At 36.9% G+C, this 144,179-nt stretch overlaps 7 protein-coding genes across 8 annotated transcripts; 4 read left to right on the top strand and 3 right to left on the bottom strand.

Moving 5' to 3' along the window:
* The first annotated feature begins 22,102 nt into the window (after nt 1–22,102).
* Nucleotides 22,103–29,520, top strand: LOC149827804 (serine/arginine-rich splicing factor RSZ21-like). Its single transcript, XM_090019645.1, has 6 exons — nt 22,103–22,217; nt 23,025–23,123; nt 24,776–24,864; nt 26,998–27,220; nt 28,133–28,261; nt 28,389–29,520. Exons 2-6 carry the CDS (start codon nt 23,035–23,037, stop codon nt 28,411–28,413), a joined length of 555 nt encoding a protein of 184 aa, XP_089875771.1. The 5' UTR covers nt 22,103–22,217; nt 23,025–23,034; the 3' UTR covers nt 28,414–29,520.
* Nucleotides 29,521–34,654: 5,134 nt separating this feature from the next.
* Nucleotides 34,655–64,310, top strand: LOC149827803 (CRM-domain containing factor CFM3, chloroplastic/mitochondrial-like). Its single transcript, XM_090019644.1, has 11 exons — nt 34,655–35,739; nt 52,390–52,885; nt 52,978–53,108; nt 60,034–60,384; nt 61,706–61,862; nt 61,954–62,246; nt 62,384–62,443; nt 62,558–62,647; nt 62,736–62,904; nt 63,719–63,851; nt 63,974–64,310. The coding sequence occupies exons 1-9, from the start codon at nt 34,846–34,848 to the stop codon at nt 62,889–62,891; spliced, it is 2,628 nt and encodes an 875-aa protein (XP_089875770.1). The 5' UTR covers nt 34,655–34,845; the 3' UTR covers nt 62,892–62,904; nt 63,719–63,851; nt 63,974–64,310.
* A 14,416-nt stretch (nt 64,311–78,726) lies between these two features.
* LOC149827802 (transcription factor BHLH148-like) lies at nt 78,727–80,437 on the top strand. The gene is made up of 3 exons (XM_090018262.1): nt 78,727–78,947; nt 79,841–80,122; nt 80,259–80,437. The coding sequence occupies exons 1-3, from the start codon at nt 78,747–78,749 to the stop codon at nt 80,307–80,309; spliced, it is 534 nt and encodes a 177-aa protein (XP_089874388.1). The 5' UTR covers nt 78,727–78,746; the 3' UTR covers nt 80,310–80,437.
* A 3,802-nt stretch (nt 80,438–84,239) lies between these two features.
* Nucleotides 84,240–96,405, top strand: LOC149827801 (signal recognition particle 9 kDa protein-like). The gene is made up of 4 exons (XM_090019643.1): nt 84,240–84,407; nt 84,504–84,572; nt 95,790–95,883; nt 96,017–96,405. Exons 1-4 carry the CDS (start codon nt 84,336–84,338, stop codon nt 96,088–96,090), a joined length of 309 nt encoding a protein of 102 aa, XP_089875769.1. The 5' UTR covers nt 84,240–84,335; the 3' UTR covers nt 96,091–96,405.
* Nucleotides 96,406–114,503: 18,098 nt separating this feature from the next.
* LOC149827800 (putative WRKY transcription factor 21) lies at nt 114,504–117,562 on the bottom strand. 2 transcript variants are annotated; one of them, XR_016434953.1, is made up of 4 exons: nt 116,939–117,562; nt 116,698–116,823; nt 115,550–115,891; nt 114,504–114,866 (listed from the first exon to the last, which is right to left on the bottom strand). XR_016434953.1 is itself a non-coding variant. In XM_090019642.1 (3 exons), the coding sequence occupies exons 1-3, from the start codon at nt 117,466–117,468 to the stop codon at nt 115,747–115,749; spliced, it is 801 nt and encodes a 266-aa protein (XP_089875768.1). In that variant the 5' UTR covers nt 117,469–117,562; the 3' UTR covers nt 115,438–115,746. The 2 variants fall into 2 exon arrangements, 1 of the variants encoding a protein (XP_089875768.1); XM_090019642.1 differs by lacking the exon at nt 114,504–114,866 and having other exon boundaries at nt 115,438–115,891.
* A 23,066-nt stretch (nt 117,563–140,628) lies between these two features.
* Nucleotides 140,629–141,319, bottom strand: LOC149827799 (uncharacterized). The gene has a single exon (XM_090018578.1). The coding sequence runs from the start codon at nt 141,317–141,319 to the stop codon at nt 140,705–140,707; it is 615 nt and encodes a 204-aa protein (XP_089874704.1). The 3' UTR covers nt 140,629–140,704.
* A 1,857-nt stretch (nt 141,320–143,176) lies between these two features.
* LOC149827798 (uncharacterized) lies at nt 143,177–143,602 on the bottom strand. The gene has a single exon (XM_090018576.1). The coding sequence runs from the start codon at nt 143,600–143,602 to the stop codon at nt 143,177–143,179; it is 426 nt and encodes a 141-aa protein (XP_089874702.1).
* Between the last annotated feature and the right edge of the window lie 577 nt (nt 143,603–144,179).

Genomic DNA, 144,179 nt, shown 5'->3' with positions numbered 1-144,179 from the left:
TCTTCTACTCTAATCGGCTATTCTGGACATAGCCTCCTCAGGCGTAGCAACCCATGTAGACAACTCAAAGTCTACAATGTTGGCCAGACTTATGAACCACTCACAAACAACGTAGACCAAACCGGCCCAGACTACGGACACAGGTGTTGCAGCAGCTCGCCGGTTGCAAGCCGGGAGCAAAGGGACTCAAACGGTAGCTAGCCGAAGAGCCAGAGTGGCTATACCTGCCCCCAAGGTGTCTCAAGGAGCTATACCTGCCCCCAAAGTTTTGTGGTTTATGCTACGTCCTACATGTGTCTAGTGGGCAATGTTTTAACCCCTAAAGTCACCTAGAAACGTCTGAGATATTCCCAGGTTACTCATGAGGTACACACATCAACATTACCCTAGACCATGCTTCCTAGTAGAGTTCCCATCATACACTGGGTGGTCATCCTAGTGACAATTTTTACTCAACATTCACATCTTGAATTTAGTACGATATACAATCCTCAATGTATATCCACTAATTACTTTTAACACATGTTTACATGTCTGAACTGCTAAGGATGACGACCCACCACAGATTAATTCACGACCCTTACAATGCCCCTCCCAAGGCATAAGCGTGACATTTCTCAAGGTAATATCTACCTTGAGACTCTGGAACTCTACCCTCAAATTTTTTTTCACATAACACATCAATCTCATACATGCAATCATGTCATGCCACTTTTATTTCATAACTCAAAAAATATGCATGATCAGGTTTAAGCATCACACTTGAACTTTATAGATTCCTAGGCATGCAAAACAGCGTCTCTTTACAATAAACAAAACTAGCATATTTGAAGCACATGGAATCATATATAAAGATGCCTAAACTAATTAGCATATGTTTTAATCAACTAAGGAGGAATTTGCAAATGTTCACTTACCTGGAACACTTAGATTCCAATTGCAACCCTTGATCTGAAAACAACGAATACCTCATATCATCAAAATTACCAAAACACCCTTAAACTTAATTGTCAGACTCTGACTCCATTTTGTTCACAAATCCCTTACTAATAGATTCTACCCAAGCACTAGAATCCATGGATTCAAGAATTGCATAGATCTGACTTCGGGCACTTAGCTATGCCTTGTATATTTTGTAGGCATATCAAGGGCAAAATGGTCTTTTTGCTCTTTCAATGACCTCTATGTCATCTTTACTTCATGTTACTTTAAGATCCACACTCATAATAGAATTTGACCACTTAGGTCATCAACTCAACTATGATTTGGATCATTGATTCGGTATTCTTGATCCAAACCTGCTTGAAAAGGGTTTGTCTGGATCTAAATCAGGCCGTCTAATTGAATCCAACTTGAGTTTTGGGTCCAAACTAAGATCCAAACCTGAATCCAATTTGTAATGGAAAAATCGAGTCTTCACTACTTTGATTTTTCCATCGCACACGCATCCAGTTTGTCTCGATCTAGACTTAGTCGGTCTAACCCATATTGGGTCCACCTTCGGTCTGGGTCGAAACGGTCCACCATTACAAACCCGACTCGGTCCGTTATAGACTAATACGGTCTGCTGTCACAACGCACCTATCCACTTCATCATTTTTTTTTCTCTGCAATAGTTCCGACAACATCATTGTTGTCGAACTGTTGCAACCTCTGTCGATGGTTCGATGCCTGCGATGATGAGAGCAGCGGCCAGACCTCCTGCCTCCTTGCAACAGGCGGTCCTCCCTTCCCCATTTTCGTCCTCAGTGGTGACAGCAGCAGAGGGAAAATCCTTCGATTACTCTCTTTCTTCTATTGAAATGTAGGGGCAGGGTTCTCTCTGTCCCTGTTTTGCTGCAACTCGCCGACAACTATGAGGTTGTCGGCGACCCCCGTGTTTAGACAACGAACAAGAGCAACAACAAAGGGGAATCCCCTCTGTCGTTCTCTTCTATCGCAAGGCAGGGACAGGGTTCTCCCTGTCCCTATTTTGCTGCAACTCACCGGCAACTGTGAGGTTGCCGGTGACCCCCCCTGCATTCAGACAAACCACGAGAGAGGGAGACTCACCTGACGGCGACCGACGATGGCTGCAACACCTCCTCCTGATTCTCCCTACACGCTCCCTCTCTGCTCCTCTGGTGATCGAATGGGGAAATGAGAGGAGGCCCTCCATGGCTTTTATAGCCATGGGGGTTGCTCGGTTACCCCCTCCCACCTTCTGAATTAAATGGGGGCAGCCCGCTTCCTCTCCCACGATCTGATTCGTGGAAGAGGAAGGGGTGTCGCCCCCTTCTCCTTCCGTAACCCCCCCACGATGGGGGGAGCGTTACTCTCTCTCTCTCTCTCTCTCTCTCTCTCTCTCTCTCTCTCTCTCTCTCTTAGTGGAACCCCAAATTGTTCTTTGGAACAACTTCTGATTGTGCGTGATTTTGTTTGTTTGATAGGGTGAATCTTAAATCTTGTTTGTGTTGAAGCTACCAGTATCCCGATACTAACTACCATAAGTAATGGGTGTATTTGTATTCTTTTCAGCCTGTTAAGAACTCAACTTCTTCATTTTATCAACTTATTTAATTTTTTTTATATGTTTATCTTCTTACTTTGTTGCTGATGTTGTTGACGAGTGTGCGATGCCGAAAGCCAGACCATGGAGGCCCTCCCCAACCCTTGTTGTACACACTTCAATAATTTTTCGGTTTTTTTTTTTTAACTATTTCTTCATTTCTGTATTTTTCTTTAGTTTTCTTCTTTTTCCATAACCTATATACAAGGATTACCACACCGATGATCATGCGCTAGTTTTTTGAGTCTCCTCTATGTATTCTCTTTCTTTCTTTTGCGTGTTTTATATGCGGTAGAGTTCATTATTTTGTTTAAATGAGGGTTCTGTGTGGTTTGTATTGTTTGATTGTTAGGTTTTTGTGGCATTGTTATGATCATGCACTAGGTTAGGCTTCTTTCTTCTTTTTCTTCATTTTGCTATGGTTAGAGCTCGCTTCTTCTTTTTTGTTTTAAATCTGATTCAGATTGAGGTTCGGTTGTTCGGCTTAGGGCATTTAGTTGGCATTGATGGAATTAGAAATGCATATCAAGAATACTTGTTTACTGTAGAAATGCATCTCAAGAATTCATGTTTACAGATTCAGAACATGATTACCACTCGTAACTACTAAATGTTGGACTCACCAACTCAGGGAATGTTGAGTGCCATAGTTGCTACTTTTGATGGGTTAACACTGTTAATATGAAAGAAGAGTTTCATGCATAATTAATAGTTGCTGAAAATATGGATCCATCTCCGGGATGTTCCTCCAGCTTAAAAATAGTTCCTCAATATTTTTTGAGGAGATTTTCTGGTATTCTTGGTTTGTAAGCAGGTTCTGTCTCTCTAGTGCCAGAGTTTGTGTGAGGAATACTATATGAAATCAGTGTGCATTTTTTTTTTTTGTTTTTTATGCTGGAAGCATTTCATTCATGCCATGTTTGGTGGTCTAATAGACATACTAAATGTTGGTTTCTTTTGTTTATCAAATATCTGCTTTGTGGGATTTCTTTAGCTTTAATGTCAATGGGGTAACTGCAGAACAATGTCGTAGAGCATTGTATGTACTTTGCTTGTTGATGATTTGATGGTTTACTTGTACCAAAAATTAGTATTCTATCAGTTATTGATGTATGTTTTTCTTTTTTCTAAAGATTGGTTGTCTTTTCCATGACAAGATCTTTTGTGGAAGCATGTCTTTTCTGTTGATTGCTTTGTAGATGAGATTATTTCTTTGATGTTTCTACAATTTGTGTTTGTTTGGACTGAAGTTCTATTGATGCTAGAGTTGGCTTATGACCCAGAGTGATTTGCTTGAGGGTAGAACTAACTTCTTTGCAACTTGATGACTCTCATGCTTGGATTGGTTAATGATTATGTGGCAAAATTTATGGGATTGACGGAGTATTGTTGGACAGGAAACCACTATCTCTAACTCAATTATTGTCAAACTATCGTTTAAGAAATACTGTCATCTTATCTTGTTCCTTTTTTTTCTTATTTACTGTGATCTGCCTCAAACCTTTTCACCCTACCATATTGTTTATTGATTCTTGTATAGGCTGACAGTTTTGGTGGAACTAATATTGATCCTACGGCTTGGGAAGACAAAAAATATAAAGGTGAATCAAGATTTCCTGCACAGGTAGAATAAGCAATCAACAACTTTCTATTTTCCTTTTATTATCATACATCATTGATCAGTTACTAATATCTCTTTGATTTGGTGTCTCCATAAATCAACAGGTGAGAATTCGTGTGCGGAAGCTTTACAAACCACTGGAGGAAGACTCATTCAGACCTATTCTGCATCATTATGATGGCCACAAGTTCCGTCTTGAGCTCTCCATATCAGAGGTAATGGACTGAAAACCACTCTTATGCATAACATCTTGAAGTTCAAGTTTGTTCAGAATGGTAGGTGGTTCAACTCTACCTGGTAAATTGTTGACTGAAAATTGCCATTATGCACAACATCTTGAGCTACCAATTGTCTCAGCTGGGAAGTTGTTTGTGGAATTTTGATTCCACATGTTGGTTTTTTATATGGAAGATTGGTTTTGTTTTGTTTTTTCTCTGTTAGTTTGAAGAAAAGAACAGGTGTCAGCTTTCTCTAAAACAAAAGGTGGATGCATGAAATCCAGGGATTTTTGTCATTCTTCTGTTCAGGACAGAAGATTCTTTATTTGGATAAATAGTTTGTTGACATGATTTTTCATGTGTTTTCCTTTCATGATTCTGTGTTTTGGTTGCTTAGATGTTTTTTGAACCTCAGTGCATGTGTTTTATGTGAGATCTGAAAATTGCTTGGGTATCTTTGTTTCCTAAAGTTTCTCAAATTTCTACAGTTTGATTATGTGGATGTACCCTGAAATGATAATTTTTATGGAGAGCTCCATTTCTTTCATTATAAGCTTTTGAAGATGTTCTTCAGATTCCTTTTTATTTTTCTTTTGTTTGGTGGAGGTTTGGAGGGTAATTTTCACTTGTTTATTTTCCTTTATTCTCATGACATAGCTTGTTTGCACACATTGCATGCATGATATGTTCATGGTTATCGAAAGTCAGACATGGAACGTGGAATTGAATGTCTCATGCATTTTCTCTGTATTGGTGATATTTTGTGAAGATATGTTTGAAGTGTGTCTCAGACCATCTGTGAGCGATGGCGTCCTGATATTCCATGAAGCCCAAGCTTTGGGAAATGTTTGGCATGTGGTGGTCGCCAGGTATTTCTAGAAGGTATGTCGAATAATCTTTTGTGGCTAGCCCTTATGTGATGTCCAGATAATGGATGCAACATGATGAAAGAACTAAATTAGAGTCTAAAGAAGGAAGTGTGTGTTTCAATAGTATTTGTATGTGCTTTGTGATGTGCATATGAGTGGTTTGCTTGTGTGCTCATAGTGCTTGCTTGTCTGCCTTTGCTTTGCTTTGCTTTTCTCGTTTCACCAGAGAAGTTGTATGGTATTCTCTCTCTCTTGGTGTGTATGTGCCTTATGCGTGAAATGAGGAACTGCATAAAAAAAACCTTAATTTTTGGTCAAATGAGGACTTTGACCCTCATTTGACTAAAAAAATCAAAGTGTGTACGCCTCGGCTTGAGACGCGCCTCGCCTCGAGGCGTGCGCCTCAAGGCGTATGAGGTGCACGCCTCAACGCTCTTTTGAATTTTTTTTTTTTTAATTTTGTGATGGATTAACGATGGTTAATATCCGCCGCTAATATTCAGTGATGAATTTTTGATGTTTACGATGGATTATATTTCGTCGTTAATGCTGTCGTTAATTTAGCGACGAAATATAATCTGTTGCAAAACTAAATCCGTGCTTATTTAGCGACGGAACATGTCCGTCGCTAATCTGTCAAATATTAGCAATGTCGCATTTTAGCGATTAGGATTCTGCGACGGACGCTATTCATCGCTAATCCGTTACTAAACATATTAGTGATGAATTTTGCGATGGACGGCGTTCATGGCTGATTCACATTTTTCTTGTAGTGTCTCCCTTACCCACAAAAGAGAGCACCAAGATTTATGGAGAAGCAGATCAGGTCATGCTGAACATGATAGTTTTTGCACATGCCGACATCGTGGTCATCCTTTTTATGCTAAAAAGTCAACAAACAGGTAGATGCTACGTGGCATTCATCTAAAATGCAAACAGACGGCCACAGCAAAAACGCTCAGACCTGATCTGCTTCCGATTTATCCTTGTGGTATGGGTTTCAAATTCATGACATCTAGTCAATTTGTCTTCTTACACGATTTCAGAAAGAGTCAGGGTCAATATTAATTAACTTTATCCCACACATCATAACTTCACCAAGATGCCCTCCGATATGATATCTACAATCAGAAGGCATTGAGGCCTCACATACACACAAGAGATCACAGCAAGTGTCCTCTCAACACTTGGCATGGTCACCTGGAGGCTCTGACCACTTGGTTGCAACTCACTTGATCAGTTGCCTCCAAGGACTAGAATCACATTATCTGATCAAGCTTGTTTGACCAACATTTTCCACACCCACACCCACTCAGTCAACCGAATTGGCGATGCTTTAAGTTGGAGGACGTCACAAGTTCGAATATCCGGGGTGCGCATTCCTTAAGGCTGAAGGAGCAGGCTCTTTAGTGGGCAAAGAGGGCGGTTGAGAGGTTTTAATTGCTTAGGGTAATAACATACAATCATCAATCTCTTCTGGGTCCCACTACCTTACAGCGTTTTCGCTCAATAAATATTTTAAAAAAAATGTTGAACAAGTGATCAAGAGATGCTTTTGTGCCAGTTTTTTTTTTTTAAGGCAAGATGGGATTAGGCAGACCTCTACCAGTTATACAACGATACCATTGAGATTTGAACTTGCAATGTCCAAACACAAGGTGATGTGCACTAGCTGCTCTTACCAGACAAGCGGAGCCCCCGTTTGTACCAGTTTTACCAAACCAAGCTTGGGCCCATGGCAAACTAAGCCACCTCAAGGAACTGCAACCCATCAAACCAAGCCCAGTCGTGGTTTAGCTTTTTATTCCAAATCAAGCTCGGGCACTGCTGTAGGCATGTCAATGGTTCAGACTTGGATCATCCAATTGAATTTGAATCTGTTTAGTTAAAATCAGTATGGGAAACGATATTTCTATTAATAATCAGATACAAATCTTAATTTGGCAATCACCATGATTTTCAGTAATTAAAAAAATGTATCATGCTTGAACCCAGCAAAAATAAGCATGACAATGGTCATATATCAAGAATATTCTGAGACAAAAGGGAAGAAAGAGCTCCATTGAAATGGTTATCTTAGCTTCTCATTTTGACCTTGTTTTAGGGTAGGCCGTGTTTGAAAACCTCAGATCCCAAATCTGTGGGAGATCTCCTTGGATTTGAGGACCCCTCCCATCCCTTCTCAAATTGGAGGATCTAGCCTTCTCAAAAGTATGATCTTAGATCTTTAAGCTGAGATCCCTTGTGTGAATAACCTTGGAATTTGGTATGGGGCTCGCGATAACTCAGCAGAACCCATGACACAGATCATCGGATTTTAGATCCAAGACTTTCAAACACCCCCTCGAGGAAATATCGGGTATGCAAATGCGTGCTTTTAGTGTGCTGCTGCATGTGATCACTCTTTTTTTTAGATATTGCCAGTCAGTTATGGGCCCAAGCAATGATGGAGGGTTATCAGGTGCAGCAGCACACTAAGGGTATGCTTGGTTCGGTTACATGAGATTCACTTTCTCATATACTTCAGAAAATGAATCTCATTTGCTTTTTTCTGCAAAAGCAACCAAACGTAAAAAGTACCTTCATGAGAAAGTGAATCTCATTTGTGCGGGGTGCTGAGCACAACTCAATTTTTATGTTTGGTTGATTCAATTAAAAGGTATAAAGCTCGGCTTGTTGCCAAAGGCTTCTCTCAACTAGAAGGTCTAGATTATCATGAGATCTTTGTTCATATTATTAAATTGGTTGTTGTTCGATGTTTGTTTACCATAGTAACGACTCACAACGGGTTCCTAAATCAAATGAATGCCCATAACACTTTTATTTATAGAGATCTTCATGAATAAGTGTACATGTTGATGCCGTCAGGATTTACATTAAAGGGGAGAACTTAGTGTGCAAGGTAAACAAGTCCTTATATGAACTTAAATAAGCCCCTAAATTCTCATATGTATTGATAAACTATGTTTTTTCTAGTTTAGAGAATATTACTTCTTATTTACTCTCACTCGGGGTACATCATGTATGACAATTTTGGTGTATGTTGATGGCCTGATAATTGCAAGAAAAGAAGAATCAATTTTTGAACTCAAAAACTATTTGAATCATCAATTTCACATGGACCTTGGACCACTAATTTTTTCCTTGGGTATAGAGGTGGCTCGATCTAAGTTAGGTATATGCCTTTTTGGAGAAAATATCGTGGATTCTCTTTATTTTTTAAAACAAAAATAAGAGTTTTTTTACTTTAGAAAATCATTTGAAAACATTAGTCCAAAAAATCGGATTCGAATTTAAGAAGATATGGGGTATGTTCTTCAAGGTAAAGAGTTTTTCTTCCTTCAATAATGAGGGATTAGCCTGACCAAGAACTCTCAATCGTGGTTTCTAGAAAGACAACACTGCGGTGATTTGTACCTTTTTGTGAATTTTAAGAAAAAAAATGAGTTTGATGGTGAGAACCATCGAAACTTGAAAATAACATGAGACAAACAAGATGTTATATGTTAGATTATCCAAAACATAAAATACATGCATTAAATAAATAAAATAAACATTAAAAACAAGAATCAAATCTCACTTCAGACTTAGATAGTCCTTTCTACGGTTGATGAACACGAGAGAACGTCAACAACACTTCGGCTAAGCGCGAGCACCAAAAGACAAGTGAGATAGAGATTTAGGTCCTAGGCTAAGCTAGACTAGATTAAGATAAATATATAATATCATACTTGAGTCAACTTTAATACATAAAAACTAATAATTAAACTTACTGAACATGAACATGATTCCAAAGTTGGATTTTTATTTTAGAGCATAGATCTATGTAAACCAAGTGTGTACCACCATAAGCTAGGGTGGTAAAGTACCACCATATAAATGTCCATGTTCAAATTGGCTTTGGGTCCTGGCTGCATTTAGTTATGCTGATTTTTGGTGAATGCTAAAGTAACCTACTGACATTTGAACATTTTTAGGAATAAATATTTTCAGCTAATGGCAAAATAATAAATTGAAGAGGCTGACAAATTTATATAACATAAGGCTATCATTTCATTATAGGTATGGATGAGAAGAATGGGAGACCTATATTGGCTCTAACTATGATTGCATCCACAGTGAGAATAAAACAATAATTTTAATCAAGCATGACTCCTAAGTGTAATTCAATTAAGGGCAAAACAGTAACTTTCAAACATAAGTCTTACATCTGATTTGGGTCGTTTTTTGTCGGATACCCCACCTGGCTTTTTTTGTCAGGTACCTGACCCAACCCCAATATTTTATATGTATTTTTAATTAAAAAAATTTCTGAAATTATGCAGGTCCGAGTTTGGGATTTCATTTTCATGACCCAGCATAACCCGAACCCAAACCTGTCTGGGTCGACCCCGACTCATTGACAGCCATAGAGGCAAGGATGTCACCCATGGGTTTTGAACTTGTGACGTCCCATCAACTTGGTGACACAAGTCGCCCCTACCAAATGAGCTGATTGGTTTTAGTATTGAATTTGAAAAGTTTTTTCCAATAGATATACAAGTTCATCAACACTATGTGGGCATGATGAAACATGGTACCGTTTCTCCGATACAGTATAAGATATCCTTTATTTTCATTGAATAATAAATCCTATTCTCTCTCCACACAATGACAATAAATATTCTTCTTAGCGTTAAATATCACAAGAGATCGTTTCACTAATAAAGGAACAGAGGTTGAACTAATTGTGTTTTTTACACGTCCAATTATTTGGCAAATGGGCCCTTATTTCAAACTATAAAAAGGCTATCAACATTGGACTGCCCTCAAAAAATGATAAATGATCTCAAAAGCAAAATATGTGATTAAACTCTGGAATATGTGGAAGTAGGGGTGGAAAACCGGCCCGGCAGTTAGATGGGCCAAGCCAATCTGGCCAGTCATGGGCCGGGTTTGGGCCATGATTTTAGGTCCGAGTCCATTAGGTATCGGGCCGTGGCGCGGGCTATCCGGCGGGCCTGATGGACCTGAGTTATTTATTATTTTTTAATACTATAAAATTTTAAAATTAACTATTAGATAGTAACTTGGATAATTATTATTATTTATCTAATTAGTTGCATGAGAACTTGCTATTTGTCAATTATTACTATTTATCTAATTAATTGCACTAATTAAGAATTAGTTGCATGAAAACTCGTTATTCTCTTGTTAACCCATAACTGTAGACAAGCATTTATGCATTTTAAGATTGGGCGGCCAGACCTAGCCCGCTTCACATTGGCCCGTTGGACTTATGGGTCGGGCTACATTGGCTTATATTCAAACCCGAAACCATTAAGAATTTGGCCAAAACCTGGCCCGTTAGTAAACGGGCTGGGCTGGCCCGATGCCCACCCCTATGTGGAAGAACTCTAGTCTCACATTCCAAGACACCGATATATTCGTAAAACTGTCATGATATTTTAAAAATAATGTCCATTCTAAAAATAACATGATATTAAACTGATATTTACCCAATAGAAGTTATTTTTTTTAAATCTTTTACTGTTGTATAACTTTATATTATTTATACATAATTCACAGATTAATAATATGCTTGCTGATTTTTTCTAATTAAAAAATAATTATTTTGTGAGATTTTCCTCATAGAGAGAGAGATTAGTCCATCCTAAACAAGATAGGAACGGATCGGACCCAAATGGACTGGTGTATAAGGCAGTAATTGGATGTGATATTGGGGTTAAGCAATGGGCCAGGCCCACCTCGCAGCCTGCTCCTTTTCTGAAGGGAAAACGTTGAGCTGGCCCGGGACGGCCAACTCAGACCAGGCTGCTCTGGGAAAGGTGGCCCTGGCCTACATGTAGTACAATAGGCATTTAAAAAAAATGGAAGGATTTCAGAAAAAGATAAAAATCACTAGCTCTGTAGCTCCTATTCAATTAACATTTTCAGCAAAAAACATTTCTTTTTGTTGAAATAATTTAGGCTCTGTTTGGGAGCCACGCGGGGTCCTGTGCCAAGCTGATGGCCCAGGTTCGAATCCCTCGGTCATATGGAGCTTAAGAGATATCTGGTAGGGGTCTGCCTAACCTAGCTTGCCTTAAAAAAAAAGGACAAAAAACGAAAAAAAATAAAGAAAGCTAGAACTCAGACTTTGTGGGTAGGGGTGGCAAAACCTGACACGACCCGCCAACCCGCCTCTTACGCGGGTTCGGGTTTGGAAAAAATGAACCCGTTTAATAAACGGGTCGACCCGCCTAACCCGTTTATTAAACGGGTCGGGTTCATGTTAGGGGTATGCCAACCCGCCTGACCCGTTTAATAAACAGGTTAGGCGGGTGGGTCGACCCGCCAACTCGTCTGCCAACCCGCCAACACGCCAACCTGACCCATCAACCCGACCCGCCAACCTGCCTAACTGCCAACCCGATCCGTCAACCCGCCAACCTGACCCGCGAACCTGAAAACCCGTTTACCCGACCCAACCCATTTATTAAATGGGTTGGCGGGTCGTGTCGGGTTACCCGTTTATTAAACGGGTCGGGTTCGGTTGAGGTATGCTGACACGCCAACCCCTATTTGTGGGCCTCCATTTTAAGGCAAGCTGGGATTAGGCAGACCCCTACGAGTTATACAACGATACCATTGAGATTTGAACTTGCAATGTCCAAACACAAGGTGATGTGCACTAGCTGCTCTTACCAGACAAGCAGAGCCCCCCGTTGGTACCAGTTCTACTACTGCATACCAAACCAAACTTGGGCCAATGGCAAACTAAGCCATCTCAAGGAACTGCAACCCATCAAACCAAGCCGAGCCGTGGTTTAGCTTTTTATTCCAAGTCAATCTCGGGCACTGCTGTAGGCATGTCAATGGTTCGGACTTGGATCAGATATCCAATTGAATTTGAATCTGTTTAGTTAAAATTAGTAGGGGAAACGATATTTCAATTAATAATCAGATACAAATCTTAATTTGGCAATCACCATGATTTTCAGTAATTAAAAAAATGTATCATGCTTGAACCAAGCAAAAACAAGCATGACAATGGTCATATATCCAGAATATTCTGAGACAAAAGGGTGGAAAGAGCTCCATTGAGACGGTTATCTTGTCTTCTCATTTTGACCTTGTTTTAGGGTAGGCCGTGTTTGAAAACCTCAGATCCCAAATCTGTGGGAGATCTACTTGGATTTGAGGACCCATCCCATCCCTTTCTCAAATTGGAGCCTTTATCCTCTTTATACAAGTATGATCTTAGATCCTTAAGCTTAGATCCCTTGTGTGAATAGCCTTGGAATTTGGTATTGGGCTCGGGACAACTCAGCAGGCACCATGACACAGATTATCGGATTTTAGATCCAAGACTTTCAAACACCCCCCCGAGGGAGGACCGGGTATGCAAATGTGTGCTTTTAGCTTGGTTCGATCACATGAGATTCACTTTTTCATATACTTTAGAAAGTGAATCTCATTTGCTTTTTTTGCAAAAGTAAAAAGTACCCTCACGAGAAAGTGAATCTCATTTGTGTGGGGGTGCTTAGCACAACTCACTTTTTATGTTTGGTTGATTCAATCAAAAGGTACAAGGCCAGACTTATTGTCAAAGGCTTATCTCGACAAGAAGGTCTAGATTATCATGAGACCTTTGCTCTTGTTATTAAATTGGTTGTTGTTCGATGTTTGTTGACCATAGCAACAACTCACAAGTGGTTCGTACATCAAATGAATGTCCATAACACTTTTTTTATAGAGATCTTTACGAATAAGTGTATATGTTGATGCCGACGGGATTTACTAATAAGAGGAAGAACTTAGTGTGCAAGCTAAAAAAAAGTCCCTATATAAACTTAAATAAGCCCCATGGAACTGGTTCGCTAAATTCAACTCTGTTTTTTCTAGTCTCGAGAATAGTACTCCTTATTTACTCTTACACGGGGGTACATCATTTGTGGCAATTTTGGTGTATGTTGATGGCCTGATAATTGCAAGAAATGAAGGACCAATTTTTGAACTCAAAAACTATTTGAATCATCAATTTCACAAGGACCTTGGACCACTAATTTTTTCCTTGGGTATAAAGGTGGCTCGATCCAAGTTGGGTATATGCCTTCTCGGAGAAAATATCATGGATTTCTTTTATTTTTTTAAAACAAAAATAAGAGTTTTTTTACTTCAGAAAAAATCATTTTAAAACGTGGGTCCAAAAACTCAGATCCGAATTTAAGAAGATATGGGGTATGTTCTTCAAGGTTAAGAGTTTTTCTTCCTTCGATAAGGAGAGATTAGCCTGACCAGGAACTCTCAATCGTGGTTTCTAGAGTGGCAGCACTGCGATAATTTGTACTTCTTTGCGAATCCTAAGAAAAAACACATCAAAACATGCACATGATATTCAATCTCATTTATCATCATTCATTCTATAGCATTCATATTTGCGTAATTCGTATGCATGAAACTCAAACTCATATTCTTTTTCAAGCATGGCATTTAACTAGGGGTGGCAATCAGAACGGGTCGGCGGGTTGTGTCGTCGGGTTGGCGGATCATCATAGCTCAACATGAATCAGACCCATTTATTAAACGGGTCACTTGTGGCAAACACGAACCCGACCCATTTATTAAACGGGTAACCTGACCCGACACGGTTAACCCGTTTAATAAACGGGTCGGGTCAAGTAAACAGATTGGCAGGTTGGCGGGTCGGGTTCGTGTTAGTGGGCGGGTTGGCGGGAGGATTAGCGGGCGGGTTGGCGAGTTAGCGGGTCGGGTAAACAGGTTGGCGGGTCGAGTTCGGGTAAATGGGTTGACCCACCTACCTAACTCGTTTATTAAACGGGTCAGCCGGGTTGGCGGGTTGGGGGGTTGGCATACCCTTAACACGAACCCGACCCGTTTAATAAATGGGTTAGGCGGGTCAACCTGTTTACGACACGAACCCATTTAAGCCAAACCCAAACCCACCTAAGAAGCGGGTTGGCGGGTGGTGTCAGATTTTTCCATCCCTATATTTAACATTACAATCATTCATAATCATGGCAAATATTCACATAAATGAATGAAAGTTTCTCATTCTAGCATGCCTCGAAGTAAAATAAAATACAACAATTTAAGATAATGTAAACAATTCACTTTTTTTATCCTTAAAAGAAGCATGCTCATGTTCAACTCATGACTAAGACATGCATTATCTAAATTATAAATTTACATATTATCTCTCAAAACATTTATGCACTTTACAATCATATATATAAATAAAGCAAGCTCGACTTCGACTTTTCTTGTGTGTCACACATAAACAAGCACCTCACGTGCAACAACCAAACCTGTGGCTTGCATCAACAGATCAAATCAGATGACCAACATAAACATATTGTTTTTGCATTCACATGTAATAAATCATATACAATAATCATGTAAACTTTAATAGTCTCTACATGTTCACATATATATGTTTATTCATATGATAACAATGATTCTAGAAATCTAATTAATTGTTTCTCTTGTTTATTTAGACTCGTCAGGTATAAAAGAGGATATAAACATCTAGAAACAATCATCGAAGTATTTATTATTTTATGTATTTTAATTGCCCTCATATGGTTTAACTAGTCATTTTTTGAGCGATTCAACCCTACAATACAACGGTTCGGAGAACAGACCCATGGTCCCAGGTCTTGGTCTATGCCAAACCAAAATCGCTGGCGAAAAATTAAGCATGCATCTCTTACTCTGGAGAGCTGTGGTACTACTACCTAAGACTCATTTGTAGACCTGTCCCCTAACTTTCGTGGTACGAGGATAAGAGGCGCTTTCAGCTTTCGAAAACTCAACATGTCCCACGAGGCTTGTATCGCCCTTCCCTCTCTTGAGAGGACAAGAGATCAGGATAGACCCAATCATCTCACAAAGCTCAGTTTCACCGGCACCTCAAATGGACCCACGGTCTAGGGTTATCTTTATTATTAAGTCATAGGTCAAGGTCAAGTATTATCATCTCACAGGATAATCCTCTCATGCCCTCATGCATGATATCAACAGTTCATACCCTCTCGCATGACTAAAACAGTCTATGCCATATGCATAACTTAATCTTGCATACTCTCATGTATGTGCATGATATAATCATTTTTACTTTCATGCATGATTCTATCATGTCATGATTTATTTTATACATATTTTCATGCATGATTCATTTATAACATGCTTTCATGTATGATTCAAATTCAAAATTCTTTATGTATGATTCTCCCACATGTGTTACTATGCATGAACATGTCATAGATGATTAAATTTTTCATGCATAATACATTTCATATCATAATTAACACACAAATATAACATGCACTAACACACATTTGCATTCACGCGCATGATACATTCATTCTATAATGTGCACTCATAATATATACTTCATACATATGATATATTTCATTTACTTATCATTATCAATTCACACAGGTATTCAAGAATCATCTTAAATCATATCAAGTCATGCATTCATATAATTCACACAATGTATGCTCAAACATGTACCTGCAACAAATACATTTCATATTCTGCTAACTACAATCATGACAAACATGATCTACGAACTATAAAAATAAGATCACTTCTATTCTCATACATTTAAATTATGCTTAGCATGATCTCCGAACTACAACACAATAGTCCTAAATATTCACAACTAAGTGAGTGTGTAAGCAAAAAAGTGTTACATACAATAAAATAGATATAGTGTATGGTGTAACTACACTACATACCCACTACAGGTATTTACCCAATTTGCATTCTTATGCATTGCATTGCAATGTGCATGGCATTTCTAGCCGCAAACGATACTTAACAATTAGTATCACTTATCTTTCCTTTGCATGGTTTTGTACCTGCCAAAAAGAATGAATCACAATGCAACATATGTATATCTCTATGCAGTTTTACTACTATGACTAAATTACTAATTTAATCTAAATGCATTTCACATCTTAATATGAATTTGAATAGGTAATAAATCATACTCGACATATTTCTAGAATACTTTAGATTGCTATCAAACAACCAAAATTTAAGTTATACCAATTTAGTTTAGAAATCATACCTTTGCGATGCGAGATAAGAGGTAGCAGACTCAGAAACCAAAAAGTCCTGCGAAGAACTGTTACTCAAAATAGCTAGTCATCCCCTCACAATGAGAGAGCGCTATAGTTCTGCACAAACAATGATAACTTTAATTTAAATACGCTTGTACAAACGAGCGATAAATATCAAAATGTAATTCGGTAACCCGATTGCGAAAACCTCAGAGCAATACACTAACAAGTCCAAAACATGGTTGGACAACACCCCATGGCTGCACGCGGCCTCGTGTATCGCCCCAGTGATGATGCAAATATCGAGGTACCCGATTCCAACAAAATTTTTATATATACTCATTGGAATTAAAACCAAACTAAGGAAACCAAATCGGAAAGAAATCAACAACACAAAGGATACCCTTGTTGTCATGTAACAACAACCTTACACAATTCTCAATGTTGGAAATTAGGCACGTAAACGAGAAAATGATAAAAGCAGAATTTGGCCTAAAAAATTACATAAACAATGCATAATCTATGGTTAAACTAATACATAAAAAAATTGTACATAGGCGCTCTTATCACCAAAATGATTAAGCCCTAGCCGATATTAAACCTAATACCCCAATCTGATTCATGTCGCAAACAAATATGAATCACCTCCCTTTCAATTTACACAGGAAATCCCAGATTTTTGAAACATTAGACACATATTACTAATAACTTATATATTAAAAAAAATTAAAAATCGCGATTTTGAAATCACAGAGAAACCGGGTTCTCAAAATCAAAGGAAAGCTGGTTTCTCAACTTCAAGGGGAACCAATTTCTAAAAATCAAGGGGAATGGGGGCTTCATTTTCTCAATGTTCAAACCTGCAAACAAAACCCTATCCCAATTGGATAATGAAAAAAAAAACACATACGATATTTCATTTTAGGGGAGGTAAATGGGGTTTTACCAAATTTCTGGGAAACAGTTTAAGCTGGACAGAATCCGGTGGAACTTCGATGAAGAAAGGAAGAGAAGAATGGTGGACGATAGTCTGGTGGTTCCCACTGACGGTGGATCGCGGAGGTGGTGTAGAAACTTTCGAACGATGTCCAAACCGGGGGAAAAGAAAGAGGGGAAAAGAGGAAGAGGAGGAGGCGATGGTGGTCACGGCGGTCGTGCAAGGAGGTTGGTTGCTAGCCAACATTCGGATGGAAGGGAAAGAGGCGGCAAGTGGGGAAAAAAAGAAAATGAGGGGGATGCTGGTTTGCGGGTGAGGAAGGAAGGAAAGAACGAGAAGTGGTGGAGGGGTCAGGCGCTCTAATGGCCCGACCTTTCCCCTTTTTTTTTTGTAACATGTTGAACCTGGTTTGGGTTTGGTTGGGCCTGACCCAAAAAATTTAAGGCCAATACAAGAGAATAAATTATTTTTTTGTATATATAAGGAAGATCACAGTAAAAATCCATATAAACTGAACTTAGTCTATTTAGGGAATATCAGCCTTATTTTTGACAAAAAATTGGCTCTTAAAACAATTATTTATTCAATTAGAATGTTCCATAATTAATTTTATGACCAAAATACCTTTTTAAAAATTTATTTCAAAAATCATTAAAATGTGTCTGGTTAAGTTCAAGACATATAAAAAACACCTAAATGAGTTTGTGACTCTTTAAAATGATCATTTTCATGATAATTGAATATTTTAATAATATTTTATCTACATAAATTATTGAAATAACCATTTTACCCTTCTTTGTCAGAAATATATAATTAAGCGTATAAAACATCCAAAATTGATGTTTAAAAGATAAAAGTACACTTTTAACTCGAAGTTAAAGTTAATTCTTTATTTATTTAAACTCTAAAAGATTTAGAGAGTTTTTACACGGATTCTTATATGCAGGTAGGCTTTTATAATGTTTGAAAATATTGATAGGATTAAAACTCATGTTTTTTATAAAAAAACAAAACAAAATTGAAGTGATGTTTCCTAACGAATCAATCATGTCAAACACATCTACAATGTCAGATTTGCAAAAAACAATATGAAAACACCATCGTGGTAGGCAGCTACCACTTTTGCTATATATATATATATAAATATAAAGGGGATAGTGCAAACAAAAAAAGGTGCACCATCTATTACATCGGATGGCTCCCCTTCTCGTGCATTCAAGCATTTCATTGGTCGGACTTTATATAAATAAACCTAGTCAAATAGCCAACCCTATAACGTTTGTAACAAATATTAAAGATGTTCTGAAATATGGTATGATTTAATCATCGTATTTTCAAGATCATGTAATATCTAAAAAAGATTGTGGTATATCCATTGGGGAGGGGGGGTGATGCAATTGAATTTTCGTTTTAAATGCATAACCAAGCGTGTAAAGAAACCCTTGTTAACTGTGAGCAGGTGTCTTAACGGTTCGGGTTTACCAAACCAAACCCTATAGGGTCCAGGTACGGTGATAAATAAAAAGACCCGATTAAGTCTCGGGTCTAGACCTGAAGGTCCGATTAATACATGGGCCCGGGTATAGTTTGTGAAATTTTATACCAGACTCGGACCCGACCCTGATTAAGATCCAAAAATTTTCAATGTAAAAATTAGGGGTGTGAATGGGTCGGGTTTGGTTCGGACCCAGGTGAAAGCATACTTGGATCAGATTTTTGGGTGTGGTATCGGGTCTAGACCCGGATCTAATCGGGTCCACTATAAGAAAAACCATACCCATAACCGATAAGAACTACATGAACCAAACCTGGACCATATCCGGTAAAATCATATTTTTTTTATCATTTTTACATTTAAAAATTGTGGGTCTTAATCAGAACTGGGTTGGATCCGGGTCTGATATAAAATTTCACAAACTATATGCAGGTTCATGTATTAATCAGACCTTCGGGTCCGGACCCGGGTCTTAATCAGGTCTTCTTATTTATCACCATACCCGAACCCTACAGGGTTTGGTTTGGGACGGGTCTAGGTAAACCAGGCCCATTGACACCGTTAGTAAAAATGATAAAAAGTATGGTTTTATCGGGTCTGGTTCATGTAGTTCTTTTCAAGTCCGAGTAAGGTTTTTCTTATAATGATTAGACCTGGGTCTGAACCCAATACCATACCTGAAAATTGAGTCCAAGTCTGGAAACACCTGGGATCGAACCAAAGCCGACCCATTGACACCCCTAATTGTGAGCCCCAAAGAAAAATGGGGTAAGCATGTTTGTTTCACTTGCATATGAAAATGGGAGATTTCATTGGTAAACCCCCATTTTCATGTGTAAAATGGGCGTTCGTATGTAAAGTAAGCCAAACTTGGTGTTTCCCATCATGGGTCTGGGAACACCATATGAATCTAAACCCATCTTTCCCACCTTTTTTTTTGAAAGGCAAGCTGGGGTTAGGTGGACCCCTACCAGAACAACAACTGCTCCATGTGGCAGAGGGATTCGATCTTGGGCCTTCAGCTTGACACAAGCGCTTACCACATGGGATACCACCTCGGTCCATCTTTCCCACTTTCATACCCGTTTGATGGGAGAACCATGCCGGCATCTCTTTTTAGAAAATTGTGCCCTTCCCACAAAAGGGTTCCCTTTAATAGGAATTAATCAAACGGACCCTTAGTAATAGGTTGTACAGTGTTTGGACCAGCCTGACCCGAAAGCCCCAATCTTTTTTCTTGCAAGAGAGCAAAAAAATTAAGTTATGAAGCTCTCAATGAGGTCCAGGCCCAAGTATACATTGATAACATATTCTGGTCCAATTGGGCCATCCTGATCCATTTGCACACAAATAGGGAATAACCAAGTTCATTATTCACGAGTTTTTCAATGAAGATGTCGGACCAAATGGAAGTTTGTCCAAACCATGACCAATGAATCCCGTACTTGAGCTTGTTCGCGGTTCAAAGTGGACGGGATAGACTGCATTGTTCAAGGAGCCTCGTTGATTTAGGGTGTGGGTACTAACAGATCGGATTTGTTTAGACTTTTGACCCAGACCTGATATATGTTTTTGTATATGGATCTATCCTATTGTGTAATAGGATTGAATTCAGACTTATGTGGTTCGACATCACTCCCACATTGTTCTTAGCTCATTTTTCATTAACGAGCTGCTCGTGACTCGACTCGTCAGCTACATGAACCGAACACGAGCGAGTTCATGACGAGTCAAACCATGAGCAGCTGGGCTTGTTTCCCAACCCTAGTGCTATGTAATTTCCCTCTCATTGGCTTCTCGGTGATGAGTTAAAAGAAAGCTAGTCTTAACTCTTAAGAACCATTGCAAAAAATTGCAAGAGATGAAAGTGAAAGCAGGATGACTTCGTATGTGGCTGACATATACTAAATGCACTCTTTGACACCCGGTTCAATTTTTACTCAGAAGTCACTACTACAAAAAAGCTAGTGGCGTAGCTAAGATTCATGTGGGTGGGTGGGGGGCGGGTTCGGGGGCAGCGCCTCTGATTTTTTTTTGAAATAAAATAAAAAATAGCTACAATTATTAATAAAAATCTATTTCATATGGACAAATCAAACTATTTGCTGCAGTCAGGGCTGGGCTGGGTTACAAAAAATGGATATCCTGCCCCCCGGGCTACGCCTCTGAAAAAAGCTATGGGAAGCCCTCGAAAGCAAGTACAAGATGAATGATGTAAAAAAACAGTAAGTTTTTAGGTAATAAGTATATAAATTTTAAATTCTTTAATGATAAGCCACTTTTTTGTCTTTAATAAAAAATTTCTTTCTTAAAAAACAACTTAATCTAAATTAGGATCATCTCTGACCTGTCTCATGTTTGATCAATTTGCACAGGCAGCTTAATTGAACGACAAGGGCAGTTTAGAATAGGGTCCAACATGTCAACTGAGTCTTGGATATAGATTCCATTGGGAGATTGGCCCAGATTCAGAACTTACCCAGAGAGAGAGAGAATACCCACTTCTAGCTGGATCGGACCTGAGTGCATTGTGTCCCAGTCCAGTTGCCCTTGGAACTTAGAAAAAAATCTTGGGTCCTCTTTTTTTTGTTATGATGAGGAAACCACACCGAGAACCAAGTCACTTATTGAGCCCGCTCCCCTGTGAGGTAAACCTTGTGTAGGGTCTAACATAGGGGTGTCAATGGGTCTGGTTTACCCGGACCTGACTTGGACCAAACCCTATAGGGTCCGACTATGGTGACAAATAAGAAGACCCAATTAAGACCCAGGTTTAGACCCAAAGGTCCAATTAATACATGGATCAGGGTATAGTTTGTGAAATTTTATACCAAGCCCGGGCCCGACCAGAGTTGTGATTAAGACCAGCAAATTTTCAATGTAAAAATGATAAAAAATATTATTTTACTGGGTATGGTTGGAGTCTGGTTCATGTAGTTTTTATCAGGTACGGATATGATTTCTCTTATAGTAGACCCAATTAAACCCGGGTTCAGACCCGATACCATACCCAAAAAATCTGATCCAAGTCTGATTCTACCTGAGTCCGAACCAAACCCGACCCGTTGACACCCTAACACCGACACCCAAGCCCTTGTTCCTTCCAACAAAAAAGAGAGACAACATACAGTAATATTTTATGATATGAAAACGCACTGAATATCTATATCTACATATCTACAGTAGTCTGTTAACGTCAAATTGCATTAAATATTTTTAAGCAAGAACCCATTCGTAGTGCTCAACGTGGCTGAATATCATCCGAGGCTTCTTTTCCAAGTACTTTACGGGTCATGATAAGTATTCGGAAAGTTTTTCCTCCTTAGTCGGAAGGTTTAAATCGGTGTGCGATGCGTTTCTATCGCTAGGGTTTCCGAGCGCGTCCTCCTCCTTCTCACAGGAAGGGGAGAGCTGTTAGGGTTTTCTGAAGTCTTCTTTCTCCGTTTTTCTCACGGTAAGCATCTCGTTTCTTCGATTTAATTTTTTTTCTTTTTAATATTTTTTTATCGTTACTTCTTGTAGATTTTCTCTATCATCGACTTCCTACGGTGGGTTTTAGCCAGATTCTTGATTTCTTTTTTTTTTTCGCTCGTTATGCTCCATGATTTGGAGTTTCCCGCGATGGTTTTGTGTGGATTCTTCGCTAGGATTTTGGTTTGGGGTTTAACGATCGAGAATCGAGGACATTCTTAGTGTAGTATTCCGAAAAAAATGGTACTTCGATCTCGATGGGGTTTCTGTGTCACGGGGGTTGCGTTTTCTTATCAAATTTCTTTACTGAGAAAGGGATTGATGGGGTTTCATGTTACGGGGGTTGCGTTTTCATCTAATTCTCTTTTTGCACTAGGGGTTATTGAGGAAACTCTAGTTGGTAGATCATTAAATTAGTCGGGCCTGCGTGTATCGTTACCTCAAATATTGATGCAAGAAAGCAAAGGAAAGGAGATGTGGGGCAGCCTCGTGCCCATTCAGTGGAGGTCAGAGTCACGGAAATGGAGACATGGGTCATGGAGTTTAATGGATATTTTATTGATGGTTTTTCTCATAAGGTTTTAATGAATCATGAAACTGGAAAAAAAGATGTGGCACTGTTTTTCTGGACAAATTTTCTCATGAATTTAAGGACTTTAATGTTTGTATGCAATCATGGTGACCAATGTCGATCTCAGAAATATCTCGGGAGGCAGTTTCTCATTATATTGTTTGAAGTTTTGTAAAGCCTCTGGTATGCTAAGCTGAATATTGGAGCTGTTTTAATCAGGTTTGTCACAATGTCACGTGTTTATGTGGGAAACTTGGATCCACGAGTTACAGAACGTGAATTGGAAGATGAATTTCGAGTATACGGTGTGTTACGAAGGTAAGGAACATTTTGTTATTGCTCTGATGTGTAGTATTCCTTTTTTTTTGTTTTTCTCTTATTTTTTTTGTGGTTTAAAGTTTTTTGTACCACATCAGTTTGTTTCTTGTTAGCGGTGGGCAACAGGTGGGGAAGCTCATCAGGCCAACCCACTGCTTGGTCCAACTATGGAACAGTTCTATTTGGTTCCCTTGATCAGGGAACTTTTGACTCTCTTTCTCTGTTTTGTGCTCTTGAATCAATTTTTATTGTCAGCATTTGTTTACTGTCAGTCATCGGGTTCTGATTTCACTTTCTTTTTCACCTCTGCTCTATGTCACATAGATATGGGCCTATGTCACACGGGCTCTTCTAACAGGGCACTGCACCCGCGTCTTGGACACAGTTTCCTTTGTGTTAGGTGAAGTCAACCACACTAAGGTCCATTTCTATCCAAAAGTAGATTCAGTTAACCCTAATCAAGTTTATTTTTATCTATATTATATATATAAATACATAAATGCACACAAATACAAGTAGTGTTAACTTAAAACTGTCAAGTTTTTTTAAAGTGCTGCATCATCGCATCCGCACCTGTACCCGCATCCGCATCTGCACCTATGTGACATAGATATGGGCACATTTGATTTTTTTTTTTTTGAAAAATAAGACACAAGGACAGTTTTGCTTCACTTTTCAATCTATAAAACAACTTTTTGATATATTAATGTGTGCTAATGCATTTTTATTGAAATGTTACTATAGACATTAAAATTATTTAAAGTAATAAAATAATGTTTGTACGTGTCAGAGTCCTGTCAGCACCCAAGTTTTTTAAAGTGCTGCATCACCGCATCACCGCATCACCGCATCACCGCATCCGCATCCGCATCCGCATCCGCATCCGCATCCGCATCCGCATCCGCATCCGCATCCGCATCCGCATCCGCACCGCACCCGCACCCGCACCCGCACCTATGTGACATAGATATGGGCACATTTGATTTTTTTTTTTTTTGAAAAATAGGACACAAGGACAGTTTTGTTTCACTTTTCAATCTATAAAACGACTTTTTGATATATTAATGTGTGATAACTGATAACGCATTTTTATTGAAATGTTACTATAGATATTAAAATTATTTAAAGTAATAAAATAATGTTTGTACGTGTCAGAGTCCTGTCAGCATGCGATAATGCATCTGGCTCTTATCCCCATGACACACTCTCTAAACAGCATTCACCGTGGATGGCATCTAATTGTAGCCAACTTCTTACGGATCAAACACATTTGTCCTGTAGGCTGTAGTTAGGTAAGGGGGAGGTTGTGGTTGGAGTAAAGGGGGGGCACTGTGTTGACCTCAATAAGTAGATTTTTCTTTGCATTTTTATGTTCTTATGGAAGCTATAGAAGAACTCTGCCTTTTTTCCCTTGGGGTTTAAGCAAACTGTGCTTGGTTTATCGTGAAGATTGATTTATATAGGGCATTTGTTTAATCTTGAAATCTGTATTAGGTGCGGGGGCCTTTGTATTACGGAAGTGCTCCCTTTGTGACAACTTGCAACAAATTTTTTACTGGTTTCCCTCATTTATCATGGCATTCTCTATAGTAATTGATCTTTTCATTCTTTGTGATTCATGTGCTGATACCAGCTTTCTTTCTTCATTGCAGTGTTTGGGTTGCACGGAGGCCTCCTGGATATGCATTTGTTGAGTTTGATGATCGTAGGGATGCTTTAGATGCAGTTCGTGGATTGGATGGTATGTTGAAAATATACCATACTTGTTCCTTTATTAATTGGCTTGTTGGTTATTAATTTCCTGAAATTGGTGTTAAGTGCTAGTTGGTGCATCAATTTATTATGAAAGCAGTCTGTAGATGCTAACTCTTTTGTTATTGAAATAGTTGTTGGAAAAGGGAGCAAAGCTCAAGAAAATTAACTCTTTTTTCAGTCTCATGAAAATTGTATCTATTTTTCTAGATGTTTTTTTAATCTACTTGTATTATAGAAAGGAAGAAAAAGCTTTGTTAGAAAAAATTGACAAGAAATCATGAGCTGTTGACCGAAAAGAAGTAAATTTTATCAAGGAAAGAAGCAAGTGATTAGTGTGGGGAGTAATCTATCCACTCTCTAGATCAATGTTGTAAGTATCGTAGTGTATTGTACAATACACTATGATACACATTGTATCTATGGGGTTTTTCGATATGAGACACACATATCTTGATGCGGGTGTGTATCTTATGATACACCTCTGTATCTTACGATACGCTCTTGTATCTTACGATACACTCTGATATGGGGCACATCTAAGATACACTATAAATGTAGTTTAAATGCACTCATTTCAAATTTTTTTTGAAAACATATAAGGCTCCTTGGGGCTAGTTCATATTCATCCCTAAAGAGATTAAGAATGATTTAGGGAGTTTTTTTTTTCAAAAAAAAAATACAATGATGATGGTGATGATGATACTCATGATAGACATTATCTAATTCATTTTTGTTTGAATTTTGAAAAAATTGGTTATATAAAGTTTTTAAGTATTGAAAAAATACTTTATGATATTTTTTTGTTTATATAAACACATTATGAATCTTGTGACTTGTTAGCTTAGATTCATTATTTAATATGCATATTGTTTCGTAGTTTGCATTTTTCTTGTGAGATATGCATTCCATTCATAGTATATTATCTTGATTATTGAATGTTCGATGCCATTCATAGCACATAATTGTTTTAATAGAGCCTAGGTGGTGAGTCCCTAAAAAGGCCTAGGCAGCACCCCAAATAATTTTTTTTAAAAAACATAAAAACATAATATGAATTATGTATATAAAATAAAATCAATCAACAATAAGCAATAGACAAATAATATGTCTAAACACTGTAAAGCAATTATATTACATAACCTTAACCTGCTCATACAAATTAATAATAAATTATAATTGAATAAACAAACCATACAACTAATAATGTGAATGAACAATCCACAAAAAATAAAATCATGTATACAAAAAAAAAATTAACAACAATAAACATAATACAAGCAATAGGCAATTAATGCGTCCTTTTCTTTTTCTCAACAATAGACATAATATAAGCGATAGACAAATAATGTCTTCTTCTTCTTCTTAACAATAAACATAATACAAGCAATAGACATATAACATGTCTTCTCCTCCTCTTTCTTCTTCTTCTTCTCCTCATCGAAGAAGAAAACAAATGATATGTCTTAAAAAAAATCTTCACAAAAAAAGCCTAGGCTCTAAAAACAGCCTATGCGGCCTAGGCCGTAATATAGGGCCCCACTGCCCAAACCTGGTCACCCAGGCGGCGGTGGGGCTGCGCCTAGGCGCCCCGTCTTTGACAACTAAGGTTCTCAAAAAATCTACTTGCTAATGTTTTGAGAACAATGCTTTTGTCAGGGTTGTACAAGGAAAATAAATAACGAAAAAGAAAAAAAAACAATGATATTGTATTCATTCTGTATACTTGTGGCACAGGAGCTTTATTTGAAGTTCATTAGTGCATTAAAAAGTTATTCATCTGTTAACTGGGAGATGGTTAGGTCTTGTGTGTGATTGATGGCTTTTAACAAACTGAATGCTCTATTTCTAGAATCACTTCTACCAAGGCCTGTTTATGACATCTTGATATTGTGCTAAACTTATCAATTTGTGTGTATGAGATGATTACGGTTGGATAATTAATCTTATATCCATAATTTCACTAGGAGATTATTTGTGATTTTGTCTTCTTCTTTTAGTGGCATGGTGTTTTCTACTTTGCTTCAGTTTTGAATAATCTCGGATGACTTGATTGGATGTAGTTTTCACGTTTGGAGTTATGGAACTTACAGTGTTATGTGATACACTTGGTGCATAACAGGAAAGAATGGATGGCGTGTTGAGCTCTCCCATAATTCGAAGGGCGGTGGTGGCGGCCGTGGTAGTCGAGGTCGTGGTGGTGATGACTTGAAGTGCTATGAATGTGGGGAGCCTGGACATTTTGCCCGAGAATGTCGATTACGTATTGGTCCTGGTGGACAGGGAAGTGGGCGCCGTCGTAGCCATAGCCCTCGATATCGCCGTAGCCCGAGTTATGGTCGCAGGTGTGCTATTTTGTTCCTGGTTAATTTCATACTACACTCTTTTGTCTTTATATATTTCCTGCAGGTTGTTTGCATAATGTGGAAACATTTGGGTTACATCTTTTGCTTCATGTGCAAATTGGCCATATATTTTATTAATTGAAGGAACTGCAAAACTGTAATGAGTTGAGAATTTTTTATTTCCATTGGTTGGTTTACCATAAAAAAGTAATTGCCAATTGTTTGAGGTTTAAAGCCTGGTGATCTCAGTGTCTGCATCCTCTGGAAAAAAATGATGGGGCAAGTTCAATCTTGATGCTTTGTCCCTTGTCTCATTTTCTTTTTAATTTTTATTTTGGCAATCACATTCTTAACAGTATGTCTTTTTTGAAAGGACATTCTTAACAGTATGTCTTTTTTGAAAGAACATTCTTAACAGTTTGTTATTTGCTGCTTGTTCTAAATCTTGGATGCTGTTCCCGTTATTGCTTTTAACTTTTAAGAGTTATTTGTACTTGTGTAAACAAATTGTTGTTTCATCTTCTGTAGCATGTTGAAGCTTGATGTATGTGATTCTGTTCTCCATTGGTTGTGCTAGTTTGGCTGCATATCCAAATGAGGAAATTCTTGTTTTCTTTTTTACATTACTGTTCCTACTTTTGGTACTGGATCTATATGTATGGAGTAATTACTGTGTTCAGCTTAAAGCTCTCGCTGTGTACTTTGTTAGCCTCGTCACAAATTCAGGATCAACATTGGCTGGTTTATCATCACGGCTTGCAGAAAAGTATTTTATCGATATCTTCTGGGACATAAATCATACTGATTTATGTCCTACATAATCTCTCTCTCTCTCTCTCTCTCTCGAAATTCTTAATCATAAGGTGGAATTCAGAAGTTAAAGAGTATGTAACCTGAAAAAATTTATGGCAGAAGTCCCAGCCCACATGGGAGACGATCACCTCGCCGTCGCAGCATCTCACCTTCTCATGGACGTAGCTACACCAAGTCGCCAGCTCACCACCGAAGTCGTCATGACTCACCTTATGCCAATGGGAATGGGTACTGTTTTGGTTTTAGGAAAGCTGTGGTTTTATGTTTTTTGGCTGTTGAAGAAATGGAAAGGAAAACAAATTTCAGTTTATTAGTTTAATCTGCTGTTGCTGCTGACAATGCTGTACTGTTTCAGGGAGCGGCGCCGGAGCAGGAGCTGAAGATGATGAGATGCAACAGAGTGGAGTTAGGCTTGTTTCTATAAATATTCTGATAGGCTGAAGCTTTTGGAGAGTAACCGTGCTTTTCTTGTTTGCTGGATTGGACGATAGGAGTTTTCACCTGGATTATGCGTGTGTGATGAATCACCGGCCTCTGCAAACTGCTTTGCTGCTAGTGATGCTTTCATACTCCTTACTGGTGATGGGGGGGATCTCTCCTCGGTTGCCTGGCATTTGAATAGGTCATGTTCCTACTTGATTGCGTCTTTTCTCTTTTAATTTTACATTGCTTATAATGACTTTCCTTATAATAGCTTTTGGTAGTAATCGTTGGTAATATAGTCATTTGGGGCTAGGCTTTTATAATACCTTTACTTAGACCAATTTTCTGTTGTTTTGAGGTGTGGTTCTGCTTAAAATCGGCATCGTTGGAACTTCTTGTTTCTTCTACACGGGTTTTCTGCCCCATGCTTCTCTTCGATCTGCATTTATGTCATTTCTACTCGAGCATCTGCCTTCGTTGTGTGTTCCTGTCGTAGTGATTGTCGATTTGCATCATGGCTACCCGGTCATCTGCCTCCCCATCGTTTATGTACCTGTCATGGTGGATCTCCATCTACAAATGACCATCTGCAACCGTTGTGGGATCCTGTTGTAGTGTATCTCCATTTACATCATGGTATGCTCTGGACTTGGGCTGCTTGGTCGACCATTTTCGGCAATACCTCGACAGAAGAAACATGTTTGGCTTCATCGACCAACTCTCAGGTTTACTTGATTACTTTTTATTAAATTTTGGAAGCTGTTTAGCTTAGGGGTTATCATAGGATACTTAAAATTGGATTAAAGGATAAGTAAATGACAAACAAAATATGGGTACACAGTTTGGGATCACTCTCCTCTCATTTGGAATGGACAAATAGTTGTTACATCGACTGCATTGTCTGATTGTGTTCCCAAAGTAAAAATGGGAAATAGGCAGTGGAGATTCAGAAGTTGGGGTACCACAAGGGTTATTTGTGAAACTTTCAAAAAAGGGGAGCATTTGTTAAACTTTTGTAAACTAACAGTTTATGACATTAACTAATCTACTTAAGATTTTATTCGGTAGCGAGATTGCTCGAACATATATGATGCTTTGTTTTTCTCTGTGACAAGTTGTGGAGAATAGAACGTAGGAGCAGTTGTTGGAGTGCCCACTTGTATGGTAGTGAGCGCACGTCACCGGACACCGGACTCGCCTTGTGTTGGGACGTTGCAGGTTCAAACCCCAATTGTACGATGCCCTAGCTTGCCTGTCTTAAAAAAAAATAGGTCACCAACCTAGGATGCCCATCTTGTGTATGTTTCTGAATTACTGAACTTGCATCTTTCTGATCTTGAACTTAATGACGTTAAAAAGCCTCATCAGAACCCTTGTGCTGGTTGCGTGTGCTATTACATTGAATGCTTTAGTGTGCCGCCGCTGCACCTCATCTGTCCTCCATCTTTTCTTGGGCTCCATAGCTGATAGGCTATACCCAGAGATGGAGGGCAGTCAGGTGCAGCAGCACGCTCAAAAGTTACACCTGATCTGCCTGGTTTGATTTTTCATGCATTTTGGATGAAAAAAATGGTAATTGGAGCTTCCAACTATCTATGCATCGGAATCAAATGTTCCAAAAACTGATTCATGTAAAAACAAGCATATGAATTACACAGCTCGGCTAGAATTTCAAAAAAACAGAAATTTATGAAAATCTACAATCATGTTTCATTTAGTAGGTTTTGTATTTTGTTGGTGTCTACAAACATCATGACCATAGTTGGTTTATTGTGCTGATTCGTACGGTTTTAGTAGGCTTAAAAGATGGAAAGACCATATTTGCTAGGATTGAATGGTTGTCATTTATAAAGTGCATGAATTTGTGTCGACCGCTATTCAACTAAAAGATGGTCACAATTCCAACCACGTCTGTTCTTCATACGGACATTTTTGCTTTTAATTTTGCTTATTAGTAGTTATGCCATGCATCCACCCAAGTGTAGCTGTTGTGCTAAATAACAACGGGGCTCCGAGGTGTTTTTCCATGTGGTAAGGGGGGTCCTCTGCCAAGCTTAAGGCTCAGGTTCGAATCCCTCTGCCACATGAGGCTTAAGAGATACCTGGTAGGGGTCTGCCTAACCTCAACTTGCCTTTCAAAAAAAAAAAAACAGCAACAACGTGGCTCTGAGGTATTATCCCATGAGGTAAGTGGGGTCCTGTGCCAAGCTGAAGGCCCAGGATCTAATCACTCTGCCACATGGGGCTTAAGAGATATCTGGTAGGGGTCTTTCTAACCCCAACTTGCCTTTAAACAAAAAACAATAGGGCTCCGCGTGGTTGGTAAGAGCTGTCAATGCAGTCTCTTTGTGGTGGGCGGTTGCAGGTTCAAACGCCAGTGGTATGTTGAATAATAACAGGTATGTTGAATAATAACTGGTGGGGTCTGCCTAACCCCAGCTTGCCTTTCAAAAAGCAACTCTCCTGTAAGTAAAATAACTATATTGTGAGTGCAAGGCATTTAATTATCTACACGGGTTCCGATTTTTTCTGTTTAGATAATCTTCCCGTAGTTGTAAAACCCGGACAAGACCAATTGCTAGTAGGTTACAAGTTCTTGACCCGTCGTTGTGAAATCTTTGGTTCGGATTGGTTTGATCCAACTCCATTTGAATGGATTGCTTGTATTGATGGTAGAAGTTGGTAAGATCAACCGCCAAGTCCTTGGCGACAAGCATATGTGGGAAAGGAGTGATGACTGTGGCCTTTGATGTGTCAGTGTTGATGGGTTTGAGCAGTGGCGGAGCCAGAAGTTTTTCATTGGGTGGGTAGACTTCGGGTCTCAGGGACAATGCCAGAAATTCCGGGTGATGACTCCATCGTAGGTGGGCTTGCCGAAGGTGGGTCTGTCCGGGTCCTCGGCGGAAGGGAGGGCTGCCCTCTTCGAAGATAGGTGGTCATCGATCTCCATGGCGAGGGGCTGACCACCGTCGTTGGCAGCCGATCTCTTCCACTTGTTGCTGTTCTGGTCTCCCAGCCCTTCATCTAGACGCCGAAAATTGATGGTGCAGGCCATTGGTTTCAGAGAGAGAGATGGTCGTCTTCTCTTGTTCTATTTCGGCCTTGGTGGCAGAGGGAGAGATCAGACATATAGAGAGAGCGAAAGAGAGAGTCTAAGGCTTCATACAGGTCGGACTACAGTCCAGACCCGTGTGAATTTAGGTCCGAAATCAATTCATTTATTGGACTCTTCAGGGCCCATCAACGACTCTTTTATGCTAATGTATGTAAAATATAAGGTAAATTAACAAAATTATTGGACAATGTGCAAAAAACTATTACAGATATTATACCTCACACTTATTCGATTTTTTTTTTTAGGTTTCTAATTTTGGGGTGGGCGACCGCCCACCCATGCCCACCCCTGGCTCCGCCACTGGGTTTGAGGCAAGCCACGTTGTTGGTCCCATCTATGTTCATGGAGCAGGATCCATATTTACCTTCCCTTTGTAGGCCAAAGTGGAATCACATTGTATTTTCTGAAGGTCATCCAACACCTAAACAGAAAGCACGATCACAGTTGCCACTGATACAGCGAGTTGTTAGTACCAAGATCCATTTGATCCTAATAGACCCACTTAGTCAAAGTCAAGAAAGATCAGCCTAGTTGAGTTAAGTCTTGGCCAGTCTAGGGTCTTAGACTGAACCACCTCTCTCTCTCTCTCTCTCCAGCAAATTCCCAGGAATGTCCAATGCCCAGGTTTGAAAATTTCAATGTACATTCATGGGCCCTGAAGAGGCCTGAATCTTGTAAATTTATTCAAATTGTGTGTTGTATGAAATTAATGAATTAAAAAGAGTTAAACATATAATACTAAATACTGATGCTTACAAGAAGAGGGTAAACAGTATTTCTGACTTCGTGGATATCATATCTGAGCACGAAAGCTTGTTCTTCTCCAGCTACGAACATAGGAGAATGCTATACATTAGACTGCAGTGTGAATGACAGAATCTCATGAGTGAAGTTTGATGCATCGGGATGATGGTGTTAAGAGCTTCTCTTGCTTTAGTCGTCCTTCACTCGACATTGGTGATATGGTGTTCGGTCAAGCTAAAGTCACAATTGTATGAAAATACTGCCTGCGCTACGACCCTAATTCAGGTTACTGTTTGTGTTAGTATCTACAAAGCTAAGAACTGAAACTTAAATTGATTGTGCATTTAGTTAGGCATGGCATGCATAATTTAAAAATAAAATCTAGTTAATGATATTAAAGCCACTCGTGCATACAATTTTAAATTCAGCAATAATAAGTGCATGCATTATCAATTGTTTATTCATGTTAAATGTTTATGAATGTATAACTGCTTCTGATTAAAAGAAATATGCTAATGTGAATGATTGAAATTTGTGTAAGTATTGCATCGTATCTATCTTTAAACATGTTGTTTGAATTTAACATGTATATGTATTGGGTTAAACTTTTGCATGCTTGTTTTAATTTATGTGTATTGAATAACGCTTTCTTATTGAGGACTTGATGAATATAAGACCATGCGATGGCAGAAGGTTGCAGATCTAACACCAAATATGATCCCACCTTGAATGGTTGTCTGACTTTGAACCAACATGTTTAAGTCATGACAGTTGACTCAATAGAAGACCACTATATACGTGTGTGTCTGCCTTCTCAAATAAAGCATGTGTATAAGCTCTTTGTTTAATTGCCCCAAGAGGTTTGGTGCAGTGAAATAAATGTCCACGTACCATGTAAATGTATAAATTTCTACAATTTTAATGATAAAAAGCATGTTAATAAGCTCTTTGTTTAATTGCCCCAAGAGGCTTGGTGCAATGAAAGGGGCCTTGCCCACTAGATTGGTGGTTAGGACTCCATTTTCATAAGTGTCAAAGGGAACGCAGGTTCAAAACCCAATTGTACAGTTGTATAACTGGTAGGGGTATGCATAACCCCAGTTTGCCTTTAAAAAAAAAATGAGTAAGAGATAAAAGTGGAGGACTAAGCCCTTGCTTATCCCTTGCTCACCCAAAGCCCTGCAACTACCTGGGGGCAAGGGGTGCACCATGGGTTTACACTTTTGGGAAAGCAATCGTAAGTATGGCAAGTTCTAGGTCTTTAATCTTGAGGTTGTTTACCTATCCTTCATGATTTTTTTTTTAATTAGCAATAATAAGCTTTGTCACAATAAGTTGCACAGTCTATGTTATGGTCAAGCCAAGATATTAACCTTCAATTTAAGCATATTGCAAAAGCCATAGTACCATGTATGGCTGGTAAACAAGCTGAGCAAGACAAGCTTGAAGCGGTTAAGCTTGGCTCAATCTTGTGGCAAACCAAGCAGAGTTTGAGCTCATAATCGGTCCAAGTTAAATGAGCTGAGTTTGAGCTGGCTTGTCTATAGAAAAAATATATTGTTTTGGAGCTGAAAGAAATAGGATTATAAAAAAATACATGTAAAATATATTTTTTATTACCTAATAAGCTTAAGCCTATTTTATGATTTTAAATGAGCTCTTTAAGAGACAAACATCAGCTGAATCACGAGCGGCTCCCAGCCCTAGTACTATGCACTTGTGGCGTGTCACAAAGACACAAGGATACAAGGACATGCAAGCATGTTCGACTTGCAAGCTCAAAAGTTTTTTGAAAAATAGGACCCAGGGACATGGAATTTTTAAAAATTTTAATCATTAAGAAACTATTTTTTGATATTTTAATATTTGAAATTAAAATTTACTACTATTTTTTTTAAATTAATTAAAAACATTAAAATCATGGCCGCACGAATCAATCTTCATTCCAGCGTGTTCACATCAAGAATATAGAACCAGAATGGTGTATCCTTGTGACATAGTTATGCACCAAATTATAATCAATCTTGATTTTTAAATTTTAATTCATAATAACTATTTTTTTGATATTTTAATATTAAAAGATGATTTTTATTAAAATAATACTTAAAACCATAAAAAATATTAAAATATTGGTAGTATGTGTCTCGGTGTCGGTGTCGGTGTCAGTGTCTACGTGTCCAAACGTCTTCACTGGTGTCATGGAAGACACGCCACCAAAATGGCGTGTCCATGTGACATGGTCTTTAAGATAGAGATGATTTAGATAAAACCCAAACACGTAGATACTCTGTCGAAGGATGCAAATAACCGGTCAGATACGGCTGGGTCATGCTGTTCCTAGATCAACGTATCCAACTAAAACGGACAGAAGTGCTGTACCGTACAGATGATATCTCTATCTTTGCTCTTGCAGCAGCACTTTAGATAGTTTCTCCCTTCTCTCCTGTATTCGAAATTCTGATTCTTTAGCGTCGATTCTTATCTCTGTTTCCACGAATTTCTTGCTCGCTTTCGTGTTTGTAGTCCACCGATGGCGTTTTCATCCACTCGGCCTCTCTCCCCAACAACCCCATTGCTCTTCAGGTATGGACTAACGCACTCACCTCGAAGAGAACTCCATTTCTCCTCTTCTTTGTGTCGCATTTCCTACAATTCCGTCGATTCAGAGTCCACTAAGGAAAACCCATCTAGGAAAAACGATGTGTTGTATTCTTCGAGACCCCGAACGCTTCAAAACCATTCTAGAGTGAGAAAATTCGGCACCAAAAATGGGTGGCTTGAGAAATGGGGAGATACCAATCAAGCCAATCTTCCAAAGAAGCCGCAACCTGTATCGGACTACGGAGATGGTGAGGTCTCCAGTGAAGAGGAGGATGGTGGTGGGGATTTGGGGTACGATTTGGAAGGCGAGAGGGGCAGCACCATGGATAGAATTGTGGAGAAGTTGAAGAAATTCGGCTATATTGATCAGCCGGCCCGCTCGAAGCTCGTGCCGTGCGAGGAGAGACGCCCAGAGAAGGGCTTGGTCGAAGACATTTTCTATGTTGAACCGGGCGTTCTGCCGAATTCGAGAGGTGGGTTCTCTGCGGAATCTCCGTTGGCCGCCCAAGGCTTCGGGGACGACGATGGGGATGCGCGGTTTCCGTGGGAGAAGCGGTCCCAAGAGGAATTGGAAGAAAGGAGCTTGGCTAGGAAGAGAAGGAGCAGAACGTCATTCGCGGAGTTGACGCTTCCCGAATCCGAGTTTCGGAGGCTGAGGCATTTGGCTATTCGGACGAAGGGGAAGACGAAGATTGGCGGGGCGGGGGTTACCCGGGAGATTGTGGAAGCAATTCATGAGAAATGGAAGAAATCGGAGGTGGTCAGGATCAAATGTGAGGGAGCACCTGCACTTAACATGAAGAGGATGCATGAAATCTTGGAGGTGAGTGTTTTCCTGGTGGTTTGTCATGTATCCATTTATTTGCTCTCCCACTTCATCCATTAGAATTTGTGATGCCTAGGAATGCTTATATATTTGATACTTCAACTAGCTGCAGTTAATTGATGTTCTTCCATTCAATGGGAGCGTGAATTATGAATGAATGGGGAAGGGGAAATGAGACTGTTAGATCCTATCCCATGTAGATCAGATAAGGCTTGATGATGATGGTGGTGGTGGCAATTAAGTAGTAGGTTTCTTATTGATGCTAGATTGGCAAGTTTGCATTATCCAAAAAATGGTTTTATAGATTGGAAAGCATTTAGTGTTCTTAAGAAAGATTGTTCCACTGGTCAAGTGTTTCCTATTTCCTCGAATCAGTTTCATTTTTCTCCTATATTTTATTGCAATACAAATTTCCACTCTTTACTGCATGTTAAATTGTTAGTTTTTCTGTGGATACGTGAGGTAGTCATGTTGTAATGAACTACTGCCTGATTTCAAAGTTTAGCACGCTGACATTATAGTAATACTGAGATCGTTGGTACATATGTCAGGGACAAGCAACTTAGGTTTTCCTAACTCAGAAATTCTAGAAATGAAAGATAGCATAAAGCATAAGGCTTGTTGGCCCAGCAGTTGCAGGTCCTGGCAAGTGGGTTAGGCTCGAAAGTTAGAGAGACAACATATATTGGACATGGACTACAAAACTTTAGTATGTTGTTCTACTGTAGTTATATTGAGTTCTGAAAACCTTTGATTCTGACTTCTGGGTCTCATTTTCTGGAGGGTGTTTGGTGTGAACATCTTGAAGCCTGTGCATATTGTGCAACTAAGTGCTTATGGTAAGATTTTGGAGAAAAATAATTTCTTCCATATGTATTTTTGAGATGAAATTACGGCTTGTATAAAAAAGGAATATTTATATAATCTTCTACCGACTTTTTGTTTAAGAGCCTAATGAATTTTTTTTCAAGATTAGAGATGGTGAGACATTATCCAGCAAGGGCAACACTTAGAAGTATTACATCCTTGGCTATTTCAGTGATAATTTATTTTCAACGTCCATTTGATGTTGTACAGAAAGATCCTTTCTGAAATGATGAACTGGATGTGTGTAGAAATATCGTATGCACCTTAAAAGCATGTACATTCCTCTGTAGCTGGGCCATCAAGAAAGTATACACTGACCCTCATAGAAGAAAGCATAATAATCCAAATGAACAAGAAGAATTAAAGGAAAAACCCATCATCTGTTTCTTCTTCCAGTATTGCTATGCTGAATGATTTTACAAGTTAAAGAAGGGAACACTTGCCGTTGTAGAGAACTGGAATATGCACCAACTGTCCTTAATGAGTGCCAATCCTGTTGGCTTGATAAACATTCCTTTTCTTAGAGAAGAGATTTTATATCTCCTTTTTTCCTCAATTGCTGCCACTTGTTTGTATTTTCCTTAACTGCTATTTTAATTCCTTTCATTTTTCCTTCAATTACTGTTTGTTTTATAATCACATCCAAAGTGCATATACTTGCTGAATTGACTTGTATCAGATCACTTTTAAGTTGTCAACATATATTAGCTGTGTCATGAAACAGCAAGGATCCCAATGCACTCCAAAAATGAGTTTCAAGAGTTGAAACATAATGCATTTGGACAAGACCATAACAACAAAGGTGAAGCACATTGAATGTGAAAAAATATCTTAATTAATAAAGAATACAAATAAAATACAAAAAGAAATTACATAAAGTCCTCACTATATAACTCTCAAAACACAAAAAATACCTAATACTATCCATCACTCTCTCACTTACAAAGTCACCCACCCACCCACCCATATATATAGGGACAAAGAAGGGAGAAGAGAGCCAAATTAAAGAGGAGAGGGAGAGCCTTCTAGCCGTTGGACTAGCCTCTAACGGCTAGAACTCAGTCAACTTAGGTTGACCAAATCCTAGTCAACCTAGGTCGACTAAGATAATATATATATATATATATATATTATACTAATAAATATATATACAGACGTATATGTGTATACTTATACAAGGAAAAGGCCTTCCATCTTAACACTGTAATGAGATATGCGGAAAAACAAAGAGTGCGATAAACACTTACAATGTCCACCAATGGACAAACAAAAGGGATGACACCCAAATCCACAAAGGGACAACACAACATAAAAATATAAATGTTTCTTATTGAAAATAGAGAGAGCTCTCAAGAGTAAAGAATATAAGAGGGGTTCACCCCTATATATACACAAAAAAGGAGAGTGAGGGGTGGCCTTATGGCCTTAAAAGAAGAGCCACATAGGGGGCTCCCCATGGAGTCGTTGGGAGCCCCCAACGGTCACAAATGTGACCGTTGGGGGCCCCATCGACTCCATGGTGGGGCCCCTTATGTGGGTAAAATAAAAATAAAAAAAGAAGAAAATAAATAGGGGTACTTGCGAAATGACTAAAATACCCCTATTGAGTATATTAGACAATATATATATATATATATATATATATATGGATTACATGTATTTTAACACCCTCCCTCAAGCCTTACGGGGATATAACCGAAAGCTTGTTAAGGAGAAACAAAAAACGAGGAGCGGCAAGGGCTTTAGTGAAGAAGTCCGCCAACTGGTACTCGGATGTGACGTAAGGTAGTGCTATGGTTCCTCTTAGGTATTCATCACGTACGTAATGACAATCCATCTCGATGTGCTTAGTACACTCATGGAAGGTGTGATTGCTTGCAATATAAATTGCGCTTTTGTTGTCACAACACATCTTCGGAGGAGTAGTGATGACAATGCCCATATCACTGAGGAGACTTCTTAGCCATACAAACTCCATGGTTGTAGTGGCCATAGCACGATATTCCGCTTTTGTTGAGGACAAAGATACTTTGTACTGCTTCTTGCATCTCCAAGAAATCATAGTCACCTAAGAAAATACAAAAACCCGTAGTTGAGACTCTGTCATTGGGATTTCCTCCCCAATCGGCATCAGTATAAGCAATTAAATCAAGTGATGAAGAGGAGGAAAAAAAACTCCCTTAGTTATGGTGTTTTTGATGTATCTGACGATCCTTAAGACTGCACTCATGTGCACGGTTGTAGGTGCATGTTGAAACTGACTGACAGAGTGGACGACATGAGCTATGTCTGGCCGAGTGATGGATAAGTAGGTTAGAGACCCAACAAGTTGACGGTAGGGAGTAGGATCCTCGAGAGGTGTTTCATCTTCCAACCTTAACTTTGCATTGATGACTTCAGGGGTTTCTGTCTTCTTATCATCGGAGATACCAGACTTGGAACAAATGTCAGCGACATGTTTCATCTAAGAGAGAATGTACTCTCGAGGAGAGTACGCTACTTCAATTTCTAAAAAATATCTTAAGAAACCAAGGTCAGACATGTCAAAATTTTCTTTTAAAGCTTTCTTAATATCATTAATTCCTTGCTCATCACTTCCAATGATGATCATATCATCAACATAAAGTAGTAGAATAACTACTGAAGACCTTGCACTTTTCACAAACAAAGCAGTGTCAGTATAGCATGAATGCAAATTCAAACTTGTCATTACATTACTAAATCTATCATGCCAAGCCTTTGGGGCTTGTTTCAAACCATATAATGTCTTTTTAAGTTTGAGAATTTTATTTTTACCAATACATACTCCTGGTGGAGGATCCATGTAAACCTCTTCATTTAATTCACCATTTAGGAATGCATTCTTAACATCTAGTTGATAGATAAGCCATTTTTTAACTGACGCAACGGCGATAAGAGTCCTAACACTAGTCATCCTAGCTACGGGTGCGAAAGTTTCTTCATAGTCTATACCGTATTCTTGAGCGTATCCTTTTGTTACTAATCAGGCTTTATAGCGTTCTAATAAACCATCACTTTTAGTTTTAATTTTGAAGACCCATCTATATCCAATCGATCTCTTTCCAGTGGATAGTGAAGTTATTTTTCAAGTTTTTGCCTTTTCAAGGGCACTAAGCTCCAAGTTCATGGCTTCAACCCATTGGGGAATGTTTTTGACTTCATTATAATGTGAAGGTTCATGAAAAGAGTGTAACGCAATTAGGCATGCTTTATACCTTGGAGTTAGAGACTCATAGGAAACAAACCTATTAGGAGGATTGGAGATTCAGCCAGATCTCCTTAAAGAGATTTCTTCTATGTTGGAACCTTGAGAGTATTTTTCTAAGGCGCTCATTTGAGCTTGTTGACCACGCCTAACATAGGTTTGGATTGGTCTATCACTTTCATTTTCAACATTGTTTAAGAGGAATATCCTCTAGGTCATTCAACGACTCATTAGAGATTTTCTCTTCTTGAGGAGTCTCATCTTCTTCAGAGAGAAGATCAAATAAGAAAGCATATTCGCTTTCGTCAATGTCTTTAGTTTTCACAAAACTATTTTCATTTTCCAAAAAAGTTACATCTTTAGATACATAGAGTTTGTTATTTTTAAGGTCAAAACATCTAAAACCCTTTTGATTTTCTCCATATCTTAAGAAAACACATTCAATAGCTTTAGGAGATAATTTATCTCTTTTATGCGTAAGGACAAAACATTTACACCCAAAAATTCTTAATCTATTGAAATCGGGTGTTCTTTCAAATAGTTTTTCATATGGAGATGTATTTTGTAAGGATGAAGATATCATTCTATTTATCAAGTAAGTTGAGGTTAATGCGGCTTCGGCCCAAAAACTCTTTGGAATTTCCTTGGAAATAACGAGTGTCCTAGTGGTTTTCATGATGTGTCTATGCTTTCTTTCGGCTAAACCATTTTGTTGAGGAGTCCTAGGACACAATCTTTGATGACAAATTTCATTTATTTCTAAATAATTTTGAAATTCATTTGATAGATATTCTCCACCCAAATCGGATCTAAGAGTAGAGATATTACTTGAAAAATATTTTTTGACTATCATGTGAAATTTCTTGAAGAAGTCAAAGACTTCGGATTTTAAATTGAGAAAATAGATCCATACATACCTAGTGTAGTCATCAATGAAAGTAACGTAATAGAAGTATCCTCCTTTAGACATGACCGGAGAAGGACCCCAAACGTCCGAATGGACTAACTCAAAAGGTCTTTTGGAAACAAAAGTTCGATTTGGAAAATGAGTGGATTTCATTTTGCCAAAAATACAATTCTTGCAAACAAAATGTTTCTCATTACAAAATTTCTTTCCAAATGGAAAGGAGTACATTTTTGAGAAACTTGGAAGTCCAAGTCTTTGATGCCAAATTTCAATATTTTTATCTTGCACATGGTTACAAAAAGAGTTAATGGGAAGTTTCAAGTTGCTCATGTAATAGAGATATCCCCTCCTATGGCCTTGCCCAATCTGCTTCCCAGACCGGAGATCCTGTATAGAGCAATCCTTAGTTGAGAAGGAGATTTCATATCCATGATCACATATTTGAGCAACAAAGAGGAGATTTAAATTAAGTTGAGGTATCACTCTCACGTTTGGCACAAAGAAATTTTTGAAAAAAATTAAAGTTCCAAAACTTTTTACTTGTAAAGATGTACCATCAACAGTTGAAACATACGAGTTTTTAGAGTTATTACACAAATCGGAAAGCTCATTTTCAAGAGGGGTCATATGAAAGAAAGCTCCAGAATCAAGGATCCAAGAAGGCATACCTGGAGGAGAGGAAAAAGCTATGGCGGCACCCGAGGTAGATGGTATCTTGAGTAGAGTTTGTAGTGCTTTCGATAGTTGAGAAAGAGAAAAAGACTCCTTCCCTTTGATAGTTTCCTCCTTCTTTTGAGTAACTTCTTCAACGGAGGCAACCTTATTCTTAGGTGCTTCATTCAACTTAGGGCAATTAGGTCTTATATGACCCGGTTCTTGGCAATGATGGTAAATGACTTTTCTATAGTTGCCATTATAATTATTTTGCCTCCCAAAGTGTGAAGGCTTATAGGCTTTTACATGGTTGCCGGGTTTAGATACGGCCAAAACGTCATCTCCTCCTTTAATCATGCCAAGACGAGTTTCTTCTTGGCATATTTTGGCTATGGCATCTTCCAAGGGAAGAGGCTTAGATCAATGAAGAAGGGAAGATTTAACTTGTTCATATTCGAGCCTAAGCCCATGTAGAAATTGGAAAAAGTGTTCTTTTTCCATTTGTTCACTTCTTAGTTCCACATCCACACTAAAAACCCACTTTGGTTCTAGTAAAGATAGCTCATCCCATAAGGGTCCAAGAGTGCTAAAGTAATCCTTACACTCATTTCTCCTTGCTTGATAGTTCAGATTTTTTCTTGGAGGAAGAATTGACGAGCAAGGTCTTTTTGAGTAAACATAACTTTCATAAAGAACCATGCTTCATTAGCCATCCGAAATTTAGCAATGTTGGCGCAAATTTTGAGCTCAACATTGTTCATGAACCAAGCAAGAATCTTCGCATGCTTACTTTCCCAATCTTCCACTTTAGATTGGTGATCTTTAATGGCCTTCATCTGGGCATTTCCTTCAAGAGCTTTTTCTTGATCACCATCCATCTTGGTGAGTTGGAGTTGTGGTTCCGGAATGGTGCCCCATAACGTATCCCCAGAGCTTTTTACCTTTGAGGTTGTTCTCCATGGCAGCGGCCCACATGGAGCCATTAAGCTTTAAGGAGAGATCAATCTTTTGTTCTCCTTCCATTTAATCTCTCACAAGAAGACAAACAAAGAGATACAAAAAGAAAAACAATATATAACTACTCAACTAACTATATTAAGAATCAAGAGCATACACAAGGCTTTGATACCATGTAATGAGATATGCGGAAAAACAAAGAGTGCGATAAACACTTACAATGTCCACCAATGGACAAACAAAAGGGATGACACCCAAATCCACAAAGGGACAACACAACATAAAAATATAAATGTTTCTTATTGAAAATAGAGAGAGCTCTCAAGAGTAAAGAATATAAGAGGGGTTCACCCCTATATATACACAAAAAAGGAGAGTGAGGGGTGGCCTTATGGCCTTAAAAGAAGAGCCACATAGGGGGCTCCCCATGGAGTCGTTGGGAGCCCCCAACGGTCACAAATGTGACCATTGGGGGTCCCATCGACTCCATGGTGGGACCCCTTATGTTGGTAAAAAAATAAATAAAAAAGAAGAAAATAAATAGGGGTACTTGCGAAATGACTAAAATACCCCTATTGGGTATATTAGACAATATATATATATATATATAAATATATATATATATATAAATATATATATGGATTACATGTATTTTAACAAACACTCCCCCCCTCAAACTTATAGTGACACTATAAGTTTGTGATTACAAAAGAAATCCCATTACACAAGATATTAACATGTTCTTTATAATACAAAATTTTAAAGGGGCTTTTAGATCTTCCTTGATCTGCTTGAAATGTCTTTAGAATCATCAATACGGCCAATATTTTGAGAACCTATAAAGAGAGCAAAACAAGATCAATCTAACAAGAAATATATATATATATATATATATATATATATATATATATATATATATATATATATATATTATGAAGAGAGGATGACCAAGCACTCAAACATACAATATATATAGAAAATATTTAATAAGTTAATTTATTATTTTTCAAAATCATTTAAAGTAAGAATTAATTTTGAAAAAATCATGAATTTCAAACATGACAGTCATTTATCACCTTAATCACTCATGAAAATCATACACACATATATCTATTTATAAAAGACACATTAATGCATAACAAGTATGGATTTTCAATATTATTAATACTATGAAGAAATAACTCAATAACAAATTATTTTTACACAACGAAAGATAAGAAATAATTTGAATCACTAAATAAAGATTTAAGAAAAGCCAAATACATATAGATCATGTTCATTTTATAAGTAGTATAACAACAAAACAAAACAAAAAAGCATCACTTATGGACCAAATTTTAAGAGATAACAATAAGCAAACTTTCGAGAGTACATGCTTAGAAACATGTGAAAATAAAGGGATCCCAATGAGGATTAACATAAATACAATAGGAGTGCGCAAACACTAGTTTACCAAAAGGTAATACATAGTGAGAACAATCTCAAGAGCAATCAAATGCACACAATAGGTACTATAGGCATACACAACACATAAGAGATTTCACTAATGAAATGCTTTAGAAAAACATTAATTAAACTTATACAAATTATGCACGACAATCAATCATGGATAACTCATGTAACTAAAGCATATTCAATACAAAATGCATGAAAATATTTCAACAACCATTTCTCGTGCAAGAGCAAATGAGATTAAAAAATTATGAAGAGATTTTTAAAAAAACTCATATAACACAATGAATGATATTAATAAATCTTAACACTAGTTTGACCACCACAAGCAATCACCTCATTAGACCTCCAAACCTAAAAAATCAGGTGTATCAACGACTAGAATAAGAGCATAATCACAGTGCCACTAATGAGTTAAAAGCATACACGAAGGTATGAATAAACATCTCTTGTCTACATATAATGCCATTTAAAACAAATGTATTGGCGACTAGTGTGAAAATATCTTCAAGAGGATCAAGTTCAAAGACATCTTGATTAACTCGCTATATTCTTAATAAAAGATATGTACACAAAAACACAAGAAAAATACTCACAAAGGAGAATAAATGCACAAAGGCATGAGAAAAATCTTTATTAATGAGTAAGAGAGCAATACAAAGCTTGAGCATTACAAGGAGGAAGACCCTTTATTTATAAACAAGAGAGGACCCAAGGAGGGGCTCCCATATAGATGTTGGAGCCCCTTCAACGGTCATATTTATGACCGTTGGAGGGGCCCAATGTCTATATGGTGGGCCCCTCAATGATGGAAAAAGAAAAAAAAAGAATAAAGCATATTCTAAATGAATATGCATGAAACAGTGAAAAGACTATTTTACCCTTAGTGGGTATTACAAAAGTTATATATATATATATATATGAATTATAATTTAACATCTCTCTTCAAACTTACGGTGTAAGGACCGAAAGTTTGCCAAGAAGAAAATTGAATCTAGGTGAGCAGAGTGCCTTACTAAAAAAATCAGCCAATTAATATTCTAATGTTACATAAGGTAGATCAATGACTTTCTTCAGATATTCTTCTCTAACATAGTGGCAGTCCATCTCGATATGCTTCGTGCGCTCATGAAAAATATGATTCTTGGCAATATGTATTGCACTCTTATTATCACAACACAACTTCGTAGGTCCTTGAATATGAACTCCTATGTCTTCCAACAATTGATGAATCCAAACAATCTTCATGGTTGTAGTTGCCATGACTCAGTATTCGGCCTCAGTAGATGACAAGGACACTTTTTTTTTGCTTTTTGCATCTCCAAGAAATTAATGATTTACCTAAGAACATACAAAAACCAGTGATAGAGTGATGGTTATTTGGATCACTTCTCCAATCAGAGTCAGTGTAAGCAATCAGATTTAATTCAGAAGATGAAGATAGAAATACTCCTTTAATTATGGATCCTTTGATATATCTGATAATTTGGAGAATTACAATCATATGAACTGATGTAGGGGTATGCTAGAATTGACTTACAATATGTACAACATGAGAAATGTTAGGTCTAGTGATGCTAAGATACATCATGGATCTAACTAGTTGCCTGTATAGAGTTGAATCTTCTAAAAGAACTTCATCATCAATTTTTAACTTTGTTTCTACCACTTCAGGTGTTTCACAAATTTTATTGTCTGTAATTTCTGACTTGTCAATAATCTCAAATACAAGTTTAGTTTGAGACAAGAAATAACCCCTGTAAGAGTAAGCAACTTCTATGCCCAAAAAATATGTCAGAAATCCTAAGTCTTCAAAATTTTCTGTTAATATAGACTTGATACTCTTAATCCCTTTGGCATCATCATCTGTAATTAGCATATCATCAACATATAATAATAAAATCACAATTCCTGCATTGAATTTTTTAACAAATAAGGCAATGTCAGTATAACATGAAGTAAAATCATTTTCTATCATTAAGTTATTAAACGATCATACCAAGGCTTGAGAGCTTGTTTTAAGCCATAATGAGCTTTCCGTAAACGAAGAACTTTGCCTTTAGGAACATCCATACCTGGAGGAGCATCCATATAGACTTCTTCATTTTAGTCTTCATTTAAAAAGGCATTTTTAACATCCATTGATATATGTTAAAATTTTTAATTAAGGCAATAGTAATAAGACACCTAACAGTAACCATACGCGTAAAATGAGCAAAAGTTTTATCGTAGTCTATTTCATATTCTTGACTATACTTTTTGGCAACTAAACGAACTTTATACCTTTCAAGAGACCCATCACTTTTGGTCCTGACCTTGTTAACCCACCTACATCCTATTGTCTTCTTTCCACTAGAGAGATCTTGAAATTCTCAAGTGTTAGCCTTTCTAAGAGCTCTAAGTTCATTATCTATTGCTTTTCTTCATTCTACGATTTTCTTGGCTTCTTCAAAGTTAGGCATGTTCTATGTTTAGGAGAAAAAGATTCATACGATATAAATCTAAAAGGATTTTTTCTTGTTCTTTCGATCCTACGAGGATTTAGATGATTTGTAGAGGTAAGCTCACTAGTTTCACTGTATTTTTCAATTGCACTTTTAAAAGTTTTTCTATCCCTATGTGTATAGGTAATAGGTTCAATAGATGTTCCCACCTCTGTAGATTGATCAAGAGATTAATAATGAGAATTGTTACTCTCTTCTATATTTTCATTATCACTAAGAGCATCATCATCACGAGAAATATCATCATTTTCATATAATAATTCAAACAAAAAAGAGCAATCCATGTTATCTTCATGAGGTTCTTTATCCTCAAAACCACTAAGATATTCCAAAAAAGTTACATTTCTAGAAACATACAATTTATTATTTTTAATATCATAGCATCTAAAACCTTTTTGTGTTTTGGAATATCCAATAAATGCACAAGGAATAGCTTTTGGTGAAAGTTTATCATTCTTATTGATAAGAACAAAACATTTGCATCCCAAAACTCTTAATCTAGTGTAATCAAGTTTTTTTTTATATAGAATTTCAAAAGGTGTGATCTTATTTATTTTTTTTGAAGGAAGACGATTTAGAAGATAACCAAATGTAAAAGACGCCTCAACCCAAAATCTTTTAGGAATATTTTGAGAAATAAGTAAGGTTCTAGTAGTTTCAATTATGTGTCTATGTTTCCTTTCAGCTAAACCATTTTGTTGGGGTGTTTTGGGACAAGATTTTTGATGAACAATTCCATTATTCTCAAGATAGTTTTTAAATTCATTTGAAAGATATTAACTTTCGGAGTTGGTTCTAAGAATTTTTAAATTACCATTAAATTGATTTTTAATCATCATATGATAGATCTTGAAGGATGCAAATACTTCGTGTTTATGCTTAAGGAAATATATCCAACAATATCTTGAGTAATCATCAACAAAAATGATATAATATGCGAATCCTCCTTTAGATATAACGGGTGCCGGTCCCCATACATCCGAATGCACAAGTTCAAATGGTTTGGTTGTAAACATAGATCTTTATTCAAAAGGCAAGCTTCTCATTTTTCCAAGAATACAATCATTACAAGTGAAATCACTTTTACAAAGATCTTTAACAAAATATAAATAAGAAAGCTTGATAACATTAAGATGCCCAAGTCTTTTATGCCAAATATTTATATCATTATGTTGGGCAATATTACAAAAAGAGTGTTTTGAAACTTGTAGAAATTTCATGTAGTATAGATCTCTTTTTTTAGAACCTTCTCCAATCAACTTCTCAGACCGGCGATCTTGTATCCAACATTTATTTGATGAGAACTTGATATCGCAACCATGGTCCGAGAGTTGAGAGATCGAAAACAAATTTAAATTAAATTTTGGTATAAATCTAATTTTTAGAATAAAAAAACCTTGTTTTTCAAAATTTTCAATTCCTTTAATTTCAAGAGAAGTGCTATCTGCGGTTGAAACAAAAGAATGTGATATATTTTTTATGTATTCGGAAAGTGCAAATATATTTGGAGTCATATGGAAAGAGGCACCCGAATCTAAAAGCCAAGAAGTCTTACAGGTAGGGAAAAATGTTGACATGACGGCACTGGAAATAAATCCTTTAAAGAGAGGTTGAAGAGCCTCCATAACTTGACTTAAAGACAATGCTCCAATGTTGGAAGTAGATGGTCCTTCCTCTTTGTGTGGTTGAAATGTGGTCGTCATGGCCACCTTTTTCTACTTTGGACAAACCGGTTTAATATGTCCCAGTTCTTTGCAAAAATGACAAATAATTTTTTCATATTCTCTTCCTTGTTTTCATTTTCTATTTTGATCACCCTCTTTTCTTACTCCTTGATTTTGATTTTGAAATTTGTTGAAGTGAGGAGGTTTGTAAGTTTTCAAATTATTTTTTGGTCTAAAAATGACGTAGGCTCCTTCATTCTCATCCTTAGTTGGAGGCGTAGCAAGAACACTTTGAATGGATTTGTTCATTCTCAATCGAGTTTCTTCTCCACTTAGCTTAGTAAGAACATCTTCTAGTGGTAGAGAAATAAAAGAAGATAAAAGAGAGGATCTTGTTTGCTCAAATTTGGGTCTAAGCTCATTCAAAAAATTAAAGAAGTGATCTTCCTCTAATTGTTTATGTCGTAGTTCAATAGCTTCTCCACTCCATTTTGGTTCAAGAATAACAAGTTCATTCCAAATGGATTATAATTCGGTAAAATATTCTCTAATAGTCATTTCTTCTTGTTAAATAATTAATGCCCTTTTTTTAAGGTAATATTTGTGGGACAAATCTCTCGAGTTATACATCCTCTCAAGATATTCTCAACCTTGAGATACTTTTTTTAATTTCAAAATATTGGCATTAATCCTTGTTTCAGCCATAGAGAAAATCCAATAGAGAATCTTATAATTCTTCATTTCCCATTCTTCATGTTTTTTATTGTGTTATTCAAAGGCTTTCGTCCTTTCTTCTCCTTCAAGAACCTTTATTTTTATTTTTTCAACTATAGTAATTTTTTATTCGAGTTTCGAAATCGTACCTTTGATATAGCCCTAAAGCCCTTTTCCCTTTATATGTGCTTCCATGTTTTCGGCCCAAACATGATAGCTGGAGCCATTGAGCTTGAATCTAAGAGAGAAATGCGAGTCCTTTTCTGCCATGGAAAAGCTTTAGAAAGGCAAGGTAATCCAACAAAAGAAAGAAGAGCCAACATGCTTCCCGAGGTAGCAACCACGATTACTATGACATGCTTTCTTTTTTCTAGAGACCGATATCATGTGAAAATATCTTCGAGAGGATCAAGTTCAAAGACAACTTGATTAACTCACTATATTCTTAATGAAAGATATCTGCATAAAGGTATAAGAAAAACACTCACAAAGGAGAATAAATGCACAAAGGCACGAGAAGAATCTTTATTAATGAGTGAGAGAGCAATACAAAGCTTGAGCATTATAAGGGGGAAGACCCTTTATTTATACACAAGAGAAGACCCAAGGATGGACTCTTATATAGATGTTGGAGCCCCTCCAACGGTCATATTTATGACCATTGGAGGGGCCTAACGTCTATATGGTGGGCTCCTCAATGATGGAAAAAGGAAAAAAAAGAAAAAAGAAAAAGAAAAAAGCATATTCTAAATGAATATGCATGAAACAGTGAAAATACTATTTTACCCCTAGTGGGTATTACAAAAGTTTTATATATATATATATATATATATATATATATATATATATATATATATATATATATATATATATATATATATGAATTACAATTTAACAACTAAATCAAGAGTATAATCACAATGTCACTAATGAACTAAAAACACACACGAATGTGTGAATAAACATCTCTTGTCCATATATAATGACACTTAAAACAAGTGTATCGGCGACTAGATGAAGAGTATAACCAAAGTGTCATTAATGAGCTAACAATACACACGAAGGTGTAAATAAATGTCTTGTCTACATATAATGACACTTGGATAAGAGACATAAAAAAGAAAAGACACCCGAGGTAAGAAATCTTGTAACGAAAACACATTAATGTCACCAACAAGAATATCAATTTTAACAATCTTTCGAAACATCATAGTTTAAAAAATAGATAGTCATAACAGATAAACAAAATTATAATCATCTATAATAATATCAATGGCAAAAAACAAATGAGTGATACAATACACTCACAAATAAAGAGATCAAACAATCGTGAGTTAGAGCTAAACCATAAGTTGACAATCTAAACTGACATAAAACAAGGTGCACACAACTCACTCCAACAAACATTTCTGATTTAAGAATAACAAGGCCAAGAGAAATTACGCATCCTATAAAATACTTACAAAAATTAATTTCCAAAGAGATGAGTTCATATCATATAACCGATTTGAAAAAACAAGTTTTAAATCAAATCCAATAAAAGTAGATGAAAACCTTAACATGAAAATAGTGCAATCATATGCACAACAATATATTTATTGATGCAATTATATGCAATACATGATGCCTCGTGATCATTTTTCACAAATTTGAACAAACAATCAATCAATAAGGATCATGCCCGAATTAAGCAATCAACATAGATAAGATGAAAATTTTGGATTACCTTTCATAAATTCACCAATCAAAGAACACACCAATAAAGAGACAAAAATAATAGTTTTAAGAAGCTAAATCTAAACCATCCGTCTACTATGAGACAAATGAAGGCACACATGTAGAGATTCATAAAGATCTTCATATAGATGTTTAATACATAATTATCTCTAATCATGAACTCATATATGTTATATAAGAAATTTTATCACAATGCAATAAGTGTAAAATCTCTAAGAACCATGATATAAAATATCAAAGAAAGAAACCACTAAGAGTTGTAAGAGGGCACAAGTACCCAAGTCAATAAATCAACAATGGGCAAAAACACATAAAGCCACTAAAGACTCAACGACAAGAATTTTTCAAAAGTAAGTTTTAACAATGCTCAAGAGGAAACCTAAATACAAGAATCCTCTAAGAGAAAGATACAATACATAATAGAGAAGCACATTAAATATTAAAATGTGCATTTGAGTACATGATGACAAGTAATCATAAATATTACTTAAGGCCTATATCAAGCATCCCTTAATTCAACACAAGTCATTAATTTGAAAATAATCTTACTTGATAAGCAATATCATTCAAACATATATGAAGTAACACATTCATCCATATAAGATTAATGCAAGTCATATATGAGAATAAGCATATGATACGTGATATAAGTATTTGTCAAGAGATGATCACAAAGGCCATTAAGGATACATGAAAACCACTAAGAGTATACACCAAAGAAGGCACAATAAATTAATTTATAATTAACAAGTATGCAATAAATCAAGAGCCTTCAATCAAGAACAAAAGTATCCACCAAAGATCTAAATCGACAAACACAAGTGTTGAAGGACACACCAACAAAGCACATAAAAGGGCATACACAAGTATGCTCAATTACAAAAATATTTTATTCATTCATCAAAGTGCAAGAAACATGAAGAACATGCAATCATAATTTTAAAATCCTTAAGAAATCACATATTTACTTAGTACATAATTTTTAACATGCTTTGATAATTAAAAAGGTACTAGCATAATCAAAATATACTTTGAATCAACATGCTCACACAAGAGCTAAAACAACAATAACATATTTAAAAAGAGATTTAAAAAGAAGCTTTGATTTCAATTAATTTGAAAAACATGTCCAATTTTTTGATATAAAATACCCAAAACCAATTTTTGAAATTTTACCATAGACACTTCACCAAATAAGAAATATATACCGGAATGTGAGATCATCGAGTCCAAGTCATACATCGATTAAGAATTTTATTTAGAAGAATAAACACAAACAAGATACCAATACCAAGATGCCAAGCTCTAATACCATGTCATGAAACAACGCGGATCCTTACGCACTCAAAAAATGAGCTCCAAGAGTTGAAACATGTTGAAACATAATGCATTTGGACAAGACCATAACAACAAAGGTGAAGCACATTGAATGTGAATATATATCTTCATTAATAAAGAACACAAATGAAATATAAAAAGAAATTACATAAAGTCCTCACTACGTAACTTTCAAAACACAAAAAATACCTAATACTACCCATCACTCTCTCACTTACAAACCCACCCACCCATATATATATATATATATATAGGCACAAAGAAGGGAGAAGAGAGGGAGATTAAAGAGGAGAGGGAGAGCCTTCTAGCCATTGGAGATAGTCCAACTAGCCTCCAATGGCTAGAACTCAGTCAACCTAGGTTGACAAAGATAAGATAATATATATGATATATATTATATACTAATAAATATATATATTATATATATAAATATATACATACTATATATACATACATATATACTTATACAAGAAAAGGACATCCATCTTAACAAGTTGATCTCAACTTTTGCATGTTATACACTTCAATGTATCAGTTACTTTATGCAATTCAGGATTAATTCTGCTTGGTACATCATAAAGCTTTTTACATATTCAGACTAACTGACTTTTCTTTTGTACTCATCAGAGGAAGACTGGAGGAATGGTGATATGGAGGTCTGGGAGCTCTGTTTCATTATATAAGGGGGTAAATTATGAGGTTCCTTCTAAGCAGTCAGATAATCAACAAACATGGAACAATCACAGAATTGGTCCCAACTCATTTAATCTATCTTCTGATAAGGCAGACAAGAGTTCAATGAAAAATTGTTTGGTTGGTAACAGGAAGGCATCACAAACAGACACTGCAACCACTAATGAGGAGGAAAATCTTTTGGAATCTTCTAAGGAAGTCAAATACGAACATGAAGTAGACAAGCTTTTGGATGGTCTAGGTCCACGGTTTACAGACTGGCCTGGTTGTGATCCATTACCTGTTGATGCAGATCTTCTCCCTGGTATAGTTCCTGGCTACAAACCCCCTTTTAGGCTTCTTCCATATGGGGTCAAACCTCGTCTTGGAAACACAGAAGTGACATCTCTTCGGAGACTTACTAGGGCATTGCCTCCTCATTTTGCATTAGGTATGGTTTTGCATATGATTTTTCACCCATTCGAGTTTTGCATAGGTATTTGTGTTTACCCTACCCGGCAATCTATTATTTTCCTTCTATAGGGAGAAGTAGGCAACATCAAGGCTTGGCTGTGGCTATGGTGAAGCTATGGGAGGAAAGCTCTATTGCAAAGATTGCTCTGAAGCGTGGTGTTCAGGTTACTTGTAGTGAGAGAATGGCTGAAGATATCAAGGTGATCATCCTATATGAGTATAATCTAATCAGAGGTAGTATTGAGGCTTTTAAAGCTGTTCAACATAACTTAAGCATGTTAATATGTTATGGCTGGTCTTCTTTTTAGGCTAGAAAGTCTTGCTTAAGCAAATTGAGAATGACAAACATTTACATTCTGTTTAATGTTACCATTGTTAGTTTTGTCATCATCATAACGGCTATGTCTATACCGGCCATTGCGATAAATGATTTGGGGTTTTCCCCCATATCCGAAATTACTGTCACCATGATTTTAGTATGGGAAACATCAGTAATTTTTTTGTGCACTTCTCTCTCTACTCACACATGCACACCCCAATTTATCTTTGATCATCAAATGTTAAGCCTAGCCTTTTGGATGTGTTTAACAAAATATACTTGCTATCTGGAGTGGTTTGATAAAAACCAGTGGGTCATATGATCCAAATCTACTTTGCGACCAAGTTGTGTTAATCTAGCTCTTGGTTGCACTTGCTTCAATCTTACAGTATCTAAATGGCAAATAGTCAATGTTCCTTGGTTGTCCCAAATACAACGTAGGTGCATAATGTTGTACATTCATCTCTGCTTCAATCTTACAGTATCTAAATGGCAAATAGTCCATGTTCCTTGGATGTCCCAAATACAACGCAGGTGCATAATGTTGTACATTCATCTCTCTCTCTCTCAATGTATACACATGCACACGCACAAGCACATAAGACAGACATGCACGCACATATGTATATGTATATATATCACTGTTAAGATATACATATACATATATGTATATGTATACATATATGTACTTAACTGTAAACCGAAATATCCATCAAGGGTATTTCAGTATTTTCACTGTAATAGGCATCAGCCCATTAGGGGTTGACAATCTATTTTTCTTTTTTCTGTTTTTTATTTTTTCTGTTTTTCACTTTTTACTTTTTCAACTTTTGAAGTATTGGGAGCAGCTCCAAAGTAGCTGTTGGAGTTGCTCCCAACAGTCTACTTTGGGCTGCTCCCCATAGTTTCTCAACTCATTTTCATGAGTAAATTTATGCAATAACAATTCTTTAGACCAATCAAGTATTCTACTTGATTGAAAGTGTGTTCTTGCATGTGTATTGGATTTTATCCGCTTCATTACATGGTATCAAAGCTTTGGTGTTCCAAAGGGCGTTTGTTGTAAGAAAGATCATGATCAAGAGGAGGATCGTGGACTTGACAAAATACATCAAAATTTCGATTATTGCATTGGGAAGTGGACCATCTCCAAAAAGTCTTATATTGCATTCATTTTCTCTCTTTCTCTCCTTCTTTTCTTCTATTTCGCTCTCTTGTTGCAAATGGAGAATGAGAGGGAAGTGATAGTTTTCATTCCTGTACACCTAAATGACACCAACTATGTGATGTGGGCATCCATAGTAAAACATAAAATATGGGAAAAGGGGCTTTGGGGGTTGGTTGACGGCACCGAAAAGGAGCCTAAACTTATCCTTACAAATTTGGAGAATGGAAAAGAAGTTGCGCTTCAAGGAGAAAAAATAGCTAAAGCCGTTTCCGAATATGAGAAAAGATGGAAGGAATGGAGGATGGGTCATTCCAAAATTATTAGATGGCTCATCAATAGTGTGGACATTCACAAATGTTCTAGTTTGGCAAAGTTTGACTTCGCTAGTGATGCATGAAAATACCTTAAAGACATATATAGTTTTAAGGATATTGCGCATATTTGTAATGTCCAAAATAAAGTGAGAACAATGACTCAAGGAGACATGAACATAAGAGAGTACTACAATACACTCTCTCTTCTTTGGGATGAATTGACTCTTCTTGAGCCAAAGTGGCATTGTCCACAAGATGTTGAGCTCCGCGAAAATCAAATCAAAGCAGGGCATTTTTATCAATTCATAAATGGGCTTAGGCCCGAATTTGAAGGAACTAAATCCGCTCTTCTTCATAGAGGAGGGGTTCCTTCCACAATTGAGACACTTGAAGAATTAACTATGGAAGAAAATAGATTGAAAAGACCATCCACTTCTAAGAATGAAGAATCCGTGCTTGCTATGTCAAAGCTCAAAAATCATACAAAGAGTTATAAATCACCTATAAGAAATGAGAATGGTAGAAACCCCAACAACTATGAAAAGAGGGGTGATCATGACAAAAAAAGGTGAAAAAATTATTTGCTATCATTGCTATGATCCGGGACATATCAAACATTTTTTTCCTAAAAGAAAGAAGGAAGATTATAAAGAAGACAAAAGAGTGGCTTCGGTTGAAAGGAGTGAAGTTGACGACTCTAAATGCATTGGTTCGCTCTCCTTAGCTCAATTAATGGAGGCGTTGCAACCTATGCTTAAATCACAATCTCTTTCTTATTCGGGAGCGACCATATTGACAAGTGACAACCATGGTAAGACCTCTTGGATCTTAGACTCCGGTGCTTCATTTCATATGACCCCTAATGAGTCCATATTGACTGAATGCAAGTTTAACTCAAACGATTCGTGTGTTTCTACTGCCGATGGCACATCTTTGAAAATCAAAAGTTTTGGTATTTATCAAAAAACACCTATTTTTCACATACCAAATATTAGAGTAGTACCAAAATTGAACTTAAACCTCTTATCCGTTTCTCAAATCGCGGACTATGGTTGAAAAATAGTTTTCTCATCTAATGATTGTCTAATACAGGATCTCCAGTCCGGGAAGCCGATTGGGCAAGGCCATAGAAGAGGAGACCTCAATGTTATGGACAATCTTGAATTGCCAAAACAACTTTTTTGTAATTTTATGGAAAAGAAAGATATGAAAATTTGGCACAAAAGACTAGGACATCCTAGCGTGACCAAATTACAATTGTTTTCATTTCTTTCAAATTGTAAAAGGAAAAATTTTGTATGTGAAGATTGCATTCTTGGCAAAATAAAGTCTTAAGCTTTTGGAACAAGACATCTTATAACTAAGAATCCATTTGAATTAGTGCATTCAGATGTATGGGGACCTACACCGATCGTATCCAAAGGAGGCGTTTCTTATTATGTTGTGTTTGTGGACGATTATAGTAGACACTCTTGGATATTCTTTTTAAAACACAAATCAGAAGTATTTGATTGTTTTAAAAAATTTCATAGTCATATACAAAATCAATTTAAAACCAATATTCAAATCTTTAGAACTGATTCCGGAGGATAATTTGTCAAAAGAATTTGAAAATTATCTTGACTTAAATGGGATTATACATCAAAAATCATGTCTGTACACCCCTCAACAAAATGGTCTTGCCGAAAGAAAGCATAGACACATTATTGAAACCACTAGAACACTTATAGTATCTAGAAATGTTTCCAAAGTTTTTTGGGCCAAAGCCACTCTTACGATGGTCTATTTAATAAATAGAATGTCTTAAAAAAATATTGAAAATGTTTCTCCTATTGAAAAGCTTTATAAAACGTCTCTCGATTACAAAAGGTTGAGGGTATTCAGGTGCAAATGTTTTGTTCTTGATAAACTCTCTCCTAAAGCAATTCCTTGTATGTTTTTGGGTTATGCCGAAAACCAAAAAAGATATAAATGTTATGACATTGAAAGAAACAAATTGTATGTTTCTCGAAATGTTACGTTTCTAAAAAATGAAAAAGGTTTTTTCAAGGATAATATCCAAGAGAGTTGTGACTATTCGTTCCTTTTTTATCTAGTCAATGATAAATGTAAAAATATTCATGAAAGCCAAGTCCTACATGAAGGAAATAAGAATGTGAGTAGAAGTCTTGACAATATAGACCTATCCCATGATAATTTACAAACCTATGCTCGATGTATCGAAGGTCATCCACCATGTGCTTTAGAAAGATACTCTCAAAGCCAAAAAGAAGACTCTTCTAGCCTTAGAAAATCCATAAGAATTTCAACAGCTCCTAGTAGATTTGTTTCATACGATTCCTTTGAACCAAGCTATAGATCCTGCCTAATGGTTATTCACTCGTATGCTGAACCTCAATCATATCATGAGGCTTAGCATCGTCATGAATGAGTTAAGGCCATGAATGATGAGTTAGAAGCATTAGAAAGAGCAAAAACTTGGGAGATTTAAACATTAAAATAAAAACTATAGGATGCAGATGAGTTTACAAGGTTAAAACTAAGTACGATGGAATATTAGAAAGATATAAGACTAGGTTAGTGGCAAAATGATATATTCAATAATATGAGATTGACTATAATGAGACATTTGCCCCAGTTGCTTGCATGACTACTGTTAGAACTCTCATTGCTATAGCATCAATTAGGAAATGACCTATATTTCAAATGGACGTTAAAAATGCATTTTTAAATAGTAATCTAGATGAAGAAGTGTACATGAATCCTCCACCTGACCTGACTTTAGTACATGGGGAGACTCTCCGATTGCGTAAGGCCTTGTATGGCTTAAAACAAGCTCTAAAGGCTTGGTATGATAGGTTCAGTGATGTGATGACACAACTTCATTTTAAATATTGTTTTACTGATACTGCATTGTTTGTTAAGTCTTCTAATACAAGGATGGTAATTTTACTACTGTATGTAGATGATATGATAATCACATGAGATGATTAGCAGGGAGTTAATCATATCAAAGATGTGCTTAAAGCCAACTTTGATATGATAGATCTTGGTTTTTTACGATACTTTCTTAGAATAGAAGTTGCTTACTCACATCGTGGTTATTTTTTGTCACAGACTAAATATGCAGCAAAGATCATTGAAAGATCAGGATTCTCGAATGAAAAATTGGTCGACACTCTGGAAGTCATAAACGCCAAAATGAAAAAAAGTTGATGGAGAGCCTTTGCAAGATCCAACGCCCTACAGACAAATGATTGGGGCTTTATCTTATCTTTCTATTACCCGTCCTGATATATCCCATGCTATTTATTCTGTTAGTCAATTTCAGCATGCTCCTACTACAGTGCATATGAGCGTTGTAATGAGAATTGTTAGATATATTAAAAAATCTATTAATCTTGGCTTGTTTTTATCATCATCTTCCTCACTAGAAGTCAGTGCATATTCTGATTCTGATTGAGGAGGGGATGTCAATGATAAATGTTCAACCACTGGTTTATGTGTATTTGTAGGTGACTCTCTAATTTCATGGCGATGCAAAAAGCAGCAGAAGGTGTCACTCTTCTCCACTGAAGCTGAGTATCGTGCTATGATGACCACTACGTTTGAGTTAGTTTGGTTGAGATAACTTCTCGAAGACTTTGGGGTTCATACTGCAGAACCTTCAAAATTGTGTTGTAATAACAAGAGCGTTGTATACATTGCAAGCAATCATACATTTCATAAGAGAACGAAACACATTGAGATGGATTGCCACTACGTTTGTGAAGAGTTCCTGCGAAAGACTATCACATTGCCTTATGTTCCATCAGAATACCAACTCGCGGATTTCTTCACCAAAGCGCTACCGTCACCCAGATTCCACTTCCTACTTGGCAAACTCTCGGTGGTTGTACCATGAGTTTGAGGGGGGGTGTTAAGATATACATATACATATATGTACATGTATATATACATATACATATATGTACTTAACTGTAAACCGAAATACCCATCAAGGGTATTTCAGCATTTTCACTGTAATAGGCATCATCCCATTAGGGGCTGGCAATCTATTTTTCTTTTTTCTGTTTTTTCTTTTTTCTATTTTTCACTTTTTACTTTTTCAACTTTTGAAGTATTGGGAGCAGCTCCAAAGTAGCTATTGGAGCTGCTCTCAACAATCATATTTATGACCGTTGGGAGCAGCCCAACAACCCTGCTCCCCATGTGGCTTTGTATTATAAATAGGCCTTGTAGTTTCTCAACTCATTTTCATGAGTAAATGTATGCAATAACAATTATTTAGACCCTTGTGTGGGTGGATCGGTGATTCAATCAAGTATTCTACTTGATTGAAAGTGTGTTCTTGCATGTGTATTGGATTTTATCCTGTTCATTACAATCACCGTCATTGATATTACCGATATATTGAAAATATCGTGATATTATCAGCTATTTCAAGGTAACCGATAATATCGGGAATATATCGTGATATTTTCAATATATTGGCAAATTATATTTCTTGCAATAATATCGCGATATTTTTAGATTTTTTTTTTAAAGTTTGCATTTCATATTTTTTTGTTTCTTTTATATTTTAAAACCTTTAAAACATGTTTCTTTATACTTCTGAAAGAAAAATAATGCAAAACTTATTATTTTCTTAGCTTTTTTGTTGTTATTTATATTTTTTCAATTTTTTAAACTCCCAAGATTTATCAACTTTTGAAAATCTCTCCGCAAAATACCCTCGCTGAGAAATTACCTTTAATGATTCAGGTGACTATGATATATATATATATATATATATATATATATATATATATATATATATATATATATATATATATATATATATATATATAGATAGATAGATAGATAGATAGAGAGAGAGAGAGAGAGAGAGAGAGAGAGAGAGAGAGAGAGAGAGAGAGAGATGTGCTTGTTAGGACCTTGCAGAAATTGTAGTAGTAGGTATTTTTTGCTTAATTTGAACCCATTACTAAAAAGCATGATTTAGATCAAATTGATTTAAAGGGAAGACTTGAAACTTTTGTACTCAAGTTTTAGTACAATATGAACTACTGATCTTTTGCCACTGAAAAACACATCTGAGCATGACAAATATTCATGTTTTCTGATGAGTAAACTATAGCAGACACATGTATAGGTTCAGTTAAGCAAAAGACATGCAACTATGATTTTTACAGTGTCCTGATGAAAGCATTCTTTGATACGTGTGTGTGTGTGTGTTGCATCAGTGTCTTTGTATTTTTTCAGATGAAAAAGGCTCTCAATATTGTTCTCCGTTGAATATATTGTACTTTGTCCAAATGCAGATTCTGACAGGTGGCACACTCCTCTCTAGAAACAAGGACTACATTGTCTTCTACAGAGGTAAGGACTTTTTATCTGCTGAAGTAACAGAGGCATTATTTGAGAGGGAAAGACTGGCAAAGGCCCTACAAGATGAAGAGGAAAAGACACGAACGAAAGCTTCCCTCTCAGTTATCTCAGATGTACAGCCAAATGGAGAGCCTCATACTGCTGGTACGCTGGGCGAAACACTTGAAGCCAATGCTCGTTGGGGAAAGAAACTGGACGAAAAAGACAGAGATATGATGCTGAGGGCTGCAGAAAGGGCAAGACATGCTGATTTAGTGAGGATGCTTGATATCAAAATGGCTTTGGTAAGTTTAAGAATATCCACTTTGATTATGTGAACTATGTGCTTCCACTGCCATGGCTTTCTCCAGACTGTTCTTCACCTGGTTGAGTCAAGATTCATGATCTTGCCTGAAGATCCAACTATCTCTTCCCAAAATTAATGAAATGCCCTTCGAATCAAGATCTGATGCTAATTATCTTCTACTAGCAACCAAAATGTCCTGAGAGATGAGAAAGTATGAGGCTTTTGTAAAAGTAGCAGAACCTCTCTTGAGTTTCTTTGCCAACGTTTTGAAAAATTGATGGGCCTTGACACGTGGATTGCTTTCTTGTCAACTTAACTGGTTTGAAAATTTTTAACTGCCATATTTACTCCCTCTAGGCTTCAGTTGAACTAATAACTGCTTGCTTAGCCAAGATTTTGAACCAACTCTATTGAAACTTTTCTGGTTAACCACAATTTATCTTCAGATCTATCATGAATGGTTCATAGATGATTGAGGAAGAAGCTAGAAGATGAAGAACTTCTTTTGCCATCTTGCGAAGCACAATCATGATCTTATCGGTTGCTCATGCCAACCTAAATGCACATGATTAACTAAATTCAGCTTCAGGTTGTCTGCAAAAATTACTGTTGAGCAGTCCGACTCTGTCTGTCAGCCTGTAAATTCCTCTAGCATGACCTTGCATGCATTTCCGTGATCCTCTTTTGATGGACCAAAGCATAGTTGTACCTTTGTTTGATCTGACGAAGGAACTGCAGTAGCCCCTTGGGTTTATATTATGTCTTCTGTACTTTTTGTTCTTCCAAATAAACATTATAAAGTACCATGTTTTCTTGTTTTTTTTTTACTTGATGTTGAAGAAATCTAGAAAAAAGATCATATACTTTTTATTCCTGTAAATGGATTGCCTGTATGGTCTCACAGGTATATGCAAAATAATAGAAGGAATGAGGTACACAGCTTCATGCGGAAAATCTAATTAAATGATGCGCTATTGATTTAGTTTTGTTCGTTCAGTTCTATTTATGGGACTGATTAGCATTTATGTAGTGAAGGCACAACTAGGACTTGCTTAGTGAACCTAAGAAACATAGGCATTGGCTGGCAGCTATGATGCTGTTCTAGTTGCCACACAAAGTAGGTGACCAAGGCAAGCCAGGTGACCTAGGCATTTTCTTATTCTCTCAATTTTTTTTGTTTTTTGCAAATTTTCACTGCATCACAGTTCCAGGTGGTTGTGTGAGCCCCAATTAGTAGACGTTGCCTAATGATTTTGATTACATAGATGTGCATCTTGATGCAAATTGTACTGTGAATGTCTCTTGCTCTTGAAAAACAGGCCCAGCGTAAACTACAGAAAGCAGAAAAGGGATTAGCTAAAGTAGAAGAATTTTTGAAACCGGCAGAGGTTTCGGCTGATCCAGAAAGCATCACAGATGAGGAGCGGTTCATGTTTCGAAAAATTGGCCTCAGAATGAAAGCTTTCCTATTACTGGGTCAATCATCTACTCACTTTGAAAACAGCCCTTCCCTTGTTGTTTATAATTTGGATAGGAAGTTTTGACATGATTGTAGTTTAATTTGCAGGCAGGCGGGGGGTTTTTGATGGCACAGTTGAAAACATGCACCTGCACTGGAAGTATAGGGAGCTAGTTAAAATAATTGTCAAAGCAAAGAATTTTGGAGAAGTGAAGAACATAGCATTGTCTCTTGAGGCAGAAAGCGGAGGCATGTTAGTGTCTGTGGATAAGATATCCAAGGGATATGGTATAATTGTTTACCGAGGAAAGGATTATAAAAGGCCTCCTACTTTGAGGCCTAAGAATCTTTTAACCAAGCGCAAGGCTTTAGCTCGCTCAATAGAGCTTCAGAGACGTCAGGTGCCGTCACCATTGCATGAAAACAAGCACTCATCTTTTAGTCGTCTTAGCCATATACAGTCAAGTAATTGCTTTGTATAAATGCTATATTATGTCATCATGAGCTGATTCTGTTTATGTTGGTTTTCTCCCGACAGGCAATCCAAACTCATATTTCGAATCTGCAGAAAAAGGTGGAGAAATTACAATCTGAGCTAGTATGTGCTCCATTTTCGTTTTCAAGGATGCAATCATAGAAAGAAAACATAACAATGATGCCCTAACTGTAAGAACTAAGCTTGATGTGATTCATTCACCTATCTGCATTTCAGGATCAAATGGAAAATATCAAGGAACATGGAGATGAGGAGCTATATGCAAGGATTGATGCATCATATTCTTCGAAGTATGAAGATACAGAGGTAATGTGACTCTTAAGAAACAAAAACTGACCAGCTGCAGGTTCTATATAAATATAACCTTCCATAAATCTCCCTTCTCTTTTGATAGGATGAAGGAGAGGAAGCATATCTTGAGACCTATCATATGGATGAAGATCTAGATGCACTTGACAACCTTAAGGAATCAGACATTAATTCCTTTATGGAACATGATGAACAATCTTCTGAGATTGCAGAAGGGGGAGAAACAAAATCACATGATTGAGAAGAAATTGCAGGTCAGAGTTGTTGTCCATATCTGTTATGCTTTTATTACTTTTAAGCATAAAGAACAAGAACAATGCTTAGATGGAAGTATCTTGTGGACTCGTAGGCATGGAGGAGCGTCATACCAAATCCTTTCTGGTTTGATATTGTTATCTAAGTCACACGGACTCGGCTATAAGGTCGACGCACCCGCGTCGACATGCCCCGACACGGTGCGGACACGGTCAACCAAGTGTCAGACTCGATCAACGCACCGGGGCCGAGTCCGTTCACATTTTGGACTCAGTCAACTTTGATCGAGTTTATTTTTGTCCATTTTTTAGGGCAAAAGACGTATGAAAACTAAAAAAAATTGATCTTTATATATATATATATATATATATATATATATATATATATCCCTTAATGGGCACAACTTTGACCGAGTCTTATATATATATATATATATATATATTTAAAAAAATATATATATATATATTTTAAATATATATACATATATATAGCTGTATCCCCGTGTCTAAAATTTTTGAAATTGCTCCGCACCCATGTCTCACCCGCACCCGCACCCGCACCCGCACCCGCACCTGCACCCGCACCCGCACCCATGTGACATAGATTGTTATCTACCTTTTTAGTCAAAATATTGCAAACCTGGAATTCAATGAAACAGATTTTAACATTTATCAAACCCATTTTAACTTAGTTTCCAGTGTTCCTTAAATCTTTGACAAATTCCTTTTCCATCTTGTAATTCCTACATGAAAATGACTTTTCCTCTCAGTTTTTGTGCTAATTTACACTCATTGTTGAATGTTTTTTGACAAGGTACTGGGACATATTTGTCAATGATGTTCCTTTCTGCTAATGACTTGCTTCCATGACATTAGTGCTCACATGGGAAAATTAAGTGTCTTGCATCTGTCCTTAGCAATCTGGGCAAGCCCAAATTTGTCTCTTGGTATGATTCAGGTTTCTATTTCCTCTTTCGTTTATGCTACTTTCATGCTATGTTCTCACTTTTTCACCTTCACTAATGGTAAATCTTCCTAGTTTTAATCACTGTTTTTTTCATGGAATCAGTCCTATGTGAGGAACTGTACGTCTGCTGGCTATGAAGGATCAGGTCCTTGTTCATGAAGAAATCACACCTCAATCATTTTATTTCATGGGAAGAAAGAAATACCACATTTGTGTTACTTGGTTCAACAAAGACGGCATAAAATGTGTATATGGCATATTTGTGCCGCAGCTGCGGGATCTGCAGGAATCTGGGTTGTGTATTTCTCATCTCCATGTAACCATGTATACATGTCTTCTGCAACTTGCAAAGATGTAAATTGAAGGCCAACGTTTCTTTCTCCAGTGCCAATAGTTACAATATTGCAATATTTATGTACCCTTTTGTTTGTCGTTGTAATTAAATTTTTTTTAAATATTTTTACAAGATTTTAGTATAATTTAAATAAGTGCCTAATGTATGGGGAATTTATGTTTGGACACTGCACGTTTCAAATATTTAAAGAAATTGATTCACTTTTTCAAAAATTGCTTGGTTGGCTGCCTGTGTTACTTTCACCCTTTGAAGTTACTTATTTACCTTAACTATAGCTGCAAAAATGGGAGCTAAAGAAGTGGCATTAATAATTAGAAAAAGAGAGAGAAAGGTTTAGTATTATTTTAAAGAGTTAATCAGAGTTAGGTGACATAACTGATTACTCATGCAGTAATCTGAGAAATTTCTTAAAAAAGTATTCGTTTATCTTAAATTATTGAAGACTGAGGTGACTAAACGTAAATTTGCAATGTAGTAGGCCCCTATGCGTAAATTACCCAAGATTTTTGTAGCTACATGTCTAGGGAATTATTTATTCATGGTGTCATTCATATGTTTCATTGTGCCACGCTATGATCTTAGGCAGGTTGGTTTTGGATTTGGAAATGTACCAAGAAGCATCGTTGCCATGGGCCCACAGTAAGGTGGTCTCAATTGCTCTAAAACTTGGATCTGAATATTTAAAAAATGGGCATGAATGCTAGCCTAAGGCTGACACAATGTTTTTTTATGCTTGTAAGCATGAATGTGTGATGGTTTCGTCGGAAAAAATGATACATAATTATTTTTCATATTGAGTAATCCAGCACATTCATAGTTGGCTGCGGGCTTTTCCCCAAAAATGGATCAGACCTTATTAGATCAGAATCCAAGTAAAAAATGATGTAGATCAGGATCTCAATTTGATTCGATATGGTAGGGTTGAATCCAGATCGGTTATTTATGTGCTAATGCTGGACCAGGTAAAAAGCAATAAAAACAAGACCTTTTACATGTTAAAATTGAAACTTGATCAGATTTTGTATCTGAATTAGACCCGACCTAAAATACTGACCCGAATCCGACTTGAATCTACATTCAGATCTTATTGTAAGGATCTAAAATAAAAAGTAATGTATCGGATTGATATTGGATATCTGATTATATCCTATACGTTGCAGCCCCTATCCACCAACCCAGTGCCCCACAGAAAAGTGTGGTTCACATGGTCCTACAGCTGCAGGCCTGGTCCTCTCGACCTGCCTAACAGCCGTGGATGATGCTGAAGATGACTAAGGCTCTGTTTGGGAGCTGCATTTGAGATGGAGATGGAGATGGGAGGGGAGATGAGGATTCACTGAATCCCTTACCCCTTGCTGTTTGGTAGTACAAGTTTTGGAGATGGCCTCCCATACCTCCATTTCAAGAACATCTTGAAAAAGGATGCAGTTGATGATTCTACTCTCATCACCCATTTTCTTTTTCATTATCATCATGCAATCTAAAGAAGTGATATTAACTACTTCACAAAGATACAGATGGAAACCATGACTCAATAATGTGAATTCACAAAATATGACTCGGGCACAGAAATTTTCATTATTTACTTGATTAAAAAATATTTTTGATATCTTAAATATAAATTGAAACTATTATAAATAACTAATAAAAATTACTATTCGTTAATCAATTATTTACCGTATGTATCATGGGAGTTTCATGTGTCGTGTCACGATGCATGTCCAAAAATAGCGTGTCCCTGTGTTAAAGGATATCACCTGTCAATTTTTACTAGGTTTGATTTGTAGCATATACCAATTTAAAAGACAAACCGATGAGATTTAGCATTAGCAAGATAAACTTGAAAGTCCAACATCCTCTTCAGCATAATTTAAGATAAATACATACTTTTTTAAGAAATTGCTCAGATTACTGCATGAATAATCAGTTATGTCACCTAACTCTGATTAACTCTTTAAAATAATACTAAACCTTTCTCTTTCTTTTTTTAATTATTAATGCCACTTCTTTAGCTCCCATTTTTGCGGCTTTATTTAAGGTAAATAAGTAACTTCAAAGGGTGAAAGTAACACAGGCAGCCAACCAAGCAATTTTTGAAAAAGTGAATCAATTTCTTTAAATATTTGAAACGTGCAGTGTCCAAACATAAATTCCTCATACATTACACACTCTTGCAAGGGTGGCTCAAACCTCCTGGAAGGCAATACAGTTGATGCACCAAAGGAATTGGAAAATATTCAAGTATCTAAAAGAGCCAGCTATATTAGGGTAATTATGCTGGAGTTGAGTCATATAGCTCACTCAATCGAGCGCTCTTGCGCCTAAGATGAACGGGGCTAATCGATTTGCTAAGAAGAGGTAATACAAAAGTGTGTAAACTATAAAAACGGGTCAAAGTGGATTGACCCATGCTTGCACTTCCGTGTAATAACTCTACCAAAGGTGATCCCGAGCCTGATCTGATGTATCATAAGGGATTTGCGTTTTCTACGGATTTCTATGAGTTGGATAAAAAAAATTCTTGAATGCAGGGATTTTTATTTGTCCAAATGGTACTTTGAACTTGATAAGACCTCTGCTGGACTACTGCTTTGCTGAACCCCTGCTTGCCGAACCCCTGACTACCTCCTCCAGACTCGGGCTACCTCTTTCAAACTCAACTCATTAGTGCAATAGTTCAGGGTTTCAAGTTCGATCAATACTATCTCCTATCGATTGATTTATTTTCTTTGGACCATTTTTGAAGGAACTGGAGCTACATCTCTTTTTAATTTCCATTCAAGAGTTTTTATGTATTTCCATGCCTTTTTGATTTTGAGACCCGACGGAGAAAGTGGTAGCTTTGCTTGCATCCAATCTCACTTTGCTTTGCTTTTGTAGTCAGAGTCTACACTCTATGCTTGCAGTCTACTTGCGAGCCTTCAGACCGAATGACTCTATGAAATTACATCGATACTTTCATTCTACATATTACGAGTAACGTAGGAGATATCTCTATTTTTCTCCCAGGGGATCCGAGGATCCGAGGGGTTTTACTTATAAGAAACACTATAACTATCAATCTTTGCTAATCACCTTACCCTACCTGTACCCTACTAATATCCACTATAGTGTCTCTTGATTTAGTCGTGAATTAGATCTCACTGGGATTCGCCATGGACAAATACGAGATATCCATCCTAATCACTATGGACGCATTTTCCCAATTGACAGCTCCTAAGGAATCAATGTTGGACTTATTGGGTCCTTAGCTATTCATGCCAGGGTTAGTGATTGGGGGTCTCTTAGCTAAACCATAATTACCAGGATGCCAAATGGACATGGGAAGCGATGTGCGAAGGAAAGTGAGGAAGCTAGTGTTAAAAAGTAGTATGAACCGTGAAGTGCGGAAGCGAATATTAAAATGCAGTATAAAGGGTGAAGTGAGATTCGTTTTGGAAGTGGTTGTAGAAGTGTGTGAGAAGTGAAAAAGGAAATGTGAACTATACAAATGAAAAGGGAGGGAGAAACAAAAAGAATGCAAGAGAAGCAATTTAGGAAGTGAGTGGAAAGCACGCTTCCCACAAATCGAAAGCGAGAAGGGGAAGCGTGACACTTCTCACTTTGGAAGTGTGTTTCCGGGGAAGCACACTTTCCCTTTTAGGAAGGCACTTACAGTAACTATGGGCTATACATATTTGAATTCGGATTTGAATTTGGACGGTCTAAAGCTCATACCAGATCTGGTTTTTATAAATGTAAATGGATCTCGATATCCATCGAATTCAGATATTTGTTGGATTCACTCACAAAAGAAAAGCAAAATGGGCCATTATTAGGTCTAGTATGATTCATATCTACGTCCGAATCCCGTTGGTATTTTCTAGCGGACTCGTATCCAACATGAAAATTAGCAATTTTTTTAAATGCAAAAAAAAAGGATTTTAGTGAGCCAGTGAAAAAATAAAATAATTAAATATCAACAGAAATCAATTTTTGCTAACTTAAAAATATTTTCCTTAGTATTTTTTTAAATTTTTTCCAATAATTTTCTGATAAAACAATAGAAAAATAGAAATTTTCATTTTTCTCACTTGAAAAGGAGTTTTTTCTCTATTTTAAATGTTTTTCACTATTGGTCATCTACATAAAAATATCGGTTCCTAATAAATCTCCATATGCTTGAAAGCTATGTCATAGTAGCACGCCAATTGGATGGTGTGTCATGTGCGATACGAGTCGGACACGTTTTGACACACTGACATGACTTTGACATATATGGACCCTATTTTACTTTTAATAATAGTTTAATACATATATATATATATTAAAATATTTAAAAAGTCTATTGAATAAAAAATTAAAAAAATAGATGTGAACATATCTTAAAAAAGAATTTTGAACTCGTGACTTGAACTCAAGTCGAGTGTCGGGTCGTACCCATATCTTTGTAACATAGCTTGAAGGTGGATATAGGTTGGATGGGCATGCAGTTACATACCATTTATGGCATATTTTTAGGTCGGAAACAGGGTTTCATGGATTGGTTTTCCTAAAAAACAAGTTTTTCATTGTTTGGATTGCAGATCTAATCAAACTGAACAAACTTAGTTGGATTGGAACACTTCACAAGTCCAATAAGAAAATAGTCAAGTTTGATATTATGTCTACAAACTTAACCTGCAAAAACTCTAAAAATTACTGATTTTAGTAAAGATCTATGCAGTTTAACCATTTTGTTTTTAAGGGCAGGATTAAATCAAGTTCAAATTCAGGGAGGAATCTCCCTACCATCTGTAAGTTTGAGTCTAGTGGTCATAAAGATCCGATTAGATTGGATTTGTTTAAATTATATGTTTTCATGTATTATATAATATACATCCATTTCTTAGTAGAAAACAAGCTATGGATCATGTGATTGTGATGTGCATTTAGGGGTTTTAAGATCTTCAAAATCAAAGGCTATAATACAACAAATTTTTACGACTTGAAAATTCTTATTTTTATGTGCAAAATACATAATCCAAATTGTAAGGCATAATTGATGTCGAACAAACTTTGTACATCAGTAAGTTCTGATTGAGAAGATGCAACCTACACCCATGATTTCTACTAGGTAGGTGCAACTCTCTCTCTCTCTCTCTCTCTCTATATATATATATATATACACACACACACCTTTGTACACGAACTTTGTCCAGCTGATTACTAGGCTGGCTAGGTTTCAGCTAATTAATTATACCAAAACCAGTGTTAGTCCGACCTCTACCATTATACAACTATACCATTGGGTTTTGAACCTGCAACGTCCCAACACAAGGTGACGTGCACTAGCTGCTCCTACCAGACAAGCGGAGCCCCTGTTGGTCGATACTGACAACATCGGTTCAATGTAGGGTTTGACATCAGGTTGGTTACCAGACGGGTATTTTGGTGTCAGACTCGAGATGGGTTGGGTCCAGGCTGATGTGGTGCAGCCATAAGCCAGATAAATGGGAGGGCTGATTAGTAAATGGATCGGGTTCAACCAATGGTGAAATGATCTCTCAGTTGAGTTTGGCCCAACCGGTCCCTTTTAGTAGTCAAGAAGAGTTGGGTCGGGTTTTCAGTGTGCTTGGGTCTGCATCATATCTGTCGAACTTTAATGGGCCTTAGATTGGACTGGCCCGATGCCCGCTCCTAATACAAAAGGTATTTGACAATTGATGAGAAAAGGAAGTGGTGATTATAGTAAAAAATTTCATTCTTAGAAAAAATCTTGATGAAGAAAAATCTCATGATATTCTGAAAAGGCAAGTTTTTCTCAAGAAAATATTTAGAAAAATCAGTTTATATAAATTTAAAAAATATACCACGGAGCTGGTAACCCATGTGGTAAGCGGGGTCCTGTGCCAAGCTGAAGGCCAGGTTCGAATCTGAAAGGAAACGCTGAGACAGATAAAAGAATGGTTTTGATTTTTTTATTATTCACATTCACGTACTTGATACATTTTATACAATGCAGAAAGATAAAAATGTATCCATCGCATTGTAAGGCACATTTGGATATGACCCAGTGCTATCCAATGCACATTTGGTGATAACCGTGGCATATGGTTATTACAAGTAATATTTTGAAATTATCTTTATGCCCATACCCAAAAATTCGAGTTTGGATTGGATTGGGTATTCCATACAAACAGCAACCATAGACAGCCCTCGGTACAGGAAAATAACAAAAGCTGTAATTAGGTTTCGATTTGAAGTGTACTGTTCCTAATAGTTGACTACAAAATATTGATTAATTTAGAGCCATCTTTTTGTTCGGATGGACCATCAGGGGCCTACTCACATGGCCAGAGTAGTGCACACTTATCAATGGGTTGGGTTTGTCTTGGATCAAGTTTTCTCGAACCCGACCAAATAACCATTTTCAATGCCCATACCAGAGCATTAGGGTTTGGGTCGGGTCAGGTATCCAACCCAAACCCAAACCATTGACAGCGCTACCCGAACCTCCCGTGTCTGACTCCCTATGTTGGCAGAGGTCTTCTGTGGGCTAGGGTCCTCACCGGGTGACACCACAAAAAAATGGTTTGATACTTGGATAGGCTCCTTGTCAGACAAAAAAAGCCTACCTTTTGCTCCATTAATGCAAAATGAGTTTGGTATTTTAAGTGATGTACATGACACTACAGGCTGGGGTGGTAAACTAAGGGGGCGTTTGACTGCGCGTCCCGTGAACGCATGGGACCCTGGTACAGTCAAACTTCGGACATGCTGTTCCACGCATCTGCACATCCTGCGGACGCGATTTTTTCATCCCAACCCCGGTGGAATGGTGTGGACGGTGTTCAAAATAAAAGGGGTTGTTGAGACAGTGTGTTCTAGACAAGAACACTGTACTGGCTGTGCTGGACAGTGTGTCCTGTCCAAGCTTGAACAAGCAGTCAAACACCTCCTAACTGAAACATGGCCTAGTAGGCACCAGGGGCATACATGAGCCAAACCTAAGCCCGGGTTTATCAAGCTTGGCTTGACAACTAACTGAGCTCGGTACATGTTTGGTTGTTTGAGCGCGTGATTAGGCCTGAGCTTTTGATCTTCTCCAACAATTTCTGTTTATTTATTTATTCTTAAAATATACTAACAATAGGATTAATTACTATCCCCATGCCACAATAAATTTGTTCATCTTATAGAAAAGGGAGTTGGAAGTTTGGGGAAGAGAGACAAAATGATCAGTAAAATTTTAAAGGACATATTTAACATTTCTCTACAAATTTAATGCATGATTGCTCATAGATTTTTTTTATTAACCATAAAAAAATTAGGTGCATCTTGAAAATTTTCAAAACGTAGGTCATTTTTGAATTATGATGAAAACTTAGCCGGTAATTTGGAATTGCCACATTATTAGATATGCACCAGTAACATGTAACGTAAAAATACATAAAATATGTATATTTGAAATTTAATGAGTTTTTTATGTACTTATTTTTAAGCTAAAGCATGAGATTCACAAATCGTTCATGTTTGAGCATCTCTTTTATTTTTGCAAGACAAAGGGGAAACCCTCCATCACCGATCGCACCCTTGGTAAATAACCTGTGAAGTTCCCTATGTTCATCAAGTACACTCGCAAGGGATGCCCCTCATGGGTTTTGAACTCACGACGGCCGGTCAACTTGGTGATGATGTTTACAAATCGTCCCTACCAAAGCCCTTGTGGGGGCATCTAAAAAGCTCACTTGACTGAAAGGAGATATGAGGTTTTTGGAGATCAAGGAAAAGTCTAGGGCTATATTTGGTAACCGATGGAAAGGCCACACGAAAAATGACTAAAAATTGCATAAAGAGTTCGAAACTTTGGTGAGACAAATTGATAAAAACTAGCCATGAGCAGGCGCGCTAGGTTCAAATCCCGTGGGCACCACCTCTTGTGCAAGCCAAAACAATGGCGATTCCCTGGGAGCATGGGTAAGCTTACGGAATTTTACGCTGCTAGGACAGTGATCGTAAGTACGCTGCCCGGTCTTTATTCTTGGAGGCAGTTTTTCCTTGTAATTATATATATATCAGTTTGACAATTGTTTTTGGTTGACTTAAGGAAAATTAATTGACTATGAATTGAATTTTGAGACATAGGATCCATGAGAATCAGGAAAATCAACTCCACAGTAGTTAATGGAGTCATACCTTATCACCTTTGCAATAGATAGTTGACCTTGTGTACGGATTAATAAATGATGGTTGTAAGTAGGTTTGGATTTAAGATGCATTAGTTCACAAAGTTGACCATAAAATCTGATTCATCCAAGAAACATCATTTTCTCTAAAATTCCAGGAAGCAGATCAGGTCTCATGCGAAAGTCACGGCCGTCGCAGCCACCGTTGCATATGAATACCACGTCTCACTACCCTTTTCTGTTGAAAGCGTCAAGTTTGGTTTTGAATGCAAAATAAAAATAAAAATAGTCTTACAGACCCAGAAAAGTGTCTCCCTTTTCTGTTAAAAGCGTCAAGTTTGGTTTAGAATGGAAAATAAAAATACAGTCTTACATACCCCCAAAAAGTCTCTCTCTCTCTTGCGGGTTCGTCATCTATGAGTGGTCAACTCTCATCTTTTTTGGGTTTGTCTGTGGACGATGCAGCTCAGCGGCTCAAGCTTGCGCTTTCCCAAGCCCAGCTACTCAGCGTCGATTCTGTTATGCGTGAGTCCTTTGCCGCGATCACAGATCGTTTACCGACCTTGGTCGCGGATGATGGGCGTATCTCGTCCATCAACTCCACATCTCCTTTGGTCGAGGGGTTAACTCTTCCTGGGTGGGGTGGTCCCCCAATTAGGAGTCGTCGTCGACCTTCGCTATCTCCTTCCGGCGAGTCTGGGGTCTCTCCTAGGCGGTCTGTGAGGATCCGCACTCCTCGAGTATTTCCGAACTTTCAGTTATGAAGATCTTGTGTTGGAATATTCGGGGACTGAATTGCCCCACCAAACGTTCTTTTCCTGGCGAGTTGGATCCGTCAAGAAAAGCCTGACCTTATTGCAATTTGTGAAACGAAGATGGCAGATATCTCGAGCTCCGTCGTCTCTGAAATCTGGCGTGGTGCAGATTTCGTCTTCAAGCCTGCGACTCAATATGCGGGAGGCATCCTCATCCTCGGAAAGCATTCTCTAGCCTTTCAACGGGTGGACGAAGGTACATTTTCCATATCCATCATTCTTCCCTTACCTCCTCAGACTATTTCAGCAGTGGTCACTATGGTGTATGGCCCCCACCGTCATAGCCGTCGGGAGGAGTTTTGGTTGGACTTAAATCGGGTAATTGCTTCATTCGGGGACCAACATATTATCATGGGAGATTTCTACTGCCTTATGTCTCCTATCGATTCTAGCATTCTGGTTAATTACTCGGCTTCAATGAGGGGCTTCCAAAACTTTATTCAGATGAACCGGTTGTACCACGTTCCCCATGTTGGTGAAGCTTTATCGTGGTCTAATCGATGATCTATCCCGTGCTTCCGTCTGCTAGACAGGGTGCTCGTTTCGTCAGAGCTGTTGTGTCCTATTAATGACATCTCTTGTTGCCTTCTTCCTCCATCTGTCTCAGACCATAGTCAGATTGTTATTAGATGGGGTCAAGGCTTCACCAGCAATAGATCCTTTAGATTTGAGCAATGGTGGCTTAAGGAGGCGGGCTTTAAGTCGTTAGTCAATCAATCTTGGAATAGACCTTGCTTTGCAGTCCGGACGGCTATAAGATGCATGGTTAAGCTTTTTCGACTATCCCGCGATATCAAATCTTGGCTTATCTCCAATAGAATAAGCAAATTCCAAAATCTGGGGGATTGGGAGCGAGAGTTGGCTTCTATCAATCAGTCTCTCTTGGATACGTCCTATATGAATGCATCAGATATTGAATGTCTCAATGCTAGATCGGTCGAGCTGACTCTTCTAGTGCAATCGTGGCGTCTAAAGGATGAGATTCGTTGGAAGCAGCGGTCAATGATGACTTGGCTTAAAGCAGGTGACGGGAATACAAAGTTCTTTCATTCTTTAGCGTCTCACAGGCATCGAAGAGATGTGATTCACACTCTGTATATCAATGGTGTCTCCTTTTCGGGCGATCAGGTAATCAATGTTGTCTCCAACTATTTTTCTAACCTGTATTCCTGCAACCAAGCTGTAGGTGGCAATATGGGTTCAACATTTTTTTTGTCCATGGATCGAGCGCTATCCAACTCGATTCAGGGGTTGTTCACCGAAGAAGAAATTGTCTCGGTGGTGAGGGAGTCGTCTGGGTGGAAAGCTCCAGGATTTGATGGGTATCCTGTGGATTTCTTTCGCATATTCTGGCAATACGTTAAGAGTGACATTCTTAGTGTCTTCGCCGAGTTTCATCGTAATGGCCGATTGCCGGTTCATTCTCACCTAGCAATTGTGTCGCTTATTCCTAAGGAGAAAGTCACATCGGATATCTCGCGGTTTAGACCTATATCAGTGTTAGGGAGTTTATATCGCATTATCGCCAAGGTCTTAGCTAACAGAATGCGGTTAATTGCTCCTAGGATTTTTTCGGAGGCACAGTTCGCCTTCATTCCTAACAGAAGACTTCAACATTCCTTCATTTTTGCCACAGAAGTGTTGCACTCTCTCAAGATCAACGGGGGGGCCTTTTTCACTCTGAAGCTTGACTTTCATAAAGCCTACGACTCGGTTCATTGGTCGTTCCTCTTCAACACGTTGGCAAACTTGGGCTTCGGTAGGCGTTTCTCTAGCTGGGTGCATGAGCTGGTAACCAATGCCCAATCACAGTTTCAGATAAATGGGGTCAAAGGAAAACAGTTCAAACTTGGTCGTGGTCTTCGACAAGAATGTCCTCTGTCTCTGTTACTCTTTAACGTTGTCTCTGAAGGCCTGGTGGTTTTGGTTAAGAAGGCAGTGGAGGGTGATCTAATTGAATCTCTCGGTATTCAAGAGTGTCGTAGTCAGATCCTGACCTACGCTGATGACATAATTATCTTCGAAAGGGCCTCCATCCAACAAATGTTAAAATTCAAGCTTGTTCTTCTTTTTTTCCAATCGATGTCAGGTCTATCCTTGAACTACGAGAAGTGTTGTCTATCCATGGTCAACGCCCCTCCATCAATGTTGGACATGGGCCAGCGGATATTCAGATGCTCGGTTTTGGATAACTCTTTTTCTTATCTGGGTCTGCCACTTCAAATCAGTCGTGTATCAACGACAGCCTGGAGCACAACTATCCAAAGGGTTCAGAAAAAAATATCGGGCTGGCAAGCGTCCTACGTTTCTATCGCGGGTAGACTAACTCTCATCAAGCACATGCTTTCTGCTATGCCAGAATTTTTTATGTCTATGTTCCTGATGTCTATGGGGGTTAGTAAGAAGATAGCTCAGGTAGTGACGCACTTCCTGTGGTCTGGGCGAGGTTTAAAAAACAAGCGCCACCTAATAGGGTGGGACACTCTTCGACTTCCCTCAAATAGGGGGGGTTTGGGAATCAAGGATCCCCAACTGAGGAGTATGATTCTTGTCGTGAAGCAGAGCTGGCTGGCACACCAACCTGGGTCTTCGTGTGCAAGCGTGCTTCTAGCTAAATACGGTGGTGTGAAATCATTGGTGGGGGCCAAAAGCGTGCGTCAGCGAACTATGTCTAAGCTTCGGCGATCATGGATCCAAGCATGGTCTGCAGTTCTGTCGCATAATGGCAATGTTGACTCGCAGTCTCAGTTCTTTGGTCGTAACCTTGCTCTGAATGGATCTTTTCGCTCAAAAGAAGGGTACCTCGCTCTCCTTCCGTCGGGGGTGGACCGGTTCTCGACGAACCTGATCTGGGGCAAGGGTCTCACTCCGAGATCATGTTTCCTGGCTTGGCTAATCTTACACGATCGGGTGCAGATTGACAACTTCCTCAAATCCATCGGATATCATCTGCCGAGTAAATGTGTGTTGTGTGAGGCGGCTGAAGAATCTGCCTTTCACCTTTTTTGGGAGTGCTCTGTCTTTCAAAACATCTTTAAGGTGACTTGGAATAAGCCGGGGGTCAGCGTGCGCCAGGAATCGTTCACCAACGATTTGTTGTGGGGTCCTCAACAAGTTCGTCATTGCAACAAATGACGTATTATTTGGCGAACTTGGCTTCTCTCGTCATGGTGGGCCGTATGGATGACTCGCAACAACGCTATTTTTCGGCATATTCCGGCAGTGTTCAACAAAATGGTAAACCTTATTTTGGCGGACGTATACGCCATTCTCCGCATCAACATCCCTGATCTGCAACACCATCTGCCTCCAGGGACCATTCATGATCCAGGATGATGCTCGTCGCCTAACTGTATTTGTTTCTTGTTTCTTTCTTCCTTTTCTCCTTGCATCTCTACTTTTCTTTTTCCTTTTTGGGGCTCCTTGGCATGTCTTGGGCCCGTGTTTGGTTACCCGGTAGGTTCAATGTTGGTTGAACCTGTTTTCGTATCGTAATGTTGATGGTTATAGTTCGTCTCTCTCTCTCTCTCTCTCTCTCTCTGATGTGGAGGTGAAGATGCGTAGAGACGCCGAAAGCCCCTCTCTCGTTGTTGTGGAGGTGGGGACGTGCAGAGATGCCGAAAGCCCTCTATCGTCTTGTTTCTCTCTCATTCTCTTCTCTCTCGGTGGTATGGAGGTGGAGATGCACAGAGATGCTGGAAGCTCTCTATCATCTCGTCTCTCTCTATTGTGGAGGTGGAGACAATCGATGCATCAGAAGCCCTCTCATTGTCCCGTGGAGCCAATTGACGTTGGAATCCATCTCGCTCCACCTTGTTTTCGAGGATGCCAAAAGCCCCTTGCTGCCCCTAACCCCACGTCCAGCTGCGAGCCACCATCACACTCCTTTCTCCTTTCATCAATGTTGAGGAGCGGATCGACGCTGTAAGCCGGTCACTCATCCTATCCCCATGATCCATCCAGTGTTTCTGATTTTTAGCAGAGGGTACCCTCCTTCCTCTCTTTGTTGGGTTAAATCACCACGTCGGTGGTAGTTACCCACGATGTGGATAACCTCACCCATGGAAGGTGTTCCTTCTATTAAACTCGCACAGAATCAGGGAGAACGGTTACGCAACCGTTCCCACTCTATGCCTATAAAAGTGGGTATCATGAGCAACCCTCATAAAAAAGAAGCATCAGTAATCTGGTATAGAAGGGGAAAAGGTTGACTCACCTGTTGCCTAAGGAAGCCCGCGCTTGTGGTGGTTGCAGCCCGACTAAGGATTTTCTGCTAAGGATTTTGTTAATCACCTTTTGATGATAGTTTTCCACAAATAACAAAGGGTGTATATTTGCTATAGTTGATTGTACCAACAATCTAGTTGGAATATCATGATATAAATTGTTTTGGGTGTTGTTTTGATCCAATCTAACTTAACAGCATGGTTGAATTGTTATGAATTGACTCTTTAATAATGTTTTTTTTATTAAAAAAATACCGTTTTGAGTCACAAAAAATTGGTGTCTTTATAACTATTGATTTTTGCATTGCCAAAAAAACATGTACACTATATGTCACAGGGACATGCCATTTTGGTGAATGGCCCTTGGTGACATGAGCGAACACGTGGACTCTGACATCGACACGTATGGTGAATATTTTACTATTATTTTAATAGTTTTTTATGTTTTTATGTTTATTTTAATAAAAATACAATTTTTAATATTAAAATAAAAAAATAATCTTTTATTGATTAAAAATTTAAAAATATCCATGTCCTCGTGTCCTATTTTCCAAAAAACTAGAAACTTTCAAGTTGAATCTGCATTACGTGTCCTTGTGCCCACGTGTTTTTGTGACATGGCCTGTACGAGTTCAGATTCTGATTATTCAAAAGCCGGATCTGCTAAAAAGAGTATGTAGATCACATTGGGGTCAGTTTGACAAAAAAAAAAGTTTGCTATGACATATGCAATATGCACTTTTTTTTTTATGGTTTGGTTCTGACTTGTACTTAGCATCTGTTCCAAGAAACCCCCATGCAAACTTTTCTAATCAAATTTTACATGATGAATTATCAAGGTCTACCAACTCAGACCCGGACCCACACCCAACCGCGTCCATCCTGGCATAGACCAATCTACTACCCCATCATTTTCTGTCGCATCTACCTAGAACCAAATTCCAGGATCCAGACGTGTCTTGGTATGGTCCACATAAAGGTCCCACTCAGATCCAACCTTTTTTCCTGGACCACAAATGGCATGTACCATCAAGGCCAGACCAAATCCCCTTAGCACAAGTTGACCAAAAAGAGTCATAGGTCTGACAACTTTGACTCAGCTCCACCAAAGTGTGGATCTCCGAAGTAGGCTCTAGTTGACCATGGTGTCAACTGGGTCCGACTCACTCAAATGCGTGGACCCCAAGTCACCATTATATAATATCCATTGCCTTTCATTAGGACTCTCCAAAAGAAAGCGAAGAGAGGATGGATTTCTTTGAGTCATTTCTAGAAGGCTATCCGGAGGTTCATGCCCTGCCAAGTGCTTTCTCTGCCTACAAGCGGCCAGCCATGGCAGGTCCAAACCCGAACAGCCAGAATTTGAACAAACGGGTCATAGAGATGCTCCGTAGGATACAAACAGCTGCCACCAATGATCGGGAGCTCGATCGCGATCCGGGCTACCGGCACATGATCAGTGAGAGGCAAAGGAGGGAGAACCTCAAAGAAAAGTTCAAGATCCTGCACTCATTGCTGCCCCGAAGATCCAAGGTTGCCTTCAAAAAATTTCTTATGATTTTTAGTTCCTTGTTATGTGAAAGGGAGTGACCACATAGGGATTCAAACTTGAGGTAAGAGGAAAGCTCCTTATCTACAAGCCTGAGACCATGTGGACAACTCGTTGGGGTCTTCCCAAATAGAGACCTGATGCCATACCTATGGTCGTGCCGGCAGCATAAAACTCCGAGTCTATATATGACTCCTATGGTCGTGCCGGCAGCATAAAACTCCGAGTCTATATATGACCAGAGTCGGACTGTAAAGAGGCCCATGAGGCTTGGGCCTGAGGGCCCCTGGGCCAAAAAAAAATTTAGGGCCCATTTTTAAGGCCCGAGCTCCCCATTTGTTTAGTTAATTTTTGTTAATTGATGTTATTGCTAGTTAAATCTAAAAATAATATAAATATTTGTATTAATTAATCTCAGTTAATTAATGTTGAACAACTTGATTAAACTGATTTGATAACTATTTTTGCCTCTAAAACAATCAGACGAGTATTGTTTAGGTAGTTTATATAAATATTTTATATTTTTTTATTTAATATAATATAAAATTTTGGAATATTATATCTGTTTGATGTGAATGAAAATTTTATTGTTATTTTCATTCTTTAAAAAAAATTGGAGGCCTTGCCCCCGAACTCCCACTATTAATAGAGGGCTCATTTTTTTCCTCCGACTCAGGGCCCCATAAAACACAGGTACGGCTCTGTATATGACCTCTTGATTTGCGCAGAGGAGCGTCCATGAAAATTGAACCTTGACTGCCCATCTAGCAGCCAAGGCCCCACCCCGCTACGCCAACCCCCCTTGGGTCCAGGCTTATGCAGTTGGAACCAGTTATTAAATGATGCTGTTGGTGCTGGTGTTTTTTTGGTTTTGTAGAATGAAAAATTATCAATACTTACAGTGGCAGCTCAGCAATTGAGAGAGTTGAAGAGAAGGAAGGAGGAATTGCAGAGACGAAATGATGAGGTAAGCGGATCGAGAGTAGAGAGAGAAGAAGAGACGGCAACGGTGGGGATTGAGGTGCAGTATCCCACTTCTCCCATTGATTGTGTGATGGCGGTTGCTGGTTGCTTGAGAAGTAGAGGGTTGAAGGCGACGAGGATGAGGGTAGAGGTCAGCCATCCCGAGCTGTCTGTCATGGTAGACGTGCAAGCTGAGGTATGTTAGGAGAGAGAGAGAGAGAGAGAGAGAGAGAGAGAGAGATCAGGTGCAATGTGATTGCACAATTTTTAGTGTGCTTCTGCTCCTTATCACCCACTACCTTAATTCCTTCTTTTCTTTTTACCTGTTGAAGGATGTAAAAAAGGCAGAGGAGGCAATAGGAGACCTTCTTGGTGGCTGTTGAGAAGAGAGGCGCTGGTGGAAAAAGTTTTCAAAATTTTAAAAAAGTTGTTGGACTCACATGTATTCATCTCTGTATGGGGCCAAAATTGAGCGTTTGCTGCCAACGGCTAGTTCCACAAGGGCACCCTTTTCCTTCTGTTTGTCTTGCACTTTGTTACAAGTGATGTATTTATAGGCACCTTCTCAAATGGCTGATGCAGAGTAATTCCAAGCAGGATCGTGAATCTTTAAAATTATATAAATATGTTTCATATTTAAAAAAAAAAAAAACGTGCTTTCTTTTTTCATATTTATTATGTTGCAATAACAATAAAAAACATATACAACTTGTGCCCAGCCATATGTCACAGTGACACGCCACCAATCAGATGTGCTTTAACATGCCGACAAGATTGAACATGTATACCAACAGGTAGGGGTGGCAATCGGGTCGGGTTGGCGGGTCAGCATACCTCAACCCGAACCTGACCCATTTATTAAACGGGTAACCCGACACAACCCGCCTAACCCGTTTAATAAAAGGGTTGGGTCGGGTAAACGGGTTGGCTGTTGGGTTGGCGGGTTGGTGGGTTGACCTGCCCGCCTAACCCGTTTATTAAATGGGTCAGCCGGGTTGGCATACCTCTAGCACAAACCCGACCCATTTAATAAACGGGTTAGGCGGGTCAACCTGTTTATTAAACCTGTTAGTTTAAGCCCAACCCGAACCCACCTAAGAGGCGGGTTGGCGGGTCGTTTCAGGTTTTGCCACCCCTGCCGACATGGGGCTCCTCTTGGCTGGCAGGACCAGTTAGTACATGTCACCTTGTGTTAGAAAAATAAAAATAAAAGATTGGAATTGTAATAGTTTTCAATAATATTTAAAAAAATGTTTTTTATATATTATAATATAAGAATATAGTTACCGACGGGGGCTAGGCTTGCCTGGCAGGAGTAGTTAGTGCACGTCACCTTGTGTTGTGCCGTTGTAAGTTAAAATTCTAATGGTATGATTATATAACTGGTAGGGGTCTGCCTAACCTCAGCTTTGTTTGTTCAAAAAAAAAAATAAGAATATGATTTTTTATTAATTGAAAAATAAAAAATGTGTCCATGTGCCTTACTTTACAAAAAAAATTATGAACCAGCGTCATGAACACCTGTCACGCGTTGGTCACGTATCTTTGTGACATAGGCCTAATCTAAGAACTGCAATTCAACTAGCCATTTATTAAACAAACAAAAAATAAATAGTTTTTTTCATTACCAATTAACACAATGTTTAACTTAATGATCAATCTAACCCCACAAGGTTTTAACCAAGGTAAGACGATTTCTGCAGTTAGTTGAATGTTAAATCAGGATTGATCAGGACTTAACCAGGTTCATTTTTTTTTTTTTGATTTATAACCAGAAGAAACCATACCTGGCACAAAGATCTGGTCGCACTGGTTCAACCTGCCATACCTATGGTCGTTGTGCTGGCGACATAAAATCTAAAGTTAGGACCACGCCCCTGGGGCCTATGAACTAGGATCTTGAATCAATCTAGATTCAAAGAAGTAGAGTTGGTTTTGGATCTGAATTTTGCATAATAACACAAACCGGAAAAGAAAAGGGGTTAGAAACAAGGATTTTACAGGTCAAATATACAAATCATAGAATTTAGTTTGGATTCAACCACAGATCCAATAACAAATCTTCATCTAAATGCAAGTTGCAACTTTGAATCCAGTCCAAAAAAATCATGTAAACATTATTTCAAGAATTGCATTGAATAAAAAAGCATCGAGCCCATACTGGAAATAAAAAAAAGGAAATAGAACCAATTTCATCCCTACCGAGAGAGAGAGAGAGAGAGAGAGAGAGAGAGAGAGAGAGAGAGAGAGAGAGAGAGAGTCTGAGTCTAGGTCTACGAGGGCTAACTTTCTGATTAGGGCAGCCCATGGTTTGTTATCCTCTAAAAAAAACAAAACATGGTTTGTTATGTGACATGGGACAACCATAAATTAAAACATAGAGGAGGTGTCCCATATTGCAAGGTTTAAGTTGGGTATATTTCTCAGTATGGCGCGTATCGGCCAGATTATCGTATCGGCAGAAAATCAATATGCTTCACCCTTGAATCAGCTACTTTTTAATAAATATAAAAATTACTTAAAATCATTTTTAAAAGTATTTTAATGGCTTTAATATGTGTCTTGTTTTGCCTGACACGTAATATTTTTTTAATCATTTTTGGCTGATTCAGAAGGATTCACTTGAGTATTGGTATCGGCCGATTCACCTGAATAGTTAGCCAAACGATACAGAACCTATACCGATACTGACAACATTGGTCAGGATTACCCTACCTAGAGAGATTAGACAGCCCGGTCTGAATCCATTACGACACAAACTGTTGACAGCCCTAACCATACCTAATGACCATGACACTTGACTCAGGGAGGAATCGGCCTGTATCGTTTATAAATATTTTTATAAATATTTTTTAAAATATTAAAGTGAATCAATTCAGGGAGGAATCGGCCTGATCAGGATGACTACAAGTTCGACAAAACAAATCGATGATTCAGATCGATTTTAACAACACTGGTTGTAAAATGAGAGTGGGACAAGTCTCCTGTACGAATGTCCATACAGTATCAATGAGTTGAAAATCATAGGCACGAGTTGTCTTGACCAATGCTGTCAGTTTCGGAATCCGACCTGTATCGTTTGGCCAACTATTCAGATTTATCAATACCGATACTCAAGTGTATCGTTTCGGATCAGCCAAAAAATAATTTAAAAAAATATTAGGTGTCAATCAGAACGTGACATGTGTTAAAATAATATTAAAAAACAAAATTTAAGCTATTTTATATTTATTAAAAAATAGCAGAATCAGGTCAGTATTGTATTGATTTCTGGAGTTACGACACCGATACCGACAACAATGGTTTTGACTCAATTTGACGCCTTAGATGTGATCTAGTGTTTTGATTAGGAGGAATCGGACCTCGGATCAATTGAATTTACAGCCTTAGATGTGATCTAGTGCTTTTGGACAAAAAAAAAATTATAGTTTTTTTTAGCTTAAAAATTTGCAGCAATTGAATTTATGATTTGCCAAAAAGATCTGTTCGCACATCCAAGAATAAAACATGTAGATCACGTCTACAGTGTCGGATTGAATCGAAACAACTCTTGTGCTTATGAGTTTCGACTCATTGACTTATCTATGATGGTGCATCTCATTTGCATTAATCTCACAAGGATGTAAATGGTCTGAACTTTGGATTCGGGTAGGATGTGACCAATACCAGATCCGGAGTAATAGGATGTTAGCTGAATGAATTTGAATGGTGAAAGCTCATACTAAATCCAGTTTTTATATGTAACCAAAATTTGGAGGTCCGGAATAATGATAGAAAAAAAATCAAAACTGTATCTGCATCTGATTGCAATTAGATACGGTTTTGGCTTGAGTCAGATTCGATCGGATATAGAATAAAATCTGATCCATTGACATCCCTACTCACAAGTCACAACAAAGACACGACTTCGATACAAGAGAACGGCATTTTTATGGTGGTACTGAATGGCGATATTTTCAAAATGTTGGAGAATTTTCAACATATCTGCAGGATTTTACAAAACACAATTTTTTGTGATTTAAAAAATCAATATTTTTCGTTGAAAAAATATGATTCAAGGATCGACACTTAAATTTATGATGCTGAATCCATCTATAAGGTCAGATTTTATCAAAACATCTTGTATCATAAGATTTAAGAGGGGTATAAAGATTGGGGATGGTCAACATGTCAGGTCCTGATTGACACAAAATAGTTTTTAATTATTTTTTAGCCGATTCAGAGCGATTCACTTGAGAATCGGTATCGCCCGATGGCGGATACCAATACCAACAACATTGTCCAAAATCCTCCAAGACTCCCAAGAGAAAATTCCTAGCAGTCCGACGCGGGGGGAACGAATTCGGACTTCATAGTTTCTTCTCGATCCTGTGTTGCAGTTGGTGGTGGTCTCCCAAGTCCTTGCACAGATGGTGTACATCCACTCGTGGGACGAGTTCGTGGAGAGGTCCATCGAACTCTTCCGCGCGGACCCTCAATCGGTGCTCCCTCGATCTTCTCCTGCTCGTTTCTCCTCTTCCTTTCTTGAATTGTAGGCCTTATTTCTGATATTTCTACTCGTTTCCCCAATTGGGTAGTCGCGATATGTAATGAAGTATCGGCATTGCGACGGGAAACTGGTGCTCAAGGTCACGGACAATCGTCAGGTGCGAACCCCAGTTGTTGGTGATCCTTTTTTTCATTGTTTTTATTGCACTGAACGATGATTTGTTGCTATGTTGTTACTGGGTGTCTCTGAAATTGAATAAATATGGCATGATTTTCTTGGAATTATTTGCTTGATATGCACGTTGAATAGTATGAGGTGGTTGTAGACCTATTTTTGTGTCCTAGATTTGTTTCTTGCGTTTCTTTTTTTAATTGTTAGAAGGGTGGTGAAGACCCCAGGGGGCTAACTCTGAAAGGCCCCATTGTTGCTGGATAGGAGTGTTGTGCTTGTGAAAATAAATGTGAGCCAAGAAATTGCAGTGTCATGAGTTTATTTTGCATAGATATTTGTAGTCTTCTTGGGAAAAACTTGGACTTGATCTTGTGTTTTACGACATACTTTGAGAACAAGGAGAAAATTCTGGCTTGGTTTTAAACGAATCTTCTTCCCAATTTGTATCTGAAAGAGGCTGACAATAAGTTGAAAGAAGAGGCTGAGATTTTGTACTCTGCGTGCTCTCATCACATGGTATTTACTTGTGGTTAATATGTTATTTAGCTTGTTTGTAGAATTTCTGTTGAATTTTGATGATTGCTTATACATGGGTATGATGTGGAAGGAATAGTGTGTTTCTACTATGACATCTTAATTTGTTTAAGGAAATTGTGCATAGAGTGGTATCAAAAGAGTCATACTGAGTATGATCCTATATTTCGGAGTGTGAGGGAGTGGCAGACTGGAGCTGCTCTAAATGCTATTCTTTTATGCATTCCTTCATGGGGTATAAACGTATGGTTTTGTTGAAACTAGGTCATTATGTACATCTCTCATTCAATAGCAGCACATAAATGGGTGGCAACTAACTTAGACAGCTTTAGTTGGGGGTGACATGTTGCACGGAGTTAATTTACAGATGGCTAGGATGAGATCCTAGCCGACTTATGCCATGAATTCATGTCTGACGTTCATGTTTATGCAGTTCTTGAAGCAATATATAATCCTAAATTCATTGAGTTCAGGCGATTATGTGGATATGTGTAGTTTTCTGTTGTATGTGATTTCATATGTTATGTAAGTGGCATGAAACTTGTTCTATTTTATTTGATTTCATCTGTCTTACTCTTTGTGAAGGTGCATCGACTGTTTAAGGAAGAGTGGGAGTATTTCTTTGGAAATTGATTACCACAGTTTTTCTTCTGTGCCATCTTGGGCATGTGGCAAAACCCATAGAGGCAGCTTCCAAATGTTGATTAGGGAGTGTAGAAAACAAATAATATTTTTCGTGATTGTCTTTAGCAACTTTGGTATTCTCTCATGGAACTCAAGGTACTTTTTTTGGTAAACGACACTTAGACTTGGGTTGACATGATGCCAAATGTCAGCTCACTTCTCTTTAGAAACTCATAATTTGATGTGCAATTTTGTTTCTCCACTATTTGTGTAAAATGCATGCATAACTTTTACCAAAATCACAAGAAAATAGTATTGTATCATAATCTTTAAAATGGTGAATTTGTATAATATAAACTTAAAAAATTTAAAAATTGAAAAAAACCACAATAGTGATTATATATGAAGCTAAATAATGCAGAAAATATACAACAGAAGAGAGTCAACAATTGTAATTATAATTAAGTAAAACCCAGCCTTAGCATTCAAGCCTATCGGAAATCGATCTCTAAGATCATAGTTCATGATTCATAAGCCTATCTGGGTCGCCTGAGTGGCAGCGGGCCTGGGGAGAAGGTGTTGACCCCTTCGTCCCAGGTTCGACTCCCACCAGGTGGGCTGGTGGCTTTAATTGGTGGGCTCCATAAGGGCTTGGGTGTCGGTGACACCACCTGGGGTTTACTTCGCGCTAGGGAGGGGGGAGCCCATTAAGTGACCTGGTTCTCAATGAGGGTTCCTTGTCATAAAAAAATATTCTAGTTTTTTGAACTCTATCTCTCAACACCTTAAGACTAAACTACTTCCAAAATTTTGGAATGTAAAACTTTGACATTTTATTCTTAATATTCTCAATTATTCATAAGCTTGAGAGCTTTCTTCAATTTCTAAAGTTGGTGACAGTGATGATGGGTCATCTTCATTGAATATTTCATTTTCAGAATGTGGAATGGCTTCTGGCAGTTGCTGTGCCCTTCTTCTATTCATTTCTTGGAGACTGACAATAATCTCGCCACGAACATTAGCTGCAATATGGGATTAACTACATCATGGTGCGGAGTTGCTTTAGCCTACATCATAGCATTTGTAATTATATATCCCATTGTGAATTACCAACTCAAAAAACCAAGACTTCAATAATCTCTTTCCTATCTCAATTGGTTGGACTTGGCGATATCTTGATATTGTGTCATCTCTGTCTCTTTGGTCTCTTTCTCCCTCCATCCTTAAATCTAATTTAAAAAATTTAAAACAATGAATAATTTATACAAACGTGCATAATCAATGAGTAATTTATATGAGCAAGACATTTTGTAGCCTCTGGTAGATCTCTCGACATGCATGGGCAATATTATTGTGTGTTCCAGTTAAATGATGTTTTAGTTGAGATACTCCATGGTAATGGCCCTGAAAGTCCGATTATCCAACACCATAGCTACTCCCGATCTTGTAGATCTAAGTAAGAGAGAAGGATTTATTACCTAAAAGCCTAAAAAATAGATAAAAACTGTACAAATCACCTTCCTTTGCCTCAATGACCAGAAATCTACTCCAATTTATGGAAAATCCAAATTTAATGTGAAACCCCCCCATCCTTAGAAACTCTAGATCTCACACCCATAAAATGAGAAGTGACTTAGGGATGTTTGGGAGTAAAAAACGACCCTTATAAGTAGAAAAGTTCTGACAGAGGTTGCCAAACCTCTTAAAAACTCATAAAAAGTACTGCTTGAGAAAGTGTATATCATATGATACACCATTTATCAGGATGCACACTTTTGTATCATATGGTACAGATATTTTGCACTCCTAAGAGTATTGTGTCAATTTTACCTTAAAAAGTGTTGTAGCGTAATGTACCGTACAGTACATAATGACTTTTACAACATTGGTCTCCATCCTCCGCTAAGACATCTGTTGGATTGCTTCTTGCTGATTGGAATTAATTTTTTATCTCGTGGTATGTTTAGCCTGTTTATCTTAAATATATCCTGCTTTCATAACACCCACGAAAAATCCAGATACACATCAAGTGGTGATACGGGAAAGTTTTTTGGGTGAGGTGCCCCTAGTTCCCTAATGCACGAGAGAGAACTTCAATTGCGTGATTTTTTTTTTGTCTTGAATAACTCTCACTTGCTTGCCCTAAATTGATTTTCCCTATTAGAAAGCACATTCATTTTTGACAATTTGAAAAGAAAAACCATATCAACCAACAAAATCATAAAGCTTTGCTGATTTTATAGATATCTGGAGCTTGTTAAGCATCTTTTGCTGGTGGTAATATTCACTTGGTCGAACAACTAAGGCTTGTCATGTCTTAATTAGCTTTTTAACTTGTCTGCCTGGCTCATTGAGTAAGCACGACTTAGTAACCAAATTACGCCATAGAACAGATACTTTTCCATGATCATTGAATCAGTTACTTCTGATATGATTTAATATTTGTTGTTGTTTTGAAGAGGAAAAAACGAAATGATTATGCCTACTTAAGGCCATCCTTTTCACATGAAACTAAGGCTTACTCAGCTGCCTACTCTTTCATGCATGTCCTTGAAAGATATCATTTACTTGGCAAATGAGTGGCAAGAGGTCTTTCTTCAAGCACCAAATGCGAGGAGGAGGAACCAGCTTCACATCATGCTCTTTGAATTGTTTGGAAAGTACAATATCAAAATTGTATAAATCTTGTATGGCTTGGAAATTTCTATTATCTTTGTAGTAGAGATTAGAAGGAGAAAAAAAGTTGTATACTCTTAGCTAAGCTAAGGATCATGCAATCTGATTACGAAGCCCTTCTGTAGTTGCATGGATTCTCAAGGCACTTCCATTGTTGGTGATCTATCTTGTTTTGAAGGAAAATTTCAGGCGTAGATCAACTTGAGATGTGCATTAGAAGGTAATAGCCTCTTAGTGATTAATGATTAGTGGAGGACCTTTGAATTTCATATTGGCCTTTTTCGAAGAACAGGAAGTCTAAACTCTAAAGTGGTGCTATATCTTGATGGTGAAAGTTGAAAGCTTGGTTTGACATATGGTTTTTTAAATCACATAGAAATGCAAGTGGTGTGGAGATTGTTAAATGTTTTGGAAACTTGATGTCAAATAAATCATGCTTTGAAGACTTTCAAGTAATAGCTCTTGGCTTTGATTCAAAAAGAGTGGGTTCTTGTGAATTGATCATTTTAGCTTCCAAAATTACAGGCCTGCATTTATACGAACTAGATAATCAACCCTCACATATGTCTGGTGTAATAAAACCGGTGTAATAAATTATGCGGAAAACAAATACAAAGTGCACAATCATCATTACAAGTCCAATAAAGAACAATACAAAAGCATTATGGCACTACACAAGCACAAAGTGCATATTACAAGACTTCAAAGAGTCAAAACAATAACACAAAAATATAAAAAGTATAATCTTTATTGGGTAGAATGCTTAGGAAAAACATTACACACAAATGAGGGGGGTGATCCCCTTTATATACACATGGAGAGGCTCAATGAGCCGTCCAACTATAAATATAGCCGGAGAGTTATCAACGGCTCTTAGGGCTTTTGACCAAAAAGCCCTTAGCCATTTACAAAATAACAAAAAACAATAAAAAGAAAAGAAAAAGAAAAAGGATTGATGTGCCCTTAATGGGCACAACATATTACAAAAGACAAAAATACACCTCGAGGGTATTACCTATTACATCATTAGAAATATATATACATATATACATGTACAAACTTAACACTCCCCCTTAAACTTACGTTATGATATACCAAATATTTGAAAATACAAAAGGAATCAATGAGAAGGATCCAAGTCTTCAATGATAATCTTCATCAAGTGCCTCCATCGGCTACCTTCATCTTCATGATGCATCTATAATAGAATTTCTTTTTCAACCCATAACATCTTTACAAACTTGTAAAGAGAATAAAACAAAGATTCCAACTACACAAAAGAAAATATTCTAGCCAAATAGTTGTATAATTTTAAAACAAATATATATATATATATGTTGAACACGAATAAAACTCAAACAAAGTAGCAATGATTTTAAGATTGTAGAAACACTGGTAACAATTCAAGCAAGGTACAATAGTCATTAAAGAAAACACAAGGAATATACTTCAAAATCAATTTTTAAGAATTTCTTGTTTAGGTAATTATAACCATAAGTGGTCACCTATGGACCAAGAACACTCTCACAATGAAGATACACAACTCTCTAAGAGTCACAAGCAAAAAATATAAATTGTTCTCATTAATAAAATGCTTAGAAAATATATTTTAGACATAAAATATCAATAAGATATGCACAATTTGGCAATAATGTCTCAAAGGCTTGGGTAAACATTTTTAAAAAAAATATCCACTCATTAATTATATTAAGCAAAACATGATAACATGTATATCACATGTAAGAACTCAAAGGAGTTTATAATATGGAACATGCAAGACAACCAACATGGAACAAATCTAAATATCCTCAACATATATCCAACATGCAATTAATGCATATTTAATGCAGATAACAATGCATAAAAGATTTTCAATGAATAAACATTTTTCATACAAGGGCAAACAAGTATATAAAAGTTTAGAAATTTCATGGAGAGATTTTAAAATCCCACATAACAAAAGGAATAATATTTGCAAATCTCAACACCAATTTGCTCACTAGAAGCAACCACCTCTGATTTCCAACTCAAAATCCTCAAAATTCAAGTGTGTCAACGCATATAACGAGATCAATCACAAATATAAGCAATAACCATACCGATGTCCATGCACCAGCAATACTGACTATCTGACAATAAAAACCAGCTACAACCACAAGAGGTGTACATCCCTTACCTCATAAATGATTATAAAACTGAAAACAATAACATCAGCTATAACGGGTGCACATAACTCACCACAACCATGGTTGTAAAACTGATAAACAAAAATCTCTTATCCAACAAAAAAAATACTCAAATAAAAAGGAAGAGTGAAAAAAGCAAGATAGACAAATATACTGTAATGAAGACAAACATATGTCAATAAGCAAGAAGATTTGAAAACAATATTCAAATCAAAGCAATAAATTTTGCAATAATATGAGGTTTAATCCATAAGAACCATAAAATGGTCACAAGCAAATAACGATAGAGTCATCACTAACAAAAATCGATACGAGCATCCAATAAACAATAAAGACCAACTAAACACTTGAGTGATACAACTCACTATAGAACCAAAGGTCAATCAATTGTCAGTCAAAGCCAATACAAGTCTCGATACAACATCCATAAACTTGGCAATCTATACTGACAAGAAGATAGAGGTGTACACATTCTCACCTCAACAACTAACTCTTGCTCCACAACATTGAGGTGCACAAAAAATAAATTAGTAATACAACACACTCATAGAACCAGAGGCTAATCAACTATCAGTCATAGCGAAAACATTGAAAATCCATACTAACAAGAAGTCATAGGTGCACACATAACTCACTTCAACAACTAACTCGGGTTCCACAACACAGAAGTGCAAACAACTCACTTCGATAAGGCCAAACAAATAATAATAATGTATGCATCAAAAGAAAAGTGATGGACTAAGCTATATAAAGAGGCAAATTAGAAAACCTTGAAAGATACATTCCAAAGAACAAGAACCGATGGACAAAAATTTCAAATCAAGTGAAATCCTCAAATAAGTTTAGTAAAAGCATGCAATAAATGTAATCATATGACAAGATAAAATGTCCACCAATAAGAGACTTTAACATGAATGTCCATCCATAGATACAAAATGAACAAGAACAAAAGTGAACTACAAAGGGTATACTTACAAAAGATCCAAGGAGCCTTCAATCGTGAACCAAAATGTCCACCAATATTAAGTGGACAAAGACAAACACAAAAATATTTTCTAAGAAACACACTTACACAACCCACAAAGGAGTACTCACAGGAAGACTCTTAATATAAAAATAATATTTTATTAAATATCACAAGTATGCAAAAAGCATAACACTTAAAACTCATGTGAGGTAGCATGATGTAAAAAACATGTAAGATAACATTCATTAAGTAGCCATGAGTAAGAAATATCACAATCACAAGGCAGGAATCATTCAAGTGCAAACAACATAAATATTTTTAATAATTTTAAAAAGACACTTAAAACACATTCATAAACCTTATAGAGGATTTCAATATAAATTCCACAAAGATGAGTGTATAATTCCTATAAAAGAACAAGTTTTGCATGAAGAAATCATGCTCAATTCCTTATGCATGAATAAACAAACTCATTCATCAATGTGTATGTAAGACAATCACAAGTGCACAAAGATCATATATCAATATGAAAAATCATTTATTCAAATTTCAAAATAACAAGACATCCATGATCACTAAGACCCTAACCACACTATATAAAGTATTCTATGTTTCACATAAGAATACATCAAAGAGAAAAAAAATATTCAAACACAAGTTTAAGCAAAATCTCATAAAATCATACTTGTGAATGCCACATAAAACCATTTTAAAATAAATATTTCAAATCATTTTAAATTTTTTACCAATATTAAACAAAACAAAGTCCAATATAACAATAAAAAAACACAATAAATTTGAAATCATATGTAAGAACATGTTTTGATATTTATAACCATGAAGTGCTCAAATAAGACATCTAAATGCCAAAAATACATGCTCAAGAATACTAGATCATTTACATATAACATATTAATTAAAGAGAGTTAAAAAACCTAAGATTCAAACTAGATCTTATAAAGATATACACATATATAAATATCATTTTACAAAACCAAATAAATATTATTACTATTATAAATATTATAAAAATTTACAACAACAACAACAAACAACAACAACTACGCCTTCATCCCAAAACAATTGGGGTCGGCGATATAAACCAAAAAAGAAAATCATTCAGGGTCTTCCACATGAATCCTTCTCCTCCAATCATTTCTGTCCAATGCCATGTCCTCGGTGAGGTTCAAAACATTCATATCCTTTCCTATCATCTCCATCCAAGTCTTCCTAGGCCTACCCCGACCTCTTTTAACTAATATATTTTCCCATTTCTCCATCCTTCTAACTGGAGCATCATTAGGCCTTCGCCGAATATGTCCAAACCACCGTAAACGATTCTCTCTCATCTTATTTTCAATGGGTGCAACGCCTACCTTCTTAGGTATCTCCTCGTTCCGAATCTTATCTTTTATTGTATTTCCACACATTCATCTAAGCATACGCATCTCAGCTACACTCATTTTTTGAATATGATGTCTCTTGGCAGCCCAACATTCCGTACCATATAGTAAAGCGGGCCTAATAGTCGACCTATAAAACTTTCCCTTCAACCGCAATGGCATTCTACGATCGCACAACACTCCAGTTGCACTTTTCCATTTCATCCACCCAACCTTTATCCTATGAATTACATCTCCATAAATTTCTCCATACTTTTGAATGATGGATCCCAAATATTTAAAACAATCATCCACCGGTATAAATATTATAAAAATTTAATAAAAATAAATTCAATACTAAATTTAAAAAGCATTTAAAGATTTAATTTTAACAAAAATAACAAATAAATTTTCAAAGATAAGAAAAATGAGTGTTTTCTCATGCATAATTTATGAGATAGACAACTCAAGTAAAAAGTTTTAAGATACGTACCAGATCAAGATCTCTCTTAAATCCAAGCCATAGACCGATCATGATTCCTTCACGAAGCACGAACTCGAACCAAAGAATCCCAAGACCCAAAAAGGCAAAATACCAAGAAAAATTCTTGGCTCTGATACCATGCAATGAAATATGCAGAAAAACAAATACAAAGCGCATAAGCACTATTACAAGTCCAATAAAGAACAATACAAAAGCACTAAGGCACTACACAAGCACAAAGTGCATATACAAGACTTCAAAAAGTCAAAACAATAACACATGAATATAAAAAATATAATATTTATTGAGTAGAATGCTTAGGAAAAGCATTACACACCAATGAGGAGGGGAGATCTTTTTTATATACAAATGGAGAGGCTCAAAGAGCCATTGGGAGCATCCCAACGGCTCTTAGGGCTTTTGACCAAAAAGCCCTTAGCCATTTACAAAATAAAAAAAACAATAAAAATGAAAGAAAAAGGATAAAGACTGATGAGCCTCTAATGGGCACAACCTATTACAAAAGATGAAAATACCCCTAGAGGGTATTACCTATTACATCATTGTATATATATATATATATATATATATATATATATATATATATATATATATATATATATATTACAACTTAACGGCCGGGTCCTATAAGATAACTCAAATAGTAAGAAAAGTTTTACATCATATACGTTTATTGAGATTGAAAAAAAAATAATGGAATCATAAATATATTGATAAATTTAAAACATTATAAAATATTTTCATTTTATAGCTATTAAAAAGGGAGAGAAAAACGTTTTGGAGAGAGCGAGTTTCCTTATTTTATGCCTATTAAGTAGGGATAGAGAGCAATTATAAATAATAATTAATTTTTCAAAAACTTACAATGTGCCATGTAAGTAACACTTCCTTTTTTTATGAAAACTCTATGCAAATGCCCATGCAATTTTTTAATTACATTCTCAACTCACATGATAGCAATGTCAATTAAGAAAAAGTTATAAAACATCCAATTTTTTGCACCTGATACCCTTCTGCTTTTATAATATTTAGGATAATTTCAAGTTTGTGGAGAATCATTTTAAGATGTTCGATAGCTGTAGGAAGGGCTTCCATTTTCTTTCTTAAAATCGATCTGCAGAAAGGTTGTGTCTCGAATGACTTGAATTTATTTTTCCATTCTTTTGTAAAGTGGGCGTTGGAATGGAATGTTAATGGTGAATTTATGGTTGCGTATGTCCGTATTTTGAACTTTGAGTTGGTTCTTTGTGTTTTAGCAGCTACATCAAATAAGATTAAACTTCTACGCTACCTTTGATGCAGTGGTGGAATTTCTTTTATGTCATATTTGCTTGCTCGTGGATCAAAAGCAGAGTGTCTTAGGTAGATGTATTTGATTTTTTTAGTGTCTATTTAAACAATACAATTGTCTTTTGGATGAATTGGTTATTTCTTATTTATGATACACAAAACATAATCTGAGATACCTTTGTTTCTGTGAATATTGGAATTGTTTTTTTGTGTTTATATTTCTGCTCTTTGTTTAAATTGTACTATCATCACAAATTCAGCTCAAGTTTGTTGAATAAAGGATTCAAGAGTAAAAACTTGTATGGCCTGACACAAAACCATTTAGATTAACTTCTATCTATTAGGATTCATGGATTGAACCATATCCAACTCATGTTTCTAATATGGATCATTGTGGATCCACTTAGCTTTTGATCCAACCTTGACACATTTGATTATTGCATCAGTTTAAATAGAATCAGATAAAGTTCCATATAGATTTGAGCTAAGCTCGTTGATTCCAAATAAGCGCAAATAAAGTCCCTACTGTCAACTTTGTTCGTTATAGTTTGGACCTATATTAAATTTGTAGTATCACTTTTGGGTCCAGTAAACTCATTTTACCCAACTAGATCGAACCTAGACGCAATCTACACACCTGAAAACTTATCTTAAGAAATATTTTAAACTACTTCAACCAAACAACAATAATCTAATCCTGTTTATTGTTTATAAATATTTATAAGCTCTATTCGTTGTTTGTAAATAGTAACGCAAATACATCCCTTAGTCTCATATTGGCTTGGATTTTTTGAAGGGGATTCCTATAGTCTCACATTGGTTAGACCTGACACTGCAGAAGCCGTGTGGAAGTGTCACACCGACACCAACGCGGGTGCATTGCCCTTTTATATGTGTCCCTGTTACACTTTTGTTCATACTTGAACATCTTAAAAATCAACAGCCACATTCATTATCCCACACATCATGCTTCATCATTTAGTTTTTACAATTAAAATTTCATCTTTTTATACATGCAATTTAACTTTATTTGCTGCAGTGCCTTAAATATAAAACAGACCAGGCACAAGATGCTAAAAAGATGGAGAAGCTGAACAATATCTTTTTTACCCTAATGGCTCGCGGTCCTGATGGTACATACAATTTATTATGCCTTCTCTGAAGAAACTTTAAATTTATTTGGCATTAGCCATTTTTATCTCACTTGGTTATGTGAGGGCTTTATGAGCTTGAATGTGACTTGTTCCATTGCCTGGATGTTTGCAGCTGATACAACTGAAGTGGGGAAAGAACCGCCAGAAACACAAACATCTAAGAAAGGACGAGGGAGGAGGCAATGATACCTAGAGTTCAGCCTTGTTCTTGCAATTGCTGGTCTCTCCTCTTGGATATTACTCTGTTGGTGATCATCAGTTTTGATCAATTGAGAACATTTTGCTTGTACCATTTGCTGATGAGAATTGATGGGAGGGATGAACCCAAATTTTGTTTCATTTTCCATTTGTGTTAAAGCTCTTTGGTAGAAGAGTTCATTGGAAGCAGTGAATTATCAAGACAGTTGCATTTTCTGTTCTGTCATAGTAGCTTGATTTAATGTCTATTATACCAATGAAGCTGTGAAGATTTCTAATTGAACAGGTCAAGGTTTTGCGAGTAGTATCCTTCTATGTTTGTCTTGTGGCTGCCTATCACTCTGGTTGCCAATATGGTGCATGACTCGGATCCTTTTATTATAAAACTAATAGTGATTGTTTATATGATATATACCATAGTTGCATATAAACCATATTTTGCCCTAAGTATCCCGTTTCAGGCATACCAGTACCTGGTACTGGTATGAAAAAAACCATGGAAACCAGTTTCAGAAACACTTGTTTCTAAATTCATATGAAACTCGTCCTTAAGAATATAGGAAACAAGTTTCAAGTTTCTTATATAAGTGAAACCAGTACCAAACTTGGATTCATCTATAAATGCATATGAAACTCATCCCTAAGAACACAGGAAACCAGTTTCTTACATAAGTGAAACCCGTACCAAACTTGGTTTCATTTATAGTGATGACAATAATTGTATCTCTCTTTATTTAGTTGTCTTAAAACATCTTGCTTTTACATGTTGCTTGAGACATTGGCCTATTGTATAGATATTTTGATTTTTAATCCTTTTGTTTTTCTAAGCATCTCTTTTGTCACAATATATATGATGGTATTATTATTATTATTTTTCTTTTAAAGGCAAGCCGGGGTTAGGCAGTCCCCCACCAGTTATTCAACTTACATCTGGGGTTTGAACCTGCAACGTCCCACCACAAGGAGACGTGCACTGAGTGGAGCCCTGTTGGTATATATGATGGTATTATTCTTATAACATAAATGATGAAATGTAATTTCCAGAAACTCGTATCATCATCAAGGAAACCACATACCAAAATCTCGTATCAATGTCTATTAAAAACTGGTACCAAAACTTTTAGATATACATGAAACTTTTGAGTGCCTTGCATTCTCTGGCAATCATGTGATATACCATCAGCTGATTGCTTACAAGACCCCTTTGATTCAGGCTGGTCCGGGAGCACATCTACCATGCACATCCTGACTTACAGAAAGTTGTATATGGCTCATTTGCTTAGCAGATGACTGCCTCTTATATAAAGTGCCTCACATTTTGGAATCCTCTATAGACTGTACTGCTCGATTATACCCTGCACAGATGACTAAAAACTACTCTGAGGGACTAACCATGTGTCTTTTTCCTAGACTGTTTTAAGTATTAGTTTGATGCTTCCAGAACTCTTGTTCTGTGCAAGTTGATGAGGATGGAAGCTTGGTTACTGCATGCATGAATGTGTTAGATGCTATAAATTGATTGCATTTGTTGCACATCGACATGTGTGGATGCTAAAATTACAAACATTTGGGGGGTGTTTGGTTTGTTCATCCCACCATCATTTTGTCATACACAACATATATGCACGCTCCTTCAAATTCCTACTCCCTACTATTTAGTCTTCATTTTTGGCCGCTATTATCATCAATGCTAGTTCCTAGATGTCAAATGTATTTCTTTTTTTTGGGCCAAAGTAGAAGGGAAATTGTTTTCTATTGTGGGTTTTTCACATCTGACCCTCCAGGTGTGATGTAGAAACTGGCCTCATGTTTTTTGTATACATTTCAGATTTTATGGGAGTTGAAAAATCAACAGCTTATAATATACCAAATTTTAAACCCGATCCGAAGATTGATTGCTATTATTTTGACCATTCTTCACACATCTATAGGGTCAGATTTAATCAAAACAATCTTCCCCTATCAGTTTCAACTAAGGGATATGGAACCCACAAGGGTAGCCAATATTTCCCTAGAGTATTAAAGAAGAGGAAATGAGTAAGTGAACTTTTTCTTTCTTTGTTTTTTAATTTGACTTCTAATTAGATGGGAATGTAGAGTAAAAACGATCGGAGTGTATGGTAAATGAAAACAAAAAAGATTTTGGTTTCTCTCTTTCTTATAGTTCTCTATGTTATGTTGGTGGAACTAAGGGGTTTTGCTTGATGTGATTTGCAACATGTGGAAGGAGAAGCCATGATAATGTAATTGGGATTCTTTTTTTTCTCCTAATATTTGTTGTTGAAGACTATGTGCCTTAGCATCTAGACCAAAAAATCCCTACCACTTAAACCATAGTTACCAGAAGCTTGTTGCTTCATGGGAAAGCTTGCTTCGGAATTGGGAAACTCTTCACTTCTTCAAAAGAGGGAGAAGCCATGATAATGTAATTGGGATTCTTTTATTGCTCCTTTTAATAGTTGTTGTTGAGGACTATGTGCCTTTAGCATCTAAACCAGCAAACCCCCTTCCACATAAACCATAGTTACTAGAAGCTTCTTGCTTCATGGGAAAGCTTGCTTTGGAATCGAGAAACTCTCCACTTCCTCAAACGAGAGAAAACTTTGGAAAACCTGCTTCTAAAATATGGAAAACTCGATGAGAAGTCTACTTCCTTCTCATTTCCAAAATCATTTCTTTCACTTGATGTTTTCCTCTGGCTTTTTGTTACTTCATACTTGCTTTTCCCTAACTTCATATGTTTTTCATAATAAATTTTTTTATAACATGCTTACATGTTGGTTTTATACTTGTGCTCATGTCATTATTTGCTTCCACCTAACATCGTGGGTAATTTTTTTTTTTAAGGCAGGCTGGGGTTAGGCAGAACTCTACCAGTTATACAACTATACCATTGGGTTTTGAACCTGCAACGTCCCAACAATGGGTAAAGTTAAATACATGTTGCATTACTAGTTGTCACATTGATCATCCGACAAGGTTCGAAGTACCATGTCTTTAAACAACTTAATTTCGACAAAATACTGAGCTAGTCATCCCCTCGTTTAAGCTAGGGATGTCAATGGATTGGATTTATCTGATATCCAACCTGATTCTCAATCCATTTAGTCAGATTTGGTTAAGAAAACTGAAACCCATTAGTAATCAGAATTGGATTCGGTTTAGGATTTCACAACCAAATCTGCAGATATTTGAATTCGATTATATGTATTTATCAGATTCAATAATATATTTTTTTCATCCGAATCTAAATCCGAATCAGAGTGGGGATCGTGCAGTATTTGATTAGTCGGATTTGGTATAGCTAGATCCAACCCAAATCCGAACCGTTGAAGTTTATGTCACGGGGACACACTATTTAAGGTCCTGCTTTTAGGGGACACAACCAGATAAACTGTGACATGATTAGACACGTAGAAGCATTATTTTATTAGTTTTAAGTTTTTTAGTAATTTTTAATATTGTTTTAATTAAAGATATTTAATATATTAAAATATCAAATATATTTTTAAATTGATTGAACGATTAAAAAAAAAACTTTCCTTGTGTCCTATTTTTCAATAAATTTATGATCTTGATTTGAGTGTAGTATCGTACTCTTGTCCATAACCATAATTTATGCTTAGGATTCGATGAAATCCCCAAATCCACTGGCATCCCTAGACCTAAACCAATCTATCTCTAGTGCATTTATCAGGTTCTTAAATAGTCCATGTGCAGCATCTAAGTAGATAAGGACCATAGTATTTTAACCCTTAAGTTGAATTTCCATGCCCTATGTTGAAAAAAAAAATGTACTAGTTGAGGAGGCCAAGCATTCAGTGTAAAGCATCATTGAGGTTAGACTCTAGTCTAGGGCTAGTTTAAAATAAGTCTTAGGGTTAGGGTTAGGGTTAGTAAAAGAAATCTATGATATAGACCTAGGTTTTGGGCATAGGGCATTATGGTGCAGGACTGGGAAAGGGTAAAGATGTGTCAGGACTCGAATCAGGATAATATCTAAAGGTAGGGAAATACGGCTGAATTATTGCCAAATAACACCTTAATTGGTGGTCGTCTGTCCCTAGTCTTCTAGGACAATCTCCATTGAAAGAGGTAGTATGTAGGGTACTTGGTGGTTGAACCTAGGATACAAATGGATCAAGTTTTACTCCGGATCGGATCCATATCCGTTTTCTATTCATATGGGTCCACCAATTTTGTCTAGTGGTATTAGTCAGGTAGGACCTCAACTGGATCTCCTTCACATGTATATGGATCAACAAGATGGCACTTAACTAGAAATTGAATTGTAGACAAGAATTTGAACTTGATAGGGCCCAGTTTGAGCATATGCCAACCTATATCAAGTCCCTGATGGATCTGTCCCATATTTTAGCATTAGCACATACATCCACGAACCTGGCATTCTTCTTGGATCCCAAAACTGACAACTCCTCTCTCTCTCTCTCTCTCTATATATATATATATATATATATATATATATATGAAAATGAAAACCTACAAAATACAAAACCTACTAAATGAAACATGCTATTTGATTTTCATAAATTTTTTGTTTTTTCAAAATTCTAACATTACAGATTGTGATTTATATGCTTGTTTTTTATACGAATCACTTTTGGAACATTTGATTCTGATGCATGAATAAATTTTTATAAGGTTTCAAAAATCAACAACCTACAATTTTCATAAATTTTTGAGACTCTAAATACAATTTTTTTCATCCAAAATGCATGATCCAAGTATCTAATTCTAGTAAATCAATCGGGTTGAACACATCTATGGTGTCAGAATAAAAAAAAAAAAACCCAAAATCAACCATCATGTTTCATTTAGTAGGTTTTCATTTCCCTATATATAACTAACATGGAAAATGGCTCACGACAGCTCCATTCATTTGGTAAGGGAAACTCATGAATGCCATCAAATTGAAGGGACATCACGGGTTCAAATCACACAGGTACACGGCCCTTGTCATGAGACTAAATCTTAATATACTCCCAGGTGGGCAAGGAGGACCTGAGTTTTTTACACCAATGAGCTCAGGAGTGAGAGGTGGTTTTCCTGGGTTATCCAAAAAAAAAAGAGAAAAAATGTGAATAAGAAGATGGATTAAAGTTAGGAAAAAAACATTCATTTTTTTTATTAGGACCAGGCCTCATCCTAAAGGGGAAGCTTATCTATGTTTATGAATCTTGTGTAACCAAGCTTGGAGGGCATCCAAGTATGAACTAAGCAGTGTTTATTTTCTCTCGCTCCATTGCAACATGGTTAATTTACTTCGTTGGAAATATCTTAAGGGCATAAATGTTTTCCTTTTTTAACCTAGGTGATAGCCCCTAACAAGATTCAAACTTAAAACCACCTAAATAATACAACTCTAGCAATGTGTCTATTGCATCTGGCCTATGGTAAACTTATAATTGCCTGGTAAGAATTATTGACATGATCATATAAAGTGCAACCTCATGGTCTTAACCTAGAATTTTATTTATTGTAAGGATTTAACAACAATATCATGGCCATGGGCTATCATCACTAGGCACCCTTACCAAAGCCAAATTTCTAAGCTAATGCAAGTGAAGGAGGTACTTCTTAAATAGATTCATGATTACGTGACACATATGGTGTAGTTTTATGGCTTAAATTAAGATAAGCCACGTTATCAAAGCACCATTTTTGTTAGATAGAGGAAAAACTGCCCAGGATAGAAAGTAGGTCCGGACCCAAATGTGAAATGGTACACTGATGCAGAAAATTTCCAAAATTTAGGAAAAGTTTTCAGACACTTGGGACTAGCTCTGGTTAAATTTTCAGGATCAGATAATTTATATTTTTGAAGAAACAATTAAGACAAGTGATGGGTTTTAAGGTTTTTTTGCAAGCGAACTAGGTTTGGTTAAGATATATCTGGTTTTAAAAAATAATATTTTAGAATTGAGATATGATAAAATCAAGATTTTTGGAGGAGTTAAACTAGATATCCTAAGGAAGGATATGTCCAAGTTTCAGACTTAGAGGTTGCTCACTGGTTAGGTCTGGGTAATTTTTCTAAGTCTGACAAAAAATAGGGTTCGTTAGATTTTTGTTTTTTGAGCTCATTTTGGTTTGGAGCTTCTAAACTCGGTTTGAAGACTAAGATAAGATCTAAGATGACTTATTGAAGTTGGATAGAGTGGGTGAGGCTCTGCTACAATCGTGGTTCAACTGGAGAGGGCCAAGGTTTTATGGTTGGGTTTGAGAGAGTCAAGATCGTTAAGGTGTTAATGTTGATTGCACCGGTTTGGGTAGGCCTAGGCTAAACCTAGGTCCACTTGAAAGAACAAACCCACTTAGGGGGTCAGCTCACCCAATATAATAGGGATGAACTCCTAGAGAGAAAAACGAGTCTAGGGGTAAGGACTTGCAAGAGAGAGCGGATTGAGTCAAGAGAGAAAGAGAGTGAGAAACTATTTCAATTCGTGGGGGCCCTCAAATTGGCACAAGAAAAAACAATTAGAATTCACTACTTTTTGACTATTTTTTTAGATAGGCAAGCAGGGGTACGGTTAGGGAGATCCCCACTAGATCTACAATCGTACCCATTAGGATTTGAACTTGCAACGTGACTGCTCCTACCAAACAAGTGAAGCCCGTTGGTTACTTCCTGCTGTTGAAAATCATAATGCATCCATGTTCCACCAGCAAAGATAAATGCTCCACAATCTTTTAGTAGGCGATTGTTACAATGCCACTGAAGGGAAGCCTCTTTCCTTTGAAAGGGCCACTTTGGAAGGAAAGTGCTTTACTAGGGAGAAGGTGTAAACCCATTTTTGATAGGAAAGTTGTTTTTTTGCATTTATTATGTTGGCTTTACAATATATTTCTCATAGACATGTTTTCTCATTCTTTATAAGAATGATGCCCTATTTTCTATGAAAGCGAGCCTCTTTTATAGGAAAGGGCATGAAACAAACACCATACCAGCAAATTTTTTCATACCTCTTGCTATGTATCTTAAGCGGAAGTCTTTTATTACAATTATCTCACTACCTCCTATCAAGTTGGTGACAAAGAGTCAAAGAAACTGCATAGACCTAGGAGAAAGGAAAATAGAGTTTTTTTTTAAAGAAAGAAAAATAAAGATGTTAAATATAAACTTTAGGATGACGACAATAAGTATGACAAAGCCAACACGCCTAGGTGTAACGCCCCAAATTTTTTAACTTAAAAACATAAAAATTTAACCTCATTTTTTTTAAAAAACATAGCGAAAATAGTTTGGATTTTGAAAAGTTGAATGATTCTGGTGGGTTACAGAAATGTGAAATATATTTAAAACGGAGTTCCATTGCATAACCATAAGAATTAAAAACCATTTTATGCATTATAAATAAATCAAGTTATAAAAGTTTATACATCATCAAAAGCTTAATGAAGTATCCCATTAGAATGAGACAAATAATAGTTAGCTACAAGATCAAAACGTAGTTAGGGAGTTTTGGAACAGGGCTCCGCTGCGCATCGAGCTCTTGCACTACATTACTCTTTATTACTAGCGCCCCGTAACAACGGGATCAAATTCTTTCTAGCAGGTAAACAAATTTAAGTATCATGCATTATGATAAGAATTCAAATATCTATCATATTCTCCTATATGCAATATTAATATGATTAACATTATAGAATTATGAAATATTATGTTCATAAACTTGATAACAACATTAATAGCATGATCACAATAGTGAGATGTCAATAAGAACAACATAATCTCAGAAATAACAATATAATCTCAAATAAATTGCAAATAACTATGTTAGCAAGTTAGCATAATTAGTATTAAGTTTTGATAGTCTTACTCTTCTAGGTACTTGGAGGTGTTCATCGCGACAGTGAGAAATACTACAGTGTTCATTATGCAAAGGGTTATATTTGTCGTAGTTTCTGCTTCCCGAATCCCTAACCCAAGTTGCGGCCTCCAAAAGATTGAGAGATGATTGGTGCATGGGTAAATTCATATTGCAATCCCTATTGTTGTAGCAACTAAGGTCTACCCTTTGTCTGCTGACCTGAACCTCACTGACTCCGAGTGACAAAGGTCTGAAGACGTCATGCTCTTCATTTTTCAAGTCGGTATGACATATAGTTTTAAAAATCTACATGTGACAATTGTCACTCAAGGTTGTACCATCCACCCTCTCTTCGTGAACCAATTTATGAATGGGTGACATGGACGACTCTATCATTATTATGGATAATGTTAATAGTCATACTTTCATGTTAGACGAGGTTTTAAGTCTTAATAGTCACATATTTTTCGCAAGGCAGTATGTCATGACAAGGTCTATGCCCAGCCCAAATCACGTGCCCCTTTGAAAAGTACCTCACCAGTGATGGCGTAAATACAAGATTAAATGTGTGGGAGTTAATACATGTAGTGAGACTTCCTCTCACGGTGTGGGGGTCGTGGCCACCCAACTCTTAATAGAGCACTAATGACTTTTTGCATGTTTAGTTCATTCCACACATATAAGAAATGTTCATCATACTTCAATGCACCAATTCATAGCAAAATAAGTTGAATGCAACAATATTGTTATTATATTAAACCATCATATATGAAAGCATCATATATGAAAGCATGAGCATCAATATCACTGGCTTATATGCAACATATGCTAGTTATACATGTATTTGTCATATGCATTTTCTTTGCCTAACCTTTCATTTTGCAGGCAACATCACACTATCGCACAAGTGTTGTACACATCTAGACGACATTCGGCCTATACATAGACATGTATAAACCGCAAGAAAGCACAAGTTCATTATTCTTCGATAATGTGCTTTTATTACATTGGTGAGCATATGTGTCACTCTTGTGAGTGTTTGGCTGATATCGTATTGTTGCCTAGCTTATGTCATAAGCTTTGTAGAGTTCGATCATGTCTCTTGCATGGTATAGGCATATGAATATTTTCAAGACTGTATTGACTATAGTCTAAGTATAGACATGTATAGTCTCATTTTAAGGCAACAACATTATGTACTTCTAGGCATTTTTTCTTTTGAATCATGCCAATGGATTTACTCGACCTAATCGAGTGTTGGATACGAGCTCCTTTATTGTGGTTGTATCACCTTCTTAACATTTATTCCTAAAGTATGTATGGACTTCGTATTGGTACTATTTTCTTATAAGACTCATATTTTTTTTTTGAAAAAAAGTCCCTTGGTAGAATATTTTTGAAATTTTCCAAAGATCCATTTGAGTGAATCTGAATTTTCGAAAATCCATTTTTATTGAATGGGCATATTTATCCGAATATCTTCAAATCCATTTGAGTAAATCCAAATTTCTAAAGATCCATTTGAGTGAATCTGAATTTCTAAAGATCCATTTGAGTGAGTCTGAATTACAAAAATCTATTTCAATGAATCTGAATTTCTTCAAATTCAATTTCATTAAGTAAATCTAAATTTCAAGAATCAAATTTTATTGAATGAATAATCATTATCCAAATTTCTTCAAATCCAATTTCATTAAATAAATCTGAATTTCAAAAAAGCATCATTATCCGAATTTCTTTTAATCTAATTTCATTAAGTAAATGCAAATTTCAAGAATCAAATTTTATTGAATGAATCATCATTATCCAAATTTCTTCAAATCCAATTTTATTAAGTAAATCTGAATTTTAAGAATCAAATTTTATTGAATGAATCATCATTATCCGAATTTCTTTAAATTCAATTTCATTAAATGAATCCGGATTTCAAAAATCCATTGTTATTGAATAAATCACAATTATCCGAACATCTAATTGTATTGAGAGAACCTGAATTTAAAAAAAAAATCTATTTTTCTTTGGATGAATCACAATTGTACGAATTTCTTCAATTTTATTTTCCATTTATCTAAATAACTTTGGACACATTTCCATTTATCATGGTGGTACGATTTTTCAAAAATTGATTTTTCCCAATTGCTTTTCATCATTTCATATGAACTTTGAGAATATAATTTTTTACATCCACATAAATAAATTTCAAGAATGCATTTCTCATAACCAAGCCATATCCTTTCCACACGAATTTCCATAACTAAGACTCTAATTCCCGTGTTCACATTGATTTCCAAAAATCCTCTCATTTGGAGTGTAGCATGACTTTTCTTAGGTAGGTTTGGATGAAACCAAAATTTGTGGAATGCTTAAATTCTTAGAAGTAAAAACTCTTTCACATCTACTAAATTTTTTCATGGTAAGAAACTATCAATGGAATTTGAAATCTTCTTTTTCCAAACATGAATATGGCAAAAATCATGTAGCTTAAGAAAGAGATACAAGATAAAAAACATAGTAATATGCATATCCCTTTTTTCATATCCACATGTATTATAGAAACACATGTTTATATAGTTAGGGAGAGCGAAGAAAATTGAATAATTATCAAGATGCATAAATAATAAATTTACTTACCTTAACTTGGAAAACTTAGGCCTGAGCTTGTCCTTCTCTTGGATCTTTCAAAACACTAAAAGGGTATAGAAGAGTTTGTAAGAGGCACCCTTCACTACTCCTAAGTGAAGAAAGAAGAAAACCCCTAAAAATGTGAAAGGAGAGAAGAAAGAGATGAACTCTTGAATGCTTAAACCTCTCAAATTGATGAGGTATTTATAGGGAGACGGTAATGATTACTTACAAAATGAGTGACTTTGATCAAATATAAAGAATAAAGGGTTGAGATTATATCATCTCAATTCTAAAAAAATTTCTTCCAAGGATAACCCTTGACCCTCATATCTCAAGTTGCATTTTCCTAATATGAAAACCTATGCAAGCTAAATATTTTAGCATTTATACTTTATTTGTTTCACTTATGAAATATTTGAAGATTTACATGGGATTTAGTGCATCTCACTTGGATTCAAGAAATCCAATATCTAATCATTTTGAAAAATCTCCCCCCCCCCGTCCTAGTGTACTTTCATTTAGTTGGATTCAAATTTGTCATTACTATTTTGTTCTTTGTAGTTACTTTAACTTTTTATGATTTCTTTTGGTTAGATTCAAACTATCATTATTACTTAGTTATCTTTTTTATTTATTTTAACTATTTATTATATTATTATTTTTTAAATATTCTATTTGGCAACCTCAATTAATGCTAAATTTATATTGGATATTAGTTTTTTCAAAATTTTATATTGAGTCTTTAATTTTCAAAAATTCTATCTCAATGTTATATTTTTTTAAAATTCAATTTCAAGGCTATATTTTTTCAAAATTCAATTTCAAGGTTATATTTTTCAAAAAATTCAATTTCAAGGCTATATCTTTCAAAAATTCAATTTCAAGGCTATATTTTTTCAAAATTCAATTTCAAAGTTGTATCCTTCAAAAATTCGATTTCAAGGTTGTATTTTCTAAAATTCAATTTCAAGACAACATTTTTTCAAAATTCAATTTCAAAGCTATGTTTTTTTTCAAAATTAAAAAATAATTAATTAAATTTAATCAATCCTATCAACTTAACATCCTATGCTCTATATATATAAGTAATAGGTAAAGTCAACATTTTCATATTAAGAATTGTATTAAAGTATCTTAAAATTTGTGGGTCTGACACTAGGTCTCTGATCTTGTGGGCAGTTTCTCCGTGTAAATATCAAAAAAAAAAAAGTAAGTTGCTCGATTGTTGGTCATGTTATAAATGGCCTGATCAAGATATATGGTAGATTGAGATCAAGTGATAGAGTGGCCTGTCACCTCATAAAAGGAAGTAGGGATCATAAATATGAACTCTAACTTGTTGGATTGCTAGTTTGGGGATTTCAATGGTTTGATCTTCGGATGTACCGTAGATAGAATTTAAGTGGTCTAATGATTGTTAACCCGTGTTTTAGAATCACAGATTCTCTTCTCTCCTGTTTACCTTGAATTAATAGGGTGATTGCTCATCTATCGATCAACATACTCACCACGTTCCTTCAATCTTTTAGTTAGAACTTTTCCGTGGAAGGAAGCGCCGCGGCGTGATGTGCCGTAGTGCCTCCTTCCGCAACGTGCGAACATGCCCTTTAAACAAGAAGGACCTGAGGTTTTTACACCAATATGAACAGCATCCCAACACCTACCGAAAGCACCCTGTTTTGGATGATCCTCAGCCGTCCATTTCTTTGTCATTGATGCACATCAATTTTTTTTTGTGGGTCCCATCTACGTAAAAACCGACCTTTACAAGATGGATGGCATCCAGGACGATGGATCGTGGACCCGATCCGCTCTCACAAGTAAGTGAGGTGGTTTTCCGCGGTTGCACCAAAGAAAAGAAAAGAAAAGAAAAGGTGAACCGATTCAAAGGTTCTCTGAGAATGCAAGAGAGACTTGTCATGAAGACTGGGTGATGATCCATCCCCACAAGCTGCCCCCAACCTTCACGTATTTTGCATGCCCATTCTAAGTGACAAAATGTGTTGGACTACCATCCAAATTTTGTAGGAATCTTGGCATTCAATGTCACTTTGGTCCATGTACTGTTGTTGTTCTGTGGTGAAAAGGGCTCATCCTCCAGGGTTTCAACGGCTACTTCACATTTAAAGAAGAAATTTCTGCAAAGTCTGTAAAGGGAATATGCTAAAGAAGAAAAGGAAAAAGAAAAAAAAGGAAAATAATTGTTTAAAACTGACATTGCTATATCGCATATAGCATGCTTTCTGTTCAAACACTGCTGAGAATCGTACGTTATGAAAGGTGGGGCCCACCCTTCATCTTGCCTTTTTCTTTTTCTTTTTTTTAAAGTCTTTTTCAAAGGGTCCTGGTCAAGTAGTCCATCTCTAGTATCTATGGTGAGCAGAGACGCTAGAACTAGGAGCTGAACCCAGCAGTAGCTAGTAGGACCAGTCACGAGCAGCTGGTTTAGCTTAAACGAGTTGAGCACGTACGGAGCTCGCATGAGCTCAAGTAGATATAAGTTTTACCTATAATATATCAAAAAATGTAACATGGTATAGCTGAATAGATTAGATGACTATCAAACTGGAGGCTAAGGGTTCAAATCTTATTAAATGGCAAAAAATCTGGATCTTTTCAAAATATGGTGTTATATGTGATAAAATGTAAATATCACAATACCTGTGTTTTTCTATCAGCTGTTTTTTTCTTTAAAAAATGGTAATTTTATTTCTCATGTATGTTTTTATTTCTTTTTAAAAATATATTTTCTATTTTTTAATTTATGTATCTTTGTCAATATTTTACGAATAAAATGCATGAAAAATATGAATTGTTTTCAATTCTTCACGAGTATTTGGCAGCCGTACGTTATTTTGTTTTAAATGTTTGTCATCATAACTTCTTGATAAGATTTGCATAGCTTTCATGTCTTATATGAAAAATGATAGCAAAGCTGACCATTTGCCTAAATCATATCTAGCAAGTTTTTTTTTTTTTTTTTTATAATATATCTGGTAAGGGTTAACAACCTGATTAGACAGGTTGGTTAAGATATCCTACCCAAAACCATACTATTCACATCCACAGATGAGATAAGCTTGCTATTGAGTTGCTTAGGAGACCTTGTTGCACGCTCCTACATGCAGTTGGGAAGCTTCAACAGATCACATGGATTGGGCTATGCTGCATGTGGATCATACAGCACTGTTTCATAATATAAGACCTCTTTCTGCAGCATTGACCAATCTTATTGCAGAAAGAGCCATGTTGCAGCATGTGGAAACAGCCTATTAGCGCAGCGACACTGTACAGTCATCGACGACATAGACCGGGATTCGTTCATGTGGGACCTTGGTGCCTTATATGGATCTTCATGTCCGACCATGATCAATGGCATGAGCATTGCTTTTTCTTCACCAAGATGCCATAAGAGATTTGGCTCTTGGCTAAGTGACCTGAATTAAGTATAGTTGATTAATAGTCTGGTTGTCTGCTGGGGTCATGTGATGATTTGGTCGCCAAATTTCCTATCTCACCTAAACCAATAGCACCTTATGTGTAATTTGATTCTTATTCTTTTTCACCGTCGTCCTAGTTGAGCCAGAGTCCTAGGTTGAGTCTTTGAGGCCCATTTGCACATATGGTCCACCATTATCTATTAAACAAAAGTACATATTCTTTTCTCCGTATGAGAGAGAGAGAGAGAGCAACCAAGACCATTTGGATCTGTTATGATATTCGGATCTTGGTGTTTAGATCATGGTTTTCGGTGAGATATTGAACCCATGTTGGTTCCGGACTAAAATTAAGGGCTTTCCTTTTTGTATAAATAGTGATTTAGAGACTCTTGTTTAGGGATGGCAGTGGAGCGGGGCGGGGGACAAGGTCTCCACCCCAGCCCCGCCTCAAGATTTTATCCTCCACCCCCACCCCGCCTCCCTGGCGGGGATGGATTTTATCCTCCACCCCCGCCTTCATCCTCGTTTCATGTCCTCCATCCCCGGTTCAAACGGGGATGAGGCAGGGCGGGGCGGGGATATTGCGGGGAAAAGTGGTCGGGGCGGGGTTGGGGCGGGGATGAGGCGGGGATCATGACGGGGGCGGGGCGGGGCGGGGAAAAGTGCATGTCCATCCCCTCCTCCACCCCCGGACGGGGATGGATTTTAACCTTTGTCCCCGCCTCCATCCCCGTTTCATACCCTTCATCCCCGGTCCAAACGGGGCGAGGCGGGGCGGGCCCCCGCTTTCCCCCGGTCCACTGCCATCCCTACTCTTGTTAAGGGGGGAACAATTAAATATTGACAGTTTTATCCAACTTTTTGCAATTTAATTCCTATTTTTCATTGATTGGCAGTTTTCCATAGAGGACCCTGCTTTGGAGTTTTCCCGCATATGAGAGAGAGAGAGGTTTGGTTATTTTTCAATACGAACCACAAGATTAAAAGAACTATACCGAGTTACTCTACCTCGTAGCGACAAAAGTTTTTATCGGCAATTTCTCGTTTTTTCAAAAAGTCACGAGAAATTGAAAAAAATCCATAAATCTCACATTTTTCCGGCAAAATCTTGACAATAAAAAAGTAATTAAAAAATATAAAAATTGATTTTTATAAGAAAATATTAATAAAAATTATTTAAAAATCAAAATATAGGATTTTTTTCATCATAAATAGCCGATTAAAACGTAAATATCGCTTCTAAATCGTGGTATTTATATTTTTTCATAAATCTCACGATATTTTAAAAATCTCGCAAGAAATTGCCTTTTTAAACTTTCAGGCAATTTCTCGCGATATTATCGCAAGATTTTCATAAATCTCGCGATATTTGTCACACTGCTCTACCTTTCCAAGTGCATGTTACCAGCACAAGGAAAATGATAATAAGAAGTTGGCCTAAGTGCACTCCATGCCTTTTGGCATAGTCAATTGAGTAGGAAAAAACAAGAATCTTGAAAAAGGCAGGCACCAATTTGCACACTTATTTAGCAATTAGTAAATCATAAGATTCCTTTCATTCTTCAAATTGGAATTTTTTTCTTGTACATCCTCATATTTGGTATGTTTTGTCTCTACCTATCTCCCTTCGTATATTCAAATAGTAAATTTATTTACAAGGCTAATCCACGAAATGTTGTATGAGCTCATATTTGACTTGAAACTAAGTCACTTGTTAAAAGTCCCTTAACTTTTAAGGCAACCAACGAAACCGAGTATTTGCGTAAAAGCAGAGTAACTTATCTGCTATTTACAGCGAACCACCTAACATCTCAGTAATTACATTTAGTTACCTGCTTTTATAGTTTATGTTTAAAAAACATGCTTGGTTTTTATAACATTCAGTTGATCATTGTTTAGTTAAACAAAGTGACTAAACGCCCTCGTCTTTTATTTGTTTAACTAAAGACCATAAGATGACACAAGTTGAGTTGTTCTATAAAAGGATATAAATGTCATTTTATACCTCAAGCACGTATTTGAAATGCATTCAGATGAAGTTTGAAATATAATTACTCAAACATTAGGCAGTTCCTTGTAAGTAGCTGATAAGTTAGGCAGCTTTCGTAAATTACTCAAACAACATATTATAAATAAAAAAAAATAAGAAAAATGGTACTCTAGCATTTAATAATGTGCAATTTAACTTGTTAAACACTAAAACTTGTCAGCTGTCTTCATACTAGGGACTAAAAATAACATTTGAAATAGATGGAAGCGTTTATACGTCAAAACACAAAGGTCTAGTGCAGCTTTGAAATAGTGAAGCCTCTCTTGGTTTGAATATGAGCAACTATCAATATTTTAACCTTTAAGTTTAATAATCACTTGAAATCCAACTACAACATAATTGATAGACTTAAGTCATGGGATGACATAATGCTGGTGTAAAAGAAATTAATAACAAGCATTGAAACAACCAGCCTTGGATTGTATTAAAGTCAGAGTCCATTCCTCTATAGTTAACTTAAAAAAAAAGAGTTTAAATTTAATTTTAAAATCGTCAAAGTGGTATGAGGTCATTTTCAAAATATCCAATCCGTCATTTTCAAAATATCTTGCAATCACATTCTCGTGTACTTTTCCAAGTCCAGAAATTATACTTTGATTACTTAATGATGTCAAACTTTGTGATGTTTAAAATGTATTAGGCTGAATTGAACGCGTAAGCATAGTTACCATGTTTCATTTGCACGAAAAAAAAAAAACATGCTTTTGATTAAGCTATTTTGATGTAATCTTTTGATAATACCATATTAATGAAATTTGAGCACCTAATTCTCTGACTCTAGAGGTTGTTTCCCTGATCTTCGTGGGAAAAAAAAGGGTGATCCTCGCAAACAGATCATGTTAAGCACATCCATGAGGTCGCATTGAGTTGATGCACCACACCCGTGATTTCCAGCTAAGTTGGACCATCATCTCACCGTGTCCAAATATCTAGATATACTGGCTTTTCTCATCAATCAAACGGGTATTTTTAAGAGAAATGGGAATCTTTTGGTCAATGTTGGAAAACAAATTGCACAAGGGAAAATACAAACAGAACTAGTACAGAAACCAGAAAAGATGCAGGCAGGTTTTCCACTCAACCAGAAAATCTGAATGGTAGCGTAAAAGTTTAACCCCACATTCACTTGCAGGCAAGAGAAACAACTTCCCCTGAAAATTCAATTCAGAATTCAAGTAAAAAGAAAATCACCCTCTATGTAACAAAGACAAGTGGACACAAGGACACGAGAGGCAGGTTCGACTCGCAAGTTCAAGATTTTTTTTTTCAAAAATGGGACATGAGGACACATAATTCTGTAATCGTTAATCCAAAAAAAAAACTCTTTTGGATATTTTAATATTAAAAAATGTTCTTTTTTATTAAAATATTATTAAAGTAATAAAAATCACTAAAAATATTAAAACAGTAGCGATATGAATCCGTGCCCCAATCAGTGTGTGCTCGTGTCACCAGGGATACGACCAAAATAGCATGCCTCTGTGACTACACCACCTTTGTTCTTCTATCATTGAAAAATTAGAAATTTCACCTCTGGGGTTTTATGCCAAATGAACTCATGAGCGAGGTAGTTTCTCCCTTGTTATCGAAGAAAAATAGGCCCTTTTCAAGAAAAAAGAAGATAAATACAGCTCCTCTTGATTCTGCGCCCTGAGGTAGCTCACTAGTTTCCCACCATTCCAGCTCATTGGTGATGTATGGTCAATTTGCCTTCCCACAAGAAACTCAAAAGTATGAAAAAAAAAATTAAGGGAGTTCTAATCTTCTTCTATATACATTGCATGAAGAGACCTGAATTCTAAGTTGATTGTCTATTTGCTAGAGTGACCTCACCATTTTGGTTTTTCTGTTTCTTCTTTTGACTTAAACCAACTTTTCCTTGTTCTCGACAGAAAAACAAAAGAAAAGAAAAAAGAGGGAAAAACGGCACAGAAGCAAATTACAACCTGTCCAGTGTGATACAGTAAAAAAGATGATCACGGGCGGTTGTATTTTTATGCCTTCAAAGAGAACCACCACCAAAAGAGGGAACTATAATAGCAAAAAAGAATACTGTTGGCTCTCACAAACCTTCAATAATAATCAATATATATTATTGATCCAATAAGTTGCCTTTAGGCAACTGCTTTCCAGTGTGAATTATGCAACAAAAACCACTCCAATGTGAATGATGCAACTAAAACACAAAGCATTTGCGGTACTCAACTTGTTTCCACATGGGCATTCTCTCCTAGGAACTATTATATCGTCTTCTTGCACATAATCTTATATAATGCCTCATTGCTTAAGTCATTTTCATGGTCGAGTTATTATACGTGCATGCCAACCACAGTTATCAAACAATTAAAGAATGCAGGTTTCCCAATTACCACAGGAACCTCTCGTGTTGTTTCTAGAATGGACCCCAATCACCATTAGTAAGTCATTATATCTTTCAAAAAGTTTATAGTCAGGTACAGACAAGATGAGAAGCACCACCGAAAGGGAACATTCTAATAACTTGGGATTTATTCTCTCAATACTTTCATGAGGACGCTTTTATTCATTTACATTTGAATATACAATGATCTTGAGAGAAAACCAGTGTGCAGATGCCTAGAGCTTCCAATTCCGAAATCTAAGTCCCATACTCCCAGTGTAGGTCCTGCTAAAAGTTCTTCCTGGGTGTGAACCAGGATGCCTATCGAATACCATATTCCTAGAACTAACCAAATCTACTTTGGTTGCTTTCTCCTGATAGTTGATTTGCTTAGTCAGTGTCAAATGAACAATTTTATCAGAGCATGTAAGATAGTATAGGATGAGTATCATGCTTACCTGAAAATCCAAAAATCATATAAAATCAGAGGGATGCTTTGCTACCCATTCCAAACAGTAAAAATTAGAAGGATGCCTAAGCTGGATAACAGACACGGTGAAATAATTAGTACAACATAACCATTTAAAAATGAACAGAATCAACGCCTAATATTAGCTTTTGATAGAAAAGTACTTGTTCTCTGGATCAAATGACTATGCTTGGTTTGTAGGAAATGCAGTTCTGTGAGCTTACAAAACAAGTTCTGGGTTTTAAACCCGCAAAAGGTACAGCCCACATGAAAATTTCCAAGAAAGCTGCCACCCTCAACAATATCAGACATCAACAAAGAGAAATGAGTTGCCACTCACCATATTTGTTTAGCATACCATCTCGACAAAAAAGGCAAAGAATGTAACTAGAATGGATAATTATTACTAGGATATAGAAAATCATGAGGACACTTTTAACATGTTGATTGATCCTACATGCTCTAAATCACTGCTTCCAGGTTCAGTGATTGGTAAGTGACTAAACACTCTTCCTTTTGTTCGGTTTCATATCATATAAGCATGTGATTTTACTATAGTGGAGCAAAACACATTGTTGAATATTTAAGATGGAAACAGAATTTTAAAAGCAATTCATTCGGAGCTTGTACAGTTCTCACTCAACAGATGCAGCAACCATGAAGAATTCTTACATGTTTCCTTTCTCCCAAGGTCAATTAGCTATCCATCAATCTATCTCCACCTTCAAAATTCCACAGAAATCTGTCTGCTACATCGTCTGTATGATCAGCTTGAATAATACATATTATTTACAACAAAAGGTCAAGCATCACCAGTTATGAACCAGAAAGCACAGCCCTCGAACTGACCCAAGTGTGTCTGACAAGACCTATGTATGGGTAGGCTGAGCCAGTAACCTGGAGTGGTTGTGTTCACCCTCATAAGTGACAATAAGCATTGATGGGTCCTCCAAACACCTCTCTACATGCTTTCTTGCAGGGCAGCCTCTCATGCTGCTACACTTATAATAGCCCCTGTACAGATAAAAAACAGTTATCCACTTCAGCAGCAAAAGAAACGACCTTATAATAGAAAAACAAATGTCTTAGTCCCAAAAGAACAGATATGAAGCTCAAGCAAACAGGACTAACTTTCTGCAACTTGGGCTCAACTGTTGATTCCAAGTCTCTGCACAACCTAATCGACTGACTATGAATTACATGAGGTAGTGCTGAATCTTATATGACAAATAACATTTTTCTTCACAATATGTAAAGTTTTTAGTTGAATCAATCGAAAGAATATTCCAACATTAAAGGTTAAAGAAAGCAACCAATCTCTGCTTTGAACCATGAGATATTCAACTCCAGAGATCAGTGGAATGAGCATGCATGTTGATCATGTCAAAGAAGTGGAGATTAGACTGGCCAAATCAGTGTTCTCAAGACACAAACACACTTTATATCTAAAATGAAAATGCCCGGGAACAACATAAAACGAGGAACAAACTCTACTGAAAGCGTTCATCTATCCTGACATTAGCAACACTTGGCTTAGCTGCCCAAATCATCTGAAATATCATGCAACAATACTTGTATATACTCATGTTAACCACAACAAATTAGCAAATAGTCACAGACTATTTGAAAGCAATTCATAATTCCAGCCATCAAAGATTCACCAAAAGTTGGTCAAGACTCGATACCAAAACATGTTGCAATAACAACTGAACACAAATAAAGAGATCATCTAGAGAGTCACCAACTTTGTCCAAGGGTCGATTAACAAAACAGCACGCACAAAACCAGCAACAAAAGCCAAATAAGGAAGAAATGAATACCTTGGATGAGGTGAACCCTTGATTGGTTTCTGCCCATACTTCCTCCATGAGTAATCATCAGGAGGGATATCAGCAAGCTTGGTACTTATAGCAGGCACCTTGATGGACCTCTTAACCCTCAGCTTCCTGCATGCAAGCAAATGCATACATGCTTCAATCCAATACCACAGCATCAACAACCCACAAAACCAACCAAAACTAATAAACAAAAAACTACTACGCAACTACCAACAATTCTAACCTCCTCTTTGAACAGTGGCACCTCCCACTAGCTCCACATTTACCACCAGTACCATCTTCTCCCTTCCCAGAGCACTTCCTCTTCTGCTGGTGGCTGATCCGATCCTGAGACGACGTGCTGCCGCCAATGAGGCAAAACGCCTTCCCATCCATATTGGCAACACTCCCATCCATGCTGAGAGAAGACATGAATGACCTGGTTGAGGACATGGTTGGGGTGCAGCTAGAGTTGTCAATCTTCAAGTTTATGCTGCTGTTGTTCCTCCTGTACATGAGATCAGCCTGGACCTTCATCTGCTGGAGGAACTGCAAGTGGGCGCTTGGTGCCTGTGGGTGAGGAGGGAACTGGGCAGGCTCAGAGTAGACCCTGGCTACAGCTGCGTCCATGCTCAGCTTGGGGTTCTCCATGCATATCCCTTGGCTGGATAGGGACTGGGTGCTGCCCTTCCTGAACTTTGCGTGGCCAATCTCGTGGTTGAGGAGGGACACCACCCTCCTGAACTTCATGAGAGCCCCCCCAGTCAGCCCCATCACACTCTTCCACTCGATACTCTCTTGGGGTTGGGCCAATAAACCTACCAATCTGTGGCAGCACTCCACTGCTGCCCTGTTTGCTTCCTCCACCTCCTCCATCATTTCCCCACCCACACCAAATACAGCAAATCCCAACTACCCAAAATCTTCAAAGCACTATTCCCACAACAACAACCATGGGAATACCTCTCCACAACACTATTTCTTCAGGAATCACAAAACCATCTTTCTCCAAAAGACCAACAACATAAATAAAGAGAAGAGACCCCAAAATCTAGAAAGGCCTAATACAGCAAACCCCAAAAGACAACCAGGGGAAAAGCAGCAGAAAACCCCCAATATCTCACAGAATCGGGAAATGGGTGTGCCTCAAACACAAAGATCGAACCATAAAATCATGAAATCAACGTTTATATATTACGAATACCAATCCATTCTAAACATACCACCTACACAAAAGGCAAAAGAAAAAGGGAAAAGATGAAAGATTTCTTAGGTGGGTTTCCTAGATATCTAAGGGAAAAGATTTAGTGAGTATCCCCCAAAACCTAAATATAGCATAACAAAAGCGAAACCCAAGATTCGTTGGGCCAATTCCCACAGGTATCGATGATTAAAGGCATCATATATCAATGGCGGAACCTTAGGACTCCTTGTAGAGAGAGTCCGACACCTTCAAAATAAAAGCCGAATAGTTCAGAAAGAAAAACAAAAAAACTCCCAAAACTCCCAAACTAATACAACAACAAAAATAATAAAAGAGAGAAAGGAAAGTCTGCTTCCACACCCTTTTGACGAAATTGAAAGAGAGAGAGCTCGGATTAGTCTCAGCTTTCTACCCAAAAAAGAGAATGAAGTAAATGAACATTTATTTGAAAAACCACGAGAGAATGGGAAGAGAGAAAGAATTGAAGCGTCGCGCAATCTTAACCAAGTGGTCTCGTGTTCGAATCCCACAAAGAAGCCACCTTCTGCTTCGGCAAAATCAACACACAAAAGCAAAAAAAAAGAAGAAGATAGAAAAGACAAAAAAAAAATTAAAAAGCATAGAAGCTGCTCTGTCCTCAAAACCCGACGTGGTTTCCACGCCCCCGATCACCTCGTCACGCGTGTGTTGACAGCTAGACTTGGTATAAACGTGGCGAGAGACTATTGCGGCAGTTGACCGGCTGGCAAACGTCTTGGTGGGGCCCGCGCCGGAATCCCCAAGCATCATTGATGCCGTGGACCCCGCCACGTTCAGAGAGCGTTGACTTTAACGTCATCCCTCTCGTTCTTGTGGTATGACAAAAGTGTCCTGAAATTGACAATAGACCCCACGGAATACCCTCAAAACTTTTGTCCTATAGGGCTATTTACCCAGAGTGGGTGACTCGGGGAGGACCCGGTTTTTAACTGAACCGGTCCCATAGTATCAGATCCGGATAATATGTAGGATTCAGAATGATTTTGTTCTGGTCTATAGTCAGAACCCTGTGGATAAAGAAGTTTCAAAACTGGATCGAAATGAAGTCTAACCTGATCTGTTTTCACAAGAAAACCACTGTATTTATATCTGACCTGTTTTCAGTAGATCCAACATCATGAGTGTCAAATCATATCCGGATCCGAAGCTATACTAAATGGTTCACGTCTACAATGGGAACGCACCCTTCACTAAAAACAAAGCAAAAGCGTCGTCACGAATATTTTGGCCATTTTTAAAAAAAATCTCACATGATTTTTTTATGGAAATATTTTTAAAAACTGATATAATCTAAAAAAAAGGCGTTTCATAGTATTGTCCGTTTTAAGAATAGTGTTTTTATGGCGATATTGTCGTGTTAACAATGTATTATTTGTATTTTTATATTTTAATATATTTTCTTATATATTTTCGGAACTTAAATATATGATTCTTTTTAGTACACAAGTTTCTTTATATTTATCACAAGATTTTTTCTTTGCTGAGAAATTTGCTGATACCAAGATTTGTGACTACGGGTAAAAAAAAAAAAGACCACAACTAACCCCAATGGACCGATACTTTCGGATCCAACTAATGCAGTGCCACCGATTCGTTTAAGGGAACACCACACAGAAAATAACCATTTTGCCCTAGGGTGCTATTTTGTATTTGTGGTCCCCGCTCTACACACACAAAAAAGTGACTTTATTCGGACCTAGTGATGATAGTGCACAGGGAAGAAACGAGGATTGTTTGAACCATAGTAACAAATACCGCGAGATTTATGAAAAATCTCGCGATAATATCGTGAGAATTTACCTGAAAGCTTAAAACGGTAATTTCTTGCGAGATTTTTAAAATATCATGAGATATATGAGAAAACATAAATACCGTGATTTAAACGTGATATTTATGTTTTAAACGGCTATTTATCATGAAAAAAATGTGTATTTTTATTTTTTAATAATTTTTATTAATATTTTCTTATAAAAATAAATTATATATTTTTTATTGCCGAGATTCTGCCGAAAAATGTGAGATTTATGAAAAATTTTCAATTTCTCATGAGTTTTTGGAAAATAAAGAAATTGCGGTTTAAAAGGTTTCTCACTATGGTTTGAACTCACTCCATTTGGGACTAAGATGGAGAATATGGAACAGGAATGAATAGGAGATGAATGTGAAAATTAAAATTGGCTCTCTTATTCCATGTGGCCCCTATTTTCCTTCTAGATTTTTTTTGAGCCTCCATTGCCCTCTCTATAACTCAAACAAGGGCTTTTATGGTGGGCCCTTGATTCTATTTTTTTTTAGTTTTTAGTAGAGTTGTTACAACCAGCTTAAAGACTTTCATGAGTGTTAATTTTGAGATGGAGGTGAGGGTGGAGGTAGATGGGGGTGAGGGTGGAGGTTTAAAGTTTCTCTTCACCTAAATGAATAGGAGATGAAGGGTAAAGTTGAGATCGTGCAGGGTGGAGAGCTTGTCCTTGGACAGGCGAAAATGAGCCCGCTCCCACCTCACTTTTTTTTTAATCTAGGAGGACATGAAATTGAGAATGGAGGTTAAAATCAAAACATGTACTAAGATAGACTTACTCTTACCCCTGCCTCGCCTTATACTCGATCTTTGTTAAAGAAATTATTATTATACTCTTATATATGTATCATAAAATCACACATATATATATATATATATATATATATATATATATATATATATATATATATATATAATTTTAACATAAAATTCTTTTTCAAATTCCTCATCTCTTTTTCTTTTCCCTGATTAGTAGTACAAAGTTTTCTTTTCTCTTTTCTCTTTTCTTTAACGACCAAAGGTTAAAGGTGGCAACAACAAAAAGACTGGGAAAAACACCCACTTAGTCCTCTTTGAACTGAAAATGGAAGACATGAAACGAAGAATAAAACTAAAAATGGAGGTTAAAATCAAAACCCTCACGATGAATGCAGGGATGGAGGAAAATTTTTTAAAATGAGGTTACACACACCCCACGGGTCAGCTGCCATCCCTACTATCCAAGCCTTTTTTTTTTTTAATTATTCATGAATAGACTCGTGGTCTCTAAGAAATAATAAAAAACAGTTGATCCTCCCTGCAAATTCGTGCAGGACGCGTATGATTGTCGCGTCAATGTAAAAAAAAAGAAAGAAAATTAATGCTGCCGATCACCGTCAGATCATGTTCACGTCGACCATTTTCTGTTTCTCCAAAAAGGGACTCATTTTACCATATATTCTCAATAAACCCCTGTATCGTCTTCTATATCCTCAAGGATCAGGGTTTTGGTTATTTACTGAAGTACTGTTATAACATGGTTCAGCTTTAGAAAAAACACCCCGAAATTAAGCGGCTCACGTAAGGCTCGTCCGGACTCATCAAGTGGGCTCACTAGCTATCATCAACTTAAGCAATGTAAGCGGCTAGCTAAGCACCGTTTAACTAACATGTATCGTAGTGTCAGGCAGGAGCAGTTAGTGCAGGTCACCTTGTGTTGGGACGTCAAAAATTGGGGCCTTAATGAAAATTTCTGTATTATTCAACTTGTATCCATTTATCTGATTACGTTCAATTTTTGAGTTTAGAAAATGAGCCTTGTAACTAAGGGGGCCCACGGGTCGGGTTCTGTTCGGACTCAGGTGGAACCAGACTTAAACTAGATTTTCTGATATGATATCAGGGGTTTAATCGGGTCTACTATAAGAAAATCATACCTGGACCCAATAAAAACTACATTAAGCCCATATATATATTTTATAACACCCAAGTGGTATCCTATGTGGTAAGTGGGGTCATGTGTCAAGCTGAAGGCCCATGATCGAATCCCTATGCCACATGATCAAAGTTGGATAGCTCAGTGACTAGTTTATCCAAACAAGGAGAAGAGATTATCTTTTCATTTTCATATTTGCATTTTTCACATACATTCCTTTCTTTATCTTGACCTTCTGCCCCTTTCCATTTTATCTATTTCTTTTGTTTTATGAAAATCTTGACCAGGAAGAAAACAATTCATGGTAATTGCCACGTCATCACCACTGTAGTGACCATGAAACATGGCTTGTGTGGATAACACAATCCCGTTATGTGGGCATGTACACTTACCCAAATTTTATAAAAGCATATGGTCTGGCAGCAGTTTCAATTTAGCCTCCATGGCCTTCTCAAATTCATTTTTTAGATCTTCCGGGCTTGTTTGGTGGCACTCCCTGCACATCATGCAGGACAAAATAAATGATTTTTACACGTTTTGTAACAAACATGGGACTCTATGAATGAGCTTTTGTGCGTAATTTTTGCTCCACCTGTTACGGCAAGAACGGGGACGCGGGGGGCTATATTGAAAAAAAAAAAACATGGGGGAGGGGGTGTACCCCTAATTCACCCACCCCCTTTCTCATTCTCTCCCACCCACTGTTCTTTCTCTTTCTCTTCTTTTTCTTTGTTTTTATTCTTCTTCGTTTATTTGATTTCTATTATTTAGGGTTTTTTTCATTGTTTAGTTTTTTATTGATTAGAGCTTCAAATCAAATTTCTTAAATTAGGGCATTTTTTAGTTAGTTTGATTAGGGTTTTTTCTTTGATTTTAGTTGCTTGAGGTTTTAATCAGATTTCTAAAATTGGGGCTTTTTGTAGTTAATTTGATTAGAATTTTCATTTGATTTTCAATGATTAGGGCTATGAATCAATTTTTTTAAATTAGGGCTCTTTATAGTTAATTTGATTAGAGATTTTTATTTAATTGTCTTTAATTAGGAATTTGATTGAAAATTTTAAATTAGGGCTTTTTATAGTTAAGTTGATTAGGTTTTTTTATTTGATTAGAGATTTTTTCTTTGATTTTTTATGATTAGGGCTTTGAATCAATTTATTTTAATTAAGGCTTTTTATAATTAATTTGATTAGGGCTTTTCTTGTATTTGACTAGGGATTTTTTCTTCTTTGGTTAGGTTTTGAATTAGGGTTTTTTTATTTAATTTTATGATTTTTTCTTACAGTTTAGAGTTTTTTGATATATTTATGATTTATTTTATTATATTTTAAGATTATATAATTGGATTGGGGCTTCTCTTGTAATTGATGAGGGATTTTTTTTTTATTTTCTTTGGTTAGGGTTTGAATTAGGATTTTTTATTTAGTTTTATAGTTTTTTTCTTATAGTTTAGGGTTTTTGGTTTATTTATGATTTATTTTATTGTATTTTATGGTTTTATGATTTAATAGGATTTGATAATTTGATTTTTTATAGTTAATTTTCTTTTAGGGTTTGATATTTTTATGATAAATTTTCATAATTAGATGCGATATGACATTGATTAAACCATTTATATATTGTTTTTCTTAAATTACTCAAATTAAAAAAATGATATTTAGATCCAATCCAATATCCATATTCAAAGTTATCCAACCCATTATCCATGTGTGTCCATGCTATCTGTGCAGCCGGGCCACCAAATGATAAACATAAGGAACACAACTTCCATGAACAAGCCACCAAACATTGGACGTAATACATAAATTATAGAACAGACAAAACATGTGTTCTGTGCATTTTGCTCGTTTCAATCCTGGACAAGCCACCAAATAATCCCTCAAGATATTGAAATGCAAGCTTCTTTGGATAAGAACAATCACATTGTCAGATAACATACCCGACCCTCAATTATATAGTTGTAGCTTTCAGTCAAGTCAAACAAATAATATTAACAGCCGAAATGAGTTATTCCTTAGATGTGGTGATGCAAATTGAAGGGACTGCAGATGGGTCAAGACACAACTATGATATTCAGGAATGCTCTAACAAATGTAAAACTATGATGAGATAGAGATCATATTATTTAACAACTGACAACTTGCTTCATCCTATGAATTCAGTCAAGCTTCATTCCATTTTATTTATATTCAACATCATATCAAAGTGTACAGCTTGGATAAGTGTCCAATAGGCATTCAAAGCCTTCATTTTTCATTCTTCATGCACATCAACATTCTTCAAGCTTTCAACATAGGGAGTTTGTACAACAAAATAAAAGAGAACCACATCCATATTTCATAAAGGAAAATTTGCTTAAGATGAGAGACCCATACCACTATTACGTATTACACCCATTTCCCCTATAGTCATATTGTCACTCACAACTGTTGTCACAAATAGCACCAAAGTATTGTGAGATTATCACCATATTTAACAAAGAGAATAATCACAATGTGTTCAAAACATAAAAAAACTGAAAATACGATAGCATTATCAGTTTATTTACAGAAACATTTTACCTATTTTTCTATGTACTATTATAATCTCTATTCATTAAAAAACCTTCTCTATATTTTATCTACATTTGTATTTTTTTTCTTATTCTTTTGTGTTATTGTTATATTTACAGTCTTTAAGTGCCAATATTTTCCCAAATATTTCTCAAGATTTATAAAAAGAAAAAAACATATTCTTGAGATTTTGCCTTTCTAAATGGAGCGGATCTAAACCATGGGGAGGGTTTCCTCTTTCCTGAGGAATGGGTGAGGGCTCTGAGTGGTCATCTCCCTCTAGGGTTTCCTCTTCTCCGCGGCTGGAAAAGGAGAATCTTCATCATGTCGCTGCTGTTGATGATGGTGCAGACGACATGCAATCTGGTTTGCAAGTTCATGGGAGGTGACCTAGATCTAAGAGGATAAGAGAGTTTAAAACTTGGGCTCAAATCATTGGTGCTCCTGTGATCTGCCCTAGCAACAACTTACCTCCACCACTCGATGATGGAGGTAAGAAATCTATTCATATCCCTAAGGAGTTCTATGAAGAGAAGAAAAAGTTTTCTTATTCTCTTATTTGTAAGTGGGATACACGCCCTTTGGATAGAGTTTATTATGAGAATGAGCATATTAATCAATGGAAGTTGCATGTAAAACCTTGTTTTAGTTAATTGCGAATAGTGAATATTTCTTGTGGTGTTTAATAATGGCAATGACTTGCAACATGTCCGATCTTCAGCTCCTTAGACTGTATATGGCATGGTCGCGGAGGCTCTGAATGGCAAGTTGATTGTTGTTGATGCTCGAGCTAAGGAGAAGCACTATGATTATGCTCATATATATTCTAGTGGACATGCCTATTAATTCTGATACAACAGAGTTTATTCCGTTAACTTTAGGGGATGATTTGAATTTGGATATCAGGATCGTTCACATGGTTTTAATCAATGTCCAAAACTTCATAATCAGAAGGTTTGATTTGTTGATGGATGGAGGAGTGATCAGTAAAGGAAGTTTAGATGGATGCCTTAAAAGGTCTTTGAAACTTAGCTTATAGGGGAGTTATTGGAAGCTTCATAGATAGGTGGAAAGTGTGTTTCTCAATGTTAAAATCACTAAGAAAAAGGAGGGAGAAAAGCTAGGGTTAAGAGGTTAAAAAAGGAGAAAATAAAAGATGTTCATACTATTCAGTATAGTGTGTGATGAACACTTTCATACATAAAAGGGTCCCCTTTGAGTACATAAAAAAGAAAAAGATCAAAAGGACTAATATACCTTCTTCTTTATAGGTATGTACATAATAACCTAATAAAGTTGCTTTATACATATTTATACTACACTATATTACATAGACTTTCAATACTTCTCTTCAAACTTGGAAGGATGTAAATGAATCATTTCAAGTTTGAAAATGAAAGAACTGAAATACAAGAGAGAAAGACTTTTTGTGAATACATTGTTATCCGATTCTTTGTGCTGACATGGTCCAAAGTTATAATCTCATCTTCATAAGCTCTTCTTGTATAATGACAATCTATTTTAATGTGCTTGATGTGCTCATGAAACTCTGGATTCTTGACAATATGAATATCGCTCATATTATCACAATATATCTGAGTTTTCTCTTCACATGGAATTCTCAATTCTTTTAATAGCCATCGTATTCAAATAATCTCAACTACAATTTGAGTCATTGCTCTATATTCAACTTCTTCAATGGACAAAGCAATCATTTTTCTGTTTTTTGCTTTTTTCACAAGATTAGGGTGCTTCCAAGAAAAACACAAAACCATGTAGTGGAAAGTCGATTTCTACTAGAGCATCCAAAATCAACTATCATAGAAAGCTCTCAGCTCTTTGTTAGACGAAGACAAAAAAATATACCGTAGTACATAAAATCTCTGATATAGCTTATGATCGAGAGTATGACTCTCAAGCGGACTGATCTATAGGCACTCATAAATTGACTCATTACATGACTCCCAACTAACTGCCTGTATACTACAAGATCCTCAATCTATCATTTCAAGTTTGCCTCCATATGAGAATTTACTTGTTTTGAGTTATCTGCCAATCTTGCTTTCACAACCAAATCTATAGCATACTTATGTTGGGGCATATACAGTTCCCTTGGAGAGTAGGCTATCTCAAGCTCAAGAAAATACTTCAAAATGCATCAAATCTTTCATCTTGAACATATTGGTTAGCTTCTTTTTAGTCTCTTTAGTCTTCTTTGTGTCATCTCTAGTGAGAATCATATTATTTATATAAAGAAGCAATATACACTTTTCAAGAGCAAAGAAAAACATAAACGAATCAGGATCATGATGACTGCTCAAAACCAAGTGACTCATTGATGAACTGAACTTCTCAAACCAAGCTCAATGTGCTTGTTTGAGACCATATAAAGCTCTCTCAAGCTTGCACACTCTGCCTTGTAGTTCTATGTATCCTTATGGTAATTCCATATACACTTTCTCTTGTAAATCTCCATTTAAGAATTTATTCTTGATATCTCACTGTTGCATGACAGCTATTGCTAGCAGTGTACAAATTATGGTCATATGAGCTACAAGAGCAAAAGTTTTTGCAAAATCAATTCAAAAATGCTAATTGTACCCCTTAGCTACCAATCTAACTTTATATCTCTCCATTCACCCATTTTCCTTTGTCTTTACCTTGTACACCCATTTGTTGCCACTAATACTTTTCTTTGGAGAAGGTTTTACTAGTTCCCATGCCTACATTCTTTCAAGTGCATTCATTCCATCAACCATGACTCTTTGCCACTCTTATTTTCTTGATGCCTCTGCATAGGACTCAGGCTCAACATAAGAATGGATTAAGGCTAAGAAAGCACGATGATGAGGTACAAAAGACTCATAGGACACAAAACAAGACATAAGTATAGAAGATAGAACTTTTACTTACCTGAGAAGATACAAAAAAAAAAGATGATAACTCTAAGTTTTGTTGTTGTTGTCCAGGATCAGTTGTCACTGAAATGAGATCAAGATTGGCCTCTTCACTTCCCTACTCTTCCACTTGATCTAAAAATAGAATTTCAATCAAACCTTTATGTCACCCAGAATAGGTTTGACCAAACATATCTTCTCTAGCCAAAACATGCTCCCCTTGACTCTACATCCTCTCTCTTCCACTTTCCCTTTCTTCAAAGAGAACCAAAAATGACAAGTCAGTCTCATTTTTTGTCTTTTCTCCATACTGACTAAAATATATCACATTATCCTAAAAAATAACATGCCTAGATACTCTCATTTTTTTTAACCAGATCATATCACTTCTATTCTTTTTTACCCTCATAAAAACCAAGAAAGAAACATTTAATAGCTTTAAAAGAACTTATCTTGGTATTTGTCAGCTAGAAAAACAAAACACACACAACTAAATACTTTCAACATGTTATAGTTTGAAACTTTTTCATACAGTTTCTGAAAGGAAGATATGTTTTTAAGTACTCTAGAAGGCATATAATTTATCTGATAAATGTTCAGTTGAACTGCATCCACCCAAAACACTTTGGGTACTTCTCCACTAAATAAAAGAGCTTTTGTTGTCTCCAAGATATGTCATTTTTCTCTCTCAACTACACAATTATGCTCACGAGTGTAGGGACAAGACTTTTGGTGAACCACACCTCTCTTGTAGGAATCTTTCAAACACATAGCTAATGTATTCACCATTAGAGTCATTACATAGAGTTTTAATTTCAACTGCAAATTGATTCTCAACCATGACATAAAAGCTCTTAAAATTTTCAAAAAGATCACTTCTATTTTTTATAAAATATATTAATGTAAACTTTGTATAATCATCTATGAAAGTCACAAAATAGAATGATCCTCCTTTTGATACAACCGGAGGACCCCATACATCTGAATGTATCAAATCGAAAGGACTTTTTGATTCTCTATCACTAGACTTGAATGACATAATATGACTCTTGGTCAATCTACAACTCACGCAATCTTTAGTATGATTTGACACAACTAGCTTGATTTTTTTCAAAACTTTTTTAGGACACTAAACTTTGCAACCTAGAGCTGAAAATATGCTCTAATCTTCGGTGCCACAAAACAGACTCATCTAAAACTGAAGCTCCACATCTTGTCATAACTTTCTTATGCTTTCTCATATCAATCTAGTCTAGGTAGTATAGATCTCATTTTCTATGGCCAATCCCAATCTCCTTCCATAACAACTGATCTTGCACAACACAATCAATAGAAGAGAAGATAAAATTATATTTAAGTTTGATAATTTGATACACAAAAATAAGATTTATAGTAAGAGATAAAATATGATAAACTTGAGAAAGATTGAATTTACTACTAGGATAAGAATCACAAGTAATTAAACCTACTTTAAAAATAAACATAGAAAAATCATCTGTAGTACGAAAGATGCCACTACAGAGATGATAGTTAGCAAAGACAGACTCATAAGGTGTCATATGGCATGAAGCCTCAAAGTCTATCAACAAACCAGAAAGACTTGAGATACTTGAGAAAGTAGTATTAGAGGAGGAGGTAGGAATGACAGAGGAAGAAGGGCCAACGACTGACTAAGCAAGAAGCTACAATTGTTGAATTTGATGTTGAATCTCCTGCTGAACATACTCTAATCTCTAAAGTTGCCCACTACCCATCACCCTCAGTGGAAGTTGCATATGCACCACATCTTTTTTTCTTGAGAAAGAGACATTAATTTTTTATATGACCAAAACCCTTATAATAGTGACACTGAACAAAACTAAGGTTACCTTTTCTGCCAAATCCCATCTCTCCTCATAACTCCAGACCTACCTCCACTTCTTTCACCCGTTATGTTCTACCACTCATTTGTCTATATACAACTATGACATTATCTCCATAATAGAATGATCCAAGAGACTTTATCTTAGTCTCTTACACAATTAACTGAGCAATAATTTGAGTTGTCGATGGTAAGTTAGAACGATGCAAAATGTCACTCCTAGTTCCATCAATTTCTAGTCTAAGAGCCATGAGAAACTCGATAACTCTGTCAATCTCCCTATGCTAATCAAGAAGTCCTAAACAAGTCTAACATGATGTGCAAGACAAATATTTCGTACATTTCTTCTGGTCCTCTATAAGTGCAAGAGCATCCCAAATTCTCTATATATCAGAATAAAAATTTTCAATTGACTTGCTTCCTTGACGCATATTTCTCTACTCTTGAGTGAGTTGATAATGTCTTGCCTAATTCTCTTGTCTATAGACTTGACTGAGACATGTCTAAGCTTATTTTACCTTATAAAATTTTAAAATATTCATAGCAATTCTTTGTTTCACAAACCCAAGAATTCAAACTTTAACTCCTGCATTGTTCATGGCCCATTATTCTATAGACTTATCAAAACCCTCATTAGAAATTGGGTTCTACTTTCAAACCATCTAAGTAGCCTCTCAAGCATTTTTCAACAACCAATGCCTCTAAGAAATCAACCTAATATGTATAGTTTGTCCCATTTAACGTAACTATGATAATTTACTTCCTTCTCCATAATACCACTAACAAACAATATTACCAAAAATAGAGGAGATTAAGCTTTCCAAAATCCAACAAGAGGCATTTCAAGAATCAATTGGAAAGCACAAGGTACAAATGAAAACCACGATATGCTCTAGAAATATTGAATCCACACAAAACATAGCACAAACACACCAAATAAGGCCAATAGACACATTGAAAATACTGAAAATAGCTTACCACAAGCTATGGATGACCCATATATTGTTCAAAACTTCTCTAAAACCTCAAACCTATAACACCCAAAAATTTTAAATCGAAAAAAAATCATAAATTTTTTTCTTTTAAAATCAACAAAAATGACCTTTTTCTTTAGGTTTAACATTCTGAGCCAACAAATTGAATAATCATCATAACTGAATTAAAATGCAAATAACATTCACTATTAAAATTTACTATTAAAATTTAATTAAGTTTCAATAATTTAAAATTTATATCATAGTATTTCCTATCCAAAATAACAATAAATGTTTTTTCCAAACTATCATTGAGAAAGGAAAAGATAGACTCTCGACGTCGTCCCAACATCCTGCATCTGCTCCACAGTTATACATCATATTTTACATGAGAACTCAGAAAATGGGTCAGACCGTTGAAAGTCTGGTAGAGAATACCAATACAGGTAAACTAAAACCAATATACACGAGACATACTATAGTGCATTCAACCATCAAAATAGATAAACATCTAATTCATGTATACATGTTATAATAATTGCATAACAAAATTATATTTTAGAAGCCAACATATATTTTATGTATGAGCAAATAAACATGCATGCACTTACCATTGCAGAACATGAGAACTTTCATGCATGAGTGACTTTAATTGCCTTTATTTAAGTTTTTTTTTACGTGATGTATGTCATGACTATATAAATGCACACATATTTAGGGTTTCACTACTTAGCACTGTAGGTACTAACACAGGTTTAACCTGGATCAGGACCACGACTCAGAAGAGGTATACTCAAATAAGTTATGGCTTAACCTTCGTTGAACACCTTTTACCAATCTCGAGTGAGGGACGACCTAGTCGAGAGAGAGCTCTTAACACTCCAACCTTATGCATCAGGCTTCACTCATAAGTTCCTTAACCTGCCACATCGCGGTTAATGTGGAGGCTTCTCCTATCTCTGTGGTTGAGGAGGAGCAACCTTCCACGCTAAAAAAGTTGGTTTCATGGAGCATGGAGTACTACTTACCCTCTCATTGCAAGCCTCAATAGAATTAATGTTCACATTTCACATTCTTTTAATTACATTAACTCTATTACTTTTCCATACACACACATAATTAATCTATCACTATGATTCGTGCCTCCAGTTTAGGCACCTTGCTGCATGATTTGATGTCAATAATGCTTTCATTCCATGCATGATAATTGTAATACATACACTTTCACTTATGCATTTATTAATAGGCATTAAACATGATGAACAACATGCATCTATAAATAATCACATGACACACTATAATGTACAAGCATATGCAAATTTCAATAGTAGTGTTCATTCATTGGCATGAAATACCAATTCATTTGATGTTATGCTTATTAAGAACTTAAAACATGCATTTACACATCACTGCAGGTCACAATTGCATATTAATTTAACATTCAAATCCATTCATTAACATCAAGAATTTATAATTAACTTAACCAACTCATATTCTGTTCAGGACCTAGTTATGCAAGATTTTCCATGCTGTTACAGAAGTCTCTATTCTGTACACAGACTAAGACCTGAGCTCATTTTTCTATCGTACATACACATTTTGTCAGCTTTCATACGTTGTAAGATGTTCATAAAAACTCCTCCGGATAAAGGAGATACAATTATTTTAATGGATAGTGGTCGATAGCTACAACACATTGACGAGTTCACTCGGATGAGTAGAAGAGTCAAACTGTGTCATATGTGGTTTTCTTTCTTTTTTTTTCTTTTTGTCACTATTGACATATCAAGGATTTTTTCCTGATATATCATTATATATGAACTACTTAATATGCATAACAATTACGAAAGAATAATACATAAATAAGATTAATAACACTTGCAAAAATAAACAATTTTGATATAGTCGATCTAAAGATTTTTATAACACTAAAGTAAAAATTCAGTTTAAAGCATGTTTACCATATTTGAATTCATAAAAAACTATGTCATGACTAAACCATAGTGGTTCAGCCCTCTAGAACCGAATTAACCATGTTTCTTATAAACACTCAAAGAATCAGTAAAATACCTATCATTTTTCTCATTTTTTCTTTTTTTCAATCTCTTGCTTTATGTTATTTATTTTTTAACAAATGAATCACAAGGACCGAGGTTGGCCTAGACTGGTTTGTTCCAAAGGACTACTCAAAACTGATCCATGAATGGATCAACCCCTTCTATCCATGCCGCGATATATGATAGGACCCATATCCGTACCCGATATCACATAGAGGTAACAAATTTCTATTTTTTTCAGTTGTCAAGCAAGCCCCGTAACCACAAATAAAATATGGTGTCAGGATTGCATGTGAACTGCGGCCAGTTTGGGGCAACCATGCAACTTGTTGCAACCTAGTCGAGGTGCGCCAGCAAGGTTGCTCCTTGCCAACCACTAAGGTTGTTATGCAAGCTGAGGTTAGGTCGACCACAGTCTATTGCACCTACACGGTGCAGCGATGACTGGCCACTAACCCACACAACTGCTTTAGACTGATGTGTTCATCATAGGCAGGTGTGGCCTGCATCAACACACACGCAACCAGCTGGGCATTAGCAGACCCCAACCGATCTGCAATAGGTTATATATATCTTTTCTTAACAGTCCCAGTCAAATCTGACAAATGGATGGAACTAACCCCGATAGACCCGCTTCACAATATTCACTATCAATGCTAAAAAATAAATATCAAGTAAATTCTATACAAGATTAATAATTTCAAATCTCTCAAAATGAAAGTTTTCACACATATTTAGATCTCATGGATGAATATAAAAAACATTAACGATTACGAAACAATGAACTCAATAGAAGCATGAAATTATCACCTTTAACCAAAATAGTCAAATTACGCAGAGATTTCATGTCTCTAATTATAAAACCTCAACCAACCAATAAAAGGCTTTGATATTTCACAATTTAGTGTTAAAACCACAAAAAGTCCTGGCAAGTTCTTGATCAGAACCATTAGAGGCAAGTTCTCATGTACTTTCTCTAAATTGGTAGACATCATTTTTAGATTTTGAAAATAACTTAATTATAAGACTACAAAATCATGAAATTCAAAAACATACAGTTTTACTATAGTTTTTACTCTCGTCCTGTTCAATTAGTATTTGCTTCCCATTTGATCTCATATCACTTCCTTTTTATTCCTACTTCAAGTTTAAATTGATTCCTCGCTACCCACTCCTTATGCATTTTAAAATACCTCTCTTCTAGCTTATGTTTCTCGTTTATCTTCCTGCTTCCGCTTCTTGGTTTGATAACCTTGCATTAAAGGATGAATGACAAGCCCTTACCTGGACCAACACAAAGATGATAATATCAAAGAGGTTGAAGAGAATTTAATCTTTAACTCTAGCAGTCCAAGAGTAAATCCACTTATTCATGAAGATGAATTGCAGTCATCTAGAGCTAATTTTAGTGTTGATCACGTTGAGCATAATGATCGTAATGAAGATGCAATGTTATCATTCATGAAAGATCAAATACAACTTAGTGAGGGTTATATTCAAGTTGATAAGGTGTCTTTGGTTGATCAACCGAAAATTGCTGAATTAGTCAATGACATAATTCAGATTAATTCTGGTGAGACTTCCACTCGAGCGTTGGCTGCAGAGGGTGAAGATGACAAGAATTTGGTTGTGGGGGATTGTGTGTTTTCTGGGAATAATGAGGTCAATATTGGTAATTCCATATTGGCAGCTGTTGAGGAAGAACCCAACCAGGGGGTGATTAGGAGTACTAAAGCTGATTTGGTGGAGGAGCCTCTACCTATTTTAGAATCCATTTTTAATGAGGAAATTTCTTTAGTTGATGTAGGAAAGGATCCTACTGAAGAAAGCTTATCTCATGGAGATAACCCCCAACATGGTTAGAAAGGAAACCAAGGCAGCAAGGATCTAAACCATGGCCATAAATCTTATTTTCAAAATTTTCTTCCTCGCGATGAATCAACGGTGTTCCATTCTTTTTTTAAATTGTCAAGTAACTGTGAGTACATTTACAAATAAGAATACATCTTTTTTTTGAGAGAATACAAATAAGAATAAATCAAAACATGGAATCACAGTAAAATTACAATATTATAATGGTGATCATTTGAAACTTTTAATTTTATTGTGAATCTCATGATCTATGAATTTGTTGCAATAAATTTAAAATAACAACAATATTTTCAACAACTATGTAAATCATGATCAGATATTTTTTAAACAAGAAAAAAGAGTTTCTACTTAAGTTTGTAAATGAAAAGAAATGGAGAGTTTGTACATCCCTCCATATGGCTACATGTGAGAATGCCTCAGTTTAAATGTCTCTTTTTTTAATATGGAATGCAGTTCCCTAGAAGTTTTGCTTCAAATAAAAGTCAATATCTAAGCCATAGACATACTAATCATATAAAATAATCACTTCAACAAAACATGCAACATTGATTTTAGCAAATCTCAAGAAATGCAATGAAAGGCTATGTAGTGATTAACACATACAACAAAAAGTACACATGAATGGGAAAACAAGGCAAGGTCAACCAAAAGTACTATGCGATATACAAGGAGGAAAACCAGAGGATACTGGAAAATGCAGGGACCAGTCTCGATTGACATCCATGAAGGATCATGTTGGTTATTTGACAGATTCTTGAACAATGACTTGGCCTGATGATTATAGAATTCTGCATCATTCAGATCACGGCCATCATTTGATGTCTCAGCCAATGGCAGGCCATCAGTAACACGAGCTATCATTGTCAATTTCACCATCTTTGATTTGCAGTCTTGACATATGACAAAGCAACTCTAGAGTAGTTATGAAAAAGATTGCTCCAAACACTGTATCAAGAGGTGAACCACAGGTTAACTACTCACTTAGAGATCGGACTAGGATAATAGAAATGAAAACAGCCACTTTAAGTGATAGCTGGACCTTAAAATCATGAACTACCTTCTTCTTGTAGAATCTCACTATCTCCCAATAACCATGGGAAACCTAAATCCATTTAGCTTTCAACATGTACCAATAAGAGAGTAGGTGGAAATAAAATCACATATTAGGGAACTCGTCCAAACCTGAAAACAACTAGAAAATGGAGAACAAAATTCTAGCACCTTGAAATTATATATATATATATATATATATATATATATCTGAAAATGTTACGAACAAGACTAAATCCAAATACAAGCAACAATAACACAAAAGTATTTGGCATCAAACAAGTGATGGTATGCCTTAAATGGTAATGAATGGCAATAATAAGTAATTGTTGGTAAATATGCACCTTCATGACTGTGGTTTCCGACCTTACTGATGATACTAATGTAACAAAAATAGAACTAGATTACTAGATTAATCTTAATCATGGATTGGAAACTCCTGACTGCAATAAGTTATTGCTCTATGCGCTCAGCCGTTGCTTTTTCCTGAGGCATCTTATGTGAAGGAAAACCACTTGCTCTTCGTAGCGCTCTCACTCAGTAGTCACTTCGTGCTCGCCAACCAACTGTTCATGTTTGAGCTTGTTGGCTTCATTGTTATTTATAGACCGTCTAAATTGACTTACTTGGTAGCCAGTCTAAAACGTATTCGGATGGATAGAGATGGATTCCTTTACATACATTCATCTATGGCCTATGGTTTGGTTACTGCGATGGATGGTCCTATTAGCCATTCTTCTTATCAGGTCCATGGTCCATATGGTCTTCAATTGTTATCTTCCCTTAATTTAAGCTAGGAAACGGCTCGTAAATTCTTCTTTGAGGAATGTGATGCTACTAGTTCTAGTGCTCATAGTCAAATCTTTTTTTTTCGTTCGCACTTTGCTCAAGAGAATAGAATCCCTTTTCGTTCTGAGTAGCAAGTCCGTTTAGGTTAGCAGAAGTCGGCTTAGAGAAGAAATATATCTTGATCGTGCAAAAGCTTTAGGTTAGAGAGAGAGAGAGAGAGAGAGAGAGAGAGAGATCAACATTACTAAGGCAGGGGATCAACAAAAAGTTGAGCCCGCAAAAACAAAAAAACAACAACAGACCCAAAACAAAGGGCCGAAAGCACGAAGGCAAAACATAAAAATCGAATACAGAGATCAGCCAGGGTCTTGAGGAAGAGAAAGCGACTAAAGGGGGTGGATAACATGAGAAGAGAGGCACAAAATTGTGTACACATCAGCCAAGATGCAATGAACGAGCTTATTGAAGGCAACCAGAATTTGACGAAAGATTGCATTGTTGTGATTCATCCACACAACCCACCAGGAAGTAAGAATCCAAGTTCTCCATATCAGCCTCCACCGCTTGCAACTGTAAACCCTCGGCGGACCCCACAAAAGGTCGAGCATGAAGGATTTCTGTCTCACAATGACTTCAGACTGATTTCACGTACTTTTAAAGAGATCCACAAAGATTGGGCATGCCCAAAACAGATGGTAGGTGGATTCTTCTGTCACTTGACAAAGGACGCACCTACTCGGATATTGAAAACCCACCTTCTTAAGGAAGTTGTCTGTTTGTACCTTATCGTGTAAAATTAACCAGGCTAAGAACCGAGAGCAGAGAGTTGGGCCATTAGTCCATAAAAGACGCTCATGAAGTCAGTCAGCCTCAGGCGAGAGAAGAGATCAATACAGAGTTTTGGTGCAAAAAATGCCACTATGCGCAATTGCCCATTGCAAAAATTATGCATCAAAATCGAGATCACCATCTTGCATGAAGACGAAAGACATGACCTTAAGCCACATGTGACGCAAGTGCGAGATATGAAGCTTGTAGGGATGACGACTATACTGGATCGTCTCAAGTCAACCGTACTTAGCATGGAGCAGAGGAGCACATGGATTGTCTGGACGGTGCATCATCCAACATAGCTTCACGATGAGAGCAATACTCCTTAGTCTAGGAGTGAAGATCCCCCAGACCAGCCATACGCCTTGGTAACACCAACGAGCTCCATCCAACCAGATGGCGCTTAGTCCAAAATTGGCAACCAGACCAAAGAAAATCAGGCATCAAACTGGAAAACTTCTTCTCCATACCCTTGGGCATCAGAAACATAGACATAAAAAATTCTGGGATAGAGGACGAGACATGCCTAATAAGGGTAAGCCGACTGATGATGGAAAGGTAGAAAGCCTGCTAGGAAGAAATTTTGGTCTGAACTTTTTGGATAGTGGCAGTCCCAGTGGTTGAGGGGATGTGCTTTATTTGTAAAGGGAGACCCAGATAGGAAATATGTAAATCCAAAGCTGCACAGCTAAAAATTTGTTGACCATCGACCAACAAAGAAGGTGTGGCATTGAAAATGGACAGACAACAATTACTGTCATTAAGGGATAAACTCGAAAAAAAGAGGAAAAATTGAAGGATGAGCTTGAATCTCAGCATCTGTTGCACGAAAGCATGACCGAAAAGGATCATGTCGTCAACATAGATGAGAATATGATGGGAGAATTCCTGGATGTTGATGGGATCAATTATATCTTTATTCGCTGTCCTCTTGAACAACACTTACGAGACCCTCAGCGATGGTGTTAAATAACAAAGGGAAGAGAGGGAAGCCTTGCTGAATACTGCACCCAAGCTTGAATTGCTTACCTCTTGCTCTGTTAAGCTTAATCAAAGAGTGAGCATTTGATACCAGCTCACGCACGCATCGAGAGAAACGACGACCGATATCAAAGTTGGCAAGCATGTAGAATAAGAAAGGCCAATGGACCGAGTCAAAGGCTTTATGGAAGTCGAGCTTGAGGGAGAAGAAAGATTTGCCACTGATATGCAATGAGTGAAGAACTTCTGATGCCAAGATGAAGGAGTGATGAATCCGCATGTGGGGGATAAAAGCGAACTGAGAGTCTAAGAAGATTTGAGTAGTGACGGCTCCAAGCCTATTGGCCAAAACCTTAGCAATAATGCGATAGAGTATACTCATAACCGAAATCAGACAGAACCTCAAGATATCATAGACCACCACGTCCTTCGAGATGAGAGAGACAATAGATAAGTGCATGTGAATCAGCAGTCGACAGTTGCAATGGAACTCAGCGAAGACATTAATAACATCATGCTGAATGCAAGACCAAAAGATACAAAAGAAATCCATGGAAAAGTCGTTGTAGCCAGGAGCTTTCCATCATAAAAGATCGTTGATAGCCAAAATGATTTTAGCGTTAGTGAACTTAGATTGCATAGCTCTGGCTTAAGATTGATCAATAGCCCATACTAGAAGAAGGCCAACATAAAGGGTCTTGAAATAGTGAGAAACAACATGAAGGATATTGTCGATGGAGTAGTTGACTCCCCCAATAGAGATAGAGAGAATAGTGTTCCTCCTGTGGCGGTGCGAAGCGTAGGAGTGAAAGAAGCTAGTATTGTTGTCACTAGCCGCAAGCCAATGCACTCTCGCTCATTGTTTCCATCAAATTTCATCATTGATTTGCCATGTTTGCAGAAGCAAAGAAAGCTCAATGGATCTAGCCTTTAAGCTTTGAAGAGTTGAATCCGAAAGGGAGTCTGGGAAAGACATAGAATGATGAATGCTCGACAACTCTTGCTCTCAGGCGTCCATTTGCTAGAATTTACTGATATTATAATTCAAAAGTCAAGCTTTGATATCGCGGTTGAGGCAGAAAAGCTTCTCATGGCACCGAACGACGGCCCTGACCACCGTAGAAGGCTTGCTCTATGAACGATAGACCACAAATTCGAAGTCTGGCTCCTTCAGCAACCACTTTTAAAAGACGAAAGTTCTTGCAGAGGTAAAACCTTCCCCCCAATGAGTGATGACCTGGCTATGGTTTGAGACAGAAGGAGGAAGTAGAAAGCAGGTGATGTTGGGGAGGATCTCTAACAGATTGGGGAAGACAAGCACCTGGTCGAGCAGCCTGTAGCATGAGCGAAACCTTCTATTTGACAACGAGAAAGGCTCGTCAGTAAGAGGAACAGGGTAAAGTTGTTGCTGTTAGACAAAATCCTGGAAACCCCGCATAGAGGCAGTCGAAGAAATGGGAGAGTTTGAGTCATGAATAGACAACAAACAGTTAAAGTCCCCCATAAGAAGGTGCAACTCTCCAAAAGAACTGATAATCCTACTCAAATCAGACCATAATGTTGGTTGAAGGGGAGGAAGGTTTGGGCCATAGACAATAGTGACCACTGCGGGAGGGGCCACCACTTTCAAGAAAAGGGTAATCGAAATAGAGAACAAATCATCATCGACTTGAGAGATACCCAGAGAAGGCTTTCCGAGAATAAGAATACCACCAGCGTAGTGGACCACAAACTTAAAGAAGAAGTCTGCCCCTCTCCAAATTTCAGAAACGACAGATTGCGAGACATCTTCCATTTTTGTTTAGCATAGGACAATGAGATTTGGCTTTTCTTGGCGAATCTAGTTTGTCAGGAACATACGCTTGTCGAGAGAGTTTAGTCCTCTGATATTCCAACATAGAGCCTTCATAGTTGAAAGTCAACAAAACTCTAAGGGGTGCGAGCTCTAGCTGAACGTCGAGAAGAACCACCAACATGGGAGGCTGAGGGGTGCGGGTTGCAACGACATCCTCAGTGGGCAGAAAAGGCCCCAGCACCTGATTGAGGGAACGAGGAGGGAGTCAACATATGAAGAACGATCCCAGATTGGGGTGCCACTGAGGAAGGAAGAAGGTCAGAGACTGCAACAACATATGTGAGCATGACGCCTGAGATATGAAGCAACTATTGCGAAGAAAGAGAAACATTAAGAAGTCGGGCAACTTCATCAACTTCAATACCCAACGTAAAAAAGAAATAGTTTTGCCCTACTGTAGGATCAACACCCGCATGCGATGAGTCTCCAGAGGTAAAGGTAATCGGCTCCCAAGATGAACTGTGGCCGACTGCCAGATGCGAAGAAGGGTGATGAAACACGATCTCTGCGGGAGATAGGAGGAAGGAAGCCTGCAAACGAATCACCATGGAGTTGATAGCTCGATAGGATAGAGAGAGAGAGAAAGAGCAGTCCAAAGACAAAAACACCTTTGGTCTCTAGGGAGGCTATATGTGCACGTATGGGTGCCATATATGCATACGTTGCATTTTATTTATTGGTTTTAGCTAATTTATTGAATGGCACGTAGTCAATACATTATGCCAGATATTATCACGGAATACAAAAATATATATAACTAAATCAAAGAAATCATAAGATAACCACAGTCTCTAAATAATTATATAAATATCCAAGATGAAATAAAGTGCAAGAAGAACAATGAGAGCACTATAAAATAGAGAAAGATCTCTGTTGAAAGTTTATCTCCAAAATATTATCTAGATTCTTTGTTGAGAATGTGTAAATGTTAGAAAACAAAACCATCTACTCAGAAGTGCTTCTCGATGCTGGATCAATTTGTACGAAGACTCAAATAGACATGTTTAAATATTCCCAACAGGCAAGCAAGAGTGATTACATAATCTCACTCATCCCCTGTTTGAGATTCATTCACATTCACATTCACATGCCAAAAGAACAAGACGAAACTGAGATTCCTTCACGTTCACATGCCAAAACAACACGAACAAGAAAGCAGAACAAAGCGTTCTGCTTGGCCAGTTGGGCATACAAGAGAAAAGAAAGGAAGATACAGAGTAAAGAATCCCCCAATTGAGAAAGAATTCAAAAAAAAAAGAAAAGAAGCCGATTGGGAGTTATCCTTCTTCTTAAACCCAAAACCCTGTCTTCACCAATCCAAAATCATCACCAAAACTAATTACATAAGATGACTCTGATGACACCCAATACGGAGCAAGCAACTACCGCAAAGAAGAGGGTCACAAAGTCTCCTGATGACCATCTCTTGAGCACCTTGACCTCCACCATCAAACTCTTGGCCCTCCTCAACGGATCCACCTCCTTAAAGAGATCAAATTCAACACCCTTCTTCTTCAACTCCTGCACACTCTGCATCAAGAGTTTGCCATGCTCCTTCTCCCTTTTGAGCAGCCTCTCCGTGTGGGTCTCCGCATCCACCTTGTACCTGATTACCCATATCATCGCCAACGAGCAAGCGAGAGAAAAGAGTCCAGGGATCCAGGATCTGTGGCAGGCGCTTGTTTTTGTTGTTAGTGGTGATGTTCTCTCCACGGAGGTGTAGAGCAGAACCAAGAAGGAAGAGTGGAAGATGAAGAGGAAACAGTAGAGCTGCGTGATCTCCTTGCGGGCTGCATCGATCTGCGACTCCTTCGACGAGACCCTCTGAAAGAAAAGCTCCTCTTCTTTCATCCATTGCTTGAGAAGCAGCCTGTGGGCGGGGCTCTCTGCAATCTGCTGCAGAGGGTGAGGGGATTTTGTGGGTTTGAAATCTTCTGTTGATGAACACATGGTTGTGGAGAGAGAGAGAGAGAGAGAGAGAGAGAGAGAGTTTTTTAAGCAACCTTGACGAAAGATATGAACGTCTTCGTAGGCATAAATATGAGTTTTTTTTCCTTCAAAATGTGGTGATTGATGAGGGCATTTTCAAACAGATCACATAATCCTGAATAAGTTTCAAAATTTTACCTATTTTATAAATATCATGAATTTATCGCAATATTAACCTCATGTTAACATCTTTTTTAATTTTTTTATATTTTCAATTTTTTTAATCCCAGGGCAGTTTTTAAGGCTTGTCCTTTTATTCGTTCAAACCAGTGAGAACTACGTACTCCACGTATCTAAAAGATTTAACCCTGCAAGCAAATACTTCCCGCTATTAGTCACAAATCTCGTTATTCGGGATTTTCTTGGAAAAGAAAAATCTTGCACTAAATTAAAAAAAAATTGTTTTTCCAGAAAATATTGATATATCTAAATTTTGCAAATATATGAGAAAAATATATAAATATACAAAATAAAACATTAATCAAATAAAAAGTAATCAAATATGTAATCATTGGTTTCATAATGCGATATTATGACAATAAAGCATGATATCTTCAAAATAGGTGATATTTTGAAAAAAATATCACATTTTTCAGGATTAGATGGGTTTTTGAAAATCTCTAGATAAAATCACAAGTTTTAAAAAAACATGACACCTGTATAGTGTGATTTGACAGTAAGTTTTGTTCTTAATCCATTACATGAAAAAAAAATTAGCAATAGATTTCCAACTTTTCTAGTTTTGTCGTCATAAAAATATCACATATTGTGGATCATTGATTTTGAAGCTTTTCAAAAAAGCTGTTTACTAGTTGTAATCAAGCCAGCTGATTCCCGCTAAACAAAACATGTAGATCACATCAATGAGTATAACTCTTTAAAATACAATAATAAATAAATAAAAAGGCATTTTGTACGAGAGAGAGAGAGAGAGAGTTTGTAGACGTAGGACACGTTAAGACCGAACCACATTAAAATCTTGTGGGTTTGAGTGTGCTGTGTGTTCCTCTCTTTCATAGTGTGTGTGCTGGACGTGTTCCTCCTTTTCATGATATAAGAGCCAAACGGTGCATACCGATTTTCAGCGCTAGTAGTTTTCCTCTCTTTGGTCGTGTTTTTGGTTTATACATGATAAGTTAAATAAATAAATCAAAAGCAATGTGCTTACATATTTCCCAAAATATGAAAAGCAGAATTCCTATATAAAGTAGGTTTCTCACCTGATGAAATATATGGGTTTTCATTACATTTTTCACACGTTTCCCACAAATCTGAGAAAGTCAAGAAACTCTTGCCTGCAATCTGTAGTAACCGACTGAGGTGGTATACCATGTGGTAAGCGGGGTCGCTGAAGGCACAGGTAACCAGGCTTGCCTTTAAAAAAAAAGAAAAAAACTGTAGTAACTGATGGATAAACCCCCATTTGTTTTCTTTTTCCCCAAGAACCGTTCCGTTCTATGATAGTTGGCAACATCTATGTATGAACACCTATAATGCGATTGATCTTGGTAGAACTACATGGTTGACGAAAATTGAACTTGAATCCCCTGTTTGAGATTCATTCACATTCACATGCCAAAAGAACAAGAAGAAACTGAGATTCCTTTACATTTACATGCCAAAAGAACACGAACAAGAAGGCAAAGAATGCAAAAAAAGAAAAGAAAAGAAAGAAACCGACAGGGAGTTATCCTTCTCCTTGAACCCAAAACCCTGTCTACAGCAATCCCAAATCACCACCAAAACTAATTACATAATGACACACAATACAGAGCAAGCAACTACCACAAAGAAGTGGGTCACGAAGCCACCTGATGACTATCTCTTGACCACCTTGACCTCCATCATCAAACTCTTGGCACTCCCAAACGGATCCACCTCCTTAAAGAGATCAAACTCAACACCCTTCTTCAACTCCTGCACGCTCTGCATCAAGAGTTTGCCATGCTCCTTCTCCCCTTTTGAGCAGCCTCTCCGTGTGGCTCTCGGCACCACCTTGTACCTGATTACCCATATCATCGCCAACGAGCAAGCGAGAGAAAGGAGTGCGGGGATCCAAGATCTGTGGCAGGCGCTTGTTGTTGTTAGTGGTGATGTTCTCTCCATGGAGGTGTAGAACAGAACCAGGAAGCAAGAGTGGAAGATAAAAAAGAAACAGTAGAGCTGTGTGATCTCCTTGCGGGTTGCATTGATCTGCGACTCCTTTGACGAGACCCTCTGAAAGAAAAGCTCCTCTTCTTTCATCCATTGCTTAAGAAGTAGCCTGTGGGCGGGGCTCTCTACAATATGCTGTAGAGGGTGAGGGGATTTTGTGGGTTTGAAATCTTTCGTTGATGAACACAAACTGCCCGGGTTTATGGACGTTAGTTCTTAGAGAAAAATTACTACAATAACCTTTAAAATAACATCAGAACCATGCCAATTTTTTTTATATATAACATGGTCCATGCAACCATTACAATAATCATAATCATCCAAATACATAAGCAGAATAAACAAAAGAGTGAAAGTGAATCATACTTCAAACGTACTCAAATCTGGTGATAGAGTCGAAGTCCACTCCTAAGTCTTGCGGTTGGCAGCAGTTCTTGAACGTACAGTTGCAGCCAAAAAAGTGGGTAAGTGTACAACACAATAAGTTCTCATTTACAAATAGACACAACCGTTACAACTATAGTGAGCTCTAAGATCCTAGTCTTAGTTTAATTTGTTAATTATAGACATATATTGTTTATGAATTTTATATCCTTATTGTCGTGTCTCTATCATCATACTAAAACTTATATTCTACTCTAATTGGCTATTTCAAGCATAGCCTCCT

Source organism: Nuphar pumila, chromosome 10 (genome assembly GCF_984573655.1).
Source record: "Nuphar pumila chromosome 10, dmNupPumi1.hap1.1, whole genome shotgun sequence".
Classification (NCBI taxonomy): domain Eukaryota; kingdom Viridiplantae; phylum Streptophyta; class Magnoliopsida; order Nymphaeales; family Nymphaeaceae; genus Nuphar; species Nuphar pumila.
Note: the sequence above shows the minus strand (reverse complement) of the source record. Positions and strands in the feature narration are given on the sequence as shown.

What these genes read in the sequence shown, in the direction of transcription:
- LOC149827802 (XM_090018262.1), top strand. Translation starts at nt 78,747, where the DNA reads ATGGCAGGTCCAAACCCGAACAGCCAGAATTTGAACAAACGGGTCATA. An exon ending in TGCTGCCCCGAAGATCCAAG is followed by an intron (nt 78,948 to 79,840) that starts GTTGCCTTCAAA and finishes TTGGTTTTGTAG; the next exon opens with AATGAAAAATTATCAATACT. An exon ending in TGGTAGACGTGCAAGCTGAG is followed by an intron (nt 80,123 to 80,258) that starts GTATGTTAGGAG and finishes TACCTGTTGAAG; the next exon opens with GATGTAAAAAAGGCAGAGGA.
- LOC149827799 (XM_090018578.1), bottom strand. Translation starts at nt 141,319, where the DNA reads ATGTGTTCATCAACAGAAGATTTCAAACCCACAAAATCCCCTCACCCT.
- LOC149827804 (XM_090019645.1), top strand. Translation starts at nt 23,035, where the DNA reads ATGTCACGTGTTTATGTGGGAAACTTGGATCCACGAGTTACAGAACGT. An exon ending in GTATACGGTGTGTTACGAAG is followed by an intron (nt 23,124 to 24,775) that starts GTAAGGAACATT and finishes TCTTCATTGCAG; the next exon opens with TGTTTGGGTTGCACGGAGGC. An exon ending in TGCAGTTCGTGGATTGGATG is followed by an intron (nt 24,865 to 26,997) that starts GTATGTTGAAAA and finishes GGTGCATAACAG; the next exon opens with GAAAGAATGGATGGCGTGTT.
- LOC149827801 (XM_090019643.1), top strand. Translation starts at nt 84,336, where the DNA reads ATGGTGTACATCCACTCGTGGGACGAGTTCGTGGAGAGGTCCATCGAA. An exon ending in TCCGCGCGGACCCTCAATCG is followed by an intron (nt 84,408 to 84,503) that starts GTGCTCCCTCGA and finishes CCAATTGGGTAG; the next exon opens with TCGCGATATGTAATGAAGTA. An exon ending in AGGTCACGGACAATCGTCAG is followed by an intron (nt 84,573 to 95,789) that starts GTGCGAACCCCA and finishes TATTTGCTGCAG; the next exon opens with TGCCTTAAATATAAAACAGA.
- LOC149827803 (XM_090019644.1), top strand. Translation starts at nt 34,846, where the DNA reads ATGGCGTTTTCATCCACTCGGCCTCTCTCCCCAACAACCCCATTGCTC. An exon ending in GAAAGCTTTCCTATTACTGG is followed by an intron (nt 61,863 to 61,953) that starts GTCAATCATCTA and finishes TTTAATTTGCAG; the next exon opens with GCAGGCGGGGGGTTTTTGAT. An exon ending in TAGAGCTTCAGAGACGTCAG is followed by an intron (nt 62,247 to 62,383) that starts GTGCCGTCACCA and finishes TTCTCCCGACAG; the next exon opens with GCAATCCAAACTCATATTTC.
- LOC149827800 (XM_090019642.1), bottom strand. Translation starts at nt 117,468, where the DNA reads ATGGGGCTGACTGGGGGGGCTCTCATGAAGTTCAGGAGGGTGGTGTCC. An exon ending in TGCCACTGTTCAAAGAGGAG is followed by an intron (nt 116,824 to 116,938) that starts GTTAGAATTGTT and finishes GCTTGCATGCAG; the next exon opens with GAAGCTGAGGGTTAAGAGGT. An exon ending in AAGGGTTCACCTCATCCAAG is followed by an intron (nt 115,892 to 116,697) that starts GTATTCATTTCT and finishes TTATCTGTACAG; the next exon opens with GGGCTATTATAAGTGTAGCA.
- LOC149827798 (XM_090018576.1), bottom strand. Translation starts at nt 143,602, where the DNA reads ATGAAAGAAGAGGAGCTTTTCTTTCAGAGGGTCTCGTCAAAGGAGTCG.